This window comes from Pezoporus wallicus, unplaced genomic scaffold, assembly GCF_028554395.1.
Source record: "Pezoporus wallicus isolate ANWC-B61680 ecotype Strahan unplaced genomic scaffold, APGP_CSIRO_Pwel_v1 contig_11994, whole genome shotgun sequence".
Classification (NCBI taxonomy): domain Eukaryota; kingdom Metazoa; phylum Chordata; class Aves; order Psittaciformes; family Psittacidae; genus Pezoporus; species Pezoporus wallicus.
The window spans coordinates 1-120,000 of NW_026635733.1; the positions used below are offsets into that span (position 1 = coordinate 1).

Consider the following 120,000-nt stretch of genomic DNA (forward strand, 5'->3'; position numbering starts at 1 on the left):
TCAGAGCCTATCCGGCGGGCGGAAGCGTGGCGGGTTGCGGCAGGCCGGGCGGAAGCGGTGCGCTTTCCGGCAGGTCGTGCGGGGAGTGGTACTACGCGGCGCGGTGCTTTACGGCTGGCGTGGCGTGCGGTGCTGTGCGGTACGGTGCGATGTCGGAGGAGTGGCTGGGGGTGGAGGCGGCCGCGAGCGAGAACGAAGATGAGGATGAGGTGAGGGGAAGGGAAGGGAAGGAGAGGCCCGGGTGAGGCGAGGCCTCGGGGATGGGTATCCCCGCTGCGGCAGAGGGTGGCCCGGCCCGGTCCGGCCCGGCCCGGCCGGAAGGGCGCAGGCTGGGGCTCGGGGCTCGGCCGGGATATGGCGGGGCACCAGGGAGCGGGCGCCGCTCCCGGCAACGCCTGCTGGGTCTCTGGGGTGAGCTGGGCCGGGATCTGTAACTGTGTCTGCCTCGTGGCAGCGGCGGGAGGACGGCGAGCGGCGGCACCGGCAGCTCCTGGAGGCGGTCAGCTCCCTGTCCGGACGGAAACGGTGAGTGATGGGGTCCGGGGCGCTGCTGTAGCTTGGCCCTGGGGCTCTGGCAGTAGCCGCGTTTCCTCGCTGTGGCCCCTGCGGGGCTGAGCAGGGAAGCTCTGGAGTAGCAGCTCAGCTCCTGTGGGAGGGAGAAGCACTCGGGGGGATGTGCCTTTGGTTGATTTGTTCTCCCGTGTCACAGGCGGAGGCTGGCAGAGCGCACGGAGGCCAGTGTGCAGGTGTCCGAGTTTAATGTCAGTACCAAAGGTGAGACCCGTGGGGGCTGAGGTTGGCTGCAGCCACCCTGGGGCTTTCTGGCTGAATGCAGCTGCAGCCTCTCGGGTCAGCAGCGCTGTACCTGAGCTGACATGTGGGACCTCATGCAGGGGCTGGGGAGAAGCTGGTTCTGTCGGAGCTCCTGCAGCCCATCCGCCCCAAATCCGCCCTGAGCAGCGTGAAGAATGAGCTGACCCGAGTGAAGCAGAAGGCAGCGGTGGAGCTGCCGCTCAGCAAGGAGGAGGCCAAGCGGGTGAGTGGGCCTTTGAGTGCCTTCTGCTACTCTCTGATGCCAACAGGCTCTTGTTCTTTGCCTCAGGCCTCCTTTGCTCACCTGCTTCCCTTCCCACCCACCTGCAGGTCGTGAGGGAAGCTGCCTACCTCACAACTTCCAAAGATGTGGGCAAGTGGCAGCAGATTGTGCTGCAGAACCGGCGCGCCGAGCAGCTGGTGTTCCCGCTCAAGCAGGACATTGCTGCAGTTGTGCCCCTGGAGCAGGCGACTTCAGCATGGAAGGTGGGTGCTGCCTTGTGTCATACAGCTCCTGGTTGTGTGAGGAGGAGTGAGGCAGGCATGGGGAAGGCCCAGCCTGTCGCTGAGGCTCTGGGCAGGCACGGGCTGAGCTGGGGAAGATTCACATGGAAGTACTCCACCTTCCTCATGCACAGCCGAGCCTCTGGGAGGGGCTGGCTAAGGCACAGGCAAAAGGTTTTGAGCGTGCTCTGTACCTTTCTTCTTAGCCTTTCAGCTTGAGTCACGCTTGCTGAGTGTGCAGGTTTTTGGTCCCTGTGGTGAGCCATGTGCCTGCTTGTAGCCCTTGGCCTCATGTGCTGAGGTAGACGGGGTCCAGTTTGGCAAACCCTGGACCTCCTTATTGTAAATCTTGTAAAATTACAAAACAATGATGTTTTTGATTTTGAACATGAATTCCCAAGAGGGTTGTGCTGCTGGCAGGTGAGTCACTGCCTTCCCCGAGAGCTCTCCCAGCTGTACAGATGCTGTGGTGAGAGGCAGCCGCTGCTGAGCTCCCAGCCAGCTCACCTCAACCTGCCCAAAGGTCCCTTTCTGTTTTGGCAGGACATGATGTTGTGTGGCCAGGGAAACTGCTCTGTGCTTCATGCCCAGAGCTACCTGGCCAATGCTGCCTGCCTGTTGTGAGCCTCCTCCTCTCCCTGCGAGGAATTCTGCCCTCCCCGGAGCAAGCCAGGGGCTGCTGCCTATGACCCTAGCCAGGGCCGTGACCTCAGTCCCAGGAGGAGGGGCCACACTTCTCTGGGCCCTCCTATTTACCTGCTCAGGGGCACCAGGACAGGGACATCTAGAGGAGCATTGCCTCTCGTGATTCTTCTCATCACCAGCATCGTGCTGGGTCTGCTCTGTTCCAACAGGCCCGAACTCCCCTGGAGCACGAGATCTTTGGGCTGCTCCACAAGACGAAGCAGCCCATCACGGATCCGCTCCTGACGCCAGAGGAGGCAGCCTCGCTGCAGGCAATGAGCTTGGAGGAGGTGGGTGCCTCCCATCCATGCCCTGGCTCTTGAGGCCTCTTCCTTGGTGCCCGCCCTCACTCTGCTCTCTGGCAGGCCCGGCAGCGGCGGGCAGAGCTGCAGAAGGCTCGGGTTGTGCAGTCCTACTACGAAGCCAAGGCTCGTCGAGAGAAGAAGATCAAGAGCAAGAAGTAAGATCCCTTGGAGAGGGCTGAGTCTGCCTGGTGCGGGGGTATGGCCAAAACACGGGGTCCCCAGGGCCTCCCTGGCACCCGAGGCCTCACTGCCTCTGTGCTCAGGTACCATCGCATGCTGAAGAAAAGCAAGAGGCGCAAGGCCTTAAAGGAGTTTGAGCTGCTGCAGAAGTCAGACCCGGAGGCTGCCTTGGCAAAGCTGGAGGAGCTGGAGCAGCTCAGGATGCAGGTGCTAATTTTGTGCTTGTCCCCCACCGTGTGGGACATCCCCGCTCATGAGGGTGCTTGTTCTGATGCTTCTCTCGTTTGTCCCCCCAGGAGCGAATGAGCCTTAAGCACCAGAACAAGGGGAAGTGGGCCCGCTCCAGGGCCATTATAGCCAAGTATGACCTAGAGGTGAGATCGCAGAACCACAGACGAGTTTGTTTAGAAGGAACCTTAAAGATCATCCAGTTCCAACCCCCTGCCAGACACCTTCCACTAGAGCAGGTTGTTTCGAGCCCTGTCCAACCTGGCCTTGAACACTGCCAGTGATGGGGCAGCCACAGCTTCTCTGGGCACCCTGTGCCAGTGCCTCACCACCCTCATCATGCAACTTGTTTCTACTTTCTTCTTTGTATCTAACCAAAATCTGGCCTCTTCTAGTTTAAAGAGTTGCCCCTTGTCCTGTCCCTATAGACCTTGGTATAAAGTCTCTCTCTTCCTTATAAACCACCATTATACACTGAAAGGCCGCAGCAACGTTTCCAGTGCTGGTTTAGGGAAGGGGGAGGCAGCTGAGGTGGGGCGGGTGCGTTGTTTCTGCCCTGCCTCAGAAACCTCTCAATCCCCCTCCCAGGCTCGCAAGGCCATGCAGGAGCAGCTGGCCAAGAACAAGGAGCTGATGCAGAAGGTGCGTGTGGAGCTGCCTGAGGAGAAGCCAGATGACGTGCCTGAGGAGGACCTCACATTGGTGACCATTCCCACCATCCCCACGGGTGCCAGCAGAGCAAATCCCTGGCTGTTGGGCAAACCCAGCAGCCCAGCCAAGGAGCCAGAGACACAGGAGGGTCAGGGAGACGTATTAGAGCCTGGTGCTGCAGAGATCAAGGAGGAGATGGAGGAGGATGAAGAGGAGATGTCAGAGGAGGAAGCTCTGCTACAGGACTTCGCACAGAAGCGGCATGTGCGGCAGCAGCAGGCAGGGAGCCCTGCAGGACAAGGTGAGGAGCTTGCAGCCCCAGGCAGGGAGGGACTGGTGTGCTGCTTCAGGGCTGGGCAAGGGAAAGAGGGGTGCCAGGGCTGTTTTCTGCCTGGCTTCACTCTTTCCTCCTCATGGGTGACTGTTTCTCACCTGTTGCCTCAATGTGCAGATTCTGATGTGACAGAGGCAGTTTCTGAACCTCCGGGGGACATCCCCATCCCCCTCATCTGCAGAGAGGCAGAGGTGAGTGCAGGGATTGAGCTGCCCACTGATGCCCAGGAGGAAGTTCTGCTCTTGCAGCAGCTGGGCCGAGCACGAACAATGGAGGATGTTGAGGCTCTGGCCTCAGAAGAGCGTGTGGAGGAGCCGGTGGCTGGAGGAGGAGAGATGGGAGTGGAGGAGCTGGAGGAGCCGGCGGCTGGAGGAGGAGAGATGGGAGTGCAGCAGCCGGTGGTCGCAGGAGCAAAGGCGAGAGCATGGCAGCAAGCGACTGCAAGAGCAAGGACAGGAGCACAGCAGCTGGTGGCAGCAGCAGCAGAGGCAAGAGAGCAGCAGCAAGCGGTCGCAGGAGCGGGAGCACAGCAGCCAGCAGCCGCAGGAGCAGAGATGGGAGCACAGCGGCAGCCAGAGGAGGGCAGAGCTGGGGCCAGGCCTGCCAGGAAGCCAGCATCCCAGAAGCAGCTGATCAGCCTGCAGGCAGTGCTGGAGGGGCGGGCGCAGGAGGCTCGGTGCCCTAGCCTGCCGGTGCTGCTGGAGGAGGAGGTGAGCAGGACACACCAGCCCCTTGTCCCGCAGCCAGGCTGGCTGCAGGGGCTGACCCTGCTCTCCACAGGAGGGAGGCATCGACCAGCGCGGGGTGATCACCGAGGCCTTTGCCGGGGATGACGTGGTCGCTGACTTCCGCCGGGAGAAGCGCAAGGCGGAGCAGGATGCGAAGCCACAGCCAGTGAACCTGGTGCTGCCCGGCTGGGGCGAGTGGGGGGGCTCAGGCCTGAAGCCCAGCACCAGGAAGATAAAGCGGTGAGTGTGAACCCCTGGGGCTTGCCATGCATGTGCCCCAGCCTGGCCCCAGGGCTGATCATGTGTATGCCCTGCAGGTTCCTGCTCAAGCCGCCACCAGCGCCTCCCAGGAAGGACCAGCACTTGCCCCACGTCATCATGAGTGAAAAGCGTAACATCTATGCAGCAGCACATCAGGTGGGTGATGTGCAGCCTCTGTGTGCACTCCGGAGCATTCCTGTGACCCATTCCCAAAACATCCCCTGTTCCTGCCTGTGCTCCCTGCCCAGGCACTGAGCCTCCAGCTTTGGCAGCCCAGAAGCCAGCAGGATGATGGAGGGAAGAGAAATTCCCAGGACTGCTCTTGGCTGTGCCAGCCCTTGGAATCTACTGGCATAAGGGGTGGAACCAGGGGTCAGCGGGGCAAGGGATGGTGTGAGCGGGAGCCAGCAGCAGCATGTGGTGGGAGCAGCCTCCGGGGTGCTGGCAGGGGGTGACCCTGCTGTGCCACTCCCCCCAGGTCAGCGAGCTGCCCTTCCCCTTTGAGAGGCACCAGCAGTTTGAGCAGAGCATTCGAACGCCCGTGGGAGCCACGTGGAATACGCAGCGTGCCTTCCAGAAGCTGACAGCACCCCGTGTCATCACCCGCAGCGGCCACATCATCCAGCCCATCTCTGCTGAGGATGTTCCTGCTGCAGCCAGGCCTTCCCTGGAGCTGGTGCCGGAGCTGAGGGTACAGCCAGGCCGGCGCCGTGGCAGGACAGGGCTGTAGCTGCATGCAGGCTGTTCTGTGCCCTCCTGCATGGCATGTGCTCTTGAGGGGGCCTGGAGCTGCTGCCCTGGGCTGGGAGCAGGAGCAGAGGTGAACTCAGTGCTGGGGCTCCTGTCTTTCATACCTCCATTTTTTGTATATATAACAATGTTTTTTGATCTCTGCTAAAGGGGTTTTCTCCCAGCCTGGCTGTGCTGAGCCCAGCCATGGGGCACCGCTCCTTGTGTCCACCAGCGGTTCTGAAGTAACGTCTGCCACACTCTGGTGAATCCCTTGAGCTGGAATATAGGGCTCTGAGGTGGTTTCACCTAGCCACCCTGCCCTCTTCCTTCTGCTGAGCCAGGCTTCTTGGCCCACTGCACCCTGCAAAGGGTGACTGCAGGGTGCTTGGTGTGTCCAGTTCTGGAGCCTCATGGTGGGACAGGGATCCCCTCAGTCCTCTCCTCCCTCTTATCTGCGCTGTGCTCATGCCAGTCAGGGGAATGCTTCCCAGCCTGAACAAGGAAGCTGAAGGGGCTGCTGTTCCCAGGAATTGGTGTTCCTCATCCCAGGGGTGCTGCCATACCCTGCACTGGCACTGCAGCCTTCCCTTGGGGTTCAGCCATGCGGGGTCCCTAGGCTGCTCTCTGTCCCCTGGGGCTGGGGCAGAGCTGCTGCACTCACCCTTCTGCCTGCAGCCAGGGCACCCAGGTGCCATCTGATGGGACTGGGGCACAGGCATCCACAGGGTTGAGGGTGTGTGCCCTGTAACTCCTGTATTCTAACCCCAAAACAGTGCAGGGCTCCTGCTCTGGGTGCTGGCACCCTTCCCGGGGTGGTGGCTGCTGCGGTGTCATCTCTGCTGGAGCTGTGCCCTTGCCAGGGACTCGGCCTGGGTGTCACCAGCCCCAGAGAGTCCCTGGGGTGCCCAGATAGCATAGGGCTGCACTCGTGCTGCACAGTGTGAATGTAGGCTGGGCTGGAGAGAAAAGAGGAGAGGAAGCACAGAGCATTTCCATGTGACACTGGAGAACCCTTCCATGTCACACACGGGTAAGGTCGCAGCTTGGTGCCTGGATTCCCTCTGCCCTGCCTGCGCCAATGGCCATGGGAACCCTTTGCCCCAGCCCCTCGGGCTCTTAGAGGTACAAGGATGGGTCTGTTTGGTTTAGTAAAAGCTGAAGTGCCCCAGAGGCTGGGCCTGGCCTGGGGTGAGCGCAGCCGCTCTGCCTACACCTCCACCTCCCTGCAGCTCCCTGTGGCCCTGGTTTGCCAGAAAGCCATCGTGCTGCTGTCCCTGTCCCTCTTTGTGGATGCCTCCCTCATCTGCCCAACCCGGGGCTCTCCCTGCTTCCCAGCCCTGGATTGTGCCTGCTGGGAGTGATAGCCCTGGATGCCCAGCACTGGGCTGGATTTGGTTTGAACTGGGACTTCCAGTACTGTAGAACCACAGAACCACAGACTGGAGTGGGAGGGAAGGAGCTTAAAGCTCACCCAGTTCCAACCCCTGCCACAGGCAGGGATGCCTTCCACTAGAGCAGGTTGCTTCAAACCCTGTCCAACGCTGGCCTTGAACGCTGCCAGGGAAAGTGCTTCTTCCCGAGATCTCGTCTCCATCCACCCAGAGATGCTTCAAAAATAAGTGCAGGAAGTGCCAGTGTAGTTGCTGTGGGTAGGTTAGAGGGACATGGGTACAGCAGGGGCACCCTCTGGGCGGAGGAGCCTCAGCGCTGGGGGTTTGATGAAGACGCAATCCCAGGTTTGCAGGGGGCTGGAGGCAGGAGAGTGCTGGGAATGCGGACGGGCAGCCCCAGGGCTGCGGAGTCCCTCGCATGGGTGGAACCGGGCTGGGAGCTCCGCGGGGCGCTGTCACGGGGCAGCCGCAGGCCTGATCCTTGTCCCTCCCGTGGCTCCCTCCCGCCCGGGCCGGTGGGTGCCGGGAGCAAACCCTCCCCCCCCCCCCCCGCCGCTGCCGGTGTTCCCGGGGTGCGGGGGGTGCTCCCCGGCCGCGCGCGCCGCGGTCCGCTTTCCCTGCCCTACTTTCGGGGCTACGTCAAAGCCGGAGCGGGGCTAATCCCGGCGCGCCCGCACGCGCCGGAGCGGGAGCGAGGCCCGGCCTCTCCCTGAGCGCAGGGTCCCCGCCGGGCAGAGCCGGTGCCCGCTTCCGCGGGAGCTCCGAACGCCGAGCGGGGCTGGCGGGAGCTGAATGAAAGCAAAAGGCGCGATTACAATCAACAAACGAAGGGTTTTAGTGGCTGGTTCTTCGTGTTGGCGTTGGGCTCGGGTTTTTTTTAATGCAGGCTATAAATAACCTGTAAAATATTTTGCCTGGGCCAGTTCTGAGCGTGAAATCTCTTCCCGTGCCGCGGGACGGGGGTGCGAGCGCCAGGGCCATCCCCAGGCCAGCCCGGGATAGGGGGCTCTTCCCCGCTTCCTCGCTGGGAGCAGGGGCTTCCGTCTCCCTGATCACTCCCATCCCCTGTAGCGTAGGGAATGGTCCTCCCCGGAACGGGCCTGGCTGAGCCCCGGGGTGGGAGAGAAGAGAGGAGAGGAGGTGACACCCCTCCCAGGAAAAACCCACAACGGTGGAGGGAGGCTCTGAATGGCACAGCACGAGTGGGGCAGGGCAGGCAGGACTGCGCTGGTGGTTTAGGCATGGGACCGCCCCATTCCCGATTTCCCGGTGCCTCCTTCCCCCTGTGCCGGGACAAGAGTGGCCTGTGCTCCGACCCTGCTCCGTCGGATCCCCTTCAGCCTCCTCGGTGGGCCCGGCCGTGGGTGTCCGGACACCCCCGACCCTCCTTGCGGTGTCACCCGGTGCCCGGGCAGCGCATCCCGGCGTCCGCCGCAGCCGCGTTTCCGTGGAGATGGCATCTCCCGAGCCCGCACCGCCGGAGCGGGAGGGTTTCCATGGAGATGCCGTATCCAGCACGGCACAACCTGAGCGAGAGATTTCCTCCGAGATGCTGTAGCGGGACCTCGCACCCGCAGAGGTGCGTTGCCCACCCTTAGTGACGGGTGCTTGGAGCAGCCGCCAGCCCCGTTGTCATCCGTCCGGAGTGTGTCGCGCTGCGATGCCGCATTCAGGGTCTCCTGGAGGTGGCGGGTCCCTGCCTGGGGAGGGGAAGTCCCTGTACCCCCCTGATGTCTTTGTCCCTGCTGCCACCCTGCAGTTCCCACAGCGATGTGCCGGGCACATCGGGGCCAGGGAGGGATGTCAGGGCCTCCAGAGATAGTGGAGGAGCAGGGGGGTGCCCAAAGTGAAGCTACCCAAAGCCTCAAGACATGAAACCCCCTCCTCAGTGCGGAGGTGGAGTCACTTTGGCCCCAGTGCGAGGTTCAAAACATCAACCTTCAAGTTCCTTCAGGGAGCTGGGCACTGCTCTGGGCCCCAAACCCCTGCTAAACTGGGGAACTGAGCCCCAAACCAGCAGCCCCAGAGCTGGGGGATGCCTGGCCGGGCTCTGGCAGAGCCACAGCCCGAAAAACCTCCGGCGAGGCGGGGTGGGAATTAAGGGTCCTAAAACGGCAGGTTTGAGGCAGAGCGGGGGGGAGCGGAGGCTCTTCACACAGATGTCCTCACGGCAGGCAGTGGCACGGTGACGGGTGCCCTGGCCAGTGCTATGGAAGCAGCTTTCGTTTGCATGCAGCCACCGCAGAGGCCACAGTCGGTTGTTCTGTACACAGAGAAACCCCGAGCGCAGAGAGCCTGCAAGCACGAAGCAGGGCTGGGATACCCTGCCTGGGACTCCCACCTTGGGACGCTCTCGTGCCTGTGCTGCGCCCACAGGAGATGTGGGGCTGGCTCAGCTGCCCCGCCCCCACTCCCCCCGCCCCACTCCCTGCCCGCATCCTGTCCTGGGTCCCTGTGAGGGCTCCTCTGCTCATCTCTCCCTGAATCCCCGTGGAGCGAGGCAGCCCTCACCCTCTGGTGCTGCAGCTGGGAGCTGGGGTCATGCCTGCGGCTAGGCATCGGTAGCTGTTCCTGCCCCTGGATCCCGGAGATCCCTGTGGCATGGTCATCCCGGTGCAGCTTCTGCATCTGCAGGCACGGGCTGTCGGAGCAGCATGTTGTGCACAAACACTGGCTTTCTTTGTCTCTGGTTACAATTGGGATCCTCAGTGCCTCCCAAAGCCGGACCGAGGGGCTTGGGGCTGGAGGATGGACAATAAAGAAGTTGGGGGCAGAAGCAGGAGCTGTGAGCAGGGCAAGGCCCAGAGCTGCCCACAGTGAACTGCCCTGCAGAGCCTCCAGCCATACAATCCTTGGAGAGGGGCTGGAGCTGAGCCAGGGCTCCCCATGAGCACCCCTCCAGCCCCATGGGGCTCCTTGCCTATTTTCTGGGGCTCCCCAGGCACTCCCAGCCCTGCTAACCCGCTGCATCCATCCCTTCTCCATCACTTTGCCCTGCCTGTTCCTGCTGGAGCTGCCAGCTCTTCCCTCAGGCCCCAGGCACAGCACAGTTCCTCCCAACCTCATCCCAAATTCTCACCCAGCCCAGTGCTTCTCCAGGGGTGCAGACGAGGAGGATGGCAGCAGAGGCAGCAGCGCATGGCCTTCTGTCTGCCCCACTCACCACAGGTGATGCCTCAGTCCTCCACGCAGCTCCGGCCATCACAGAGGCTGGTCCCAAAGAACCCTCCGGAGCACAATGTGGAGGAAGACGCCAGCCCCAGGCTCCCTGTGAAAGGTTCAAGGTGAAGAAACCCAAAGCGTCAAGCCACCAGCCCCCTCCCAGTGCAGAAGCAGCATCACTTTGTCCCCAGGGCTGGGTTCAAATCTCAACCTCCAAGCTCTTGATGAAGAGATTCAGTTTGTCACACGGGAGGTGCGACTCGGTCACACATCCCCTCCCAGGCCCCGCTGCAAGCCCCTTTGGAGCCGGGAGGAAAGCAGCTGCAGGGCTCATCCTACTGCTCCTCCCCATCCCCCAGGAGTGAGCAGGCAGGAGGAGAAGGTGCTGCTCCAGTGAGGGGGTCACCTTCTAGATGCACCTTTTAATATGCAGCAGAAGGGTTTGTCACTGGAGTGGGGACGATGGGTGGGAAGCGGGAAGACAAGGACTGCAGGTGGAGCTGGTGCTGCAAGGTGACTGCCCACCATGAATGAAGCAGTGCACAGGCTCCTGCTTCAGTGCAGAAGGAAAAGCCCCAGGAAACCCAGAGACTGAGTACCAGATGCTGTGGCAATGGACACCCCATCCATCCTAATGGGAATCCCCTGGCCTCAGAGCTGGTTTCATGGACACAACTCTATCTGCCTCATGATGTTGAAGCTCTGGAGCAGGGAGGTCCAGTGCAGGACTGGCCAGGGATAAGGGGTTTGTGGGGTGAACACATCACACAAGGCATCACACCATCACTCCTATCCTGGCACCAGGAGCTACACATCACTCCTGCCAGAGTGGGAGGAGGCTCCAAGGTGCACCCTGAGCTCAGACACCCATTTGGATCTCCTGGCCTCCGAGCCCAGCTGGGAGTGGCCCTGGGACCAGCAGAGACCAAAAACGTCCTGAGGAGGGTGTGAGGTCCCCACGCATGGCCTGGCAGTGAGCAGAGTGTGCAGTCTGCCAGCGCTGTTCCTGTGGACAGTGCTTACCTGGGTTGTGCAAGTCAACGTGTTCCCATTCCTACTGAGGGGAGGAGGCAGTGATGCAGATCCTGCCCAAATCCAGAGGGAAGGGGCGAAAGAATTAAACCCCAAACCAAAACGTATTTTTGCAGTGCATATTAACGTATAATTCATGTTGGCCTTCTTGCACGTCAGCCCGTGACTGGCGTCCAATGAACAACGCTCCCAAGGAGGGATGCTCCTCATTCTCCAGGCTTTCCATGGAACACCAGCAGGAGAGACCACAGTTTTTCAGAACCATGTTCTAAAGCTCTGGGGTGCAAATTATCCCAGCCTGAAGACAGTGAAGTGCTGGTAGGTTCTGACTAAAGCAGGAAGGAGCAGTGTTGGAAGACGTGGTGATGGGATGCAGACCCTACTCAACTGGCACCACACATCCCTGCATGCAATTCCTGCAGGGATGGGGTGAGAGGAGCTGCAGGATGGGGCCATTGCTCAAACCACCTGGTTTTAGTTGCAGCAGGATGCAAACAAGGCAGGTCCTTATCAACCCAGGGCTGGCTGTAGGCTGCACCAGCTTCCACTCATCCTCCCAGGCTCCAAAACACCTCTTGGAGCATCTTCCCTGCCCGCAGCACAGCTGGAGGCAGCAGGTAGGGGAAGGCAGGGACAAAACAGGGGCAAGATGGAGTGATTCCCCTCTGCAGGAAGTGTGTCCTTGTTCCTGGCCTTCCTCTGCTCAGCCAGGGCTCTCTGCCTTGCCCTGGTGCTGTCAGTCCTCATGTGTCACCCTGCCATCCCTCATATGTCACCCTGCCACACCTCACATTACACTGCTGCCCCCAAACCTCACCCCAACCCTGGGTGCCTGCCCTGCCCGCTCAGCACTGTCCCACCCGCAGACCCCAAACTGCATTCCCAAAGGGACAATGGGTCGTGTCTTGCCCAAGGTGACTGAGGCCCTTCTGGCAAAGGAAAGGAGCTCAATGCCTTTGCAAGGGGTTTTTCCCCTTGGACAGAGGGAAGGCTGGTGCTGAGGCTGCAGAGGTTGCTGCCTGCAGCGGCAGGCGACACCAGGGCGTAGGTACCACCCTACATGCGCCAGCCAGGGGTATCCACCACAGTGTGCCCTGTGGAGTGACCCCACGTCCCAGCAGATGTCACACATGCTGGAATGAGGCGAGACGTGGTCATTGGACAGGCCAAATCCGGGACTGAAGACAGGCACCACAGCAGAAAGGCAGGTCCTGGACACACCTTGGGGCAGCACCATGCTGCGGGGGGGGGGGGGGGGGAGGGAGGCAGCAGCACGGACCCCCCGCCCGCCCCTCCGGATTCTGGTGACCCCCAGCCCAAATCCACGGCCATCCTGCATCCCCAGCGCGGCCTCCGGGCCCTCACCCACTGCCGGTGCCGGTCTCTGCCCGAGCCCTGTGAGGCACCCGGCAGCCGGCTGCCCGCTGCTCCCCGGGGGGACGGGTGTTTCCTGCGCGTCCCCGGCAGACCCTCGAGGGCAGGACTGGGTCCCCACCCGCCGGTTCTGTGCCCCCCGAAACGGGGAAATGGAGGATCCCCCCCACCTCCGCGGGGTGGGCGGCGGCGAGAGGCTGCGGAGGCAGCCGGTGCGCGGGGACCGGGGCGGGAGCTGCCAGGCCGGAGGCGTCGGATGGGGCGGGCGGGCTGCTGAGCGGGGGCCGGCCCGGGGGGGAGGCAAGGGCGAGGGGCCGGCCCGGGGGAGGCCGGTCTGCCCGGGGCAGGGGAGGGGGCTGCGGGGCGGTGCCTGCGCCGGGGCCGGGCAGCGTGGCAGGGTCGGGGCGGACGGTGCCCGCGCAGCGCGGCCGCGCTAGGGCGCTGCGGGGACGCCCGTCCCGAGGCCCGTACGAGGCTGTCAGCCGCCGGGTCGCTGCGGGGCGGGCCCGGTAAGGCGACCGGAACGGAGCAGGCCAGGGCGCGGCCGGGCACCGCGGGGGCCGCCCCATGCCGGGCATCGGAGGGGCTCTGTGTGTGTGTGTGTGCGGCGGTCGCCGGGCCTGAGGGCCCCGGTGCCGCCGGCGGGGGCCAGTGAAAAACTTCGATCCACCGCACGGCGCCACGCAGCGCAGCCCGATGCCCCGCATGGCGAGGCGGAGGCGACTCGCCCCCCGCCCAGGGCCGCCCCTACCCCGCAGCGCTGCCCGCCCGGCGAAGCACCGCGCCGGGGGCGGGGGGAACACCCATCGCCATCGCCGGCCCCGCGCCCACCTCGGCCGGGCAGGCGGCTCCGCGCCCGCTCCACCGGCCCCGCTCGGGGGGGCTGCGCCCGGGGACATCCCCCACTGCCGCACCCGGCGGCGGGTACCGGGGGCTGCGGGAGCTGCGCTCTCCGCCAGCGCTGCCCGTCCAGCTCTGCTCGGGCGTGGAGCGAACGCCCGCCCCGCCGCCTCCTCCTTCTCCATCCTCCTCCCCCCGGTGCGGAGCGAGCGCCGCTCCCGGTGCGGGCGCTGGTGCCCCGGCGCGGGGTCGGGTGTATGTGTGTGTGTGTGCGCGGGGCTCCCCCCGCACCGCGCCGTTCCGCCCCGTGCCGCCCGGTACTACCGGCCCCTCCCGGTCGGTTACCCCCCTTTGCCCGTTCCCCCTCCGGACTCGGCCGGCTCCGCGCAGCCCCCCCCGCGCGGGCAGGGCTGGCGCGCGGCACGCCGGGAGCCGCAGTCCCCGGGGCGCGGGGCGGGCGGGCGGCAGCGGCCACCGGACTACAGCTCCCGGCAGCCGCCGCGGCCGCTGCTCGCTCTCGCCCTCACACTCCGGCTGCCGCTGCCAGTGTCTCCGCCGCCGCCGAACCGCCGCTCGCAGCGCCCAGTGTCCGACCCGCCGCCTCCGGGCAGGGGCCCGCCTCGGCCCGCCGCCGCCCCCCCCCGCCGCCCGCCCGGCTCGGGAAGCAGGTGCGTGCCCGACACCCCCCCCGCGCCGCGCCGCCCCGCACCGGACGCCCCGGCCCCCTCTGCCCGGGCACCCCGGGCCCGCGCGGCCCCGCACCCACGGCCGAGGGGGTGAGGGGGGGGTGGACGGGAGCGGGCGGCCCGAGCCATCCTCTCCCCGCCCGGTTGGACGGGGTCTCCATGGAAACGGTCCCGGGACACCCCCGGGGGGGGGGGGGGGGAGTTGGCGATGGTGGGAGGTGGACAACGTCCTGCGGCGGGACAGCGGCGGGGACGGCGGGTGCTGACAGCGCCGGGCCGGGGGCAGCGGGCAACGGGCGTTGTGCTCCGCTCTCTGCCCCGCGACGGCGCGGCGCGCTGCTGCCCTGCCTCGCGCGGCGGCACCGGCACCGGCGACACCTGCCGCTCCCGGGGCGGCGCGGGGGTCCCGGTCGGCAGGGCGGGGCGGGACGGCCGGCGGGGCGCAGCGCTCCCGGGGCGGCGGTCGACAGCGGCGGGACGGCGGCGCCGGGCGCTCGCGGAGTTTAGCAGCGTGGCCCGAGCCCGTCGCCGGCGGCCGCCCTGCCCGGGGCCGAGTCGCCCCGGCAGCAGCGCCGGGAGCCGGCCGGGCGGGCGCCGGGCAATGGCGGAAGAGCCCTCCCTGGGGGCAGCGCGGCCGCCGCCACCTCCATGTTCGGGGCTGCCCCGGTGCGGCAGCGCGGGGAGGTGGGGCCCGGCCGCGGGTACCGGGGCCGCGGGGCGAGAGGCGGCCTCGCGCTCCCGTGTGGAGCGGCCCCGGGGGCTGCCGTTGAGGCGGAGCGGACACCGGGGGCTGCGGGGGGCCGGCGCGGGGCAGTGCCGCGGGGCCTGGCCCACGGAGCGGCCGTGGGGTCCGGCGTGTCGCGGGGCGGGGCGGGGGGGCCTCCGTTAGCGGCGCGGGCTGTGCCGCGGCCTCGCGGGGCTCGGGAGGGACCAGCCCCGCCGCCTCGGGCAGGGCTCGGGCCGGCCCCGCGCCGCCGCCCCCCGAGCCCGCGGCAGCCGTATCGGGCCCCGTAGTGCCCGTGGTGATGGCCAGGCAGCGGCGGGACCGGGCAGGAGGAGGCGCTTCCTGCCGCCCGTAACGGAGAGGAAACCAAAACTCCTTCGACGGAGTGTCGGTGTTCAGCAGGGTCGGTGCAGCTTCTCGGCGAGCAGCGTCGCTCCCTTCCCCCGGCGCGGGTGCTGCCAGCTCAGAACAGCTCCTTGAGAAGCTCTTCCAGGCTGACATAGCGATGGAGAAAGTCTCTCCTCCCGGCAGAGCATCTGCTCCCCAGCATCCTCATCAGCAGCAGCTGAGTCAGGGGGGATCCCTGCGAGGAAGGGCTGGTGCACCCCACTCCCTTTGCTGCTTGTCACGTCTTTTTTGACCATGTCTGCACCAGCCTTTCCTTCCCTGTTGCATTCCTCGTTGCCATCACCAGCCTTTGGGGCTCACCGGTTGGGTACCTGCTGGCGGGTGCTGGTGTCTCCCAAGGCACCACTTCATCGCCATCGCCTGGGTCTGGAGCTGTGCCCTGGGTGGGCTCTGAAGACTGGCTCTGGCACGATGGCCTCCAGAACGAAGCTGCCCCTGGCAGTGCTGGGCTCTGGCGTGCCGGCCCAGCACCAGGGACAGGCGGCTGCTCTCCCGTCGCGGTATTTCTGGTGACACGTGCCGTGTCAGACACATTTTTTACACTGTCCTCCCTCGGTGGCTCTTTTTTCCAGTCCTTAAATGCACAGCAGTGGCCTTTTGTGAGGACAGCCCCGGTGTTGTGAGCGAGGGAGTGCTCAGTGCTGGTCGCCGGCAGCAGGGATGAGTGACCAAAGGACTAGCAAATGAGTGGCAAACTTTTCTTTGTTTCATTTCAAACGGGGATGGATTTTCTCTTTTTTATTTCCAATTTGTCGCGCTGAGTATCTGTAATTACTTGCAGTGTTGCTGTGTCTTTAAATGAGCTTAAGCAAATACGTGGAGGCAAAGCCTGGCTCAGCTTGGCAGTGGTCAGGGCTGCTGGGGGGACCCATCTGAGCTGGGGGGACCTAAATTGAGCTGGGGTGGTCGTGGGAGACTTGGTTGGACCCGGCACCTCCCTGCTGACACAGGCCATGGTGGTGGCCTGGGCAGGCCCTGCAGGGATTTGTGCCACCCTGGTTGTTCCCAGTTGGTACCAGTGCTGCTGTTGACCCCTTCAAGAGCAGTAACGTGATACAAGACAGATAAAACTGTTCCCTTTTCATTTCAGTTTTCTTGTTCTGATTTTCCCCTGGCGGTGCATTGTGCCCGCTGTGAGTCCTGTGAGGGGACCGTCACCATGTTTTAGTATATTTTTTTATTTAATTCAGATATTTTTGCCAGCACTTTGCTCTGAAGGGTTTCCCAAAGTGATGCTCAGAGCTGAAAAGGCACCTGAGGTGACTCTGGTGGCTGGTGCTCGCTCTGGACCTCTGGAACTTAAATGGGTACCCGACAGTCACACGTAAAACCAACTATAATTTCTTGCCTGTGTTACTAATGGCAACGAAGGCTGCCAAAGAGAGTGGAGCGCTGTGGGTGATGGCCCGTTCCTGGCGGTGCAGCCGGTTCCTCCTGCCGCCCTGCGCTGCTGCACTGAGCGATGCGCTCCGAGCTCCGAGTCCTGCTTGGAGTTCCCAGCAGAGAAACCCCGTTTGATATTCCATTGCTATCTGGGGGAAAACCAAACCCAAGCCAACAGCCTTCGAGGCTTCAGTGCTCTCTGGGCATGAATGTGGCAAAGGTGTCTCCCGTGAGTGTGTTTTCAGGGTCAAAGTGCATCCGTCCCTCCCCGGCCTTCACTTGCACAGTGGGAGGGGACCTGCTGCAGCCTCCCCATCTGCTGCTGCATGGGGTCCACTGGGCTTTCTGCTTCTCCAAGCCCTAAGGTGGAAAACCTCCTCCTCCCTCTGTGCCGCTGTCACACTTAACCGCCAGTGTCCAGAAAGGCCTTGGAGCTCTGTCGAGCTGTGCTGAGTTCCTACCAATGCTCTTGGGGTGATATTCCTGCCTGGCGGGGGGAAGCCTTGCGCTGGGGGTTATAGGAGACTGGCTGCTGGCATTTCAGCACCTGGCATCTCGTGCCTGCCCAGGCAGGGTGCACCTGAAATAGTGGCAACCGCTCGGTGCATTACTCATGTGCCAGTGCTGGGATGGGGGAGAGGAAGGTAAGCGGCTTGAAATTGATGTAATTTAGTACAGAGCAGAGAAATACATGAAAAGCTTCTTGCAGGTGGGGGGGTGTGTCAAGGCAGTGTGGTCCTGAACACAAGAAGAAGAGGAAAAAGGCCCCTTCCTGTACCATGGGTTCACCCCAGCTGTCCTGGAGGTGGACGGCTGCTGGAGATCCTGGCTCTGTTTGACCTGACCAGAGCAGTATGGTTAGACCAGGTGGCAACAGAGATGTGACATCTGTCATGCAAACATGACAGCACCAAACCCTCTGGTGAAAACCAACTCCTTGCTACCTATGGCTGGAAGTTTGGAAGCAGCCCAGAGAAGCTGCTGGTGCAAGCACTTGAGAAGCTGATTGTTGAGTTCAGTCAGGGAGCTTGATCTGGCTGAGGGACTGCTGTTATTTGCCAGGGGGAGTAGTTTGCAAAATCCACTTTGCAATTCCTGCTGCGTTAATGCTGGGCTGGGAGATGGAGAGCAAGGGGCAGCATGGCAATGGAAAACTTGCTTTGGAAGCCTCACCTTGGGCAGCTCCAGTTCCGATCACTGAGAGGGTGCGGGCAGGGTTTTAGCAGGGGTCAGCATGGAGATTGTGTGGGCTTGGTTCTCTTCGGTAATGTGGGAGTGGGTGGGTGAAGGCAGCAGCAGCCTGTCCTGCCACCCTCAGCCTGGGCTGAAGAGATGGTTATCTTGATGCTGTTGGGATTTTGGTGAAAGGGGGATTTGTGTGGTGATAACTATTAGAAAATACCCATGCCTGAAGAGCTTTGTCTCAGGAAACTCACTTCTACTGGCTGCACAACGGTATTTCAGAAGGGATAGTAATTGCTTGACTCAATTCCACGTGTAGCTAAGTCATGGCTAACCTGAGTACAAGCTTGCTTTTACTACAAGGACAACATCTGCTTTTTCTGGAGCCTGGAAGAGACTGGTTTGCAAAGGAGCAGCCTCTCTTTTTGCGAAATGATGAGAGGTTTTAATGAACATGGGTTGTTCATTGAACAAATGAACAAATCCCCCTTGGTTTTAATTTCAGGAGGGGATTTGTTTCACTGAACATCCCTTTGAGGGTTTGCTGTTGGAGGTGGACACATTCAGCACCTTTCTGTTTGCAGTTCTTAGAGCATCTTTTTGGGGGTGAAGGTGCTTTAATATCACACCATGAGCCCAAAGTGCAGCGCTCATCTTCTGACTTCATTCTAAACCGGTTTTCTTCAGAGTTACTTAAATTGGCTGGGCATCTATTTAGCTAAATCAAAATAAGACTGTGGTTTCATGTACACTTCCTTTGACAGATGTGATGGGTTAAGCAGGTTCTGTGCCAGGCTGTGCTCTCTGTCCCTCTTGGTGAACCTGATCTAGGAGCTAGTAGGGGTTAGAACCAGGCCAGGGGGGAGCCCACAAGGGTTTTAAACTGAGATCAACTCCCTGATCAAGTTTACCAGGACCCTGCATAGTTTCAGTGACGTGATTGAAGGGGTGAAGGAAGAGAAGGGCTTCAACAGCTCCTTCTGCTCAAAGACAGGCATGTGAAGCCAAGCTCTAGCTGTGTTCTCCAAGGGGTTCCTACTCGTTTCATTACATCCGTTTAAAGTCGCTTCAAGCAGCACAAGTGTAGACAGGAGATGTGCTCTGTTTCCTCATGTCGACTTGACAGAAAGCATGTTCTGACCAGGGGAGGCTGCAGTTGCTCTTTCTGGTTCGGCGTTGCGCTGGGAGGCTGCTGCTCTTCCCATGTTTCTCAATAAACCTCCTGGCCTACCTCCTTAAGGATGCTGTTCTTTCAGTCTTTGTGCAGGTTTGTGCTTGAGACCACATCTATGGTTTTGCCCCCGTTTTATTCCTTCTTGTAGGTGAAATCTTGATTCTTTTTCTCTTCTGTTCTTCGTTCCCTGTGAAATGCCTGTCTTTGGCACGTGTCCCATGTCGTCTGTAGCGGACAGAGGCCAAGAATTCATGAAACGGTGTCTATCTCTGTTGCTGTGTCCTCCCGGCTCCCTTCTCATGGCCATCATGCCTCCTCTGTTGACCAGCTTTTACTCAAGTACTCTAAATATGCTGCTTCTCCCAGCTTCTCGTACCACCTTCTTATCACTTTTCCCTCGCCAGACCTATTCTCGGGTCACGCCTGGTCTGTTCAAGGCTTCAGCTCGTCTCCAACTCCCGTTCCACATGGTGTAGCCGTATGTGTCCCCTTCCCTGTTGCACAAAAAAGATCCCTTTTGGTTTCCCCCCAAACATCTGTCCTGTCACTATGCTCGAGGGCAGGACCTTTCTCCTCCCTTTCTTTCAGTTTAGCCTAAGATGGTGAAATCCCCGCAGATTGTTTGTTCCCCTATTTCCTTTATGTTGCATTTCTCTCCAAGCATTGCAAAACTCCTCCCCTTCCTGCTCCAAGCCACCTCGCATTCTCTTTGGGTATGACCCTGCTCTCTGTCTCACCGCCCGCCCGGCTCCCCCTTCACTGCAGAGCATTGCTTCCAAACCCGTGTCCTTTAGCAGGTTTCCCCCGCTTCTCCTGACCTCTGGCTGCCGCGCTCTGTTTGCTCACTTGTGCCCTCATACGTGCAGATGGCTCTGTCGCTGCTTTTTTGCAAACAGGCTGCCTCACCCCATTTTTTCCTACGTGCCCGGCACTTCTTTCTGCCTGAGGATCCCCACAGGCACGTTTGGGCTGAGGTGAGGGCACCCGGCAGCGGCTGCATGCAGTTCCGCGGCTGGACCCCTCGAGCTGCTGACCGGTAGATTCCTGCGTGGCTCGTTTCCGCATAAACGGAAGGTGCAAGCTGCTTCTTGTCCCGTTCAGAGCTCGTGTCGCCAGGAGTTTGTCAGGGAACAGCCAGCCGATGGAGATTTAGGATCACGTGTCACTTTCAGCTTCTTCCCACTCTCGCTTGCTGCACCGAGCAGTGCAGTGGCTCCGTGCCTGCTTTACCTTCAGGTGCTCCGTGCTTCTCCGAACCGAGAGCCTCTTTGGCAGCATCTCTGCCGTTTGCAGTCAGCGCCGCTTGGTTCAACCGGGTCCACTTGTTAGCGCAGAGGATCCTCTCTTCCTCCGCTGCTTTTTCCCTGACAGGAGTGGAGCAGCAAAGCTGCCTTAGTGCTGGAACACCCAGCGCAGCAGGATTGGCTGCAGCGCTCCCTCAAAAGCTCCACCCAGCCGACGGTGCGTCTTGGATGCTCGCAAATCCCTGGATTTCCTCATGTTTTCCTTCCGTACTTCTGCTGAATACCAGCACCTTCCTGGCCGAGGGAGGGGGTAATCCCTTGTCAGCACTGTCTGAGGGCACTGCTGGCAAGCCTCTGCTCCTCTCCCGGGTCCCCCAGTTGCCTCATGTGAGGTTTTTCCTCCTTGAACCTGCCATGTGCTGGCTTGTGAAAGTCATATGGGGCCTTGGGGGATGGCAGCGTTTTAACAGACCCTCTTCTTGGGTAAAAGTCTGACTTGTGGCTTGTTCCCCAGTGCTGAGTGTTCCTCTGGAGGGAGAAGAAAGGCGAGGGTGAGGGATGCACGTGTGTGTGAAGACATCGGTGTGAAACTCTCAGGGTAGCCAGAGGCTTTTTGGCAGTAATGCTGTAACACGAGTGGGCTGCGGATGCTGCCTGGGGCACTGCTGGTTGCTTCTAGCCCTCTTCCAGACAGAAGTGTAGCATCTTGGGCACTGCACCTGTCTGCCCAGTAGCGGAGCTGGGGATGCTGCTCTGTGAAGCGCGGTTGAACAGGAGCATCCCTGGGAGAGTTCCCAACCCTCTGGTTTTCTTTTGCAGGCAGAGCGGCTTCTCGAGCCCCAGCAGCCCTGGTCAGTGACGAGCAGCTGTCATGATCTCTACAGCACCTCTCTATAGTGGGGTGCACAACTGGACCAGCACAGAGCGGATTCGCATGTGTGGCCTCAACGAGGAGAGGTGAGGTGCGTCGGCAGCGTAGTGGGAAGGAGGAAGGGAAAAGTGCCTTGGAATTGGAGAGGCTGTAGGAAGGGAGCTGGTGCTGGCTCAGCCTGTGCTTCCTGGGGTGTAACACAGACTGAGGTGTGCAAGAGAACGGGGGGGGATGGGTCTGTGATCAGATGGTATGTGATGGTCCCCAAAGCCATTGTGCTCCATCGAGGAGGGCCCACAAGCAGAGCGTGTAGCTGCATTGCCTCTGCTGTGTGGCTTGAGGATGAGCCTGCACGTGCTATTTGCTTCACCACACCTGTGCTCTGAACTGCTGGGGTGGGGGGGGGGAAGCTTGACCCACTGCAAACCAAGCCACTCAGAAGAGGTTTTGGTGACACGGGAAAGTTAGCGCAGACCAAATGATCAGATGAGAGAGCTGTGACATGCCACCAAATATGAGATTAGGGAGGATTAGTGGCTGGGAAGCAGAATCGACCAAGGCAAGTTCCTGGCCTGCCCTGTGGCGTTGCATCCCCTGATGACTCTGGGGTTGTCAGTTCTCAAAACTGATCAGTTTGGGGCTTCTGTGGGGCTTTCACATGTTCAGTGGGTTTGCCAGAGCCTGGGAAGCTCTATGGGCTCAGAGGCAGCATGTGCCTGCCACTGCTCGCTGTGGGCGTTTTGGACTCTGGGGGTGAATGCTGCGAGGGCCGGTCAGAGGAGCCGTGGGACGAGCTCAGCCCCGCTGGAGGCAGGGACATGGCAGAGATCATCTGCAGCCCTCAGCAGCGCCTGGCCCGCCGTGTGTCCCGCAGATAAGAGCTGGCAACGGTGCTGCCCTCCTCTGCCTCTCCTGAGCCACTCGCAGCCACTCCTAGTTTGCAATAGACATGGAAGTTTGGGGTGTCTGCGCAAGCAAGAGAGGACAACCGGGCTGGCTGCGGCTGGGCGCTCTCCCTCGGCTGGCACCGGGTGGCTGTGGAGCATCCCCGGCGGGGACCGGGCCAGTCGCTGACAGGGTCTGGGGCCAGTGGCGGCGGGGCAGGTCCGGCCCCGGCGGCCTTGGAGGTAGCGGAGGACAGGAGGAGGTGGGGCAGTGCCCGGCGCTGTGCCCGGGACCTGCCCGTACCCGTGCCGGGGCTGTGCCCGTTCCGGTCTGTGCCGGGGCTGTACCCGGGGCCGGGCCGTTCCCGTGCCGTTCCCGTTCCAGTCCGGGCCGGGCACGGCCCCGCTGTCCAGCTCCTGCCGTTCGCCGGCAGAGCCGCGGGCAGCCAGCTGCGCTCGGGCGCCCCCTGGCGTCCGGCCGCCGCCCTGCCCGCCCGTGTGGACTCGGACTCGGCCCCGGCTCCCCTCGGCCAGCTCCGCTGCTCCGGAACCGGGCTGCGACCGTGGGCTGACTGCGCGACCCCGCTCCCCGCGTCCCCCTCTTCCCTCCAGGCCCCTCTCACTCCGGCGGGGTGGCCCCTGTCCCGGCTTAGGGCTGGGCCCTAAGCTCCCCGAGCCCCCGAGCTGCGCAGAAGCGGCCGGGCCTGGGCATTTCCATCCCCGCGGCGGCCGGACCTGCCCGGGCTAACGGCAGCCTCCGGCTGGTGCCGTCTGACCGCGGCCGGGCTCGAGGGCTCTGCGGGAGCGGTGCTGCGAGGCCCGGTGCCGGCGTGCGGCAGCCCCGGGTCGCACCGTGTGTGGTACTTCGCTGTGAGAGCCGGGCAGGGCTGGGACCGGGTCGTGTCCTCGGCAGAAGCTGAACTCGAGCTCTTCTACCCCGGCCTCAGCAGCTTGTCTGAATGACCCTTAAAGAACAGCAAACGGCCGTTGGGTAAATACTGCTGGGGCAGGCATGGAGCGCCCCATCCCCTGTCCCCGCGGATCCTGAGCTGTGTCCTCAATGCACCCTGCTTCAGTGAGGCTCACATCCCTGAACCCAAATCCAGTCTTTCCACTCAGGAGCAGCTTTCCAAAGGGAAAGGGTCAAACGCCCAGGGCATGGGGCTGGGGGAATGAGATGAGAAGCTGCCTGTGGAAGAAGAGACAAGCAGGATGGGGGTCAGGAGCATGGCACTGGAAACATGTGGTGGAGCAGAACGGGAAGCGGAGGGTGAGGAGTGGGTGTGGGCTCAGGCTGTGAGGCAGCGTACTGAGGACAGCCGGAGGGCCAAAATGCTGTGGCTGAGGAAGATGTGTAGAGCTGCTGGGCCATAGAGAAAGGCTTGTCCAGGCTGCAGGAGCCATAGGGAGAGCCGTTATGTGAGAGGAGGTGTGATCCAGGCGGCATTGCTCCGGGAGCGGGAGGACATGGCAGTACTCCTCACCCCCTTGGTCTGCAGCGGCTAGTACCCACTGTGTTTTGTGTGGTGAGGAGGAGCTACCTGGAGCAGCCACGCTTCCTTAGGCTGCCAGCTCTGCTGCTGTCCTGCGCTGGGGTGCTGGGAGGGTGTTTTGTAATCCTCTGTCTTCTTCCTTGGCCAGGAGAGCCCCCCTTTCTGATGAGGAGTCTAAAACGAGCAGCTCCCAGCACTTGAGGTCTCAGGAGTTTTGTGTCAGCAGCAGCCTTTCCGAGGTGAGCTCCTTGTGTGCTTGTGTGGGGCTGAGAAGGCCTTTCCCTGATGGAACCGGCCAAGAAAGAGCATCTACTCTAATGGGTCCCATAGCCTCCCCCTCGAGAGGAGTGCAGCACGGGGAAGCAAACAAAGCTGTTTGCCACTTCTGTCTTTGTGTCTGGGTGGGGGTTAGGGAGAAGGTCCTGCCTGCTTCACTAGGATTCACTTGCACAGCCCTACGGACACCTTCTCCCTTCTTGTTGCAGGTGGAGCTCACGGCAGTCAGTGGTGGTGGCAGCAGTGCCCAGGGCCTGGACACTGATGGCAAGGTGGAGGAAAAGTTTGGGCCCAAACTGGAAGAGCAGCCACCTGATCCCAACCCAAACCCAGAGGGAGTGGAAAAGACTGTAAAAGATGATGCCCTGGGCCCTCTGGCAAGCCAGGGGAATGGCAGAGGGCAGGAGGCTGCAATCCCGAGGGCTGCAGAGCAGGAGAGTAGCGGTGCTGATGCTGCCTGGACACCTGCAGATCCTCACAGCGCCAAGCAGGCTGATGCTGCTCCAGCCTGCTCCGTGGCACCAGAGAGCGAGCCTTCTGGGAAGGAGAAAATCACCCCAAGCAATGGAGCACAAGAGCCAGGTGTGCTGGCAGAAGGGACGTTTCCTGTGGTTGTCTCCAGCTGCAACACCTCTGCCTCCACTCCTACAACTTTTACTTTGAACAGAGTGTGCTTTCCCACATCTCAGGCCCCTGCTATGCAAAAGCTGCCCCTGTCCTTTCAGGCTGGGGCAGTTCTGAGCCCAACCCAGTCACTGGTGTACATCCCACCGCCCAGCTGTGGGCAGCCACTTAGCGTGGCCACGCTTCCAGCCACCTTGGGGGTCTCCTCCACACTCACCCTCCCTGTCCTGCCTTCCTACCTACACGATCGCTGCCTGCCGGGCATTATCGCTTCCCCAGAGCTGCGCTCCTACCCCTGCACATTCTCCGTCACCAGACCCTTGGCTTCAGATGCAAAAGTGGTGTCCGTGGAGGTGAATCAGCTGAGCTGCCCGTTGCCCTCAGGAGGAAGTGGTCCCCAGGCTGCTTCCGAGGGCACTCCCCCATCCACCACCGGCCCTTCACCCTCGTCCAGCCAGCCCTCACTGGCAGCCCCGTGTGCGAGTGCTGCTCCGTCTTCCAGCACTGGTGCATACACCAGAGCCCCAGCAGCTCCTGAGCCGCCCGCACCGGGGGCTGCCACATCGCTCTCTCCTCTGAAGTCCCCTCCGCAGCTGGAGCGTGAGATGGTCTCGTCTCCGGAGTGCAGTGAGATGCCTCTCGATCTCTCCTCCAAGTCCAATCGTCAGAAGCTGCCTCCACCCAGCCAACGCAAAACACCTCCTATGCCCATCCTCACACCTGTGCACACCAGCGGCAAAGCCCTTCTCACCACAGTCCTGTCCAAGTCCCAGCGTGCGGCCCAGAGCACGGGCAGCAGCGTCACCTCGTGTCTCGGCACCACCCCTCCCTTAGTCATCTTCCCCGAGTTCTTGCGCAATGGTGAGCAGGGCTCCTGGGTGAAGAACACTGCACTTATCAGCGCCATTCCAGGCACCTATGTTGGCGTTGCCAGCCCGGTGCCTGCCTCACTGCTGCTCAGCAAGGACCCCGCTGTGAGCTTCAGCAGGGACCCGCGCCACCTTCCCAAGCAGGAGCCTATTTCCGTCATTGATCAGGGAGAGCCTCGCAGTGCTGGGATTCCCTGTGGAAAGAAAGCCAACCAGACCAGCACAGAAGGACAGCAGGATCCTGCCAGGAGAGTTCTTCATGGCAGAGTTACTCCGGGAGCTCCTTTGTGTCAGTCCAAGGACATCTCCAATTGGAATCCTGGCCAGGGAAGTGTGTACCCACGATGTCCCATGAATGGAAAACCTTCCAATCCTCAGCTTCTGCCCCTTGGCTTGTCTCCTTATCATCAAACCCCTCTGCTTTCCATTGGCATCTCCACAGCCGGGCAGCTGCCCCCAGGCCAGAATAGCTCTTGCAAGCCAGCAGGTGCAGGTGAGCTCCCAACGTTCCCGAGCGTGCAGCCCACAGAGTCCAGTGCAGCCGCCCAGAGCCTGCCAGAGGGACTTCCCAGGCTCCCACCTCAGGAACGGGAAGCTGGAGCCAAGAGCAAGAGCTGCCGGTCCTTGCCCAAGCTCTACGAGCAGCCGGTTAACCCGGTCTTGTTGGATGCAGGTCCATCTCCTCAGACCAGTGCATTGGATGTGAAAGGGGAGAAGGGGAAGCTGGACAACCCTCAGAAGAGTCAGGAGAGTGATCCACCGAAGCCTGACTCCAGTAAGGAGGGCAATGTACAGAACGTAGAGACTGAGTCTCCTCCCCAAGGGAGCTGTAGCCTCAAGCAGTTGGATGGAAAACCTAAAGCCCAAGTGTTAGCAGCGTATTTATCACATGAGGTGCCGACAGCGGAGCAGCAGAGCCTGCGAGTGAGTTCAGAGGTGCCTTCTGTGCCTGCAGAGAGTCAGTGCAAGGAGCTGGGCTGCGAAGGCTCCCAGGAGCCCCCCGCTGCAGAGCCCCCTCAGTGTGTGCGTCAGGTGGATCTGTGCAGGGTCAAGAAGGAGCGAGTGGAGTGTGACCTGTCATTCACTCCTGTGACTTGCCTGCGAGCTGGGACTGCTCCCCAAGCCTTTGCCGAGGTCAAACTCAAAGGAGCAGGCCAAATCAAGCAAGAGGGCAGCATGCGCTGCAAGTCCAAGCGGCAGCATGGTGGGGACACCAGGCAGGCCCACAAGAGACTAAAGTGCCAAGGCCAGGAGAGCGAGGAGGCCCCTGGGAAGTCGGGGAGCTGGAGCGTGCATGGCCGGAAGGTGTGTTGATGGGCCGGGGCTGCTGGGTTATGGCAGAGGTTGGCAGGTGGGGCTTGGGGCAAGGAGGGAGCTCTCACGGGGGAGGGCTAGTTGAGTGCACAGCACTTTCCACCCATGCTCTTTGGAGTTTTGTGGCAGTGGATTAGTGCAGGTTATCTAGAGCAAAAATGGATCTGGGGTGTCAAAGATGCTGGAGGGCACCAGCATGATGAGTGGAGGGGACAGCATTTTGTCCCTTCTCCTTTGCTGCTCCAGCTCAGTCAGTCACCAGCTCAAGCTTCAGTCTGTGTCCTCCACACACAGTGGCGAAAACACCACGACAATCCACATGAACTTGGCAGGCAAGAAGCCCAGCCCTGCCTGGGGCCGGTGAAGGACCACAACAGCTTCAGGGTAAAGCGCAAGCGGCGGAGGCCAGTGAAGACGGAGCTGCCATCGCTGGTGCAGTGTGGAGACAGCCGTGAGGAAGGTACTCGGGGCACGGCACCCTGTCCTTGCGGGGTCAGGCTGCAGTGGCTCCTCACGCAGTGGCTTCCTGCAGCGGGTTGGGATCCAAACCAGAGCTACAGTGTGGTGCTGGGCTGCCCTTGCCAGGTCAGCAGATGTGTATGTGCACAGATGTGGCCTGTTTCCTCAAGGCTCATGTTTTCCTCACAGGTTACCTTGAGAAGAAACCCAAGAACAGCTTTCGGGATTTCATTCCAGTGGTGCTGAGCAGCCGGACGCGCAGCCAGTCGGGTGAGTGAGTGCCAGGGACACGGGTAGGAGGCTTGCGTGGACTGTGAGTGTTTCCCTTTTCACGTGGTCTTGGCTCTGTCTTTTGCCCTGCCTTGCAGGGTTGTTCTTGTAGATACTCTTGGCTTCTTTGTCAGCTAGAAATCCCCCATGTTTTGCAGGAAGCAATGCTGGCTCTTCTGCTGGTGTGACGGGAGAGTGTGATGTGACTGGTCAGGAGGTTCTACCGTTGCTGGAGGAGGATCAGGAAGACGAAGAGGAGGAGGAGGAAGAGGAGGAGGAAGAGGAAGAGGAGGAGGAGACATCTTTGAAACGTCGCAAGCTGCGAAAATCCCACAGGACAACTGGCTACCACAGCCGCAGGGACAGGGACAGGTCTGTGTCCGGGAGGAGCAGCTGTCACACAAGGAGGACCCGGGACCTGCCATGGAGAGTGGAATCCCCCAGGCAGCTGTGGGAGCCCAACGAGGAGGAGGAGGATGATGACAGCCATGTCAAAAGGAAGAAAAGGAGACGACAGAAAAGTCGGAAGTACCAGACGGGGGAATATTTGACGGAGCGAGAGGAGGAGCGGGTTGGTTACTCCCACAGGAGGCGGAAATCCAAAGCAGGTACAATCTGGAGAGGGGTTTCTGGTACCAGGTTGGGGACAAATGGGGATTTCTCATTCGGTTGGGATTTTGGGTGTTTTTTATTGTGTGTGAGATTTTTTTGGTGTTTTTTGCTGTTTTGGTTTATTTCTGTAATGATGAAACTCCGTTGTTATTAGTGGCTTGATGTACACAGCGTGGGCAGCAGGCTTCAACTGACCAGCTCTTCTTTCCAAAATACTTACAGTAAACTTTGGAGTAGGAAAAGCAGCCTTATGTGACTAACTAGATACTGGTCTTACCCTCAGATAAAGACAGAGGGCGTGGGAAAATGAGAATCAGATGAGGTAGTGCAGAGAAGTATTTCTGGACAAGCACAGGCCCCTGGGAGCAGTGTTCAGCTGGCTATAGGAGAGTGGAGCCACTACAATTTAGCTGGGCATCTTTATGCTCTGTGTCCCTTTATTAAGGCAACTTGCAAGCTTGCACCAGGGAGCACAAGGGCAAGAGGATTAACAAAGCTGGAGTGTCTGCAGGTGACAGAGACAACCCCCAGCCCACCCCCACTGTGGTTCATGTCTTCAGCTTTGCTGGGAGGAGGATGCAGTGCCCCTGCCAGCATCCTGCTCGCTACTCTACCAGCACTGCCCAGCCCATGCAGTCACATCAAGCCTGTGACCTGCATTTCCCTAAGGTTTAGCAGTCTCTGCAGTCCCTTCTCTCTGTCTGGATGAGAATTTGAGGCAGGAGCATGTTTGAGGCTGTCGGACGTAAGGCTGGGGCTCATCCAGCAGCACACGGTGTCTCGGGGTGTGCTGACGGCTGGTAGCTTGTAGCTGTGTCCAGGTGTCCCACAGGTAACTTCTTCCAGGATTGCAGGAGAGTGTGCCTGAGCCACCAGCTTGGGGGAAGCAGTTCTGCCAGCTCTCCATAGGCTTGGGCCTTTCTCTTGGAGGTGCTGTAGTGGGTACGAACCTGTTGCCTTATGCCACACCAGTGGTCAGATTGACAGTCCTCAGGAGACGCTGAGATACTCTGAGGTACTGTGAGAAGTCATATAGATGGCTGCTGCACTTCTGCCAGCTGATGGCTCAAGCTCTGCTTCTGCTCTGGCACAGTTTTACGCTATTGCTGCAGTATGTTGTGTCTGGGTGCCCCTGTGAGACCAGGAGCAAAGTTTCTGATGGGCTTCCTGGCATCTTTGCAATTCATGGGTGCTCTCAGGCTGGCCTCTGCTGGCATCTGTTCCAAACAGAGCCTGAGAAGGAGGTTTGGGTGCAGCAGCATTGAGGACGGTTTTCCCCAGTAGCTTTACCACACATCTTAAGAGTGTCTGTCTTGTGTCCAGAAGCCAGTTTCCCCTCAGGGACTGCTTGCTCGCCCCTCAGATGGGTAAGCTTCTGTATTTTGGATTCAGAAGTTGTGGCCTAAAGCCATCACTGGCTTTGTAGATGAGGACCTGGGCACTGTGAGTGGGCTGGCAGCCTGAGGAGGGACGGGTCCAGCCCATGTGTTTGCAGAGTGCTGTCTCCTAGCTGAAGAATCTGCATCATCTTTGGGTACAAGCTGCAGCGATCTGCTGGATAGTTTCATACTGGGTTCCCAGTCAGACCTAAGCTGTGGTCAGTTGTGTGTGAGCCCCAGCTCTAGGTAGGCTTGACCTTTTTGAAACCAGGACACCATCTGCCAGTGGGTGTCTTGTGTCTATGCAGAGTCCATCCCTGGTGGGGAGAACCTGTATGTTCACTCTGCTTCCACTTACTGCCGTGCCTCTGCCATGGGTCTGGGCCTCTGGATGTGCAGCCTGCCAAGATCAGCAGTTTGTTCTGCCTGGCAGCCTTTGGTGGTGCTGCACCTCCAGAAGCTCCTCATTCCTATTTCTCCTCTAGAGTTTAGGTACCAGAAGCAGAAGGAGTCTGTAAAGGGTAAAGGCACAGAGCTACGGCTGAGGAGCAGGCTTTCCCCATCACCCCGAAAATCTCAAGGGTGCCCAGACTTTCGGAATGGCTTCTTCCTGGAGCACTCTGACAGCTCTCCTGCCCAAGAAGAACTGGAGAAACCATCAGGAAAACGCAAATGTAAAACTAAACACCTGGCAGGGATCTGTGATGAGGGGAAGGTATGGCTTGGACTGATGAGGGGAGCACACATGGGGAGAAGAGAGAGAAGGGACTCCTGTTAGTAAGCCAAGGAGTCGCATTCCTTTCTTTTCCAGGGGAAAGGCTCTTGGAGTCAGCCAAAAATCCACTCTCTGAAGAAGTCCCAGGACTTGTGGACTCTTTGCAAGTCCCGTCGGGTCAGCCCAGGGAGTTCCCCCGAGCTGCCCCCAGTCCAGAGCATTCCTCCTGGAGCTCGGCGGCTGATTGTGAACAAAAACGCAGGGGAGACCCTTCTGCAGCGAGCAGCTCGCCTGGGCTACAAGGTGAATTTTGGTGCCCTCTGTTCCCTGTGCTGCCCTGTCTGGGTTCATGTGTAACCAGGCCCTCAACAACTCTTGCTCCTGTAGGACGTGGTGCTGTACTGCCTGCAGAAGAAAAGCAGCGACGTGAACCATCGTGACAATGCTGGCTACACAGCGCTGCACGAAGCCTGTGCGCGAGGCTGGATTGACATCCTCCACATCCTGCTCGAGCACGGTGCCAACGTGAACTGCAGTGCGCAGGATGGCACCAGGCAAGGCACTGAGAGGGGAGCACCTGGGGAAGCCCTGGGGAAGTCAGGGCAGGGAGCAGGTTGTATTTTCAGGATGTGCTGTTGGTCATCACTAGATTCGTGTTAACCCAAAACAGCATTTGCTTTGCAAACTCTGCCTTTCTCTTTTCCTATCAATGCTTCTGTCCTTGTAGGCCTGTCCACGATGCAGTAGCAAATGACAACCTGGAAACCATGTGGCTTCTACTCTCCTATGGTGCTGATCCCACTCTGGCCACTTACTCTGGGCAGACAGCTGTGAAGCTTGCCACCAGCGAGGTGATGAAGCGCTTCCTCTGCGGTAGGTGCAAAGCCCAGTGGTGGCAGTGCTTCCACCCTTCCCGTGTGGCAGCACATGGGACCAGTTGTGGGTGTCAGAGGGTTTAGAAGCGCTTGAGTAGCAAGTGACTGACTAATTTGAGCTCTGTCCTGTCATGTGTTTGTGTGTTTGCCACCCAAACTTTAATTACAGGATTGTGTACTGTTTTCCAACTAAGGTAAAAGCCACTTTCAGTCTTCAGTGTGCAAGGAGATAGCAATTCTGTGGTCACACAACTAAAGACAGTGCTGTGCATGAGGCTTGGAGTCACTGTTCCACAGTTCCTGGTTCTGTTGCATAACCTAAGTAACAGGGTTTTGCTGCCAAGTAACAGTGCCTTCTACTCAGCTATGCCCAAGTGCTGCCTACCTTCCCTTGTCAGAAGGGACCACTTGGAATCCCTGTGGCAGAGAGTGAGGCCTACCTGCTTGCTGCTCTCTGTGTAGAGGTGAGATGAGTGTTGACTTCTACACAACCACCAGGAAAAATCTTGTTTCCAGCTGTCTGTCTGAGCTCCTTCAGGCTTGAATACATGTGCAGGTGCTGGAGATGTCATTTTGAACTCAAGGCCACCCTAAGAACCCTTCTTTCCAACACATTGGGTGTTGTCAGTTGTTTTCCCTTTTCAGCTTCTATTTCATGTTCTCAGGCTGGGGCCACATTGTTCTGAGTGAGGGTACTCTTCCTGCAAGTTGTGGTTTAGCTTTTGCCATAATCCCTAACTGCAGACGAGGGAAGAGCAGCAGAGGTGAAGGGTGTAACCCAGGATCATTGGATGTGCATGCCAGTCTCATGCTTTGTTCAGTAGATAACCATTAACCCTCTCAATCTTCTCTAGATTACCTTTTGGATCTCCAGGGGCGCACGGATGGGGATCCTCGCACAGCGTGGGACTTCTACAGTAGCTCTGTACTAGGTGAGTTCAGTCTGTGCCATTTCGTGTATAGCAGCAGAGCAGAGAGATGTAATGCCAGGTAGCAACCCCTCATTTGCTTGAGCATGTGTCCCTCCCAGCTCACAGCCTTGACAGAGATCTTGCCATAATGTTACATACTGGGAGTTGCTCCTGAAAGGGACTTTTTCTTTGGGAAGCTGCATGTGTGGTTCCCTCCTGTGGGCTGAGCGTGGTGTGCAAGACTGGACTCAGGTGCTGCTGCTGATTCCTAAGGGTCTCTGGGTATCGATCCCAGAACATGTTATTCTTGTAGCACTTCTTGTTGCTCCCCTGCTAACCAATCATAAAAGACAAATCCAATGCACACACAGGACATACTTATTCCTTTGAGGTGTTAGAAGTCTTGAACTTCTTCCAGGTTCCCTTTCCTCTGCTCTGGAGGGATGGCATTTGGCTGGGCCAGGTCCTCTGTTTACAGTGCCAGGCATTTCCCAGGGAAGGCAAGACCTGTGCCTTCTGCTGTCACTTCCTGAAAGTTGTGGTTACCAGCTTAGAAGTTCTCTCAGAACAACATAGGCACAAGGTCCACAGATCTCTCATGGTGTTCCTCCAGTTCCCCCAGGGCCCATGAATGAAGATGTTCTGGATGTAGCTGTGGGGCTGTGGCAGACTGCAGAGTCCTTCCTAACCACTTCAGAGGCAGTAGGTCAGGATTCTCAGGCCCTTTGTAAAGGCTTGGGTTATTTACACTGGCAAGCTAAAAGGCTCTTGGTTTTAGCTGCTCACCTGTGTCATTTCCAACATCCTTCTAGAAGCTCAGAAAAATCAGATGATACCTCTGGAAGGATGTCCTTGCTTCTTCTTGGAGGACCCTGATGTCTCTTCCTTTCAGAACAGAAGGAATTCTGTACTACTGTTGTTTGTAGGCTTTTGCACCTCAGGTGTGCCAAGGAAACAGTTCAAGCTGCAGCCTCCTTCCTCTGAATTTCTCACTCTAGAAGCTATCTCAGTCCTTTCAGAGGAAGCCTCTTCACCATAAGAAAAAAAGCTGTTCTGTGACTGTAATATTTTAGAAGATACTTCCCTTTTTGATTGATCACTGATTCCCACTTGAATTTCTCTGATAAACAAGGAAGGATAATTGTGTGCGGTTTTGTGGGCAGGAGAGTTTGGCTCCCTTTGGTTACCACAACATGCTGAGTTCTTGGTTACCCAGAGAGTTTATGTGCTTGAGTTCTAGCATCTGCTTATCTCCCACTTCTTTCCTCTTGAAGATCCTAGCATGGGATTGCAGAGACTGCATACCCTTTAGAAGACCCACTGCTGCATGCAAGTGATTTAGAAATGTGCCGCCTTGTTTTTTGTATACCCTGATGCCTGAAGTGAAACGGGTGGATCTTGGAAGAGCAAGTTCAAATTAGCTGCTTCTTTCAGTTCTTTCATTTCCATATCCCTTGGCTTGTATTGAAAAATCTTATCTTGTATCTTGTCTTCCCACATTTCTGTCCTTCACCCCTGGAAGCAAAAAGAAAGGTTACTTTTCAGTAAGCACACTGTCACTTCTTGGTGTTTCTTGGGGAATGGATCCCTTTCCACCAGATGAAGCACAAAGCATTGCATGTCCCTTCATGTGGAGGAAAACTCCCAGGCTGCAGCTCCAGTCGGTTGCTATTCTTTGAGGCAGGAATATTGTCTACATGTTCCTTTAGATCTGCAAATCTCGGGGGGCCAAGAGATAGAGGGAAGTCAGGGTGTGGGATCTCTGAGGTCTGTGTGTGGTAAAGTCATCAGTGTCTTGCACTTGGTGATGCTTTAGCTTGACACCAAGCCCTGCTCCAGGGTTTTCTTCTACACCTGGGACTAGCATTTTTGTGCCTGATTGTCTCCCTGCTCCTGGCAGTGGTACAGGATGTCCCTGTTCTTGTCCCAGCCTTCTAAGAGAGGACTGAGTGAGGAGAGTGTTCAGGATAGACACTGAACCGCACTGTTGCCACGTCTTTGCATTTATATTCTTTCTTCCTGGGTTGCTCAAGGGATGTGAGGCTTTTCAGTGATGGCCTCTAAGCTTTGCCAGCAGTGACATTGCACCGAGATTCCTGTCACTTAGTTTTGGCCTGGTCTACAGGAAGCTTTGACAATTCGAGCCCCTTTTTTTTTCCGGTTTCGTAGGGATTTATTTTTTTTTCTCCCGGGCAGACTAAGAAATAATTTTTTTTTTTTCCTGAGACCCTGTTGGAGCCTGTCTCCTGTTTCTGAGTAAAATGACATTCTTGCTGGGGGCTGCATTCGTTTGTAGAGTGTGGTGTGTGGAGCTTTCTCATGCGTGGTGTTGAACTATGGCATGATTGGGTTATTTGCTGGTTACTACCAGCACATTTGGTCTTCCTTCTCTGTGTAGAACCTAATCTCTATTTAGTGGGAAGTTTTTGGAGTTATCCTGTATTATCTCAGCAGGACAAAACCACTCTGCAAAGCCATGACTATTCATACCTCTTAATAAAATCCAGGCAGCAAGCTATTTTTCGACAGATGCTTTTCAGATTGATGAATAGTAAATTTAACTGTCTTCAAATGGTTTATGGATCAAGTGTGCAGTTCTCCATCTCCTATGAAGCAAATCCTGCTGGAGCTCACACGCTCCTGGGACAGCCAGCTTTAAGCCAGAAATCTGTGGGACTGAGTCTCTGAAGTCATGCTTATTGATGTTGGGTTGTATTGGTCTCTACGTTTGTGCATGGTTTGGTGGCACAGCCTTGCTGTCTGTATTTAGGCACCGCTGCTGACACACCGCTGTAGAGGAGCCCCTGGGACTTTGCTCTTAGAGCTGCTGGGATGTTGTGGACATGGGACAGTGGTGGTAGCCAGTGCAGCTGTGCAGAGCTGTTCCCTAAGGAGTGATGAGCACCGGCTGATGTGAAACTGTGAGAGATGCTGATGTCTATTTTGCTTGTTGCAGAGGGGAAGGATAGCATCGGATGTGATCTTCTGCTCAACCCTCCGGGAAGTTCAGACCAGGAGGAAGAAGACCAAGATGCAGACAACTTCCTCTTTGAGTTCTCAGACAAGCCACTGCTTCCCAGCTATAACCTCCAAGTGTCGGTCTCTCGGGGGTGAGTATCTTCCTGGAGCAGAGCATGTGGGTGACATTAATGCTAGGGTGAAGTCGGAGCTCACAGAACAGAGCCCTTGAGCTTGAGAAGATAGTGGCAATACAAGGAAGCCTTAGGCTATCTTCCAGGTGCAGATGACTTGAGTTACTTATATATGGAAAATTCACACCTGCCTGAGAAGCTTTGGGAGCCCAAGCTGACTGCATGCTAAGGAGACAGGCCCGATAGAGCACACTTGTGTCCTGTAGATCTCAAAGCACCCCTCCAAAGGAGGACATGACTTATCCCTGTTTGGCAGGTAGAAACACGGAGGGATGAAGCTATTGCAGCTTCCCCAGGAGGAGAAAATTGCTGCTGCTGGGGCAGAAACCCAGCTGTGGCATGACAGCTCCCTGTCATGAGACGTCTCAAAATGAAGTATTGCATAGACTCTTTGTTCAGAAAAATGTGAAGGTAGAAATCACACTTTATAAGCCCCAAGTCAGAGAAGCAAGTGCAAGATGTAGGGTAAGATGGAATTTGTTCGGCAAATTCTGAGAGGTCCACCTCTGAGGAGGTCACCTTGGCCTCTTCTTGCAGTCAGCAAAGAGCTCATAGCAGGATTTATCCAGATGAGGGCAGGAGCGAGCGTCAGGCTGAGATGAACGGCTGGCTGTGACTGATGAGCTCCCCAGTGTCCGTGGAGGAGCCTGGGGGGAGGAGGCTCACTTGGATGGGCCCTCCTGCAAGTATGGATGTGCTGAGAGAAAAACGTGTTCCCCCAAGGGCGCTCAGGCATTGGAACAGGCCGCCCAGGGCAGTGCTGGAGTCACTGGCCCTGGCAGCGTCCACACACTGTGTAGACAAGGCCCTCAGTGACGTGGGATAGTGGTGGCTCTGGCAGTGCTGGGCAGCAGTTGGACCTGATGATCTTAGAGGTCTTTTCCAGCCCGGCTGACTCTGGTTATATGGTTCTGTGAAGTGTGACCTGCAAAGCAGCGCTCAAAGCCGGGTGTGCGGAGGGGAGGGCCAGCGTGCTGCGGGTGGGCGGCGGTGCAGTGGGCAGCGTTCCTGCAGACCCCGGTGGCCCTAACCTGCCATCCTCTCACCATCCTGCAGGCCCTGCAACTGGTTCCTCTTCTCCGACGTGCTCAAGCGGCTGAAGCTGTCCTCCCGCATCTTCCAGGCCCGCTTCCCGCACTTTGAGATTGCCACGCTGCCCAAGGCTGAGTTCCAGCGGCAGGTCTCTCTCAGTCAGGTGCTGGTGCAGGAGGAGGTGCAGGAGAGCCCCGAGCCGGTGCAGGGCTCTGCAGAGACAGTGGAGCTGGTACACTATGAGCCCGAGCTACTGCAGCTCCTGGGTTCGGTGGTGGAGTATCAGGCCTGGAGCAGCTGACGGAAACGGCTCGCTCCCTGCATCACGAGGCAATAAGGACCAACGGGAAGCGGCCCTCTCAGCGCCAGCAGCAGGGACCTGGGTCTTTGGCCAGCCAGTCCTCTCCTCGAGGCTCTCCTCCAACTGGGGAGACAGGACCCTTGCCTCCAAGGACTTGCCCAGATCCCTTTGTCACGAGCAGCAGCGGTTGCAGCTGTCAGCCCCATCCAGTTGCTGTGGGCAATGAAGCCCTCTCTGTGGGGCCACGTGAGCCAGAGCTCTTGGGGCAGCAACAGCTCTGGCTCCCCCAACACAAGAGGTGGAGGGTGCCCTGCCTGACCCGGTGGAACTGGGCCTCTCTGTTTGACCTCCCCCTCCCAACGTCTTCCATAGTATTTATTTAATTAGTATTTAATTTGTAAATGTTTCCTTTGTTTTCTGCTGAGTCTGTATCACTGTGATAGTGAGCTCCGAGCTAGGGGTGAGGGCTTTCTCCAGCCCCTGTCTGGCACACTCTGAGGCCAGCGCTCCCCTGGACCTGAGCTGCAGGCCCGGGGGGTCGTGGGCCTCCAGGGATGGGCTCCTTGATCCTTGGGCGAGAGCCTGGGAACAGTCACTGCCCTTAGCTTTGGAGCCAGCCCCGCTGCTCCATCCTCTCACCAGGCTCCTTCCTCCATCTCATTTGTTTTGTGCTGCTGCTCCCGCTCCCTGGCAGCCGTCACACCCACACTCCCCGGCAGCTTCTTGCCATGGGGGCTCTGGCCACTGCAGAAGCCCCCTCAGTGCCCGCTGCGGTGCCTGCTCAGCCTTGGCCTGCTCCCTGCTCCCCTCCAGTGTCACCACGAGCAGTTCTCTGGGAGGGAGCGGGCAAGGCGCCGCGCCGCTCCCGGGAGATGGTACAGTTTTATTGTACAGGTGCTAACAGGACTGAGGACGAGACAATCTTGCTTTCTCTGGCTCTCCTCTGCTCCGCAGTGGGAGCATTGGGTGGGCTTTTTCTGCTGGTTCATTTTTCCTTTGTGTTGTGTTTGTTCCTGGCCAGGGCAGGTGTTACCCCTTCTTTTCCCTTGGAATCCAGCCGCCAGCCTCCCCTCCTGATGGCCTGGCAGCACCTTGTGTAAGCCAAGGGTTTTTTTGCCTTTGGGTGTGTACTCTGGTTGCTCTTTCTGATTTCTGTTTTATTATAAACAGCAACAGGCTGTGTTGTCAAAAACACTGATGTACAGAAAAAAAAACCTGCATCAGGACACCGGCTCCTGCTTTTTCTTCCTTTTTCCCTGTCCCATGCCTGCCGCAGGCAGCTTTCCCTGCAGAATGGCGTGAGCCAATGGGGCAGTGAGGGAGGATGGGAATGCTGCCAGCCTAGAGCAGGCACAGGCGGTGACAGGGCACAAGCAGCTTGGAAAGAGCTGTAATAGGGTGCACCCTGCCTACACCCAGCTTTCTCCTGAGAGGGACCAGGCAGAGGCGAGCACTGCGGGGATGGGGATCTGGTTTATTGGTCTGGGAACGTGTCCACAGCGAGTGCAGGCTGCAGCACGATGGCCTCAGTGCAGCTCCCTCGGGTGTGTTGTTGGCAGTGGGGCTCTACTCCTGCACTTTCAGGCTGAGGCAGGAGCAGCGGAAAGCCCTGCGCAGAGCCGTCAGCACCCTTCTGAAGCGAGATGGTCGTTGCCGTTGGGCTGCGCCTGTGTCCGGGAGGGTGGCGATGCCTGTGGGGAAAGGAGAGCTGTAGGCATGGGGCTGGGCAAGCTCCTGCTGCCACCCACCACCGAGGGCTTCCCCCAGGGACTTTCCACTGGAGGCTTTCAGCCCTCGCCCAGGGAGGGGAGGACGGGCACAGCCGAACTCCTGTGCACGCTGCTCCCGGCCTCGCCTTGGTGCCACTTGACTCAGGGACGCACCTGGCTCATCCTTGGTGTCCTGAACACTGGCGGGTGGCATTGCCAGTTCATCTTGTGTAATGGCGGGGAGGCAATGGCTGTGCTGGCCTCTCCCTGATGCTTTTTTGGCGCTCTCCTCACCTTGCGCCTGAATAAGACCTGCATAGCTCTGTTGGTTACTGTGACCCTCTGTGAGGCAGGTGCCTCTCTCTGGGCCTGTGCTGTTGTCTGCTGCTCATCCATGCTGGGCTCTTCCTGAGGTTCTGCTTTTCTGCGTAGAACCAACTCACAGGCAGTGGGGCTGAGCAGGGCAAATGCCTCTGCTTTTGCCCCTGCTCAAAAAAGCCAAGGGAGGCTGATGCCGGTGCCTCCTCCTGCTCTTGTGCCACAGCAGCTAGAGGTGCGCGGTGCTGTTCTTCCTCAGCAGCTCAGCCAGGGTAGGAGCTGCTGACTCGGTGTCTGTGGGACCAGCTGTGGCAGGAGACACACTCTGCAGGTGTCCGGCTGCCCCTCCTGCTGCATCCGTGCCCCCGCTGCTGGGGGAGATGGACTCGTCCTGGGGACCCATGTGGGGGGGCCTGGAAAAGCTCTGGCTGTGAGGGGCTGACCAAGTTATTATATATGATGATAATAAGCACTGGGGACAGCAAGTTTTCAATGTCCTCAACAAATTTTTCTCATCCTCTCTCAAGTCCTCTGGCTCCTGTAAACACACAGCAGAACATCAGAACCTGACAGCTCTCCCCAGGCCTGTCTCTCTCAGGGCTGCAGGTAGCTGTGTGGGTGCTGTGCCGTGGGCTGCCTTCTCCCCTGCTGCCCTGTGACCAGTGCCAGGGCTGGGTGATGCAGTGGCCCATCACCTGGGCTCTGGGGCTGCTGCTGGTGGCTGCTCACTGGAGAGGTCCCTCACGGGCTGCTCTTCCGTGCTGCTTCAGTGGAGGGGTGCAGGACAGGAGAGCAAAACCACAGGCAGGGGAGAGGGAATGTGAGAGGGATGGCACAGGGAGCACCAGCAATGTCCCTGGCACACGCGCTTTGGGATCTGGGCTGCTTCCAGCACTTTGGGATCACTGGTGCCGGCCACATGCATGGCACTCACCTGCTGCAGAGATTTCTGATCCAAAGGAGAAGCTGCTGTTGCTTCTTCATATTCTTCCCCCTCCTGGGGACCCATGGGAGGGGCCTGGCAGCGATCTAGGACCAAGACTTTGATCCAGATGTTGCAGTTGGTAACATCCTGCAACTGGGACAGCTGTTTGTCCTCTTCCCATTCTTGGTCCTTCTCCTCCTCTTCCTTCTAAGTCCCGAGTTCCTCCTGCAATCACACAACTGGGATGCAAGGGATGAGTGTGCTGCAGCTCAGCGGCTGTCCGTACGCAGAGGGAGGGTCATCCCCCGCTGCTGTCCCATCCTTTCCTTGGCACTCACCTGCCTGTGTCTGAGCACCCCTCTCTGTCTCAGGGAGGAACCCTGCCCCTCACTGTCCTGCAGCTGGAGCTCCCTTTCCTCAGGGCCGTCCAGCAACCCACTCAGGCTGGGTCTCCTCTGCCTGTCAAGCTTTGGCCTGCTGCGGGCCGTACTGCTCCTCTCCTGCTCCTTCAGGGGCTCAGTCATGGGGAGCACCATGAATCTCTCTCCCACACTCAGCCCCAGAGAGGCACCTGCCTCCTGCACCTCAGGATCCCTGGTGCCAGCCACATGTGCCTTGGTTATCAGGTGCTGGGGGAGAAGCAGCAGCACCTCCTTTGTCTGGTCCTGGGGCAAGGTGCGGTGTCCCAGCCTCTGCCCCAGGGATCTCTGTGAAGCTGCATCTTCCCCTTCGTGCACTGCTGGGGAGGCAATGGTTCTGTTGTGCTCCCCCTGAGGCTTGGCAGCCACAGGAGACTCAACTGCTGCAGGTGGCATTGCCACAATCGCCAAATGCAGGTTTTTGGTTGTGCCCTTCTGTTCCACAGGCCTCTTCTTGGTTTCCGGGACTGCAGCCACAGGTAGAGCCAGAGACTTCCTCTCTTTGCTCATGGCTGTGGCCTCCAAAGCGGCATCCATTGCTCTGGTCGTCTGCGGGGCAGGTGCCCTTCTTTGTCCCTGTGCTGCTGCCTCCTGCTTGCCAGAGCGATGGGGACCTCGTGCCGGTGCAATAGGAGGGAGAGGTGCCCGGTGCTTCCCAGGAGCTCTGGGCAGGGAGCTGCTTTTTGGCTGCTCTGAAGTCTTGATGCGGGGCAGCGGGGACAGACACTGAGGAAGCACCTTCTGCTGCAGCCCCAGCAACTTGCTCTTGAGGCTGCCCATCCTGCCTGCTGCTGACAGGGGCTCTGCCGCTTGCCCAGCGCTCCTCAGTGTGTGCTGAGTGGCTGGGGCCTTGCTGCTGTTGGCTGCACGGACGGTGCCTCTTCTTGTTGGTGTCCCTGCAGCCCTGCTGTGTGCTGGCTCCTGCCGTGCCACTGGCTGCTGGCGGGGTCCCTGGCTCCCTGTCACAGGTAGCAGCCTGCAGCACCTGCTGACAGCTCCCTCTGACTGAAGTGGTGGCTGGGCTGCCATTGTCACCAATGGTGGCAGACAGAGTGTCTGCTCCTGTGTTGTCATGCTGGTTAGGGACCCAAGCCCACATCTCCCACAGCCCAGTGCTGGCAGGGGCAGGGTAGGGGCTGGCAGGTGGAATGCCACCTGCCACAGCTCCTGCTGGATTGGTGTGCACCGCTAACAAATCCCAAGTTAGATCTGTTGGAGGCTAGTGTGCCTATAACATGCTCCTGACATCATTATACCTCTGGGTTCAGCACCTCCTGTGACTGGCTCTTCCCACCCAGTTCAGCCTGTGCTTTCCAAACATGCACAAGTACACCTCCTCCATAGCTCCCATAGTTTAGTTCCTTATCTCTGGCCTTAGCAACTCCTAGCCTCACTCCTTATTCTCACATCCGTCTCATTCTGGTCACTGGGCTGCCGCACGCACTGGGCTTCAAAAGCCAGCTGACGTGGGAGCCAGTGCATCACACAGTTTCATCCCATCCGGATGCGCTCTTCCTACTTGGCCAACACGTGCTGCCAAGAGCCAGCAGGATTGCAAGCTCAGCAGCTGGGAAGTGCTGCAAGGAAAGAGGTTGCTTCACAAGCTTCTCTGCTACCTACAGGAAGGAAAACCTGGCAACAGCATGCAGCATACTTCCCCCTTTCAAAGCCAGCAATGCACAGCTACAGGACAAAGTTATTTAACTTAGAACAGTCTGACTTTATTGGTGCAAACATCAGAACTGTAGGTGACTGGAAATATTCTCATGTACTCAGAGGAGAGTGTCTGAGGTGAAGGGGTGCACACAGACAGTGGCCCCCCCTGCCCGACTCACACCTATTTTGGTGTTTCTTTTCCAGAGTTTAGTCTTCGTGGATGTTGAAAAGCTTTGCTACTTCATTGAGATCATCGTGCTCCTCCCCATCTTTGATGATCTGATGGAAGGAAGAACACATTAAAACCTGCACATACTTTCAAGTACCAGTGCTGCAAGGCTGTACCTGTCACCCATGAACACAATGAATTCCTTAGATCTCTGAAGCTCTGCTGATGACAACTTAGGCAGTCCGGAACACACCAGTACTTACTACAGCCAAATTTATATGGGAGTCTTAAACACATTATTATCAGCCTACAGGCTGGAGTTGAAACAATCTCACTACTCCTGTAGGATTTCTTTGATGCCTAGGTTTCCCTTTACAGATCTGAAGAACAAGTACCTTCAACAAGTGGTTCATCTCAGCTCTGAGAAAATGAGCCAGCTTGGCTCTTTGCATGACTTAGAGGGGCCCATGTAAGTGGCTTAAACTTGCAAACCTACCTTTTAGATGATGAGATGGAGAGGGCAAGATACACACTTGGCCCACTGATTTAGAGGAATGGCTGCTACAAGAAGGAAGGAAAGGATCTCTTTCATGGGGATGGAAGTAGTAACAGGTTTAAAGTGCATCCTGAAAGCTTCTGATTAGGTACCAACGGAAACTTCCACCACTAAGAATAGCTCATTTTGGGACAGATCACCTGGAGATGATATGGAATCTCTCAAACTACTGAAATTCTCCAGATGTTAACAAGTGACCCAAGTATAGCTGATCTTACCTTGGAGGATGGAGACTGACTATGGGGGATGGAGACAGGCTAAGCACCTACCCTGACTTTTTATGGCAGGGTATCTAGGATGATAGTTTAAGATTATTTTAGACACTTGTACATCAGAAAAAGTAGAACAAAGATAGGACATTTCATGCTTATGCTCAGCCCATTGTGATTCTTGCCTGTACTTACTACAGGCCTGAAATTTCAGCCCTGCAAAGGCAAGGCTTGAAATATAAACCTGACTCAAGTTGTTTTTTGTAAGACTTTTGAACAAACATGGAGAAAAGCACAAGGACATCTCCCATAATTCACCTGAGGCAGGGCTACCATTGGATGTTGCACAGCACTGTTCCAGACACAGCATCTGCATTTATTCATCCTAATTTTCAATTGGTAGGTTGATTTTTACGCATGAAAATCCCTGACCTAAGCAAGCCTCCCTGTTCAGCACACTAGTCCTGTACTGACCTTTCGAGCAATAGGCATCCTGTTGAAGATGTTCCACAATATGATTCCAACCACAACTTTATCCCTGAGGTAGAAAATGACACCTTTGCCATAGTCTTCTCCTTGCTTTGGAACTTGAGGCGCTGGTGAAGAGCTTGGAGAAACGTGAACTTCTGAGGCTTCTGCTTCTGTCTCACTCTCTGATCGAATACCCGTCCCTAATGCAAAGATATGAGATAGCGAACATCCAGTGCAGAAAAAAGCAGCAGCTTTTTGCTGTGATTGTGAAAGCAGACTAAAGAGTGAGGTTCTGTAACAGCCTGAGGCATTTTCCTTTGAGGTGTATACAGCAAAAGTAAGGTTTCAATAACAGGAGAATGAAGCAATCCTAACCTGAAGCACAACCCTGACAATTCCCAACTTCTTTCACTAAATGGCATCTCTTTAGGCAGCATACGCAAAATAAAGATGCTTAGATCCACACAATCTCTTTTGTCCAAAACCTGATTATTTTATGGAGATAGAGGAAACTAAGCTTCCCTGAGAAAAAAATGTTGGTAACTGAGATGGTAAGTGTCTTCTTGGAGACATTTAATATCAAAACCAGCCTTTAAAGCTTGATCTAGAAAAGAAACAGACTGATGTCTCTTAGTGCTCCACAGTATGATCAGCCTGAATCTGTGGCCACTGCAGAGACCCAAAACCTTCCATCCCCTGCCAACAGCTCCCAAGCGCAACTACAGCCCTACCTGACTGCTCTGTTGCACTTTTTGGTGTGTCTTTCGCTGTTGCTTTAGCAAAGACTCCTACTGTTGGCAAACTACTGTCAACAAGGCCAATGGCTTCGTACCCCACATTAGGGCCCAGATCACTCCTAGGAATGAAGGAGGGGAAAAAAATTAATAAATCATTTGAAGCATTAGCGAGACAAACACAAGGCAAATGCATCCAGCCCCAAAGCTTTGGGCAGGAGGGTCGGGGTGTGCAGGCTAACTGACACTATCTCTTCTGCATACGCTAGGGTGGAACAAGCAGTGAAGATACAGCAAGTCTGAGGCCATCACTTTCTGATTCAACAAACAAGAACCTCAAATACTTAAGGGGTGGCTTCCCGGAGCTGCATAGATCTTGGCTCTTTAGGAAGTCAGACATCTGACCTCAGTACTCAGTCATGGCCATTGGGATACAGCTCATAGGTACTTGCTAAAACTTCTGTGTTGCTTGCATAGTACCACTGTAACATGGAGCTGGAGCAGAAGCAAGTGTTTCTCCAGGTCCTAGTAAGATTATTTAATCCAACTTCTGGCTATGCTGTTACAAGCACCAGATTTTGCAGTACAGACAATTATTGAGTGTATTTCAGAAAGAGCATTTAGAGAAGATTAACGAGAACATGTGGCTGTCACTCCTTGAATGCGGCACCTGCTGAATATGCACTGGGGTGCTTGCAGGAGTCAAAGCAGCTCTGGTTTGGGGCCCAGAAAGTACACTTATTGTGTAAGTGTCAAAAGTGTTCCCAACTATGCCGAGGAAATGGATGCATTACACAAAACAACACGGGTCTCTTACATGTGCGCATCATGAACTTCCTGGCCAGAGTCCTCCAGACTGGGCTTACAGAAAGGAATCCCAGTAATGTGCCAGTTAACCAGACCTGGCTCCCAGCAGTGGGTAAGTCAGAACTCAAAAAGGATCCTGAACAAATGTACGAGGAGTTCCTGCCACATGCCATGTTTTGAGTCCAGGAGCAGGAAGTGTCACTTGGTGGGGGCTGGCAAGCCCCCAGGGTAACTCCTACCAACAGAACACACTACTGCAACTCACGATCCCCCATCACCTACATCTGTGTCATGGGCAAGTGTCCTGAAGAAAACCACCCAGCTGAAATGAATGCTTCTGTGGCTGTGGTTAAAAGAGAAGTGGGAAACTCCTCCAGAGTCCATGCAGGACTCTGGAACCAAGTGTTCAGGTAAATGATGGCAAGTCATAAATAACTATTTTTGAGGAGATTTCTCCAAGTAAAGTAAAACTTTTCCCCATATTTAAACTCCTGCTAACCTTACATTTCTGATCTTCAGCTCTGGGATTCTTTTTGTGTGTGGTTTTTCGTTTGTTTTAAAAAGAATGTGTGTTCCAAAACATACAGCAGAACAGCCTATTTTCTCCATAGCTCTGGAAAACAATAAACACATAAATGCTCCTGGATGCAGCTGTGCATTGCTACTGAAGCATCGGTTCAGGTAATCAGCAGTGGTGCAAAACAGTCAACACCAACAGACCATGCTGAGGAACGCGAGATCATTTTAACAGAAAAGCTGCTACTAAGTTCAACCTGCAAATCAGCCTGCTCTGCAGGAAGAGGCTGCTCAGAGAAATGGGGATCCACAGGAAGGAAAACTATTCTGGAAAGGTCAGGGCAGAGCAGCAGATGTTCAATCCCTTCCCATTCCCTGTGCTTCTGGGAACAATCAGCTGTACAAGCTATCTGCTGAAGTAGCTTTGCTGCACTCAAGAAGCAGAAACCTTTACAAGGTGTATCTTGTCACAGCTCCTCAATGAGACCAAATAAGAAATACCAAAAGAAGAAATCACATTACCAGAACATGGACTGATGCCAATAGGGCTTTGCAGCTCCTGTCATGTTTTCTCCAGCCAGTCTTCCACTCACAACAGCATGATCATGGTGCTCTACACGTCTCCTACCTAGTTTGATATCATAGAAGCAGGCAGCATCCCCTGCCTTAAAAAGAATCATTCAGTGAGGGCTGAACATTGACATTGAAAGCTTAAACTAATCACAACCAAAAAATGGCACTGGGAAGAGAACAAAGTGGAAATATGGACCAAGAATATCTAACAAATCCCAACCACCACTGCTGCTGTATCCCACTCCCCAAGCCACACAAGTCCTGGTTTTTCAGCATTTTTCATCAATCTTTCAAAAAATAAAGACTATCAGGTACATTTTTCCAGAAGAACTGAAGTCAACTCCCACCCCTCTTACAGAGTAGAATAACCCATGGTATCTTTAGGTTACCCCAACTCCTCTTACACAGCACAACTTAGAACACTCGCACCATTGTTCCCACAGCACAAAGCATGCTGTGGTGCACAAACAGCCTCCATGGCTGCTGGCAGGGTTTGTGGTACAAGTGGTCTCAACACTTGTGATGTTTTGCCCTATTCACCTAACCTGGATACACCAACCCCCGTAACTCTGTGTGGTCCAACTGCATCACAGGACCAGCAGACAAACCTCCTCCGCACGTACTCACCACCCAGATATTGGAGCGTGCCTGCAGCTCTGCATTCACCCTGAACCCCCCGAAGTCAGAGTCCACCTCCAGCCCAGCTGACTTGGCCAGCTCCACATTAGGCTCCAGCCCTACTGCAGCCACAATGTGATCTGTCTCCACCTGTTTGGGGGTTCATAATTAGAATCTCAATTCTCTCAGTGCTCCTGCAAACTTGGCCCTCTCCCTGTTTTAAATTTACCTTTCGTCCATCTTTCAGTTTAATCACCAGCCGCTTGCCAGAGACAGAGACAGACTTGACCACGGCGTTGGGCATGACATTAACACCCTCTGGAAGCAAACACAGGGAATGTGACTGCTCACTCAGGGGGAGACTGGTTTCAGCTGAAGGAGGGTCCTTGGTGAAAACACAGGCAGAACAGGGGCTCGGGCTAGGCACCAAGAAAGGCCACCTTATCTCTGTGGCCTTTGCCACTCCAGTTTGGAGCAAAGCATAAGAAAGCCAGCTGAAAAGTTTGAAAGAGCTACTTAAATGGCAATCAAAAGTACATGTATCATACGATGACAAGGTAACACTCAAAAGAACTCCCCAAGATAGCCTTTCAGGCACTAAGGACATTCAATTACCTATTGCTCTGCCACAAGCCAGACCAATGGGCCTGACAAGGCAGCTTCCACAAAGTAACTCAGACCTGTGGGTTATCAGCGCTTGCAATCCATAGCCCAGCTACATCCCTTCTCCCTTGATCTCCACTCCACTTACCAATGCACAGGAATATTTTCTGCATTTCATATAGCAAATGGGGAAAAGGTATCTCAGATCCCAGGGGCGTTCTGAGCTAACACCAGAGCAGCTGGCCTTACAAAGCTGTATGCATGGGGCTACACAACCCTGCTCTCAAAGTGACTCTAAGATGACTGCACTAGGCTGTACGAAGTGGAATGATTTGAGGCTAGAGCAACTCAGAAGATAACAAGGCAGTTATTGTAAGACAACTTCGGTTCCAGATCACAGAAGCTGTTAAAGTAACTCGCAAATATGCAGTAGGGATCATTCTGTGCAGAAACAGCCAGAGGGAAAACCTCACCAGCATCAGCACACATGTGTGCTTGGTGTTCCCAGAGGAACATCTAAGAGGCCAGATATTCATGGCAGCTCTGCACTACCCAAGCTGCCTGAACTGCAGCTTGTTCTGTTCTGCAGCTGAGCCACCTCAGGGACCTGGTCTTCCTGAGGCTGCACCAGCAGACAAGCAGAGAGCTGTATCTCACAGAGAACAGCTAAACAACACCCACTGGCCTAAACACCACAGCTCTACCACTCTCTGAGGAGGAACCCTGAAGTACAGCTTTACCTCTTCTGACTTTCTCTGTGGTCCAGTTGCTCAGATATTCTGGCAAGACTTTGCCCATGTTGCCATTCTCTGGAAACAGCTGAATCACCTCCAGGCCTCTGCTTCGTGCTGAAAGGAATGCAAAGAGGTTTACAACCTATGGCTAAAGAGCAGCAGTACAGATTCAGGACTTGACTTTATGCAAAGAGCTTGACAGAAGTTTCTGAAATGGGGAATTCTGGCTCCCAGATTTCTCACAGTAGTCAGAAAGTGACTGACCACTGTTTCCCATACACCTGCAAACTCCAGGGTCACAGACAGCAGACTTCCAAGTCAAATGCATATTGTGCTGGAGAAAACTTCCCGTATCAGAAAACTGCCATTAAGACACTACTCAAAGCTGCACACACTTGACAGTAAGAATCCAGTTGCTCATGGCCTCTCTGAAATGCCAGTTTCAAGGTGGCTTTTAGCATTGAGAGAACAAATATAACTTTTACAGGGTGGAATGACTTTGCAGCATGTTCAGGTCTCATAGGGAGCCCGACTGACAAACCTCTTTGTGGCCAGGGGCTGCTTGACAACTAATGGGAGAGAAAATGGAAAACTAGGTCAGGCCATACAGCCAACAGCACACGTGTGCAACAGGGTCATTTCAAGCAGACGAGTCTGTGCAAAAAATCAGCAGCTGGAGAATGGAGTTTACAACGTTAGGCTGCTTACATGCAGTGTCTGTCACTTCTGTCAAGGTGCCAGCTGAAGCCACACTGCCCACAGCAGCACACTTACCTCTTCTTCCCAGCGCACAGGCCAGCTCACTGCCAAGAAAGCCACCACCAATGATTGTGATGGACTTGACCTCTCTTGAAATCTTTTCCAGTTTTTTGTAGTCCTCAATCTGAAAGAAGACATTTCAAATATCCTCAAACAGGAATGGCAGCAGAAGGCATTTTTCTCCAATTTCTCCTGTAATAAGAGCAGCTCTCTCCCCAAATTAGAAAGGGAGATTTGCTTCTCCTTCATCCTCTTTGTTTACTGCACATGAAAAAACCTCTCTGGCTTCCTAATGTTTGTGCTACCTTTTCCCTGTCCAGGTAATCTCAGATTCCTGCATTTTCCCCTAACTTCCAACAGCAATTACAACTAAATTTCTAGATGCAAATGTACTACAGCCCAAACAGTACTACAAGATGCCACAGCTCATGTCATACGTCTTTCCCTTCCTACACTGAGCAGATCAGACCTTAGGGTAAGTCCAGCAAAGAGCAGAAAGTTCCCAGTTGGCTTCTTATTCCCGATTTATTCCCTGAACTAGACCAAGGAAAGGGCTGCATACCTGTCCCCAGTACCGTGTTTTCAAGAAAAGCAGTTTGTCAGCAAAAAACAACTCTACAGCTAATCAGGAGACCACTGACTAAATGCCATGTCTTTTATTCACTTCGTCCCAGGGCATGGGATGAAGGTGAAGAAATACCACAAAGCAGGCAGGGATATCAGTTTATCAGCTCATCGGAAAACCATCTAACTCAGTTCAAGAGCTAAGACAGATGCTCAACTTCACACTCAGCTCAACTGCAGAGCATGAGTAGCCTCTGTCATGTCTCAGGCCAAAGGCCAACCTCTTGCCTCCGTGCTGCAGAATCGTGGCACGCACTTATTCCTGAGGGGTGGCAGGCTGAGCACTGAGCCAGCTCCTGTGTCTCCCCACACTCCTGAAGGCACTCGCTGCTCAGAGGCCAGACTGCCCTGCAGAGCGTACACTGCTCATGGTGTTAAAAGGCCTGGAAGGTGCAAAGTCATACAGGAGGGAAACTAAAAAAAAAAAACAACCCAGCCACCAGACAAAAAAACCCCAACAATCACATCATTGCAGCTCTCAGGCCTGAGGCAAGCAGGGGAGTGCTCAGGTAGACTCCACCCGTTTAGCTGCCTTGGGAAAAGAAATGAATAACAGACTCCTGGTTACCAGCCCAGGGAAGCAGCAGCCAAGGCACAGCTGTCCTGGACCCCAAGCAGGAGCATCCATGGCTCTGTTGTTTCAACCTCACCCCACGACAGCAGCTGCTGGACATTACCTTTCGGAACAGCGTCAGCCTTTGCTGTACATCTTTCCCTGCTCTTTCAATGGCAGGAAGATTCCTTGGGGAACCACCTGAGGACAAGGAGAAAAAGACTAATGACACCATGGCCATGTCACTGGCTATCCAGACAATGCAGAGCTATCTTTAATCATGATGGTGCTTTCCAAACTGCTACAACATGCTCCGTTCCCTGTTGCCATCTGGGTTTTTAACATGAAAGACCTTCTGTGTGGAGCAGTAGGTGACCCAGCAGTCACCCACAGAAAAAGATGGGATGCTGTACACCTTGCTCCACTAACTGCAGACAGCCAATGCCACTTGAACCACACAAGACCATAGGCAGGACCTGAAGCTGGCCTGTACAGGAGTTCCTTTACTGAGCTGCTACGGAAGTCACCTTTTCCTCCTTTCCTGCTGCTTTTCACAAGGCAAAGCTGTGAACATCCCAGAGAAGCTGGCTTTTGTGAGGCAGGTGAAAAACCCAAAGCATGGCTGTCTATGACTGTCCTTCACATGACTGCTCTGCCAAGTATTTGGCATACTGCAGAAATTTCCTTGTCAGATAAATGCCACTGAACTAAAAAGGCTGGCACAAGACAAAGAACAAAAAGTGAAAAACCCCAACAGCTTACCAGTAGCAATTAGACATTTGTCATAGGATATCTGGGTACCATCACTGAGTTTCACTGTGTTGCCTCTAACATCCATATGTACAACCTGCAAAATTAAACACCCGTGCACTGTAGGGAGTTAAACTGCACAGACTATTGATTAGAAAAGCAAACTTGGAAGTTACATTCTCACACTTTTAGGTTTAGGGCAGGGGGGAGGAGGGGAGAAGACCAGAAGTAGGAATTCTTTGACAGCCATCACAGATCAAGCTGATCTTCCCAGGCTCTAAGAAATGGACTTGGACACCTGAGGTAACAGTAACAGGACTCACTGAAGCCTTATTTTAGCAAGATATAAAAAACCGAGGGCACAAATCTATTAGAAGCCTCACCATAAACTCTTCCACCTTCCTACTGCTTTTGCACAATGTCCTTGCCCACATTATAACTCAATGCTCTGATCACTCTGCTCTCCTTACCTCACCCCTGACATATATAGCCTAGCTCACATTTTGTTACACCCTGCTCTAAGGCTCTACATATTGTCCCATGCTCAAACCTTAGACTTATCCTTCCCTCTTCCTCATCTTCCCTCAGCCCACTACTCCTCCTCATAGCTTATCCTGCCTTCAAACCATGTCCTTAAGATGAACATAGTCCCTGCTTCATCACGTACACTTCCCCCAAACTTGTACACGTTCTCCTCCTCAGCCAACCCTCCACACCACCTGCACTTGTTTCAGCTTCAAGCAGAGGCTCTGCTTGGCAAGAGCTGCATGATGCTGGAACAGCAGCTTCTGTTGTACCCACCTTCTTGCCACAGAGAACTGCTACTCCACCATTTTCTACATAAGGCAGGTCATGGACAGGTACATAGAATGACGGCGGCTGGAAATAGATACTGAAACAAGATCCATTATCAAATGGGTTCCACTTTGCGATACCAGCAATTACCAATAACACCAACACACCACCTCTGAGCATCTCTAACAAGCACCAGAATTCTTTTTTATCTGCTTTTAAGAATTAGGGTCTTCACATTGTTGGAGTTCAAGGGTTTCATCAGTAAGGCTTTATCACAAAAATGAAATGCAATCCAGGGTCCCTGGAGCTCTGCTCTGAACTGTGAGCCTATACCCTTACTTTATTAACTTATTTCACAGGATTCCTGCCAGCGGTGGTGTGTGTCTCAGGGAATCCCAGAAAGATTCAAGAAGTGCTAAGTTCTGAGCTAACTCTCATGTGCAGCAGCACTGGCTACACCTTTCAGTCTGCTCCCGACTTGTAACATCTCAGCATCACTGGGAAGCCACGTGGCACCTCAAGGGCTCTCCAAGGTCAGCCAGCTACTCCAGTGCAAAATAACACACTCTGCATGCAGGATGCAGTGCCCTGTCCCCGCTTTGATCAGCCTAGTGACATTGTAGAGAGCAGACACAGAAATCTACCCAGTGATTTGTCCACACAGCACTTTGGGGTCTGCCACGGCTCTCTCACAAAACCAGCTTGATCATCAGCTTTTCCTTAAGTACTCTCTCTCATCCCTGCTGCCCATCAGTGACACATACCTCCTCTCCTTGCCATTCCACTGTCTGAATCGCAGAGTCTCTGTCACATTTGGATCATCTGAAAACCACAGTTCTTTGGAGAGAGGAGGGCGCATATAGGGCAGGGCAGGATCTTCAGACACAATCAGCACCTTTAATTGGTCATTAAACACAGCAGGTGTACAGATGCCAGGCAAATGGCAAAACACACAACAGAAGCTCTGAAGCAAGCACAGTATTCAGTCATCCACACAAGTCTGCTCTGGGCATCTCTTACCCGGGCACCAGGGTCACGAGCCCGAATGGATCTGGCAGCAGCAAAAGCAGCAGTTCCTCCACCAATCAGCAGGAAAGGAACGTGAGATGGGACCTCAGGCTGAGCCCCAGGAGCTGCAGGTGACAGATTGGACAGCTTACTGCAAGCTCAGCAGGGAAAACGGCCCAGCCCAGCCCTAAAGAACAGTATGCCACCAGATGCCTCTCCCATACAGCCTTCCTTTGGCAAACTGCCCCTCAAATACTCCCCACCCCAAATACTTCCCAAGAACCATGCTGCTGCTTCAAAGCTGGCTCCCTGCACAAACCAAAATGCCAGCTTTCAACAAACTACCTTTTCTAAGCCAGATCTGCTCAGCTCAGCTCAGGGGCAGTCGCAGAGTTTTGGAACAGTCTTGTAGCACAGCTTTCATCGCAGGGCTTTAGCCCCTCTCTTACAGATCTACTTTTCTCTGGTTTAGGATGTTAAGAATGATCTATGTAACAGCTTGAAATATCACTATTTGGAGAGCCTGTTAACAGGTTTGAAGCCTCACTGTGAACCTGTGCTACCTGTTCCGCAGATTCTCAGAGAGTTTCCTGTTATGAATGGATCAGTTTAAGAATGCTGCTTACATGTGCAGAGCTGGGAGAAGTGGTTGCAAAGTCAAAGACCCACAAAGTCTTCGTGAATTTCCAGCATTCAATACACAATTTCAGAAGCTTCATATAAGATTAGGACATTCTCTGTACAGTAGATTCAGGACAGCAAAAACATGCTTGACCTCTATTCTGGCCAAACAATATGCTAGAGAGCCAAGGGTACATGGTGCCTTGTTGAGCTAACAAGAGGGACAAAGCTCAAAAATGAGTCAGAACACCGGGAAAGGAGACATGGCCTGGGTGTTATTCAAATCAGAAAACAATTTAAGTTCTTTGGAAAACCGGAGCTGAAAAGTGTCTGATCCAGCTGCATGTCTTCCTTAACCACAAACCAACTGTGAGCAAGAAAAAAACTCTGCACTGGCCATTCAGGGAATGGTTTGTAAGAAAGGAAGGTTCCCTAAAACACCATGTGAATTCTGAAAGACCAGGTTTTGAGTTCCTAGCAGGATGCGCTTCCTCCCACATGCAGGTCCTGTCTCTAAGCAACACACAGTTAAACCGTATGCAGGAATAAAAGTTAGTTAAATATTACCATCAAGACTCACCTGCTCTGCCCTGAGCAGCAGCATCTGCATCTGAAAGAGAACACAGCAGCTGAGTTCAGCAAAGCACAGGGACACTGCAGGGAAGAAGCTGCAGGTCAGGGCTGACCCAAGGAGGCCACAGGATTCACCAGCTCTCCACTACAAAGGGACAGAGCCTCCACAAACATAGACTTACCAAGACCTCTGCGTCAGCATTTAGGCTGTGCCTGTCCCCCAGCCTCAACCCTAATAAAAATGTTCCATCCTTCAAACAAAAGCAATCAGTTTTCTGTCCTGTCTGCTGGACATTTTGTGTGGGTTTCCTAGTAAAGTGACATACCAGCTCTCTGCTCTATGGCCTAAAGCCACTGTTATTACTAAATACACAATCCTCCGGCTCAATGGTTCAGACAGATTTCATAAATCAAGAGAACTTCCATGAGCAACCTGTGCTCCACATAAAGCCTGCAAAGCATCAAGAGCCTCACTAATTGCCCCAATTCCTCCCTCTACATGCAGCCCAAGCAGGCTGCTTCTCACATGCCCAGCCCACTTTACATGGGACAGGAATGTTGCACAGCACAGAGGACTTTGCGCTGGCAGACCACATTATCCCTGTGGAATCACAGTGTCTTTGCCAGGCTGCGTAAGGGTAGAAGCCAAAAGCAGAGATAACGCTTTTCTTTTATCACAGAAGACACAAACAGCAGGAAGGAGCCCTGAGAGACAACCTACTTTAACCTCATGATTAACTGTAAAGCAAAGCCTTGTTCTGGGCCATGGAAAGCTAGCACCATCTTCTATGCTGGGAAAACATGGGAATCACAAACAGCAGTGTACACTGAGAATGACAATGCTGTGAAGGCATAAGCATGCAGCTTACATTAATCTGTTTTCAGAAGGGATCTGTTCCATTTGTTTTAGAGGTCTCAAGTTAGCAGCTTATGACAAACAGACCCAAACCCAGAACCATCAGGCTCGTACGCACCAGGAGGAGACGATTCCTTTTGCTGAGACCGCTTAGTTATTGTTGTTACCCGGCTGGTGAATCGCTCTTTGTTTTCTCGCAATGTTTTATATACCTGGAGACGGACAAGGGGATATTTAACTTATGCACCTTAGAGCAACAAAGCACCGTGCTGCTTCTGCCCCCCCACCAGGCATCTGTCCATCCTGCTTGCTCAGAAAAGGCATCTGCTGTTTATTAAAGCACATGGACCAAAATATACCTCACTGAAAGGAGTGCTCATAAAGGTACGTGTGTATAGGTGCGAGAGGAATGTGCTCAGCAGACAATTTGCTCTACGTATGGTGTGATGAATCTCAATTGTATGGCCATTTTCCATAAGCAATCGACCTTGCTGCAGACCTGCTTCAAAAGGGACCAGATACCACAATGGCAGTGCAGTCAATCCAACTCCAAGGATATTTGCAAGCCAGGCCATGGCATAACAGGAAGATAAATTCAAGGCAAAAAGCAGCCCCCAGCTTCAAAAGCAGCTGGGCAGAACAAGCAAACAACCTCACTGGCTTTCTTTAGGCCAGATGTTACAGCAGTAACATCACCGAGGTTGGCAGTGCCCTTCAGACACACTGTGGCTGCTCTAGGCAACAGCCTCTGGCTGGAAATGCTTCCCAGGTCTGCTGACCTGCTGCCTGTGTGTCTGCTGAACCGGGACACAGTGTGAGCATCACCTGCATGCCTGGGGACACAGTTTAGTGGCACAGACAAGGAAGGAATGTTCTTTTTTTGCTGACTTCCAAAAAACACTGCTAATCTAGAAAAGCAAAGGACAATGAGACTGCTGGAAGCAGGTCAAAGCATATTTGCCCCCACAGTTAACAAATTAGAGGGAAGCAAACAATTTTAAGGCAAAACCTAGCCTTGCTAATAATGCATAAGTGCAGGATGTTAACTTTCATTTTACAGTGTTCATAAAAGAGAAAAATACCTTCTCAAGACAGTCTGAAACACAACCACCTATCCACTTACTGTATTCTGAACTGTGACAGAACATCAAAACTGGGACATTTCCAGCAGCAATAAAAGCCTCCTAAATGTGAAGGCATGATTGGTAATGCTGCAGCTGATGCCATCGACTTAGTGCTTGCTAAGCCAGGGTCCTGACATCCAAACTGCATTTGAGCAAAATTCCTTTGGGGAACTGAAATCTTTGACTCCCCAGACATTTTGCATCTTACCCATCTCCACAATTAGGTGTTCTATACCACACCAAAGAGTCTCAAACAGGATGAGGAATCTAATGCCAGGCATGAAAAAGATCACAGGCAGACAAAAGCATATCCAGGGAATGGAAACATGGTCAAAAAACATCAGAAAACAGGAACTTAGTGTTGGTAGAATCAAGATATTTTAAAGCCTTTTGCTTAAGCAGATAAAATTCAACGTTAACAAAACTACCTCTGCCTCTGCAAGCAGAACCATGAAGTGCTAAGCAAGGTGAAAGGCAGCACACAGCAAATGAAGTCTGATCCCTTTGAAAAACCTGACTATTGTACCCATGCAAAATGTCACATCAGGTCTTCAGGATACCTGTTTCCAAAGGGACAATGCCAAGCTCCTTCTAGCCAGAAAGAGCTATGTGCTATAACGGAGCAATAGTTCTGTGCTCTGCTCCGAAGACATTACCCCATTGGACAAGTTTTGTTTCCTTTCCTCCAGCACGCTCATATTTAGGTGATTGTTTCCTTTTTTGTAGGCCAACAGTACTGGTATCAGATGTGTTAATTTGTGCCTTTCTGATGGTTACAAATCAAAGGCAGCAGGTTTGGGGTTTAGATTTATTCGATAGGGAAAAGCTAATTCTAAGGCAATTTCTCCTACTAAGAACTACAATTTTGAGACTATCAGGTTTGTAAACTTGTTACTTGACAATGTCCCTTGAAATTAAGTATCTGAAGCCACGGAGCACACAGTAAAAGGCTAAGTTGGAATGCCACACAGAAAGGTGCCCTCCCTCCCTCCTCCCTCTCACCCCATTAAACCCCATTTATTTCAGTGTCTTACATAAGCTCCTGTCCCAGTGACTGTTCCTCCTACAATTAAGTATAACAAAAGGTTGCTGCCAGCTTTGCCAGGAACACCTGAAGACGTCAGTGATCTAGAAGGGCATCTTAGATGATGACATTGCAAAACTGTAGGCGAAGACAGGCAACGAGAGAGAAGAGAGGGAAAGAGCTGAGTATTAAGGACTCTTGGTTAAACAGAACTTGGGAAGAGCAGAATGTGGTTTGTAATTTCAGTTATCTTGTTTGTCAAACAGGGCAGCAAGGCACAGCAAGGAAGACTGAAAAGGAAAAGGAAAAGACCTTTCCTGTGTGCAGTGAAGTGCTGTGAATTATTTCCCAGAAGCTTTCTTCATGTGGAGTTTCATTAGAAGAAATGAGGACGGGACTTTTATCAAATATGATCCTTTACGAGAAGGAATTTTGAAACAAAGATTTGTATGACGTGAACTTTGGACCATCCATCCCTTGGTAAGGCTGCTAGGCTTCAGCTGCCTGGGAATGTGATTTACTCTCCAAGCAAAGTTTTACCCTTCTGAATCTTTTGATCAGGACACAAGTGTATGGCCACCAATTTGGGGTTGATTTGGTGTACTTTCACAAACTAAACGCTGATGTTCTGAATTGAGATCTCACAAAGAATGGTTCACTTTGGTATTAAAAACATCTACTATCCAACTCTCCCTGAACTACATGCTAAGAGCACATACAACAGGGAGAGCTTTGGTTTGTCATAGTATGTTTAAAAAAAAAAAAAGAGTGCCTTCATAGCAAAGAAACCTAAAAGGTAACTGAAATTACAGTTAAAAACCAATTCTCATCAGAAGTTAATCTCCAGCCAGCTTAGTTAGCTCCCCTTGATGTTTTCTGAAAGAAGATATAGCAGTAGAAATAAAAAGCTAAATAAAGGTATCTGAAATAGAGCAAACGGTTGACAGGAGAGATGTATGGCAGCTTCTTTCCATGAACTACCTTGCTACTTACATAGGCACCCGCTCCTAATGTTGACAAGCCCACAACAAGGGCAAAACCCGAACTAGAGCCGCTGCCCCCCGGCACGCTGGAGCCAGCCCCATGCATGCTCCGCTGCCGCTCCACCGGAGCGCTCCAGCGCTGCAGCAACTTGCCTGAGGAACACAGTTCATTAGAGAAAAACACAAACACCATCAATACAAGGGCATGGGTTGAAACTGAGAGACGAAGTCATTTCTGAAACCAAAGCAAACAAGGTGCTGCTTTAAAAAGCCCAGCACCACATCTGAGTGACTGCGCTCAGTTATTCCCTGCCACAACAATCAGCTCCAGGCAGCCGTGGATACCAAAACCACCTGCAAGATCAAAGAGTCACTGAGCAAATTAATAGCAGGAACATCTACTAGAAAGCTAGAAGGAGTATCTCCAGCTGAAGAAGCCTTCAGGCTACGCATTACTGGGAGAAGACATCAGAGATACCCAGGTACTGCACGTTTGCTGCTCTCACACGCCCCTCCAGGCCCCAGACTCAAGATGCACTTAGCATCATAGAGAACCATAGAACGGCTCAGGTTGGAAAGGGCCTTAAGACCATCCAGTTCCAACCACCTGCCATAGGCAGGAGCACCTCATACCAGATTATGCTGCCCAAGCCCCGTCCAAGCTGGCCTTGAAGACTGCCAGGGACGGGGCAGCCACAGCTTCTCTGGGCACTCTGTGCCAGCACCTCAGCACCTTCACAGGGAAGAGCTTCTGCCTTGTATCTCACCTGAACTTCCCCTGTTTGTTTGCTCCACCACATGCAAGCAAAGACAAACATAACCTTGCCAGAACAAGCCGTAGCTACAGTTATCCCAGCAAAAAAAATCCTTTTGCCAGCACAGCTCATTCCCCTGAGTTGAACCTCCAGCAGAGAGGGGCTTCTGCTGAGAAAAGGGCCTTCCAAACGAAAAGAAGGAGCAGGGCTTGCGTGTCCAGGTGAAGACAGCCACCGGCACTCAAGACACAGCGTGTGCCTGCACAGCTCTGACTTTGGGTTTCACTGTAACTGTCACAGACTCGCCCGTCCCAATGAGATCTTTAAGCGGAGCCATCACGGGGGTTGCTGGGAGCACTGTGCTGCACAGCAGCTGAAGCTGGCCTAAGCGGCCGGGCTCTTCTGCAGAACGTGCTTCTGCCTCATGCAGAAAACACCTTCCCCTGCTCCTGCTCCTGCTCTGCTGTCAGCTCCTCGCCCAAACGCACAGCTCTGCGCTGTAACCCCGCAGCGAAACCGCGGGGGCTCGAACAGCTCCACCGGGCTCAGGGTTTCCCTTCCCGCTCCTGGTGCGCCCGCACCGCACCAGCCGCGGCCGCAAACGAAGCGGAGCGAGGCCTCGCCGCCAACGGCGCTGCTGAGGAGCCCGTTCCACATTAGCGGTGCCCGGGTGCCGTCTGCCCGGCTAACGGGCGCCCAGAGCCCTCCGGGCGAGCTGCGGAGCTGGAAACCGCGGTTCTACCGCGTGCTGCCCGCGGGCAGAGCGGGACGGAGCTCCGTTCCGGGGGGGGAAGCGCCGCCACGAGAAGGGAAGCCCCAACCCGCGTGGAGGCGGAAGCCAGCGGCGGGGCCTCCCGCCTAACGCCGCTCACGGAACCCCTCCGAAGGCAGCGCCCCGGGCAGGGTCCCCCAAGCCCGCCCGGTCCCGACTCACCCGCGGCGGCACGGCCCCGCGGCACGGGACTGAGGGGCCGCAGGGCTCGCGCCACCCCGCCCGCGCCGCACCGGAACATGTCTCTGCCGGCCTCGCGCCTGCCCACCTCGCGCGTGCGCAGCCGCCCACTCGCTATTGGCGGCCGCCGCCGCGCCTCCGCCGGCCCCTCCGCGCCGCCGTGTCCCTGCTGGCGCCGCCATGCTGCGACCGCCCTGCCGCTGCCTGCCGCGCCCGCTCCGCCGCGCCGCCTGCACCGGGCCCGGCCGCCGCCTCCTGCTCTCCACGCCCATCTTCTACGTTAACGGGCCGCCGCACATCGGGCACCTCTACTCCGCACTGCTCGCCGACGCACTGCATCGGCACCGCGGCCTCCGCGGCGCCGGCCCTAGCCGCCTCTCCACTGGTGAGTGCGCGCCCGCTGGGCGCCGCGGCTGCCCCGCGCCCTCTGCCTGTGCCCGGGGCTGACCCGCCTCCCACGGGGCTGTTCCCTTTCCCCGTGTCCCGAGGCCCGTGGGGGGGTGGTTGCTCCCGCTTCCCCCGCTCTGCAGCACCCCGCTCGCTGCCCTTGCAGGGACCGACGAGCACGGGCTGAAGATCCAGCAGGCTGCGGCCGCCGCAGGAGCATCGCCCCCGGAGCTCTGCGAGCGCGTCTCGGGCCTCTTCCGCCAGGCCTTGGCCCAGGCCGGCGTCTCCTTCACCGACTTCACCCGCACCAGCCAGCCCCGGCACCAGCGAGCTGTGCAGTGCTTCTGGGGAGCCCTCCGGGACGGCGGCACCCTCTACAAAGGCTCTTACGAGGGCTGGTACTGTACCCCCGAGGAGTGCTTCCTGCCCGAGAGCCAGCTGGCCGAGGGCAGGGATGCGCAGGGGCGCCCCTGCAAGGTGTCGCTGGAGAGCGGCCATCAGGTACCGGCGCCGTCCCGCTCCCACGGACACAGCGCTCGGTGCTTTGCTGTGGCCAAATCTGGGGGTGTTTAAAGCTTCCTGCGGCCTTTTGTGCTTTACATCAGCCGAGGCTTGCCCGTATCTCGCGGAATGTCTTCTCTGTGTCTGTAGTGGTGTGTGGGGAGCAGGGGAGCACTGCCAAAGCCCCACATTTCAGCCATGGGAAGGATTCAGCTGGGGCTGGCTTTGCAGTCTGCTGGCCTGGAAACGGGGTTTGAAGGTGGTGATGAGAGGAGTTTGCTGTGCAGAAGGGTGAAGGTGTTCGGGGCGGGGGGGGGGGGGTCACTTCTGCTTTGCCATTTGGCTTCTGGACAGCTTCTGTCGGTTTTGTTATGTGGGTTTCAGCCCTCCATAAACCATTGTAACACTACAGGCCTGTGCTCTGGCGAGATGATTGCACAGTGATGCAGCCAGGAGTGCGGTGCCTGACCTGGAGTCTCTGCCACTGCATTTTCTGGGGTGTCAGGACTTACGTGGTTTAATCCAGCAGTTGCAGATAATTGTTTCAGAGGTAGGCAGAGGTTATGCTCCTGTGATATTTGTATGAGGCTGGGGCACACGAGTATTGGTTCACACAGAAAGGGATGTGTAGCACCTAATGTAGTTAGAAAAGGGATAAGTTTTCAGCCCAGGAAATTATTATATCTAAAATAGAGTCAGCAGGCTTCAGAGGCAAATTGAGGACAATTACCTGCCTTAGCTGCCTGGCAAACTGTCCAAGAGAAACAGTGTGGATGGGGGAGAGAAGGTCTTGCAAGGTGGTGTGAGAGGAGTGCTGTCAGTGCTGTAACACAGTGACAGGCTAACAAAGTTAGCAGCTGAGATGCACAAATGCTTCAACTGGGGGAAAGGAGGAAAGTAGCGCCCAGGAGAAGGGCAAAGCATGTGCCCGGGGTGTTCCTGAGCAGTAATTAACTATGTTATGTTGCCTTCTCATTTTTATTGCATAACTATGCTTGTAATTCTTGCCTGATGAAGGCAGAATACCTTCCTGGCAGGCAGGAAGGTATTCAGGTATTCCTTCCCTGGGGGCATGAGCACCTTCAGAAGTTGCTGCTGAGCCATCCCAAGTGCCTGAGGCCTCAGGGGGTGTCTGGGGAGAGCAGGTTCTTGCTGGTCGTAGAAGGCTGCTGGGGGTTCATGTGTATTGGGAGCACACCTGAAGGCAGAGGGAATGTGGGACAGCCGTTTGCTGAGAACGCTGCCTGCAAATTGGGAAGTTGTTTGTGGCACATTTCCACTGTCATTCTTTCTGCTCCTACCTTCCCAGGTGCACTGGACCAAAGAGGAGAATTACATGTTCAGGCTGTCAGCGTTCCGGGATCCTCTGTGGAAGTGGCTCCAGGAGAACCCACACGCCATCTCCCCTGACCCTTTCTACCAGCGTGTGCTGCGCTGGCTGGAAGAGGACTTGCCAGACTTGTCGGTCTCTCGGGAGAGCAGCCGGCTGCAGTGGGGTATCCCTGTCCCTGGTGACCCAACACAAACTATTTACGTGTGGGTAGATGCCCTGGTGAACTACTTGAGCGTGGTGGGCTACCCCACAGCCCATGGGGAGTGGTGGCCGGCTGCACACCACGTTGTGGGCAAGGACATTCTCAAGTTCCATGCTGTTTACTGGCCAGCTCTGCTGATGGCAGCGGGGCTGCAGCCCCCTGAGCAGATCCTTGTGCACTCCCACTGGACTGTCCGCGGGCAGAAGATGTCCAAAAGCCTGGGCAACATGGTTGACCCCTTCTCCTGTATGGAACAGTACACTGTGGATGGGTTTCGGTACTTCCTGCTAAGACAGGGTGTGCCTGAGCGGGACTGTGATTACTACCATGAGAAGGTACTTAAGGTGGTGAATTCAGAACTGGCAGATGCACTTGGGGGGCTTCTGAATCGGTCCACAGCCCTCAGCATTAACCCCAGCAACACCTACCCTTGTTTCTCAGAGTCTTGTTTTCCAAAGGTCTCAGATTCCAGGGAGGCAACAGGCACGGGCAGAGTTTCTGCTGAAGACTACGAGCTCCTGACATCCGTGGCTTCTCTGCCTCTGCAGGTGGCTGGTTACTTTGAGGGTTTCCAGATCTACAAGGCTTTAGAATGTATCACCCTGTGTGTAAGGCAGACCAACAGTTTCTTCCAGAGGCACAGGCCGTGGAAACTTGACCGGAAAGACCCTGCTGAGCAGCTCTGGCTTGACACCATCATCCACGTCACTCTGGAATGCCTGCGCATCTTTGGGACTCTACTGCAGCCCGTGATCCCACACACTGCAGACAAGCTGCTGTCCAGGCTGGCTGTTGAGCCACAAGAGAGAGCTCTCTCCAGTTTGACGTTTCTACCTCGCTACAGTGGGAAGCCATGTCCCTTTGAGGGGAGGCAGCTTGGACCTGATACTGGCGTCTTATTTCACAGACTAGAGAAGTCAAGGGAGCATCAGAGAGAAACCAAGAGGCCATAGTCCCTGGCACAGAGCTCCTGCAAATAAAAACCTCCGGGAATTCCAGAGAATGTTGTCTTTCTTAAAGCACGTTCCTCCCATCTCTTGGAGGGGTATGAAGTGGATGAGGGGAAACCAGGACGATGCAGGGCTGTGCTGCGCTGCCCAGGCGACCGGCTCAGGCCTCTGCCCGCCACGGGAGGGCGGGTGACGGGTAGGGTGACAGCGAGGTGCGGTACATGGTGTGGGGGCGTGGCCGTGCTGTGCCGTGGCCGGTACGCGGGGCGGTGCCTTGCCGGAAGCGGAGGCGCGGGATGGCGGCGGGGGTCGGTGGGCGGCCGCCGGGCCCCGACTCCTCTCTGGAGCCGTACGTGCAGACCCGCATCTTCAAGATCATTGTGATCGGAGACTCGAACGTGGGCAAGACGTGCCTGACCTTCCGGTTCTGCGGGGGCACCTTCCCCGGGCAGACCGAGGCCACCATCGGTGTGGACTTCCGCGAGAAGACGGTGGAGATCGAGGGGGAGCGCATCAAGGTGGGCACGGCAGCGCCGGCCAGTCCCTACCCCATCCCCTGCCCCATCGCTTGTCCCATCCCCTGTCCTGGGCCCTGCCCCAGGTGCTGAACACCTCCTGGGGGCTTTCCCATCCCCAGCCAAGCTCTGAGGAGTGGAGCAGGGATGGTTTCTCCTCCCCGTGCTGCAGAGATGCTTTCCGAGCCCATCTCTGTTGCCTTGTCACTGCCTATGGCGTTTGCTTGAGCTGGCAGCTCAAGATGGCTCAGGGTGCACCGCGGCCGTCTTGCCCTCCGGCCCCAGAGTGCCCTGAGAGTTCTTGTGCCATGGGAGAGGTGGAGCCGAGGATGAGCTGTGCAGAAACCAGTGTGGTTTCAGGAGCAGATGGCTGTGGACTGCCAGGCCAGGAGACAGTGGGCTCCGCAGCTGCGGTATTAATGCTGCAGGTGGCTCTTGGCGAGCACGGGGAGGGTGTCATCTCAGCAGCATTAGAATAGGCTGAATTCATGGATTCCCAGCCTGATTTGGTTGGCAGGGACTTTAAAGCTCATCCAGCTCCAGCCACGAGCAGGGACACCTTCCACTAGACCACACTGCTCCAAGCTCCATCCAACCTGGAAGTGCATCCTTTACCTTCTGGTGATACTGTGTAGTTCAGCCAAGGGTACTACTCACTGCCTTCATTGCTAGGTCACACTGCTGGTTCACCTCCAACCTGGTGTCCATCAGGACCCCCAAGTCCTGTCTTGCAAAGCCACTTCCAAGCTGGGTGCTCCCCAGCATGTCCTGGGGCATGGAGTTGTTCTTCCCCAGGACAGGAGTTGGCAGTTCTCTGTTGAACTTCATGAGGGTGCTGTTAGTGCATTTCTCCAGGCTTTTGAGGTCCCTTTAGACAGCAGCATGACTGTCTCTCCTCTTAGCCATGCAGAGCTCCGTGCCCTCCTGCTGGTCTCACACAAAAGGTGATTCCCCATCATCTTTGCCCTAACTCTTCTATACAGACCTCTGTGTAATTGTTGGGGTTCTCTTTAATGGCATAGGGTTAGGTGGAAGAATGTCCTGATTTGGCTCAAGAATGTTTGTGAGAAGTATTTTGTGCAATTTTTCTGTGGTGGGGATGGTTGGCCAAGTGTACTGGGAAAAGGCTGAGAAGCAGGGAGCACTGCTTCCTGAATCATAGAATCCCAGACTGGTTTGGGCTAAAGGGACCTTAAAGCTCCTCCAGTTCCAACCCCTGTCACGGGCAGGGGCACCTTCCACTAGAGCAGCTTGTTCCAAGCCCGTGTCCAACCTGGCCTTGAACACTGCCAGGAATGGGGCAGCCACAGCTTCTCTGGGCACCCTGTGCCAGCGCCTCAGCACCCTCACAGGGAAGAGCTTCTGCCTAAGAGTTCATCTCAGTCTCCCCTCTGGCAGGTTAAAGCCATTCCCCTTGGCCTGTCCCTATAGGGCCTTGTAAATGCAAGTGCTGAGGGATCTCTCTCTTACTAGATGAGCTGTGCTTGCTTGGTGGAATTACATAAGCATGTTCCCTGTCACATACAGCCTTGGGCACTGTCAGTGTAGGACAAAAGCTTGTGTAACTCATCCACTGATCCTGGTTCATGTGGTAAACTGCCTCTCCCTGCAAGGCTCACTGCCTGCGCTTCCTCAGGCTGAGGTGCTGTGGTTGGAAGGGCCTGTGGGAAGCAATCCCACATCTTCCTGCAGGGAGCTTGGTGAGCAGCCTGCCTCAGGGCGACACGCAGCGCTCCCGCAGCCTTCCTTCTCTCCTGCTTTGCTTCCCAGGTGCAAGTGTGGGACACAGCTGGCCAGGAGAGGTTTCGGAAGAGCATGGTGGAGCACTACTACCGCAATGTGCATGCTGTCGTCTTTGTTTATGATGTCACAAAGATGTCGTCCTTCACCAACCTCAAGACATGGATTGAGGAGTGCAATGGGCATGCGGTGTCCCCCACTGTCCCTAGGGTGCTCGTTGGCAACAAGTGTGACTTGAAAGACCTGATCCAAGTGCCATCCAGCATGGCCCTCAAATTCGCCGACGCTCACAATATGCTTTTGTTTGAGACCTCGGCCAAGGACCCTAAGGAGAGCCAGAACGTGGATGCGATCTTCATGTGCCTGGCCTGCCGGCTGAAGGCGCAGCGCTCGCCGCCCTGCCGGGACCTGGAGGGCTGGTCGGGCCAGGCCCGCAGGCTGGAGCCAGCGCACACCACCAGCAGTAAAACCTGCCCGTGCTGAGCGGGACCGGCGGCACGGCCCCGGCCGCGTTCATCCCAATAAAGTCTCTGCGGCTCCAGGCAACTCTGGGTCTTGCTTTGCGCGGCTCGGCAGCGCTCGGGCTCGGCTACGCTCGGCTGCGCTCGGCTCCGGCTCGGCTGCGCGCATGCGCAGTGTGCGGCGGCGCCGCCATGAAGTAGGTGTGCGGGGCGCGGAGGAGGGAAGGGGGGAGAAGGTGCGCGGCCTGGTCCCCGTCCCCGTCCCCGTCCCCGTCCCCGTCCCCGTCCCCGTCCCCGTCCCCGAGCTGAATGTGCCCCCCGCCTTCAGCCCCCTGACGAAGGTGAAGCTGATCAACGAGCTAAACGCGAGGGAGGCGGAGCTGGGCGTGCAGGAGGCGGTCTCGTGGCACGCGGAGTACAAGGACAGCGCCTGGATCTTCATCGGTACGGCCGAGGAGGGCTGGGGCTGGGGGGTCCGGGTCAGGGTCCGGGCCAGGGCCTACGCAGTGCCCGTGTCCCGTTCCTCCCTGCCTCTTTCCCCGCAGGCGGGCTGCACTACGAGCTGACAGAGGGCGATGTCATCTGCGTGTTCTCGCAGTAAGTGCGCAGCCCCCAGGCCCGCCACGCCCCTGCCGCTGCCTCGGGTGCTCAGGAGTGTGTTGCAGGTACGGGGAGGTCGTCAACATCAACCTGGTGAGGGATAAGAAGACCGGAAAGTCCAAAGGCTTCTGCTTTCTGTGCTATGAGGACCAGAGGAGCACCATCCTCGCTGTTGATAACTTCAATGGGATCAAGGTGAGGGAGCAGCCTGGGAAGCAGGTCTGTCTGTGTGTCACCCTCGTGTGGCTCCTGTAATGCTGCCTCACATCAGCCAGGAGCCCTCGCCACCCACAGCATGTGGGGAGCTGGGCTGTGCCCTCGCTAACAGCAGGACTCCCCTCGTAGATCAAAGGAAGGACAATTCGAGTGGACCATGTGGCCAACTATCGGCCTCCCCAGGACTCTGATGACTTGGATGATGTTACAAAAAACCTCCATGCAAAGGGTTGTGGAGTTAAAACCCCACCTCATACGTCCTCTGATTCCCTGTCAGAAGATGATGGTGTGCCTGTAAAAAAGCCAAAAGGTGAGGTGTGCTCCTGCAGCCCTGACCCCCAGTGGGAGCCTCTGCACAGAGCCCTTGGCCTTGAGAGGGCCCTTTCCTCAGGGAAGCACCGAGGGTGGGTGGACTCTTGAAAAGAGGAGGGGGGGGCTGTGTTTTGGGAAGCATGGAGAGGGAAGGCTTAGGAAGAGCACCACTTCACATCTGAATGCTGCTGCTGTATGAGTGGAGTGCTGCAGGTGGATGGGATGGCCATTGTGGCCTGTGTGAGACAACCTAATTGAACAGAACATAAAGCAGCAGATCTGGAGAAGCTTCTGTGGCTGGAAGCTGAAGTCAAAGGCGGCGGGTGGAGTGTGGACTGGGTGGACTTCAAAGGTTCTTTCTAGCCCCAAGTGCACCTAAAAATGCAGCACAAGGTAAACCCAACCGAGCGCCTGAATACCTCCTGTTCTTAGGGGCTGCAGCAGGTTTTGTGAAATATAGAGTACCTCCACAGTGACTTGAACGAATGTAAAGGACCAGCCCATGCAGCTGCAGTGATGCATTTTTAGCAGCTGTTGGGTTTATTTTTCATCCATGCAACAGAGATCTTGGAAAAGTTACCCTAGCTGGAGCAAGCGGGGTGCCAGAAGCAGGGACTTGTAGGAGCTGCTTAATGTGGCTTGCTAGTGACTGCTGGGCAGCATGCACCTGTGATTACAGCAAGGACACAACCTGGTGAGCACTAAAGAAGGAATTAGGATGGCTGAGGCTGGAGGAGAGAAGCATCAAGGTTGGAAGTGGAATGGGATCACTAAGGGGGATGAAGGCTGCGTAGCTTGGAGGGGGAGAGCTTAAATGGGAGGGAGCTGGAGAGTCAGAGTGGTGCCTGTGGGACTGTCCATCCCAGACACAAACCGTGTATTGCAGAGAGCAGAGAGGAGTGGCCGCAGGCGAGCTCCCAGCCTGGGAAGAGAGCGCCGTCCGTGGAGGAGGCACATCCCAGGATCAAGATTAAGAAGGAGAAGGAGGACCCAGCCTACGAGCGCTACGCCAGCGGGAGCCAGCAGCCCTGGAGGGGCTCCGAGAGGAAGCCTGCAAGCAGGACACAGCGGGAAGAGGACGAGCGGAGGCACCAGAGGCCCCTGGAGAGGAGAGGGGAGAGGAGCTGCCAGGAGCAGCGGGGCCAAGGCGGGTTGTGGGAAGGCAGGCGGGAGGAGGCTGGCAGGAGGGGTGAGTGTTTCGGTAGCCGCCGGGGAGAATGTCCTGAGGGTGGCCGGGCCCGGGAGCACAGCCCCCGGGAGCTCTGGCACCGGGAGCGCAGCTCCACCAGGGGTTCCAGCCGCTGCTGACACCCCAGAACCTGCTTGGAGCCTCCCCAGGGACCTCCAACCGCTTCCACTTGGGTTCTTGTTCCCTCCTGGGCCAGGGCTCTCCTCACCACTGTGGTGTGGACCAGGACATTCCTTAGTTGCTGTCTCTGGCCCTTCCTGCAGCCATGGACTCTCATCAGGATGCTGCACTGCATTGTGGAGGTGGTCCCTGGGAGCAGCAGCAGCATCCCATTCCCAAAATACCTGGGTCTATAGAGGTGTCCCCCTTGTGCACTGTTGGGAGAGACAGGCTGGTACCTTGTTGGCCTCATATGCCGGGACTGGGTCCAGCACTGTCCAGCACCATGCCTGGATCCTGTGCTGCATCCCCAGGGCTGCACTGCTGCAGTGGAGCTGTTTACTGTTGGTTTGCATTTTGGTTTAAATGACTTTTATTAAAACGTTACCTGTTAACTCAGCGGTCACCTTGGAGCAGCATTTGTTTCCTGGTGTCATGGCTGGGAGATGCTGACACGGTGTGCAGTGATGGGGGGACGTTCATAAAATCATAGCGTGGTTTGGGTTAAAGGGACCTTAAAGCTCCTCCAGTTCCACCCCTCTGCCACGGGCAGGCACCCCTTCCACTAGAGCAGCTTGCTCCAAGCCCGTGTCCAACCTGGCCTTGAACACTGCCAGGAATGGGGCAGCCACAGCTTCTCTGGGCACCCTGTGCCAGCGCCTCAGCACCCTCACAGGGAAGAGCTTCTGCCTAAGAGCTCATCTCAGTCTCCCCTCTGGCAGGTTAAAGCCATTCCCCTTGGCCTGTCCCTACATCCCGTGTCCCAAGTCCCCCTCCAGCTTTCCTGCAGCCCCTTCAGGCACTGGAGCTGCTCTAAGGTCTCCCCTTCAGGAGCCTTCTCTTCTCCAGACTGACCCAGCCCAGCTCTCTCAGCCTCGCTTCCGAGCGAGGGGGCTGCTGCCGCACTTCGTTAGTCCCAGAAATACCCGCTCCGCCCGCCGGGGGAGCGGGGCGGATGGAGCTTAGCGCAGCCCGCGCTTCCGGATCCGGTGGTTCCGGGCTCCGCCCGCGCCGCCGCTCTCCGCCATGCCATGTCCGCGCTGAGCTGGAAACCCTTCGTGTACGGCGGGCTCGCCTCTATCGTGGCCGAGTTCGGTGAGGCGGGGGCCGGGCCGGGGAGGGCCGGAGCGGGCGGGCGGGCCGCGGCCGCTGACAGGCGCTGTCCCCGCAGGCACGTTCCCTGTGGACCTCACCAAGACGCGCCTGCAGGTGCAGGGCCAGAGCGCCGATGCGCGGTTCCGCGAGGTCCGGTACCGGGGCATGTTCCACGCCCTCTTCCGCATCTGCCGGGAGGAGGGCGGCCGCGCTCTCTACTCAGGGTAAGCGCCGGGGGACGGGAGCCACCGGACCGGGAAGCCCTCACCCGCCCGGGGAACGTCCTTCCGGACCCAGGAATCCCGCCCGGCCCGGGTCCGGCCCGCCCCAACCCTGTGCCTGTTCTGCCTGTCCCGGCCCCCCCGTCCCGCTTCGGGAATCCGTTTTCATCCCGGTTTGGGCCCCCCCTGCCCGTCCCGGGGCCAGGCAGCGGTGCTGCTGTGCCTCCTGGAGACTCCCGGTCTTCCCGAGATACAGAGCAGGGAATTGTGTGCCAAGGCCAAGGCTCCCGTGGGTGCTGGGCTCCCGTGCTGTAGGTATGGGGGCATCTGAGACGCTTCCAGGTCAGCCAGAGTTACCCTGTGTTCCTGGGGTTATTACAGGCTCCCAGGGTTGTTACCCTGTGCTTCCTGTTCTGCTGCGCTGCTGGGGGAGGTGGGGTGTGTGTGGTCTAGGTTGTGCCCCTTGGTGGTGATGGGGAGTGCTCCATGCTGGGCCCGCAGGGAGAACCAACCCAGTGTGTTGTCTGTCCCCCCAGGATCGCCCCTGCCCTGCTAAGACAGGCATCCTACGGCACCATAAAGATCGGCATCTACCAGAGCTTGAAGCGGCTCTTTGTGGATCGCATGGAAGGTTCGTGTGGGTGAGCGTGGCACCTTCAGCCTCACCAAGGTGCCCTGCGAGGTCTTGTACTCTCTGTGCAGTCCAGTTTTCCTCATTCCTTTCTCTGTCCTTCCTAGCTATGATTCCCACAGGAACAGAGTTATTGCTACTGTGTTGTTACTCTGTGCTGTGGTTCTGTTTGTGGGGTAATAGCCAGAACCTGCTTGGTTCTGTTTGTGGGGTAATAGCCAGGATGGGCTTCCACACAGGCGGGAATCTGGGTGTGCTTGGTGCTGCCCACAGCCCCAGCCAGCCCCCTCCCTGCTCCCCCCACCCTCCCAGCTCTTTTCTTTCCCCAGCCTTTATTTCTGCTTTGCAGAGCCAAACCCAAAGGTATTGTGGCCCCAGGCTCATCTTTTAGGTTTAGTCTCGGTGAAGGCATACAGCCATCTGTACATCAGTTGTTACGTGGGTTGAAAGCTCCAGCAGCGAGTCCCTGCAATTTTCCTGCTGGAGCCCGTGAGCCCGTGTGCTTGAATGTGGCGCATCCAGATAGTTGTACTGTCCGGCTCTGTAGCCATGGCTCCAGCTGGGATACAGCCAATGCTCCTGACCTGTGCACCTCTGGGAATGGGGAGTTGGCTCCCATCAAGAGCAGAGCAGCGGGAGCCTGGTACATGTTCACTGAAGGAGCACCACGATGTGCATGTGCACTTTTAATCCCTGGTGTGACACGGGTGAATCCCGTCATAGCATCGTCGAATAGTTAGGGTTGGAAAGCACCTTAAGATCATCCAGTTCCAACGCCCCTGCCATGGGCAGGAGCACCTCCCACTAAACCATGGCACCCAAGGCTCTGTCCAACCTGGCCTTGAACACCACCAGGGATGGAGCATTCCCAGCTTCCCTGGGCAGCCCATTCCAGTGCCTCACCACCCTGACAGTAAAGAATTTCTTCCTTATATCCAATCTAAACTTCCCCTGTTTTAACCCATTACTCCTTGTCCTGTCACTATAGTCCCTAATGAATAGTCCCATCCCCAGCATCCCTGTAGCACCCCTTCAGGTACTGGAAGGCTGCTATGAGGTCTCCATGCTGCCTTCTCTTCTCCAGGCTGAACAGCCCCAACGTGCTCAGGCTATTTTCGTACGGGAGGTGCTCCAGTCCCCTGATCATCCTTGTGGCCTCCTCTGGACTTGTTCCAACAGTTCCATGTCCTTTTTATGTTGAGGGCACCAGAGCTGCACACAATGCTCCAGGTGAGGTCTCACAAGAGCAGAGCAGAGGGGCAGGATCACCTCCTTCGACCTGCTGGTCACGCTCCTTTTGATGCAGCCCAGGATACGGTTGGTTTCTGGGCTGCAAGCGCACACTGAAGCCGGCTCATGTTCATTTTCTCATCCACCAACACCCCCAAGTCCTTCTCCTTGGGCTGCTCTGAATCTCTTCTCTGCCCAACCTGTAGCTGTGCCTGGGATTGCTCCGACCCAGGTGCAGGACTCTGCACTTGTCATGGTTAAACTCCATGAGGTCGGCATTAGCCCACCTCACAAGCGTGTCGAGGTCCCTCTGGATGGCATTCCTTCCCTCCAGGGTATCAACCCAACCACACAGCTCGGTGTCATCGGCAAACTTGCTGAGGGCGCACTCAATCCCACTGTCCATGGCAGCGACAAAGATGTTGAACAAGACCGGTCCCAACACCGATCCCTGAGGGACCCCACTCGTTACTGGTCTCCAGCCGGACATTGAGCCATTGACCATAACTCTTTGTGTGCAGCCATCCAGCCAGTTCTTTATCCACCCAGTGGTCCATCCATCAAATTGATGTCTCTCCAATTTAGAGACAAGGATGTCGTGTGGGACAGTGTTGAGTGCTTTGCACAAGTCCAGGTAGATGCCATCAACTGCTCCACCTCTGTCCATCAGTTCTGTAGCCCCATCATAGAAGGCCACCAAATTGGTCAGGCAGGATTTCCCCTTAGTGAAGCCATGCTGGCTGTCACCAAGCACCTTGTTGATTTTCATGTGCCTTAGCATGCCTGCCAGGAGAATCTGCCCCAAGATTTTGCCAGGTGCAGAGGTGAGACTGACTGCTCTGTAATTCCCCTGTCACACCATTCCAGCCCAGGAAGGGGTGCCCGGGCCGGTCGGCAGCACCGTGAGGACCAGGAGCACGTGGGAGCCTCTTTCCAGGGCTGCTCTGCTCTGCAGTGCTGCCTCCCCGGTGCGTGGTGCTGTGCCTGTGCAGCACCATGCGCCTCCTCGCTGCCTGTGGCAGCGGCTCCACCTGTGAGTACCCTTCTCTGAATGTTTGTCTCCCTGCAGGCCTGGGGCAGACAGTGGCCTGGCCTCCTCTGGGAATTGCAGTGGTCAGTACCAGCAAAGGGTTGTGCCTTTTCTCAACATAACCAACACCCTAATACTGGGCCTGGAAGTCTTGGATTATTCCCCCTGGAACTAATCACATCTAACTCTCTGCCTGGGTGCCTGCTCTCGGCTCTCTTGAGGTGGCTGCATAGTCTGAGCGTGGCCAACTAGGGCTCCAGATCAAACCAATCGGCATCAGGTTGCCTTGAGAAGCATTAGGCTGCCCCTTTCTGTCTCCCTCTGCCTTGGCTTGAATCCATCATGATGCCATTGCTGGACACTGAAATCTCAGTTAATTGTCCAAAATGTCCATGTCCCTCAGACTGTCTGATGAGCTGGATCCACCAGTGAGACCTGCTTCTCCCTGAGCGTGTCACTGAGTGTTCCAGCTGCTCTTTCCAACTCTGCCAGGCGTGGGGACAGATCTGCTGTGAGCTGATGGCACTGGCCAGCCTCTGCTCGTGCACCTTCACCGTGTGATTTGTGAGCTGAGCTCCTCTGCTGTTCCCAGTTTCTTGCTTGCTCAATGCAATCCATGCACCTTCCCTTCCGCTCTTTAGGATTTCTCTTCTTTGTTGCAGATGAAACGTTGCTGATCAATGTCATCTGTGGGGTGGTTTCAGGGGTGATCTCCTCTGCGCTTGCCAACCCGACAGATGTGCTAAAGGTAGGAACGTGTCTGGAGAGAGCTCCTGCTGGGCTGAGGTTTGACATGTGGAAGGTGCTGCTCTCCGGTGCAGGGAGGAGCTGTCTTCTGGCAGCAGTTCTGCTCATCTGGGGCCTTATTGATGGGGGCAGAAGCAATAAACAGACTTAAGAATGGTGATGAGGTGGAGGCTGTTGCTGTCCCCATGCGGGGAGTGGTGTCTCCTCCAGGCTGTTCTTCCCATCACTGAGCTTGTGTATCTCATGTTTCTTTCAGATCCGAATGCAGGCTCAAGGCAGTTTGTTCCAGGGGGGCATGATTGGCAGCTTCATTGACATCTACCAGCAGGAGGGTACCCGAGGCCTCTGGAGGGTGAGCGTTGGCTGTGGAGCCCCCTCCACTAGTAGCAGAACTAGCAGCTCACTACTCTTGGGTGCAGCTGTCAAGGAGAACTATGAACCAAGGGGAGTAGTAGAGTTACAAGCAGAAGCACAGCTGTGGTGGGGATGGGGCCTGTGTCACAGCAGCCTCAGTGCTGGGCCAGGCAGACCTGGTTTCCAGGGCTGAAATGTGTCTGTGAAGTTTCAGGTACAGGCAGCAGTCAAATTTCTCCCTCTTACGGTCCCTGAAGTCCTTTACAGAAGGTACCTGTGTGGGAAGGGGAGGAGGAATCAGTCAACTGCCAGTGTTGACTCAGTATTTAGAGATTATTTCTCTCTCTAGACACAGACACTGGAGATGGGAAGAGAGACTAGAAAAGATATGAGACCCTCAGTGTTGCTGATGTTTGCTGCAGACAGGACATGGTGCAGAGACAGATCAGTCTTGAGGTGGATTCCAGTGATCAAGCTAGTCATGCTGCTCTCTGGTGTGGGACAGCCACTGTCTCCTCTCTCCAGTTTCCCCTCACGCTGAGGCAGAGATGTTTGTGCTCACCAGCTCTGGCATCACCATCTGGGGAGTTTTGAGCTGGCCTGGGTTAGGCAGGAGCCCAGGAGGAGACTGTCAGGCATTGCATTAGCGCAGCAGGAGCCAGACACCTGAGAAGTACTTTTACTTCTTGCAGCAGCTTTGGGTTTGTTTGGTGAGAAAGCTGCCTGTCCCGATGGCTCATACACAGCTCAACCACATGGGAGGGTTCCTCCAGTCCCAGTGACCAGGAGCTTTCTCATGGGTCTCTGGATTACTTGGATGGCATTAGTCCCTTTGAAATGGCCCAAGTCCACACTGGTGCCATGTTCTCCATGTTCTGCAAGCTCATAGACATTTGCACATCTCGTTCCTGGTGAGGGGTTGCTGGGCTGGCTCTCAGATAGAGGGTGGCTGGTTCCTCTTGCCTAAGCCTTGTAGTTGTTGCAGTAATTGTCTTGCCAATTCCAGATCAATGTCCTGCTGGCAGCAACTCTTCATACGTGAAAATCGAAGTCAGAAGCTTTCACAAAGCTGTTCTGTAGCAAGGGGGAGCTGGAGCCCCACCTGCCTCCTTAGAGTTGCTCCTCTTGGGGTGCAGGATTTCTGGTGTTAAAATGGGTGGGTGCTGTTCGGTGGGGAAAGATGAGTGGATTTTAGCCCGATTCCTGCATGCTCATGGCTGGGAGGAGGGGAGCAGCGAGTAGTTCATCTGCCTGGAGTAACGCTGCCAGGGGCAAGGAGTCCCCTTGAGCTCTGGAGTAAAGCTGGGAGACGGTGAGCTTGACCTCAGAGCTCCAGCTGCGAGGCAGGGCAGGGAGATATGGAGCAGATTGTCAGCAAGAGGCCCCTGAGAGGAAGGAGGGGGATTTGTTAGAGTAGCTGCAGCCCCCAGCTCTGTCTGTGACTGGTGCTTGTGCTCTGTAGGGTGTTGTCCCAACAGCTCAGAGAGCTGCCATTGTGGTCGGCGTGGAGCTGCCGGTCTACGACATCACCAAGAAGCACTTAATCCTGTCGGGGCTGATGGGTGACACCATCTTTGCCCACTTCGTGTGAGTATTTCCTGCTTCACTCTTCAGGCTTGACAGGGGTATGGGAAGCTGAGGGGCAAGGTGGGATTAGGGCTGAGACCTGTTCCCAGAGCCAGTGCTCTGAGCTGCAGAGAGCAGGCTTGGTAATTCAGAGGGATCGGCTGTGTTGGCTGGAGCAGTTCAGTGAGTATCAGCAGGTATTCCCAGGGAGATCTCCCTGGAGAAGGAGCCAGGCAGAAATCATGGAATGTCAGGATGATGTCAGCTCACTGATGTCAGCCACAAACGCTGTTGCTCCATGTGCGTGCCCTGGTATGAGCAAGGCAGGAGCTGCAGATGTGTGACTGTGTAGCAGTCACCTGAAACAACTGCTCTAGCCTGAGGTCCTCGCCTGAGCCAGGGCTGTCAGCTTGCAGGCGTTGCTCTAAAAGCAACAAGGTAAAGAGAGACTTGCAAAGCTTATGAGGCCCTGAGCTTGAGCCATGTTTGAAGTCAGCGTGCTCTGAGCAGGGGATGGGTTAGAGACCTCCCAGAGGCTTTTTTCCACCTACATTTTCATGTTCTTCTGGCAGACACTTGAGGTGCTGCAGTGCTCCTGTCAGGTTTGCCTCCTGTGGGCTGAAGGTAACGAGCACTGCACCATATGTAGAGGGAGGGGACTTGCAGCTGCATGCTCCCTCTTGCTGCTGCCTTTGGCCTTCCTCCCTCCTTCCCCACCCTGAAGAAGTGTTTGCTGTGGTGAGCAGGATGTGCGCTTCTGAGAGGCCGCCTTCAGGTCTGTGTTGCTTTGATGGCACCTGGAGGCACTTGCTGGCCTGCAGTGTACCCTCTGGAGACCAGCAATGGGCCCTGACAAGGGTCTACGTAAGACAAAGCTGAGCATTTCCCTTCTCCTGGAGTGTCTCTCTGGGCTCCTGAAGTTCTCTGCTTGCTTCCTGGGTGGGAACAGGCAGTGCAGCTAATGTCTATTGCAAAGTGCCTGTCATAAAATGCAGTGAAAGGTGTTCTCTTGTGCTGCTGTCCTGCGTGAGCAGGAGCAGTGTGCTCAGAGCTGTTCCTGTCTCTGTTTTGCTGTGTGTGCAGTTCCAGTTTCACCTGTGGGCTGGCTGGCGCCATCGCCTCCAACCCCGTGGACGTGGTGCGGACACGGATGATGAACCAGCGGGCGATCGTGGGCAACACAGAGCTCTATAAGGGCACCCTGGATGGGCTGGTGAAGGTACGGAGGTGCACGAGGTGGGCAGATCCTGTCCTCAGGAGCCTGGGCAGCTCCCAGTGCCACCCACGCTGGTGGGAGCAGTTAGATTTGGCAGGGACAGGATGTGCTCGGTAGTGAGCGCTTTGGACAACCCAGGCCCAGAGTCACCTCCCTGAGGTCACTTGAGCCTCCTCCCAACCTCCTGGGACAGAACTCTGTCAGTGATGCGGTTTGGTTAGGTTCATAGCTAACACAACAGCATCCCCACTGTTGTCTGCTTACTGCAGCATTTGTAAGGGTCCATTGTATGCCACGTGGCATTAGGGAGATGGGCAGAGCATGGATCTGGTGTGTCTCCTAACTCATCTCTTTTCTCCTCCTAGACATGGAAGAGCGAGGGCTTCTTTGCACTCTACAAAGGTTTCTGGCCCAACTGGCTTCGGCTTGGTCCCTGGAACATCATTGTATCCTTCAGCGTGCTGCTGAGGGGTTGTGTGGACAGGGAGGGGAGAACTGAGTTCTCAAGGGGAATGTAGAGTGAACACCCCAATGGGGCACTGTTGTCTTCCTTGTAGCAGCCCAGGGTGTCCCCTTTGACAGACGTAAGCTGTGATGTGGCTGCTGCTGCTTCAAGTGCCAGAGTGCCCCTGGTGTGACTGCAGATGCTGTGGCGAGTGCAGGGACTTGAGGGCAGCAGCACGGTGTTCCCTCTGGACTGGGTGCTCATGAGTGTGTGGCTCGAGACTCCCTTTGCCTGAGCTCCTGAAGATGCTGTGGCTGCTGGATCAGCTTCTGTTCATGAGGAAAGCTTGGGAATGTTCTGCTGCTCCCAGACGGGTGCTGCCGTGCTGCAGAACCAGCACGAGCTCCTCTTGGCCTCTGAAATTGTGTGTGTAATTTAAAGAAGTCTGGGGCTAGAGCCCCCTCCCTTTCTCCATGGTCTGGGCAAGCCTGGCCCGCTTTGCTTCTGGGTCGGTTTTCTCTCTCCCAGTAGCTCCTATTCCTCAGCTCTCTCCCACGTCTGCAGATGAGTTGATGGTGTCTGGAAGAGGCCTCCCCACACTGTGCTGATGCTCTGCCGTCAGCCTGGTCATGCCAGGAGGCTCTGGGGCTGCTCTTGTGCATCTGGCTGAATTCCTTGACATTCCCTTCAGTTTTTTATCACATACGAGCAGCTGAAGCGGCTTCCATTCTGACAGCTGGCTTCAGCCCCCTGAGTCCTCTCCAGGACGTGCAGCAGAGCTTCGCTGTAGCCTTCCTTCATCTCACCATCCCGTGTCTTGCTGTGTTGGTAATTGTGGGTCTGGGCCCTCACCTCCCCAAGTGCACGGTCCCTGGAGCATGCTCTGGCTGAGGAGTACCTGGGAGGCTGGAGGCGGGTGCTGTGTGAGTCTTTGTGTCAGGGCAAGCGTTAAGGGTGTCTGAGCGGGCTTGAGCGGTATCTTCTGTGAAGATCTGGGTGCTCCCGTGGCCTTTGGGTGCTGCCGTGGGGGGTGGTTTGGCTCCTGTGTGCTGCTCGGCCGTGGTGGAGACTGGGCTGGGTGGGTGCTGGCGTGTGTCCTACCTGGAACCTCATTAAATTATTTATTGACTGGTGGCTGAGCCTGTATTTGGGTGGGTTTGCTGCAGGGACCCAGGGCGCCTGCTCCGGCCGCCCCAGGAGGGAGCAGCAGCTATTGCTAATGTTCAGCACACTCCATGGATCTTTCTTCTCCAAATTGATGTATGTAAAAGCAATCGAGGGTTCATTACAATAGAAATGTTTCTGAACCAATTGTTAGTGATGAAACCAAGTTGCAGAACCTCAGTCTCTTACTGCTTACCTTGGGTTTGCTTTTATCATTTTTAAAGCAGGTTAAATGTGATTTCAAGCTGAATTCAGACATCCCACTACTTTAAGATGGTGGCTCTAATGTTGCTAGGGCTGAGCAGAACATCAGGCAAGATATTTTGGTCTCTTAATGTGTATGGTTGTGAAAGCCAACAGCTCTTGTGGTCCTACTCCCTGTCCTCGTTGTGGGGTGGCTTCAGTTTGGATGAAGGTCCGTGGTGAATTTCCTCCATGCAAACTGCACAAGGGATGCTCAGACAAAGCCAGCCCGGACAATGAGAACTGTGCTGTGAAGGTGTCGCTGCCTTGTGCCAGCACGTGCATGAGGAAGGGCACTCCAAGAAGCTCCTGAACTTGGGTCATGCCCTGAGCAGAGGCGGTACCCCAGGGCTGTGGCTCAGCAGGCTGTGAGGACTCTCCTCACAGTTAAACTGCACTTGCAAGCTGTCAAAAATGGGGAGCAGTGGATTCGGAGTGGACAAGGTACATACACCTCGCCTGGCCTCCCTCATGGAGAGGGTTTCTAAACCTAACAAAGTAAATCAGTACTGATGTGGTGGATGAATACAAGTCTATTTAGAGATGGATTTTACCTGCAGTTCATGACATTCTTTGGGTGTTCTTTTCTGTTCCTATACCTTCAGTCCTGGGGCCATTTCTTCTGTGCATCATTCCCATGGGATGTTGCTGTTGATTGTTGGACCGATCCTCCAGCAGATCTTTAGCAGGTGTAGTTGCTGTCCTGGGCATGTTTTTCAGGCATTGCTCAGAGGCTTCTCATAGCAACCTCAAGTGCGTCCCCACGGCCACTTTGCTGTTTGCATTTTTCAACTGCAGGGTGCTGGTGAGAGGCTCCTCCTTCCCCTCTTCTTCCTCCCATTGGATCAGCTCCTCAGGATGGCTTTGGAGATTTCCTTCTGCCTTGCCCGAGTGGTCGCAGCCCCTGGAGATGGCCCCTTATCAGAGCTGTGATAGTGCTGGCTGTCGTAAATGCTGCCCCACGTCCCTCTGCCTCACTCTGTCAATAGTAACAGAGGTAAAGGTGTGGTGGTGGTGGTGATCCCTGTGGGTGTGGGCGCACCTCGGCCCTTTGCCAGGTGCTCCTGGAAGGTGGTCAGAAAGCCCTTCATCCCCAAAGCATCCCACCTTGGCTGCCAGCAGGAAGGAAAAGCTGGGTCCTCCCAAGGATTCTCCATTGGTAGCTCAGTGTGCTGCTGAAAACCAACATCCCAGCCCCTGCATGGCTGGGAACCTTGCTCCGAGGGTCAGAACTGTTGAGGTCCAGCATTTTCTAAGGAGGTTCTTTGCCTCAGGACATTGTAGTCACAGATTTCCAGACTGGGGTTTGGGTTGAAGGTCATCCAGTCCTGGCCCCCTGCCATGGGCAGGGACCCCTTCCACTAGAGCAGCTTGCTCCAAGCCCCTGGCCTTGAACACTGCCAGGGATGGGGCAGCCACAGCTTCTCTGGGCACCCTGTGCCAGCGCCTCAGCACCCTCACAGGGAAGAGCTTCTGCCTGAGAGCTCACCCCATCTCACCCTCTGGCAGGTTGAAGCCATTCCCCTTGGCCTGTCCCTACAGGCCCTTGTCCAAAGCCCCGCTCCAGGTTTCCTGCAGCCCCTTTAGGCACTGGAGCTGCTCTCAGGTCTCCCCTTAAGGAGCCTTCTCCAGGCTGACCCAGCCGAATTCTCTCAGCCTGGCTCCAGAGCAGAGCTGCTCCAGTCCTCACAGCATCCCCATGGCCTCCTCTGGACTCATCCCTGATGTCTCCCTGGGCAAATACAAGAGGAGGTTTAGGGGTGTGAGGCCACTGAAGCCCTTCCCGTGCTCACCTGCAGAGCAGACCCAGAGTGTTCCCTGCTCTGCAGCTCCACCCACAGCGGCCACAGTTCATGTTTCTGCAGCATCTCCCCATCGCAGTGCCAGGTCCTGCCCTGTGCCTTGATCCCAGCCTCTCCCCAGCCTCTGGTTACTGTTTGACAGGAAGGTTTGAACCTGCCCGTTTCCTGGCAGCTCCAGGTTTTTCCAGCTCATGAGACAGAAGTGACTTCTTGCACTTGGTTTAAGGGGATGGAGCAGTCGCAGTCCTGGCCTGTGTGGGTCACCCACTCTGTGGGAATGTGAGGGATGTGCACTGGGTTCATAGGACTCTAATACACAAGGACACAGAAGCTTTATTTCCATGGATCTCTTTGTTACAAGTTACTATAAGGTAAATACACTTGTTAAAGTGTGTGAGGTGTCCCTGCCCGTGCAGGGGGTTAGAATTAGATGATCTTTAAAGTCCCTCCCAACTCAAACCATGAAACAGAATATATTTTCTTTTTGTACTGTTAGTAGGAAGTGTGCATTCCATTCCAAAGTGTTGTATTATTATGGTGCTCTTGGGGTGGGCTCAATGATGGGTGAAGTCTCTCTCTGGAGATTATCCGTGTTCCAGAGGCTGGAGTCACCCCAAGCATCCCCAGAGGGTCTGAAGGATGGTATGGAGAAGTTCACGTACTTGGGGAGAGGGGTACTTGGTTTGGGTGGGAAGCCAGTTACATTTACATGGATCCATAAGGGGGCAGAGGACACCAGCTCCTGACTTCTGCTTGTTAGGAGGCCCCTTTGAAGGTTATGGCAGGTTCCTGCCCTGCAGGTTATGGCAGGTTCTTTGTTCTGGGCTTACCAAAGGCACTGTAGTGTCGCAGCTGCACCTGCTGAAGACATGTCGTGTTCCCAGGCTCATGGACAACTTTACGTGTGCTTTAGCTGACATCTCTTGTCAGTTCTTTTCCCCTCTACAACCACATCACCTTTATGGCTTCTGCGCCAGGGGATCAGTGGTGTTCCCTTCGTCCCTGCAGGAAGAGGCTGCCCTGGCTCTGGCAGGGACCCCACGAGCTGTGTGACCCATGTGGACCAGTGGGGCTGGGTGCTGGGACATCCCTCTGCTTCTTCCCTGATGCCAGCACCATCTCTGCTCGGGTCCTTGGTGCTTGGCGGGGGCACAGGCACCACCCCCTGTGCCATCGTGGCAGCTTCCTGCCCAGGTGCTCACAGCTCACCTCCTGCTCCAGGGTTGTCTGGAAACGTGACTGGAGGGAGGGACCTCTGTGGGCGCAGCAGGTGCTGGGAGTGCTCCAGTCCCTTCCGCAGGCAGGGGCTCAGCAGGGCTCCGCTCCAGCCCAGAGACACCACTGGCTGCTGCAGCACGGCCGGAGTGAGGAGCTGCTCTTGAAAGTCCACGGTGAGGGATGCCCTAGAACCGTGCTGGGGACACGCCGTCCTGGGGACACGCTGTCCTGGGGCTGTGCCCCATGGGGACAGCCATGGCTGGCTCAGCCCTCGGAGCCATCCTCGCTGTGCTGGCCTCGCTCATCATCACTGCCAATGCACTGGTGGTCATCGCTCTCCTCTGCCTCATCCAGAAGAGCGGCTCCAAGGGGCTCTATTTTGTCCTCAATCTCGCCGTTGCGGATGCCATGGTTGGCTTCACGGTCACGGGGCTGGTCATGGATGAGTTTTCTCAGCCCTTTTATCCTCCCCAGATCTTCTGCGTCCTGAGAATGTCTTTTGTGACCTCCTCTTCTGCTGCCTCTATCCTATCCCTGACCCTGATCGCATGTGATAGGCACCTGGCCATCAGGAAGCCTTTCCACTACTTCCAGCTGATGACAGGCCTGCGGGTTGGGGTGCACCTGGCGGGGCTCTGGTTGGTGGCTGCCATCATTGGCTTCCTCCCAGTCCTCACCCCAGGCTTTCAGAAGGTCACCCATCATGAGAAGTGCTCCATCTTCGGGGTCTTCCACCCCACCTACATGCTCACTGTCTTCTGCGTCGGCTTCTTCCCAGCGCTCTTCCTCTTTATTTATCTCTACTGCGACATGCTGAAAATCGCCTCCGTACACGTGCAGCACATTCAGGAGGTGGAGCAGGCAGGGTTGGCGGGCGCTGCCTGCCCGCCGGCCCGCACCACCAGTGACATGAAGGCCATGCGCACTGTGGCTGTGCTCATCGGGTGCTTCACGCTGTCCTGGCTGCCGTTCTTTGTTGCCAGCATCGTGCAGACTGTCTGTTCCGAGTGCTTCCCCACCAGGGTCATCGAGAACTACCTCTGGCTGCTGGGGCTGGGCAACTCCCTCCTCAACCCACTGCTCTACTCTTTCTGGCAGAGGGACGTGCGGCTGCAGCTCTCCCAGCTGGCTGTGGGTGTGAAGAGGATCCTCCTTCACTCGGGCGACGGCCGCCGCTTCTCCAGCAGAGGCACCAAGTCTGACCCCACTGTGTCCTGCCTGCAGCTCCAGCACTGACATGGTAAGGAGCGGCTGTCACCAGCTTTCCAGCTCATCTCCTGCATCGTGACCATGAATTTGGGGCCTGCTGGCTCTGGACGAGGTCACGGACCAGGGTGGGACCAATCTGGATGCTAATTCCACATTGGCATGGCCAAATTCCAGCCTCCCACAGCACGGCCTGGTCGGCACCAGCCCCAGGTACCCCACGTTGGGTTTTGCCTGGAGAGCTCAGCAAGAGCAGCCTGGTGTCTCCCAGATCCAAGCCCTCAGCGCTCATTCTGCAAGCCAACATCCTTTGCCCATTGCTGCCCAGACTGGCTCCTCCTGCCCTCCCCTCTGCCTGCAGCACCAGCTCTCTGGCAGTAGATCCTGGGAGGATGTGTTCGTGTCCGTAAGTCTGTCCTGGACCACAAGCACTGCCAGTCGCTGCCCATCCTAAACCAAACTCGGGATCCTACAGCTGCAGCCTGGGCCATTCCCCAGCCCTGTCCCCTGCAGCCATGAGGGGCGTGAGTCTGGGCTCTGCCATGGCACTGGGACCCCCAGGAGGCTCCTGCTGTACCCCAGCAGCAGCGGTATCCACATGGAAGCTGGCAGGGTGAGCAGGGCAGCACAGATGCGGGGCCGCACGGGCTGTGCCATTGCTGTTTGGCCTGGGCTCTTAAGGGAGTTAATGAGTAACTGGCTGAAGGAGCAGGAAGAACAGCTGCCTCCAAGCCTGGGAAGCCCCAGGCAGGAGCGGTGTTCTATCCCACCAGGGCTGTGGGCTGGATTTGGGACTGCAAGGGTCTCCATGCACTGACTCGTCCCATGGGAGTGTTTCCATGTGCCCTGCCGTGCTGCAGTGCTGGCCAGCCTGTTGGCCCTGCCAGAGACTATAACCAGATTTCATTGATTCTCATTAAATGTCTATTTAATCCACCCAGCATGAAAATTTGTCAGGTTTCTTAGCTCAGAACGTTCCCTGATCTGAAATGAGGGTGCTATGCTCACAAGAGCAGTTTTTTTCACCTCTGCCATCTGCTCGGCTGGTGGCCACGACTGTTCAAGGCCATGTCCAGTCCTCATCCAGAAGCTGCCTTGGTCCCGAGGCCTCCTCACCCTAGAGTGAGCAGCAAAAATAAAAGTGCCATTAAACAAACTCAAATACAAGGTGATCTGTGGCATTCACCTTCCACGGGAAAGGCGGCCTGAAACTGCCCGTCACACGGCTGATGCTGTTCCTAAGCTGTGCAACACGGAATAAGCCCAAGGGAAGGTGTCTATGGCGCAGCCCTGGCGCTGCGGGTGCGTTGGTGTCTCGTAGGTGGATCCAGCCTGAATCAGTGCTGGGACCGCCCTATCATCTGCCTGCAGGGTGTTTGCTGCCTGTTCTCATGGAGCCTGAGCTCCGCCGGCTGTTGCTTCGCAAAGCCGCCCGCCCACCCTCACCGGTACCGCCGGAGCAGCCCCCGCAGCCGCCGGCCGTGGGTGTCCGGTGGGAATGAAGACAGCTTATACGTGCTCTCTTGCTGCTCCCCCAGCTCGCCCGCTGCTGCCTCTGCGGCGCTGCGCGGAGCAGCGCTCGTGCCCGGGCATGGAACCAGGCAGGACGGCAGAGCCGGAGCCGCCGCCGTGCAGCCTGCAGCGACCACGGCTGCTGCACCCGCAGCGGGGATCCGGCTCCGCAGAGCCCTCAGTGCCAGAGACACGGGGCAGTGACTGGGGGGAAGGAGCCGCTGCTGCTGGGCTCTGATGCTGGTGGGGGCACGGCACGGCGGAGGCAGAGCATCCCCCGCAGCGGAGGGAGCTGATCTGTGCCTCCTCTCTCCCAGTCCTGTGCTGGAGGGGGCGCTCCATTCCTGGAGACACCTCCAGGTCACGCTGGGAGCAAAGGGACCGTTGGACCAGGGCCTGTAGGGACAGGCCAAGGGGAATGGCTTTAACCTGCCAGAGGGGAGACTGAGATGAGCTCTTAGGCAGAAGCTCTTCCCTGTGAGGGTGCTGAGGCGCTGGCACAGGGTGCCCAGAGAAGCTGTGGCTGCCCCATCCCTGGCAGTGTTCAAGGCCAGGCTGGACACAGGGGCTTGGAGCAAGCTGCTCCAGTGGAAGGGGTCCCTGCCCGTGGCAGGGGTTGGAGCTGGATGAGATTCAAGGTCCCTTCAAACCAACCAAACCCGAGTCTGGGATTCTGTGGGCGCGGGTGGGTGCCTCGGGATAAAGGGGCAGGAGGGATGGGTCGGTCCTGCCCCAGGAGAGGGGCAGCGCTGCCGCAGCTGTGCTCCAGCCCAATAAACCCCGCTGCCGCCGCCGCTGTTCGTGTTAACGGGAGCCTCCCCTCCAGCAGCCGCACAGGCGCAGTCCGCCACCGTCCCGGCGTGCCCTGCGCGCAGCGCCCCGGCTTTGAGCGGCCTGACAGCCAATGGGCGGCTGTGGCGGGGGCGCGCGGAGGGGCCGGTGCGGATGTTCGCGGAGGGCGGACGGGGAGGTGCTGGGTGCGGTTCGGGACCGGGACCGGGAGCGGGCCCTGGCGGTGAGTGCGGGGCTAGGGCTGGGCGTGCCGAGCTGCGAGGTCTCGGTGTCCGGGCAGCAGGGCTCAGCCCCGCCTCGGGAGACCTCCAGGGGGAGCGGCCGCCTGGGCCTGCTGCGCCCGCGGCCCGGTGCTGCTCGCCGGGGAGGGCGGTGGTGTGGGCCCGGAGCACTGGGGCCTGCTGTGCGCTCCGCTTCTGTGCGTGCTGCTGCCCCTCAGGCCGAGCCCGCGCCCCTCATGTCCGAGCCGGCCGAGGGTTGGCTTCCGGCCGGTGCAGGCGGCTCGGGGCGGCTTTCGCTGACCATCGCCGTCACTGGGGTCCCGAGAGCTCCGGGGACCGCTGCTGGTGGTGACACCTCCAGAGCTCCGATGTCGCTCGGCTGGCGGGGGGGGGCTGCTCCGAGGGGTTTAAGTTGCGGTGGCAGAGTCTCTAGGCTGCCTTCTGCTGGTGATCGAGTCGGCACCGGGTGGTAGCTTTGAGGGGTCGGCGAAGTGAGATGTGCTTAAAGAAGTGATTGCTGAGCTGACGGGACTGCCACACGGGGCACTTCTGGTGCTGCGGGAGGGTTGGGTTGCGAAGAACGGGGGCAAAGCGGTAGCAGCTTCTCACCAGCTGGGTGTAGCTGTCACGGTGTTAATGGTTGGGTGTAGCTGGCTGAGTTCTCGGAGCAGTGGCAGGCTCAGCCATGCCCAGCTCAGCTTATGCTGGATCCACTCACGACGGCCAGACTGTACGTAGGAAGCACTGTCAGGTTCCGGCACGCTCATACCAGTAACCACAGATACCGATGGGCTGTAGCTCTCCCACAGCCCTGCTCCATAAATATCTTTTGCCTACCATCCATATGTATGCACATGCATGCGTTTATTTGCTTCCTTAAGCATTACCCTCAGGCTTCTTTTGTACTGTCTCAATTATTTTGCCCTCATTTTGGCTGTGTGTGCAAAGTCCAGCTGTTAACACCAATGTAGATTCACATCTTGCTGCCTAGAAGTGTTTTTGTTTTCAGTGCCAGGTGTGTTAGTCCTTACATAGGTTACCTGTTAATCCACACACTTTCTAGCTCCCCTGTACTTCACTTGCACAGCTACAATAATCAGTTTTTCCAGCTTGCAGAACGTGGCAGTGGAGTGGTCAGACAATGGTAAGTGCTGAGGCAGCCTGGGCAGGAGTTTATCTAGCAGACTTGCATCCTTCTCACTCCAGCCTCTCGCATCATTCCCACTCTGGAAGCTGACTGGTTGGCTTTTGACTCTCGGTGTTTCTTGGATGGATTTGATAACTTCTCATTAAGAAGCCCTCTGTCTCAAGCTGTTGAAAGCTCTGCCTGAGCTGCCGCAGGGTCAGGTTTCTTAGTTTAAGGTCATGTTTTTGGTACGGGTGACTCGAGCCCCTAGAAGGGGTGAAGTTCTATCTCCGGGTACTTTCAGAGATAAGGTGTTGCTGGAGAGGCATTCTTTGCACCTTCCAAAGATGGTGTGAGATTTCTGCCCTAATCCCCGACTTTTCTACTGACATTCCTCCAGTGTCATGCTGCATCCTGCCGCTCTGATCCCATCCAGGTCCTCGTGCTAGTGCTGCCTCTCTGAGGCTCTTGGCTGGGCAGCAGCACTCACCCCCTGGTCCAGGACTTTTCCAATAATCCTTATTGCTGCTTCTGCTGGAGTTCTTTTTGGGACTTCCCTCTTTTCTCCTCTCCTTTTCATTTCTCTTATCCCCCTGCAGTAGGTGTGTGCAGTTAGTCTTGCCTGCTGCCTCACTTTGCCTGACAGCTTTTTGTTCCTCACCTTTCAAAATGTATTTTTGAAAAGGTGAGCTTTTGAGCATTTGTTAGGAAGTGGTGGGTGTTTCCCTGGAATGTGCTGGGAGTAGAGCTGGCAGGACGGGGAGGATTGAATGGCAGAGCTGTCTGGGGCCAGGCGCATCCCCTCTGCACCCAGGGGATGGAGGATGAGCTGCTCACTCCCCAGAAATCCCAGTGCTACCACAAAGGAATTCCTAGATGCTGTGTCGAGAGGGAAGGTGGTTTGACAGAGCATTCCAAAAACACTCCATGGTGCCTTGGTGTGGGGGCTGTGCACACACACCTATGTGCGTGCAGCGCACATAGCATGCATATGTGCATATGCATACTGGTAAAGAATGTTTCCCTTTGTTTTGAGTTACAACAGGAAGTAAAGGGCACAGTTCAGCAATTTGGTAACTCTCCATGGTTTTGCTGCTGGGGCTATGTATTTGGTTTTAGGGCCCAAGAAGAAAGGGACTCTGTCTGAGTGCATTGCTGGAACAATTAACTTCTCTGACGTTAATATTTCTTGAGTTCAAGCTTCCGGATCCAAAGGGGGTGAGCAGTGTGCCTCTTGCCACTGGGGATTACCAGGACATTACCCTGTGCAGCGCAGCTAATCTCAGGCATGCAAACAGGGTTTATTTAACTGCATGGTGGCACTTGAAAGTGCTGCTGTGTGAAACCCCTTCCGCGGTGAGACGGACACACAGCACGCCTCCACCTGCTTTCCACCTCCCCCCCAGCCCAGAATGTGTTACTGGTGCCAGGCCCTGGAGACTGATGGTGACACATGGAGCTGCCATGTGCCAGCTCCAGTCCCAAGCTGTGCTCTCGGCGCCCAGGGAAGTGCAGGGTCAGTTCATCTCTCATTAGGACCTGAGCTCCCCTCTGTGCTTGGAGGCTTGTGTGGGAGCTCAACATTGAGCTCCATCCTTTCCACAGATAAGCAAGCTGGGAGCAGCAGAACTGGCTGAAATCCTGGAATATGACCAGCATCTTGCCATGTTTCTCGTGCAGTTTGCAGGTGAAGTTGTGCTTTGTGTGCTTGTCCTGACAGCGTGCTTCCCTCAGTGTCTGGTCAGTGCTGGTAGCACACAGAAGTGTATGGAGTGGACAGAAGTAACTTTCGGAAGTCTGCTGGCCTCCCCAGTGTGCCTAGCCAGCTTTGGGATCAAACTGATGATTGTAGAGCTCTAGCCATGGCACTTAAGCTGAGACTACAGTAGAAAAGAGTGCACAAGTCCAACAGCAGGTTTTGAACCTGGGAATGAATCTGGGAAGGCAAATGTTTGGTGTCAAAATGTAACTTCAGAGCCTTGGCATCTCCTTTCCCTTCCTTGTTTTCTTTCCTCTGTGTTTTCTGATTGCTGCAGATTGTGTGCTTTGGTTTCTTCTAATATGCATTTCTTTAGCACAACAAGTGCTGTGTCATCAGGTGGCAGATTGTATTCTGGGGTCCACTTTATTCTGTGCAGAAAAGGGACCTCTGTTCAGGCTGAGTAACTCTTATGTCATATATTTACCAGTGTTGGCAAAGGTAAATCCATATTTATAGTAAAGCCTGTGTCAGCCCATTTCTGAAGTTCCTCGTGATGGTGGATAAGAGCAGTTTGATGGGTACAGTCTTCACTGGCTTTTTAAGTGTACCATGAAAATGCTTTCGGGTATGTGACAGTTTCAGAGTACCTGTTACTAAGCTTTCTCTTTGAGTTGCAGGGTGGAGGTTTGTATATCTGCTTCTTACTAGCTGAAGGTCAAGAAAGCCACTGGAGCATGAGTGGCAGCGGTGGGAGGTTGCTGTCAGCGTGTGGTGCCTTCAGGGTGAGGTGCTCTGCATCCTGCATAGCATGAGGCTTGTGCTCAGAGCTCCTGCTCTTGTCCAGTTCAACATTAGTGAACCCAGCAGGGAAGATTTGCAAAGGTCCTGTGGGGAGCTGTTGTCCTGTACGGCCAGGGCCGCCCTGCTCGGGGAGCTCGGTTGTCAGCTCCTGGTGAAGGGTTGACCTGTAAATCAGTGCTTTCCACCTCATATTGACCATTTCTGATGTCGCTTTCACTGGTCACGAAGACAAATGGCCAAGCTCTGTTAGCAGGAACTAGTAGTTGGAAGAGTCCTGCCCAGGGTCTGGCATGGGACCCGGTGAGGGCAGATACTTCCTTTGATTTATGTCTGGAACATTTTGATCTTCCCAGTCTCTCTCAAGGCCCTTTCTAAACGTGTGCTGTGAAAGCTGGAGCTGTATATAGCAGCAGCACAGCCCAGGATCGATGTCCACCAGGGCCAGGCAGAGCTAGGTGGTGGCAGTGCTCTTTAGGACAGTGGGAAGCTGCTGCCTGTCCTGCCATCAGAAATAACTCAGCATCTGCTTCCAGAGGTGAAGACCACCTACAGCAACATGCTGCCATGTGAGAGGACTCGCTGGCAGTCATTTGTGCTCAGCCTTAAGCAGCCTTACTTGTTCCTCCTGATCTGTTCTGCTAGGGAGGAATTTTCTGGTACAAACAGATTTTATCTCTTTTTAAATTGATTTTAAAATTTTTTCAGTCCTTGCATTATGGCAGCGCCTGATCTTGGGCTCCTCAAAATTCACCCTTCAGAGAATCGCTAGAGATACACACTGGGTGTGCTTGGAGGTAAAGGACATGCCAGTGCTCCTGCTGTGTATCACTCTAGAAATGCTGACATTGATCGCACACTGAAACCCCTAATTTTTCTCTTCCCTGCTTACATTCCACATAGCACTTCACTGCAAACAGAAATCTGCTGCTTTCTGCCTTTCCTGGCCAGCTCTGTAGAGCCTCAGTAAACCTTTGTAAAACCTTGAGGCTTGCTCCCATGCTGGTCCCTTCCCTGCTGTGCTGACCAGCCCAGCACAGCCAAGGATGCTTTGCTAAGGTCAGCATGAAGGGAAAGGGCTTGTGCTGGTGCCTCAGAGTCGCACTGGCTGATTCTGTTTGCTTTTATCCTGCTCTGTGCCCAGGAGAGATGCTTTTCTGCAGCTTCAGCTTTCTTCTGTGCATGTTCTTTGTATCCAGCATGATGTGGTTGGAGCTGCAGCTGAATGGCAGTTTACTGAAATGGTAGAGGAGGCAGTTGGGTCTGAAGGTGGCTGCTATCATGGCATGTACCAATTGTAGGGTAGAAAACCTGATTCAGTGACCAGCAGCAGCTCCTGGCTTTCTCTGCTCACACAGCCTGGAGCAAAACAAGGCAAAGTGCCTGTGGAAGTTAATCTTGGGCTCCTGGAAGTCCTTGTTGGTCTCACACTGGACTTCACCTGACTTTCCCCAAAACCCATTCCACAAAACTTGTACTTATGTTACTGTCACCTTTAGGCGATTCCTATGATGTTAGTCCCCCACCTGGGGGAGGAATGACCGCCTGCACCAGTACATGCTGGGACAAGCTCCTGGAAAACAGTTGTGTGGAAAAGGTCTTAAGTGACTTGACCTGTTCTGGGTCTCCTCTTGTTGATCTGCATGCTGGAAGCAGGGCACACATCGCTGGTCTCTAGCAAGCTGCACTGAGGTGTGTTGGTTAACACCATGTGTGTCACCTACAACTGGAGCAGGGTGTCTGTCCATTTCAGCCTGGCAGCACGAATGTCCAGCTGTATCCCTGCACAGCTGCATCCTTCCCCACACCCAAGCACAGGAAAACACACTCCCAATTTTCATGTTGCCTGTCCCATCAGCTGGATAACAACAGAGGTAAATCTTACAGCTTCTCCTTTTCAGTTGCCCAGTTCCTGTGCTGTGGCCTGTCTATTTTTAACCTGCAGCACTGGAGGTTTGTTCCCCTGGTTGTCACGACCTCGGTGACATTCTGCCTTTGGGGTGTTGCAGCAGCATTGTGGGCATCTTCCAGAGCTGGGCATGACTATTGTTGTTGCCAGCAGAATGCAGCTTCTTTTTTGGCGGCTTCTTGTGTTCTCCCCTTTCAGCGACTGAGGGAGGAGGCCCTTCAGGCTCCCTGTGTCCATTCCCTTGTCTATTTACAGCCGTACAAGTTCTTGGAAGTGGAATCCACTGGAATAGAAATCCCAATGCTGCAGTGTCTGGATTCCTCCTGGTTTGGGACAAATACCCTGGGCCATCAGTGCATTGAGATGTTGCCTTTGGTCCTCTAGTTCTAATGTTCCGCCCAGAACACAGGCACACCGTAGCAGAGATGTAGCTGGGTCTATCACTTCATAGAGGATTTGGTTTATGTTTTTTCCGTTGACTGTTGAGGGAATTTGCAGACAAAAAGATAAATACAACTGGATATTTTTGTGTCCCTTCAGTCTCGCATCCCTGCGAGTGCCGAGCATGGCAGCAGGTGGAATAATGAACTCAGTGCTCAGTTCAGGGCAGTAAGTTTAGCACAGAATTGGTCTGTAGTGGATGGAATTCCTTGAATTAGGAAATATATGGGAAGCTACAGAATGATATTTCTTCATTTCTCTTCAGTTCAAGTCTGAATGAGTGGCTTTTCTTACTCTATGCAGTGGTTGGTTGTTTAAGGATGTATTTGCCTTTGCTCTGTTTCATTATACCCCTTGGAGGCCCTCAGTCTTGCCCAGCTTTGTGAATTGTTCATCAAAACCTCTTGAGCCCTGTGTAATTGAGTGGGAGAAGACCTAAAGTTTGATGGATGCAATGGACAGGTTTTGCTCTGGTTTTGTTGGGCCTTACAGTTGGGCTTCTATAATACCAATTTTATTTCCCTTAGAAATGCTCTCCTGTGGGAGACAGCTGCCTGCCAGACTCCTTGAGTTAAAACTGCAGTAGCACCTTATGTCTTTGAAGATCATCCAAGATGTGCCTTGGGTTTTGCTAGTAAATAATTTCAAGTGACTTCCCAACTGGTGACAAATGAGGTGGAAATGTTAACTATTAAAAAGGTATTCCTGGAAGAACTAGAAAAATCATCTGGCCTCTGAGTTTCCAGACCTGACATCCTGCACAGTGCAGGGGAGATGCCCCCCAGGTTTATGCTGGTGAACAGTTTGACTTGTGTAGGACTGTTGGGATTAATTGTTGTGAGCAATGTTTTAAAGTGGTGTCAGTGTGACATCAGGTGAGGTATAGTTGAGGACACTAAAAGGGAAGTACAGCTCCCCCTGGGACCTGCAGGGCTGCTTGTGCCTGGGACTGGCACTTCTCTCCTTACTGTGATCCTGAAGCATCGCAAACCCGTGTAAAAAAAGCAGTGTATTTTTCTCTTTCAGGCTTAAACCCTGTGTCCTTTGATGCTGCCAGCAGCAGCAAGGCTCGGCAGCTCGGCAGCGCTGTGCCACCCCTGGGATTGGAAAGCTCAGCTGAGAATGGAAGTGATCTGGGCAAGAAGAGGAAGAGAGCAAATGTTCCTGCGGGTGAGCAGGGGAGCGGGAGTGGGACTGGGGAGGTGGCCATGGAAGCTGAGATTGAGCAGCCACACATCTGTGTAATGTCTGTGGCTCCACCTGGGTTCCCAGATCACTCTGCCAGATTCTGAGCAGGTAGCACTGGTGCTGCTGCTGTCTCTGCTTCATCTCCCCTTGAGCATTGAGGAGAAACACTTTCAGATGGCAGTGGGAGTGCTCTATGCTGGAACAGACTGCCCTCACTGACAAATCCAGTGCAATTATGACAGTTTGTGCTAAATGTTTGTCCTTTGGTCAGAAATCTCTTGTGAGGAATCAAAGCACACCCCTTGCCTTTAATCAGTGTTCCTTTAAAGCCCCTTAGAGCTTTATTCTAATGGATAGACTGTAATGCAGATGCACTTGGCAGTGTTTTTATAGACACTGCCTCTGTGCAATGTCCTCTGCTCAAGAGGGACAGCACTAGTTTTGGTTTATTCTTTCATTTAGTTCTTTTCTATGTGCCAGGTTCAAACCTGGTTTTGGATGCTGCTAGTGCAGAGCCTGGCTGGGCAGCATGTGCCCTGCAGAGGAGTTAAGAATGCACTAAGCTCTTAATCACTTTTCCTGCTCTCAGCAGATGGTGGCAGAAATCTAAACCTCGACATTCCGATGGGATTGCCAATGTCAGACCCGACCGCCTGGGCCACTGCAATGAACAACCTGGGGATGGCTCCTCTAGGGATGACAGGACAGCCCCTGCTGCCAGGTACAAGGCTCCCCCAGGCTGCACCTGCCTCTCTTCTCAGACATGGCTTTGGGAAGAGCCTATTTCAGTTATTAGATAAATTCCTAGCATGGACTAACCCCATGAATAGGCAGCAAGGAGCTCTTGCTAAGACCTCCCCCTCACAGCACCAGCGGGCCCTGCTGTCCTTACAGCTCAGCTCCTGACGTTCTCAGACGCATGAGCCGTCTCCACGTGACATCCAGGTGCACTGCTTCCCCTGTGGCTGCCCACAGGTATTGCTTCCCCAGGGTTCACAACTGCTGAACAGATAAAATACCCTCCTCCCACAGCTGTGTTTAGTTTTTATGGCATTGGAGGCAAATGTAAGAGCAAAATCAAGGTAAAATACTATTTAGATGTAGTCAGAGGGCTGACTGAAGCCTAGAAACAAGTCAAGTAGGTTAAGGAAATCAGTGAGGTGTTTCCTTAAATGCTTCTGTGTATTTTACCCAGAATTACTGCATGTTCTTATCTGCTGGAGCTGGTACACTTCTCTGGCTTGCCAGATGATGCCTTAACCCCATGTCACAAGCTGTCCACGCTGCTGAACCACTTAATGAAACCGGGCTGGGTTAAGTTTTACACTGTTTCTGGATTTCTTTATGTGGATAAACCTTTCTGGGAAAGGTTTTGGCAGTAGGAGATGGTGTTTGTGGAGTGGAAAAGGAAATAATTTATTTGAACAGAGAAAATTTATTTGGCTGAGGCAATCAACAAGGAAATAGTGCAAAAAAATTAAGGGCACAAATCTAAAGTTCTTTTGTTTTGATGCTCCCTCTGAGTTGTTTATTCAGTTAATTTTCACTGGGGAGACTTCTCTAATTGCTGTCTGAGGAAACAGTTGCTGCATGAGTCCAAACCACAACCTGACTCCCTTATTCTCTCCCTCATTTAGATTTTGATCCTGCTCTTGGGATGATGACTGGAATCCCTCCCATCAACCCGATGATGCCAGGCTTGGGGATAGTGCCACCTCCCATCCCTCCAGACATGCCTGCTGTGAAGGAGATCATTCACTGCAAAAGCTGCACTCTCTTCCCACCTAACCCACGTAATTGTCTGTTTTGTCCTGTTTCTATCTGTCTATATAGGAATATGTGTATATACGTTAAAAATTGTGTGTGAGAGAACAGCTGTGACACTGCTTGGACATAGCTGCTCAGGGTGAGTGGCTGTGAGTAGGTGCTGGCAGGCAGCTGATGGAGCAATAGGAAAAGCCTGTTCTTGTCCCACCCCAAAAAGCAGTAACAATAATCCTCAAGTATAGAGGAGGCAGAGGTTCCAAACCATGGAAGGCAGGTGTAGGACAGGCTTCTCCCTAAAGGACTTGCAAAGCCCAGCTGTGGCTCTGCAGGAGCCTGTGGGGCTGTGCCAGCTCAGGACAGGCTTGACATTACCAATAGAAACCAAGGACTTGACGGTTTTTTTTTAGCAGCAGTGCTCTCCATGGGAACTAAGACATTTTCCTTACACAGAGAAGCTGTGAGAGGTATTTGTAGCTGTGTCTATGTCTAGTTCCTGAGCAGGTGCCAGCAGATGGCACCCGAGCCTGATGGGCTCTCAGCACTGGGAGTCTGGGCTCTCGGGCCCAGTAATTTAAATAAAGCTCCATCAGTGCCCAGCCTGATGACTTAGCTCTTTGTTCACCATCCCCAGAAGCAGACCTGTCTCGCTGTCCTGGAAACAGTTGACAAGCCAGTTCATGTGCTGAGTTGGGGTGGGGGGGTCTTCCTGCACTTGCCAGGTGGGCACCTGAGCATGGGAATGGGTTTGGTGCTGGAAAACCACTTTTCCAAGTCTCTGCAGTCTCGTGCAGTGTCTTATGCGTGCTGCAGCAATGCAGATGGGTGAGTGTACTTGGCAGGCTGCTTCTGGCAAACTCGACTTAACTGTCAGCCTGCTTTTATGTTCTGTGGTTCATTTTAACCATAAAAGTAAGCGCCAACATTAATTCCTGCTGCACCTCTTGGCTGTACCCATTTCCTTCATCTTTTCCTTTCATAAAATTTGGTTCATGACCTTCCCTTAACGTTAATACTTTTGTCCTTTAGGATCCTCTGTCTACATTTTCTATGTATTTGTGTTAGGACAGTCCTTTAAGCTGTGCTTTCACAGCACCTCCCATGATGAAGTTTTGAGGTCCTGGTGCTGCTCGTGTTCTATGACTGGAGCTCAGAGAGCCCTTGCTTGTGCCAGGGAGAATGTTTGGAGAGCTGCAGTCTCCTGAGCAGTTTGTTTGGAAGCATGCCGGTAAAAGTACTTATCGTCATGCAGCACCTCAGCAGTACTATAGATCTGCTTGCTAAGGTTGTGCGCAGTGGAGCTGGGTATGTGTTTGAAGGAAGTTGTGATTGTGGCTCAACCATACCTGGGGAGATGGCCATGGGAAAGGAAAGTGTGTTGACAACCCCACAACTAACCTGCTCTGCTTTCTGTCTCTTGCTCTCCTCAGATCTTCCCCCTCCAGCAACAAGGGAGAGGCCCCCAGGGTGTAAGACGGTGTTTGTTGGAGGGCTGCCAGAGAACAGCACCGAGCAGATCATCATGGAAGTGTTTGAGCAGTGCGGGGAAGTCATCGCCATTCGGAAGAGCAAGAAGAATTTCTGCCACATCCGCTTTGCTGAGGAGTTCATGGTGGACAAGGCTCTTTATCTCTCTGGTAGGTGCATTTCTGTCCTGGATGGCAGGTTACAGTCCTGGGACAGCAGTGTGATCTCTTTCTCATGACAGGCTCTGTTGCAGTTGCGAGGTTTGTCTAATGTGTCAGTTCACCTCTTTTCTGCTGCTCTTGCGTTTCTGGTTAAACACATGAAAGGAGCTGCTAATAGGAAAGCTGGCAATGCTTTCTTACCTTGGGCGCTGCAAACCCTTGCAAAATACTGGGTACAGTCTGAGGCCATCCCCATCTTTCCTGGATAAATGTCTAGCTAATGCTAAGACAGTATTATTTTCCCTGAAACGCATGGACTCATTCTGCCTGGGGTTTGTTTCGTGGAGGCAGAGGCTTTGTGGGTGGTGTTCACAGACTGTGGCAGCAGATTTTGCCTTTCCAGCCAAGCCTGCATCTGCTGTGCTGGTAGCATCTGCTGTGCTGGTCGCATCAGCCCTGAGCAGCCCATGCTCCCCACCTGACCCTTCACCATGCTGGAAAAATATAGCAATACTTTGTTCCCATGCTGAAATCCCTTCCAAATGGATTCTTTCAGTGTATTAACAAACCCAGGTTCTGTCTCCAAAGCCACACTCTTTCCAGAGAGATGAGATTGTCAAGATAAGGCAGGGGAATGCTCTTTGCTGCTTAAAATAGTGGAAACTTCCCTGTAGCCTGTTTGAGCTGGCTGTGTTACGTCTCATTCCAGAGACTGTTGAATCGAGTTAGACTTGCAGTGCCCTGTTAGTAAGAGCTGTGTGTCTGTGGTTACGGCTTCTATGTAAATACAGCCTCTTTAGCCTCATAGTTTCTCCTGCTGAAAGCATTGGTCATATGCACAGTCATCAGTGTCCTCCACACACAAGTGTTGTTTTTGGGTTTGTTCTTTGTCCAAAGTCTCTCTGGAGCTCAGATTTTCTTCCATAGATCCCATGTGTCCTTTTCTTAACCACAGAGCAGAGTCTTCTGGCGTGTCTGATGTGAAACTTCAGAACAGGAGCCCTGCAAACCATGCTGGCCCTCTTTGCTGTGTCTCACCTCTCAGTCTCCCCTTCCCACCTCCAACTTCAGGAGTTTGTGAAAGTGTGGAAGAATCCAAGGCAGTTCTGCCTTCTCCATGTGAAGATCTGGGCTTAGTCCCGAGAGGTCTAGTCTTAGCTTGAAAGCTTACCTGCCATTAAGCAGTTGCTGTTCAAGCCAAAGTACCTGCTAGTGTGGAGAGGAGTGTGCCCATGTAAGGTGTTGCCTTGCACATGCAAAGCACAGGCAAATCCCAAAGTTTCCTTTTCCAGCATCGCTCCAAGTGCACTAAACTCTTCGGGAAACTGCTGTGGTGAGGGGCTTTCTGGCTCTCTAGGAATGGGAGGTGGGTGCTGGTGGGTGGTTGGAGCCTAAGTCACTGATCCTACGTGAACCCTGTTGTCACCACTGCCAGGCTATCGCATCAGGCTGGGCTCCAGCACGGACAAGAAGGACACTGGGCGCCTGCACGTGGACTTTGCTCAGGCCCGGGACGACCTGTATGAGTGGGAGTGCAAGCAGCGGATGCTGGCACGCGAGGAGCGGCATCGCAGGCAGCTGGAAGAGGAGCGCTTCCGCCCGCCCTCCCCACCGCCCGTTGTGCATTACTCTGACCATGAGTGCAGCGTTGTCGCCGAGAAACTGAAAGGTGAGTGAGTGGTTCTGTGGCCGTGGCCACCGTTGTGCAGGTGCTGGGGCAGGTTTGTGTTCTCCAGTGGCTATCTTGCTGAGCTGTAATGAGCATGGGCACACGGAGCCCTCGGTGATCCTCGCCATCTCTGTTTCAGAATTCTTTCTTTCCAAACAACCCTTACTTGAGTGCAGCAGTTTCTTCCAAACCACTTTTGTTCATGTTACAAGGGCTAATGTAAGCCCTAAGACCTTCTTTGAAGCCTAAGAGCTGTGTGTGGCCTGGTTATTTTGGAACTGGAGGGTATTTTTTTCATGAAAGAGTACATCTGAATAGACACATGAAATTTTCCAGTAAGTTGGTCCTCCTCTTGTTTCACCTCAACAAATGGTTTCTCCGTCAGCTTGATCTTAGCCTTGCCTTCCTTTGTATAGTCTTATATAATGATAAAATCACAGACTGGTTTGGGTGAGAAGGGACTTTAAAGTTCTTCCAGCTCCAACCCCCTGCCATGGGTAGAGACACCTTCCACTAGAGCAGCGTGCTCCAAGCCCCATCCAACCTGGCCTTGAACACTGTCAGGGAGGGGCAGCCACAGCTTCTCTGGCCACCCTGTACCAGCACCTCAGCACACTCAAAGGGAAGAGTTTCTGCCTAATGTCTAATCTAAATCTACTGCTGTGCTTAAAGAATTGTGGTTATCCACATGGAGTAAGCTGATATTTGAAAAAGCAGTTCAGCAGTTCAGCAGTGCTGGCAGTTAAAGGATCTGAAAGCTGCCCAGGTGCCCCTGTCCCATGGTGTAAAGGTGTCCCTCTTTGTTGCAGATGACACAAAGTTCTTGGAAGCCATCCAGACCTTGCTGACCTGGATAGAACGTGGCGAAGTGAACAGGAGGACTGCCAACAACTTCTACTCCATGATCCAGTCGGCCAACAGCCATGTTCGCAGGCTGGTGAATGAGAAAGCAGCTCATGAGAAAGAGATGGAAGAAGCTAAAGAGAAATTCAAACTTGCTCTCTCAGGGATTCTGGTGCAGTGTGAGTAGTGTTTCCACACTGACTCTTGGTTGTCTGTTCTTGTAGAGAAGATGCTTAATCTCTAGAGTCTGGAGAGGCCACACTAAAAGGGCTCCAGAAGAGAAGCAGCATCACTGTGCAGCTACAGTTAATTTATCAGCATGTATCAGTAACTTGGCAAAACTCTCTTGTGATTCTTTTTGTTGGAGTAACAGTCCGCCTGTGGGGGGGAGGAGAGAATGAATTCTTAATTTTTTTTCCTCTTCTAATTATAGTCTGTTAATAGTTCTGTCATCTTTTCAACTTCACTTCAGTGCACAGATAAGGTAAGTCCCTGGTAATCTGGTGCCTCAGCGAAGTGTGCAGGATTTATTCACCAAAGGTAGGATGCAGCAGAGTGTTCCCAAAACCCTGTTCTCAGGTGCAACTGAAAGCCTGTGGCAGAACAACATTTCCAACCTGAGTCTTCCAAATCCCAGTACTTAGTAAACCATGAAGAGACATGGCTATAGTTAGTTCCAGGATGGGATTTATAACAGTTCCTCAGACCATTCATTGCCTCTCGCACATCCTTTCCTTAGTAAGTCTGAATAGTTTTTTCACTCGTTGCTTTCTAGAGCACCTTCTTCCCATTGTACCAAGTCTCCTTGAGCCCCTGGGCTAGATTGTGAGCAATCTTCTAGTTTTCTACTCAGTAATTCTGACTGTTACTTGTTTGACACTTGATTTATTTGAAAACTCTTGAATCCTGTTTATGGTAAGAAACATGGGCACACGCTCCAGAGGGAAGCACAGTAAGCACTGCAGAGTAAGTAGCAGTAGACAGCAGCATGCCACTGTGAGCTGTAAAGCACACTCTGATAGCGCAGCCACTCTTAGCTTTAGCTAAGCAGCAAAAAACTGATTTTGTGTTGTAAGAATTACACCTGCTACAACATCACAAGCATAAAAATATATAAGTTGGGTAGATTTGGATGTGCTCTCTGCTGTTGGGTGAGCTGTCATCCAAGGAGAGGCACTTTGGATCGCCAAAACCTGCTGCACATTTTCTAGAGAAATAGAAGGAATAAACCTTGGGAGCAAAGAAGGTCGGTGGCTGGTGCCAAAATCCCCTTTCCATAGTGAGCACAGGTGGGATGTGGTGTTCAGGCTGTGATGCTGCTCTGTGGGGCTGCACCCGCTGGGCAGGGGACCACCTAACGACCCAGCTTTCACAGTCGTATTGAACCTCCTGTTGTAGAGAGCCAGTGCTACCCAGGAGCACTGTTACACTCGCAGGCAGTGCTGAGTAGTGTTTTCCAGTGCATTGAGCTCCTACCTGCTTTTCACTGACAGCAGCCTCTTTTCTCAGTAGACCCTTACTCTGTGTTTGACACTGGCCTGGTGAAGTCCACACTTTTCTTTCCAGGCCCAGAGTCCCTTCCCTGAGCATAGCTTCAGCACAGTACAGTGTTATAAGAGAAGGTTAGCCAAACCACCTGCCTGATTCCACTTTTTTACTCCTTTACTCCTCTTGTTCGCCCTCTCTGGATGATATTCTGGCCTGATTTGACTGCTGATTTGATACTACAGTCGAGCAGATAGTGGCCGTGTACCATTCTGCCTCCAAACAAAAGGCTTGGGACCATTTCACGAAAGCTCAGCGTAAGAACATCAGCGTGTGGTGCAAACAAGCAGAGGTTGGTAATCTTTTCTTGTGTTAGATCCTCCAGCACAGTCACTTTCTTGTCAGGATATTGATGTTAAGTTTGCACAGTGTTCGTGTGGATAACACCACGTTCATTCACACTGTAAGATGGGAATTGCTCAGTCGACTCTCGGGTTACAGGTAATAAATTTTCTCTTGGTATTTATGTTACTGGTAGCAATACGTTGACATCTGTATGTACAATCATTCATTAGTAATTATTGATCTGTTTGCTTCTGGTTTAAATGTTAAAGCAAGAGGAATTTCTAGAGAGATGTAAACGGATAACAAGAGAAACCTCACAAACTCTGAGCATCATCAGATCTGTTTTACAACATTTTTATTGACAGATGTGGGAGGTGGAAATAATTGCAGCTGGACAGGGAGGAAAACTTGAGGGAGGGATGTTCCTGTGTTTGTGCATTTATCCCATGCAGTGACACTGCTAGTGGAGTAAAGGATTTAAAGGTGGTGACCCTTCATCCCCCAGCCCCTATGGATACCTGCACTTGGCCTTCTTGAAAAATCTCCTGAGGTTCACATGGCCCCAGTCCTCTAGCCTGGCCAGGTCCCTCTGGCTGGCATCCCTTCCCTCTTTTGGTTCTGTGTTTTTTCCCCAGGTATCAAGGTCCCTATTCCAAACCAGGAAAACAAGTCCATCTCAGCAAAGCCAGAAGCTGACTTTCACCTGTAAGATTATTTCACATCACTGACTGTTTTCCTGGGAAGTTTCCAGCTGCAGTCTCCCTGTGAGACTGCCCTTCTGGGACTTCCTTTCCAAACCCCACCGAGTCAAGACCTTTTGTAGTAGCTAAAGGAGGAGCAAACATTGTGCTTTATACCTGATAAGTCAGGTGTTATTCAATCAGATTATGCCTCTGAGCCCTAGTGTGCTTCTGCTCTTTCCTGCTTGCTGAAATTGGTTACTATGACTGGGGTGGGAGCACGCTCTCCATTTGGAGCTGTCTTTTGTTCCAAGGTAAGTTCTCCCAATGGGAAGAGGCTGTGAGACCGCTGATGAGGCCTCTTCCAGGAGTACTTGCTGCTGGGCTCAGCCTGCTGGGCTCCCCCAGCTTAGGGTCTTCTCTTAAAGGAAGGTGGACCCACAAGATGCATCTCCTTGGTCCATCTTCTGGCATAATGCATTCCAGTGGGTCACCACATCGGAGGCAAGCCTGGCTCAGGGTGTGGGCATGTGCTGGGGAGGTGTTAGGCAAGGCCAGGGAATTATTTCTCTTGATGGTGACTGCAAGTGCTTTTCTCAGGCAGTGCTGGCAAGTCCTGTAGCTGCAGGCAGTGCGGTAAGAAGCTGTGGAAGCTTGGACCTGGTGAACCACTAGCCAGTGTATTCGCTTGCTTAGGAAGGGCCTTGCTCAAGTGAGGGTTGATTATTGATGATTGGTTACTGATGATTAACCATTGTGGGGTTAACTAAGAAGGTTTTATTGATAATTAAATGATGATGAAATGATAATTGATGATTGAAAGATAACTAAATGGCAGTTGAATAGTGATTAAGCAATAATTGGTAATTAAAGAGTGGTTGGACAGTGGTCAAACACTAGCTACACTTCAGTAACTAAGCTATAGCCTGTGTGCATATATGTCATATATAAAAAGATATTGCTAACACATAATACACTTCTGGGTGTAATGTAGAATGTTCCTTGCCTTGTTACAGATATCAGATGCTGGGTTAAGGACCTCTCATCCTTGAGAGGTAACCCTGAGAGGTGTCTGGGCTCAGGGGAGATCAGTGTCATGCAGAAGAGCTCACTGGGCTGGGGGGCTGCAGATAGTTGCAGTGCCAACTGGTGGACCTGTGGTCAAACTCTCTGGTGTGTGTGCAGCTATAGTGGTTTTAGTTTGGTGTATCCGCAGCTCAGGCTGTGCTGTTGGCTCCTGAGAATCATAGGATCAGGGAATGGTTTGTGTTGGAGGGTTGAGTGAGTGTAGAACAGGCGTGTGGACATTGGGCACAGCAGATGTCAGGGGAGGGTTCACTAAGAAACTGCCCTGTGGGCAAGGCTAGCTGCCTGCCTGGGCACAGAGGAAGGGAGGTGGAGAGTCAGTGATACTGGTAGCACTGACTGGCTCTTGCAAGATGTTATCCTTGATCTAATAGTCTGTGCCAATTTCTTTTAATCATTTCCTCTCTTTTGCATTGTGGAGTTGCATTTTGCAGACTTAGATTATCAGCAATTTTTTCTCCAGCCAACCTCTTCCCTGTAATCTGTACTTAAACCCCCTCTGCTCTCTGAATCCTAGGAAATCCGTAATATTCATAATGATGAGCTAATGGGTATTCGAAGAGAGGAGGAAATGGAAATGTCTGACGAAGAAATAGAAGATCCATCAGAGATGAAAGAAACAGAAGAATCGGGTAAAATCACTTTTTAAAGCTCATAAACTAAGTACTTGTCTCTTCAGTGGTTTCTTTCAGGAGCCCCTTTCTGGGTGTTTTGTACCCCACAGTTGTCACAGGCAGACCAAATCAGCTGCAGTTGCCTGGAGCCATTTTCTCTCTATTACTTGCTCTGTAGCCAGCACTTGTCATTCCCCCCTGTGATGTGTCAGCTTTTCACATCCATAAAGAGCAGAAGCTCACCCTGGAAACTGCCTTCTTTTGTCCAGATCCATTTTAGGAAGTTAATTCATTTTCCCCTTGGTTTTCTGATGAGGAAAAACAGTTTTTAATCTACTGAGTTTTGCCTGCTGTCCTTTTGAGATGTGCAGCTGGGCAGATTGGTGTCCAACACACATTCCCTGCCAGGGATAATGAGTGAGAACCGTAAGATCAAACCCACCCTCTTCCCATGCAGGATCTTCCCTGTCTCCTGAGTACAGTGTGTGAGTCCCAAGCAAAGGTACCTCCATGTGCTCTGGTCCAAGTCTCAGAGGTCAGTAGCAAGGCTATGGGATGTCAGGTTTTGCCCTTCATGTCCTGGGTGTGTTTTGATACCTGCTGAAGATGTCTTTGTAGCCAGAATGTTCTATAATCCCATTCCTGAGTTTATCAAGCCCTCTGAGGACACCAGACTGATGCAGGTGTTTGATGCTGTGACTTGATGGAGACATTTTTTTAACTGAAGATGCCAGTGGAGCCTGTCCCAGTGGTTAGGAAACCCGTGTCCAGCATGGTTATTTCACCCCAATATGTTCTTTGGCTGCTGTTTTTCTTCTAACTTCAATACTGCATCAGTGCTGAGATGTACTCTTTGTCCTGAGGAGCTTCTTTTGTAAAGAGATACCACAAACAGTGGCTGGGAAAAATTCATTTTGGTTCTTGGGGCTTGTAGCTGGGTACTGGGAGCTGCAGGAGTGCTGGCAGAGCACCCAAGGACTTCCTACCCCCACTTCTTTGACCTCTGATCCCACCTGCCTGTTGTCCAGCGCTGGTGTCGCAGGTAGAAGCCCTGAAAGAAGAGAATGACAGCCTACGCTGGCAGTTGGATGCCTACCGCAACGAGGTGGAGCTGCTGAAGCAGGAGCAGGGCAAAGCCAGCAGGGACGAGGACACCACCAAGGAGCAGCAGATGAAGCTTCTCCAGCAGGCTCTGCAGGGGATGCAGAAGGTGGGCCCAGACTGTTCTGTAGCTGTGACCTTGCTCCAAAGACAGAGGGGCTGTGATGTGGACTAGAAACACAAACAAAAGGCATTTTGGTTTTCAGTGAGATCAAAACTGGCAAATGGGGAGCAGCTTTGTCATACCCAGTGTTGCTAAAAAACCCCAACAACCAAACACTGAGAACAGTGATTGTGTATGAACTCGTAAGTCACATGGAGACAATAATGGATTGTGGATTCCTTGAATTCCTCTTTGCTTGACCACCAGCTGAGTTCTGGGGTGCCAAGTCTGTGCTTACCCATTCTGTAACTGTATGAGGTCCTGGTTACCAGCATAGTAATGTGGTTCCCATCTCCTTATCTTGTAGCTGTTTTAGAGTATTTCCTTAAACTGCCAGACACCTCTGTATTCACATGGGGGCAGAGATCTAGGAAGGCTCTGAGGTGACTTTTCTGTGTCACTTGTTTCTGGGCTGCTCTTTCCCATGTGCTGCCTGTTGGCCTGGCCCTAGAATGACCCAGGCTGGGGGAGCTTTTACATGGGTCAGGGCACAGTGCAGTACACAACACATGCTGTAGTTCAGGGACAGTGAGAGTTTGATGGAATTACTGCCCCATGTTCCCAAATTGTGCTTTTTTTGGATGCTAATAAGTAAAGATGTTTCTAAAGTATGTTGTAGAAAAGGTTTCTTCTAGGTGTATACTTAACCTGTTAGTTGTTCTGAGTATGATCTGCCTGGTCTTCATGGAAAAGCCCTTATTTATTTTATATTCTTTAAATAGCAGGAGGTGAAAGGCAAGTTAAGAACTGAGTTTATCTTTTTCTTTTCCAGCACCTTTTGAAAATACAAGATGAATACAAGAAGAAAGAAGCTGAGTTAGAAAAAGTGAGAGAAGACAAACTAAAAATAGAGACATTATTGGAAAACCTGAAGGAGCAGGTAGGAGCCATCCCTGTGCTCCTTTCTCCGTAGGAAATGCAGTCTTGGGATTTCGTGGTCCATCATGAGTGCAGTGAGGGGCTTCTGTCCTTCAGCACTCTCATAGAGGATGCCTTGCCCAGGCTTAGGAGCGGAAAAAATGCCCTGACACTTTGGAGGATGTATGTCAGTAGCGTTGCTTTATATTTACACCAGTTAACATTCATGCTTTGGTGCATGAAGCTATCAGCGATCAGATGGTCTCACCAGTGAGACCATCTACATGAGCAACTGTATGAATAAAAGATCAACTTCCATTTTATAATACACAGTGATATTCAGCTGGAATGTGCTTTTCTGCAACCTGAGCTTTGAAAAATCAGAAGAAAAGGTCTCAGTTATCAAACATTGATTTTTAGGTGTGTTTCAGGGACATGATTTGATCTGAGCTCCATCAAACTCTATTGAATTAAAAGTTTGTTTTTGCGAGCTTTACAATATTCTTATGCTTGCTTATTCTTAACATAAATACACAGTTTCTTCTCAGGTACGATCCCCCCATCTTCTGGTTGTGGACCTGTACACACATCTAAACTGACCTGGTCGTCTACGACACAGGCACAATTATGTCAGATAGACAAGAAGCATTATGTAGCACTTCTCACCGAGGACCACAGAGCCAAATGCTAGGTCTTGCCTCAGGTTTTCAGACTTTAGCCCCTCCTTTTTGTGCCATGAGTTAGGCAAGGTAAATGTCTAGTAACTAAAATTGGCTTTGTATCCCAGAGATCTTTGGTGCAGGAGCTTCAGTGTCTGATACCAAAGACTATCATCAGTAATGTTTTTTCTTTACTTCTGTGTAGCAAAGCATCGCAGATGAAGAGGACAAGGAGAGAGATGCAACTGATTGTCAAGGGAATGTAAGTCTGAGAGTTTCTTTTCTGGTACTTGGGTCAGAATACCTTACTGAGGAAGTCATGACACCTCGTTGTGAAATGAGCAGTGTTCTGCAGTTTGTTGTGAAGTGTGTGTTGTGCATATGGACTGTGTTTATGTACAAGTTGAAATAGTTGAATTACTCAATGCTAACAGCTTCTGACTGAAAGCACAGCAGGTATTTGCAGCACTGTGGTGTAGAAATGGGGTTCGGTGTACAAGATAATTGCACTGTTATTTCAACTAGCCTGCAAGAACACCTTTTGGATCTCCAAGTGCGAGCAGGTATTTCCAATGTGACACTCTGAAGCCCCTGTGCCAGCCTGAAGCCAGCTCCATTTCCACATCACAGACTTTCTCTTTCTCCTGTAGAAGCAGATTACAGCCTGCTCAGGCCAGGGATGCACAGATTCTGTCCTGTGCAGTTGAGAATTGCACTGGCATAAGAAGCGAAGCAAACTCAAGGGACTGTTTAATTCTGCCTTTGTTACTGGCCCAAGCTCAGTGTTTTGCTAGTGGCTGGAGGCTGTTTCCAATTATAGCTGTCTGTAGCTCTCAGACCACTGGAATTCTTAATCAAGCTTAGGTATAAAAGGGAGTCCTGCTTCTTCCGTTAGGAAAAAAAGAGTGTTTGCGAGGGCTTTGCATTGCTGCCAGACTGTGTTTGTTGGTAGGATAATAAATGATGTGAAATTCCCTTTCAGCTCAGTACCACAAACTGGAGTCCAGGACAGTCTGATCCTGAGCCCTTGGCAGCCACTGGGCACTTGATATCAATCACATTGCTTCAGTCCAGGCATCTGAAAAATAAACATCTGCTCTGCCTTGGTCACTGCAGGGCTTGCTTTCTGGCCTGTTTTTCTTTTACTGTTTAAAATAGGGCCCTTCTGGAGGAGACACTACCAGCAAACAGGGCTGATAGTGTGTGTTGTGGCGTCTTGCTTAATTTCATGGGCTTTTACTCTTACTTAGCTTGATTCAGGCAGTTCAGGCAGAGCATGACCATAGCTGTGCTGTGCTGGAAGCATTTGGCAAAATAAGCAGTCCCTACAGCACTGTGGTGAACACAGTAACTCAAACAGGGGAACAAGAACACAGGCTCTGCTGTGGCTGACCAGGCTGCTGGTTAACGTGTAAGTGCCTGCTGAGTGTGGAACGGGGTTCCTTGCAGGAAAGCAGTGCATCCAGGGTTTGTGTGTGCAGCCAGGAAAAGGACTGTCCAGTGGAGAAGACGTTGAGCAACAGCCCTGTGAAATCGGAACGAGAAGTCCTGTTGGTTGGTGAGTTGTGTTGGTGATGATGCTGGAGATCTGAACGGGATGGGACTTACTTCAAGGTGGCCTTGCAGCTCCATCTGGCCACCCTTTGTTCCTGTGGTTATGCCAGGGGAGGTGGGAGTCCTGGAAGCAAAGAAAGCCTCGAGCTTTGGTGGGTCAGGGTTTCACCTTGTGCATTCCTCCCGTGACAATCCTGTGCTGTGCACCTTTCAGTCAAACCCACACAGGTATGAAGTATGTAGTCACTGCTTGTGTGGAGTGACAGCTCAGGTCAGCAGGGACTGGAGTGCAGGTTGCTCTTCTGGGAGGTGTCACTGAAGACAGTAACTTACAGAGGAGGGTCTGTCTCACCACCTCCACAGGGAAGAGCTTCTGCCTAAGAGCTCATCTCAGTCTCCCCTCTGGCAGGTTAAAGCCATTCTCCTTGTCCTGTCCCTACAGGCCCTTGTCCAAAGCCCTTCTCCAGGTTTCCTGTAGCCCCTTTAGGCACTGGAGCTGCTCTCAGGTCTCCCCTTCAGGAGCCTTCTCTTCTCCAGGCTGAACCAGCCCAGCTCTCTCAGCCTGGCTCCAGAGCAGAGCTGCTCCAGCCCTCAGCATCTCCATGGCCTCCTCTGGACTCGCTTCAACAGCTCCACATCCCTGTGGTGGTATTGCCCCAGCCCTGGGTCAGGACTGCAGGAGGGGTCTCCCTAGAGCAGGCAGAGGGGGAGGATGCCATGAGAATGACATTTGTGGTGTTCCTTTCCCCAGGAATAATTTCAACGTTTCTTCATGTGCACCCGTTTGGAGCAAGCATTGAGTACATCTGCTCCTACCTGCAGCGCCTGGACAGCAAGGTGGGTGTGCTGACACTTCCAGCTCCCCAGCCAGCCTGGGCAGTGTGTCCAGTCCCTGTGGCTGGGAAAGAGTTTCACTCCCTGGGAACGCTGCAGGGTCAGTGAGAACTGGTGTCTGCTAATGGCAGTGACTTGTTACCAGAGGACAGGGGAGGGGGTGAACTTAGAACCCCAGAAGGGTTTGGGTTGGGAAGGACTTCTGAAGATCTAGCCCACCCTTTGCTGTGGCAGGGACACCTTCCACTGGAGCAGGTTGCTCGAAGCACCCCAGCTTCTGGTTTAGCCCTCACGCAGCTTAGTGTTAACCTCAGTGCGGAGCTGAAGATGGTGTTCTCACTGCAGATGTCCCTGCTCAGAGGAAAGCCCGTTGATGGTAGCTGCATTTTGCAGCAGTGAATTCCATCTTTAAAATCTCTGTCCAAAATGTCTGTTTATTCTGTGTAAGTTTGCTGCCTTTGTTCCCTTAGCTTTATGACCTCTAAGGAAAAGAGCAAATAACCCGGCTTTGCATAATGTTTATAACATCTACCATGCCACTGTTTATGTATATCCTGTGTAAACTGAGCAGTCATATTGGTTTTATGTCTCTGAGCAATGTTTTTCCCTATTTCTGCTCCTGTAGCCTTTCACTGGGCCTTGGCTGACTGTTCTGATGCTGTCAGTGCAGTTATTTTTAGGAGGGTGCTGTGCAAGGGCCTTACACTACAGAAGTGGAAGCACTGAACTGAGTCCCTGCTCACGGGGCTCTGTACTAAGTGGAGAGATCAGCTCCTGGGTGCAGGAGTTGAGAAGGGCTATAACAAGCTCATGGATTTTGCCTAGCACAACACAAAGCTGCTGTTCCCTGCAGTATTTCTGTGCATCACTGGCTTCAGGCTCCTTTTCAAAGGAAACAGGGAGGGACTGGGCAAAGGCTTTTGAATGCTTGAGGAAATTGCACCTTGTTCTTCTAAAATACTGTTCTTCAGTTGTCTTCCTTAAAGTTCCCAGCATGGGAATCACCTCTTGTGCTTGGAATGTCTTCAGCTGCTTTGTTTCTAGCTTGCTGTCTCATTTCCCTGTCCTGGGGAAGCTGGCCTGTGCTTCCTGGCTCCCTCCAGCCCTTCAGAGACATAGTTCATAATTCATCTCTTTCTACTTCAGAAGTTGTGTGAGGCAAAGAGCTGCTCTTGGTTTAATTTGGGGCTGCTGAAATGCGCTCAAACCCTTCATCTGACTTGTAGCACTTCCTCTTGGGAACCTACCGCTTAGAAAAAGCCCACAGAGAGTTTCTACAATGAGCTTAGCAGAAGGAGCCCTGTGAAAGGCACATCCTTGACCCTCTGCAGTGGCCTTGGCCTGGTTCACTGCTGACCCTTGGCCACACACACTGGTCTGCTGCCTGCTCAGGTCTCTTTGTTCAGAAAGTGCAAATCCCATATCCCTGATTTCTGTACCCAGTCACTGAGAGCTCTGTTCTCGAAGCAGTGATAAAAGTGCTCACTCTTCAGTTACTTAAATACTTGGGAATTTTTAGTCCTTTACCTTGCATTTCACAGTGGAAAGAATTAGGATAGTCCTCTTATAGAACCATAGAATAGTTAGGGTTGGAAAGGACCTTAAGATCATTCAGTTCCAACCCCCTGCCATGGGCAGGGACACCTCCCACTAAACCATGCCACTTAAGGCTTTGTCCAACCTGGCCTTGAACACTGCCAGGGATGGAGCATATTTACCCTTATTTCTAGTGTGTGTTACATCTGCAGCCATCTCACCCTGAAGTGTGGCCGTAGCACAGCTGTCACGCTTATCCCCATTTGATTATCCGCATGAGGATTTGGACAGGATGTCTAGGAAAAGCCTGTAGCAATGTTTGAGCTCGAGTGTCACCACCAGTCATTGCAGGGCTTCCAAAACCAAAAGCATCTTCATTCTTAGTGCCATTTTCCTTCTGATTTCACAGATCTGCACTGCAGAAGTGGAAGTTCTCATGACTCGCCTCCAGAACACGTTCAGGCAGGAGCTGAGTGGTGTTGGAGCCAGCCTGGAGAAAAGGTGGAAGTTTTGTGGCTTTGATGGCTTGAAAATGACTTGAGCTTTGACTTAGTGATGCAACCAACAGTGGGAGACATGTGCCAAGGGATGTCTCTGATCTCTGTTCATGCTGACTCCTGCACATCCGTGGGCTCAGGTGCTGGGAAGTGGAAGTGAAGCTCTAAGTCCAGAGCAGCACTGGAAGAACCTTCAAGTTCTGTAGCCTCTTTGATCAGTTATTTGTTCACAGGCAAGTGCTGTTCAATATATTTGGTGAAAGAAGCTCATGTCTGATGTTCCAAAGCACAATGTGGTGACTGTTCTGTTTTGCCAATGTTGTATGTGTTCTGTGTACCCAAATTTCTCACCCTGTACCTTCTTTTTACTGGGAGGAACAGCCATAGACTGTCCTGAAGAGCAAAGAGGCATTTTCTGGTTTCTAGAACCACCAAAGGAGACAAAAAAAAAGGCATTTTTTTAGACATTTCTAAGATTAAAACCTGAGGTATGTTTAAACAGATTTAGGTGGCTCCAAGTTCTCTAAGCCAAACAACTGCTTCTTTTTCACACCATTTTCCCTGCTGATGGTTTAATGGGTATGCAGAGGTGGAGGCCATGTCTGCAAGAGCCGGGTGTGATTCTGGCTGTGCCACTGGTGGTCTGTGCATTGCAGAGCCAGTCTGTAAATATGGACCCTGCTGGCACCCATCCCTCAAACACTGGCATGCTGCCCCAGGGTCACCTCCAGCCAGCCTGGATTTATCCCTTTCCCCCTTCAGATCTCTGAGCCCTGCTAACTCCTGCATGAAGAGCCTTTTCCCCCTTAGAGACAGCAGGTCTGATGCTGGTTTGACTGACCCATAACCAAAAGACCCCACATTCTGCTGGTGACACCAGGCTTGGAGCTAGGTATTGATACACTGGCCCTTCCCATTTCTCCCCTCATCGTTCCCTGACAGAGAATATTGCTTGTGTTCCTGATGCCTTTAACCTCTTGTCCCAAGGCCCTGAAGTCTCGGTTGCCCTTGGACTTCTTGCTGAACTTCATCCCTGCCTACCTGACAAGTCAATAGTGGATAAGTGAGGGCTGTGCCAGGGTGGGAGGCTGCCTCTTCACATCTTTAGCCCAGACCCCAGGGAGGCAGCAGAGCTCCCTGAGAAGTGGGTCAGCTGTGCATGGTGGGCCTTTCTGCTCCCCTCAGAAGAGTTCTGTGACCGTGACCTGTCTTTTCTCCTTATGGAAGTAGTTTTGACAGGACATAGGCTGACTTAACCTCGGTGACTCCTCCAACCATGTCCTCATTATTGTTGGTTCCACATGCAGAGCCTTGTGCCTGTTGTAGGTGGGACCTGGTGGGGTCATCATGGAGGAGACATGCCTGCTGTGCTGTGCTGGAACCTGTCACCACTGCCCCCATCCCTTCAGGTGTCAGAGGACAGGGCAGTCTGTGTTCAGCACGGACCTTCCCTGAGGAAAATCAGGGAAGGAACTTGAGAAAATAGGACTGTTAGAGGCAGTGGGCAGAGCGCCCAGGACCTGGGGCTTGTTCTTGATGCTGCAGCCAGAAGGCATCAGCTGGATGAGCCAGGCACAGTGGCTGGATTTACCCTGCAGTGTGGAAGCAATGCAGCAGAAGGGCTCGTTGGGTTTCAGTCCTCCAGCATGTTGGATGCAGGGAGGACATGGGATTTGGACAGGCCACCTTGGCCAGCAAGAGCTGTCCTGGGGGCTGGTTCTGCCATTTCATGTGGACCAGGCAGTTGTTCAGTGGGGAAGCAGGAGCTGGGACCTGTGGAGTGATGGCTCCATGCTGTAAGAGCGAGGCTGAATGGGGCTGGGGACCTGCTGCTTCCTGTCTCCAGGCTCTCTCCACCCAGGTCCATGGGAGGGACTGGGGTTTCCTTGACATCTCATGTGCTCTTGGCCACCAGGAGAAGTCTGTGCTGCAGATGGGCGCCCTGGATGGTGAGGAGGCAAATGGGATGCTGTTGCAGGTACCAAACCTCCTCTGTCTCCAGAGAGAGCTCTGGGATAGCAGCAGACACCTCCTGGAGCTGGAGCTGCAGGTGAGGGCCCCAAGCAGTGCTCCATGTGCAGGCAGCAGGAATGGGTGAAGGGAACCCATCCCGTTGTCCCTGCTCTGGCACCCAAGGCTTGCTCTATGAGAAGCAGGTGAAAGCCCATCTAAAGCAACATGCTCAATGGTTGTGTGACTGCGGGGAACTTGTATTTTTGAGAAATAAATGTTTTTATAGGCAAATCTTGGTCCTGTTTCTTTCTTTTTTCTCACCCAGCTTGCATTGCTGGCCATGGGGAGGGCGGTGCTCCATCCTTATTTCTGTCAGCATGGAGCTCCACCGTCCTTGTAGTAAATTCCAAAAGGATTCATAAATGTCAGGCCAGCAAACAGCTGCACAACACTCCTGCTTCCTCTCCAGTCTCTGACTCAACAGGCAGCGAACTGGAGGTCCATGATCCCCCCCTCCACTTCCTTCCGAGCAGATGGAGTTTGCTGCTGGTGGCAGTATTTGGGGTTGACACCTTGTGCAGCACAGCTGCACCAGCTCATACTTTGTGACAAGGATGGGTACGCAGGGAAAATGCGAGCTCTGGAGCAGCCTGTGAAGGGTTTCCTGTGCTTGTATTGAGGGAAGCAGGTTGCTGTACATGCAAGGCTCTCTGGGGTCTGTAGCCCACATGTGCAGCACATCTATCTGTGAGCTTGTCAGTGCTGGAGCTTTGCAGGGCTGCGGTGGATGTGGAGGGTGGTGTCTGGAGGCCCTGCCTGCCTGCAGCAGGGGTTTGGTCACTGTGACAGCTGTGAAGGAGCAGCCAAGGTGGAAACCATCCATTGGCCCTCTTTGGCTGATTTCCCTTTCAGGTCTCATCTGCCAGAGCAGCAGATGCTTCCTGGGTGCCCTGGTCTGACAGGGAAGAGAGGGGAAGACATGGGATGGAGATGGATTGAGCAATCATGGATCCTTGCCAAGGCGCAGACACCGTCAGGCGTGGGAAGTGCTGAACCTTCCCTCTGCCCCCGCCCTCCCTCTCTCCACACTGCTTCGGGCTTGCTCTGTTTTGGCAGGAACCCACATTCTCATCACCCCTCTCCTCCCCTTGGCTCAGCTGCAGCGGCTCCTCCCGGCTCCTCTTCTCCTGGCGGCACCAGGAACATTCCCCTGCAGGCTGTGGGACCGCTGCTTGGAAACCCATCGCTGGAAGCAGAGAAGGAGCCCAGGGTGCTGCTGCACCTGCATGGAAGGTAAACCTCATCCCTCTGCTCCATCCTACTGCTGCTGAAAATGGGGAGCAACTGCAGCTCCTTGGGAATGGAAGGGGCCGCAGAGCTGAGCTTTTCCCATGAGATTCCCTTAAATAAGCCCTAGTCCTAAAAATAAGCAGGGGAAGTCATTGCAGAGAGGAAGTGCCATGTTAGCACTGCCAATGCCATGTTAGCACTGCTAATGCCGTGTTAACACTCACCGTGAGAGGCAGTTCATTCCTGTTCTCGAGTTAGTGAGACTCCTCCGGCAGCCCCCACTGAAGGGGATTTGCCGTACTCTGGTTCTGCTCCTTGCTGGAGCCCCAGTGCCTGCCCAGGCTGGAGCGAATTCTGCCCACCCGGGCTCCGTGGGGCATCACCCACCTCGGGGCAGGGGCAGCCAAGGAGCTGCCAGCCAGGCTGGTGGTTGTCACACTTGTGTCAAGCAGTAAGGGCAGGGTTTTGGGGTAAACAGTTGAAGTGTGAGTTCATCAGACAGCAGGAGATAGTGGCCCAGGGCTATTCTCAGAGTGTTTTATGCTTGCATAGTGGCAGATAAGCAGCAGCTTATCTGCCCTGTCTTCTCCTTCCTGCTTTCTCTCTGTTCTGCTCCCTCTCCTAATAGGGGTTTCTCCTCCTTGCCCCACGGCAGCTGCATCCTCCCTGACCCCACTCTGACCATCCCATCTCAGGCTGGGCTGTGCCTGTGGGTCTGCCCAAGCTGTGATGGTCACTTGCAGCAAGGTAATTCCCTTCCGTGTATCTGTCCTGGGGTTTGTCTGTCCAACTGCATCATCTGCTGGTGGCCGAGCTGCTCCCTCCCTGCCTTGAGGCTGCTGCTCGGTGCTGCTGCTGCTCTCCCTCATTCCTGGTGTGGCAGGAACAGGAGCTATTGCAGGCTAGTGGAGACGTTTTTCTGTCACAACCAATGTTTTACCTGTGCCCCCAGCTCTCCCAGGGCAGCTCATGTTCCAGGATCTTTGCTTGCAAAGCTTGGCTAGACCAGTTAGTTAAAGACTGACCTCTTCCATGTAGCCCTGTTGAGACAATAAAATCCATTCCTAAAGGGCTGCTTCTTCCACAGATTTCTGTCCAGGGGGTTAAAATTAGGGAAGGCTGTGCCTGGCACCCACAGCTGCTGGCTGAGCTTGCCCTGGGAGGGAGAAGGCTGAGGGATGGCCAAAGCAACCTGGGGAGCCTAAAGGACAGCCCCTGGTGCTGTTTAATGATGAAAACGCCCCTTTTTAAGCCAACACAAATACCTGCATGGGCTGTGCCCCACCTGAAATGTAACTGGGTATCATGACTCCCAGCCCTTTGGTAACGTAGCCCCTGAGCTTCAGACTCGGTCAAGTCTGGTGCTTCGTCTGCTGCCTATCGTAGCTGCCGTGAAAGCAGGATCACAGCAGTTCTAACGGGGTGAGTTACCCCAAGTCCAGTGTGTGAGGCAGTCGTGGGCACCAACAGACCCAGTTTTAATCGTGTCGTGGTGATGGGCTCCCGGTTGGTGATTTCCAGGTTATTTTTGCCTTGAAGCCGTCTGTGGGAAGGCTTCTTCGGAAGCCTCTGCTCTGACCGCATCTTCTGTGCCCGCGCTGTAACCGCAGCCCCTGCTCCTCTTCACTGCTGCTCTTTGCCCTTTGGGCAGTGGTGGGTTCGTGGGTGCCCAGGCCGGTGCAGGGCTGGGGCAGCACCCAGCTCTGTGCTGGGGGTGCAGGTGCTGGGGCGGCGCTGCTCTAAGGGTCTCGTTTACAGGACATGAGGCTCAGTGCCAAGTGTTAAGCTAAGAAACAAACCGATGTAAAGTGAGGGGAAAGGCAGAGAGGAGCTTGTGGGGAAAGGGGAATGAGTGTGGCTTGGGGGGATGTGAGCTGCTTTGTAGGCTTTAGTAGTGTTTTATGACTTAAATCCCGAAGCTCCCTTCAGAGGAAACCCCTACACCCACCTCAGCAGAGTGGGAGCTCTGGGTATAGCATCCACACACCCAAAAGCCATCAGCAGCTGAGGGCTGTCTCCACGTCCCCTTCATGTGCAGACACCTTGCAGCGCTCCCAGCAGCTCCTCCTGTCCTGCTCCAGCTCCTCCAGTTTCTGCCCTGTGCTCCTCACTCTCCTGTCTTTATCTATGCCTTTCAGAGACCTTCATCCCTGCTCTGCTACCAGGGCAAAGCACGGACATGCAGCCTGTGCCCCTGCACAGCCTTTCGGAGCTGGAGAGAGCCAGTCTGCAAGAGATTGCCCTGTACCAGCTGCAGGAGAAGCTGCTCCTGGGAGATCTGAGCCTGGCTAAAGGTAGGGAGTGGGTGAGGACGGCTGCTGCTGAAGGAGGGGAACTCTGAGCCATTCGTGCTGCTCATCCCCATTCCCGCTCTTCCTAACAAGAAATGTTTATGGAAAGGCTTTTGCGTCACATTTTGGTCCATTTTATATTTTTTCCCCTGCTTTGGTTTGAGCGTTAAAGACCTCATCAGCCTCTTGAGGAGGGTTTGTGTGTCCATAGGAGTGTGAGAATGTGACCTTGCCTGTTGTCTGCCTCTGATCCCCTAATCCAAACCAGATGCAGAATGCCTTGGCAAGGTCTTCCACTGGGACTGTCTTAATGCCACTGAGATGGGATAAGCTTTGCTTCTTGGATTGATGTTCAGCACAAAGTCCTGATGCTGGAATGGGGTTTATGCAAGGCTAAAGACGTGATACTGAAATTAATGGACAGATAAATATAGAAGCTCCAGAGGGACTGAGCTCCTCTGAACTGGCCTACATAGACAGAGGCACGGTCTGGGTTCCTGTAGCTGCCATCTACACATTAACCAGGCAAGGACAGTGAGTGGGGGAATAGCTGACTCCTTGCCAGGTTCACTCCTTATTCAAGTGGACAGAACACCTTGAAACGCCTCCTCTGCCCCAGGCTGTGTTTTGCCAACCCAGTAGGGCAGGAGATGCTCCCCTCTCATTCCCAGAGCTCTCAGTTGCTCCAGGGCTGCAGCACCAGTGACCACTCTGCCTTCGAGTCCCTGGGGACTCAGACCACAAACATCCTGCTCATTTTGAGCTGTGAGATCCCATTCTCAGCAATAGCCTGCAACAGCAGCTTCTCCAGTGCAAAACCTCCAGCATTCCCTTTTAAGTGTGCTGCATTTTGTCCAATGAGCTCCTCTTCCTGTGGGATAAGTGCAGGGATTGCAGAGTCCTCACCTCATCCTTGTGTGTGTTTTGCACATTGCTCTTTGTGCTCACCCGGTTCCTGAAGGAAGCGGTTGCTCTCGGGGAATCCCTCCTTTCCTTTCTCCATCTTCACAGCCTTTAGGTTTCTACCTGCTCATTGTTCTCCTTGGCTGCGAGGCAGCGTGAGAGGCTGAGGATTAGGTGTGGAACTATTGCACCTGCAGCATCAGTTTCCTATCCCAGCATTGTAAAGGGAAATTCATGATGTTTGGAATCACCTGAATTAGGGCTGCATGGTCTCCATTTGGCTCCATTCATCTGTGTGCTTGCCCCCAGCATCTGCCCACACAAAATTCCTGCTGCCTTTCACAAACAGCCATTGCACAGTTGATATTTTCCTTAACAAAAAGGCGTTAAGCACCTCTTGTAATGCTTGTGTCTCCAGGCAGCTTGAGGCTGAGCGTTTACAGTGTGTGCCCCCTCACTGTGAACCAGACTTTGGGCGACCTTCACTTAGCTCTGGGTTGTTCTTTGTCTTCCTGCTGTGTCTGGTCATTTGAATGAAACAACGCAAATGGTGCTGCAGAATGACTGATGTAGTGACATGCACGTGCTGCTCATACCGACTGCTATAACTTGCCTCTAAATCTTACACCATAACCCAAACAACTACACAGGCTGTTTCTAGAAGAGAATTCCACAGGAATAAGGAGCACAAGCCAGAATAGGGCAATGTGCCCTGGAAGGATTTAAGGGAGGCTGTGAATGAGTTTTCAGTTCACTGCTGCTGGCTGCTGCCCCTGGATGTGCAACATGGGAATGCTGAGGAGCAGCACTTGCCTCCCCAGGGCCAGATGGGTTTCCGGTGGGATGTTTTGTCTAACTGTCCTTGTGCTCTGTCAGACATTCCCAAAAGCTTTTCCAGGGCTGGATTCCTTTTTCCAGTGTGGAGACCAGGCCTCGGAGGATGAATTAGGGCATCCTCTAGGGTCATTAGGCAGTTGCTAGAACATCATCATCGATACCGAGTCATGTACAAGGTGCATACAGAATTGAAAGGTGGCCAGAACAGGATTAAGCTGCAGCCTTTGGGCAGCTGAAGTTTTCCTGCTGCTCTTCCACATGTGAGAACCCATCTGGGCCCCTTGCCGTAGCACTTCCTTTCACTCAGGAAGGATGGTGCCAATCTCTGGGGCTGTTTCCTGCAGGCGGCTGAAACAGCATCCTCTGGGCCATGGCAACAGGGTGCTTCAGGCATCCTCTGAGCCACGGCCACAGCAGCCCCACACCATCCGTCCACCATGGGAGGTGCCTGTGGCCATGCTCTGGGGCGAGGGGGTGGAAGGCAAATGGCTGTAAGGGGAGATGGTACTAAACGAGCCTAATGATGCAGAACCTTTGCTTTCTTTTCTCCTCATAGCCAGACCTAAAGGCAGCAAATCCATCCGCCAGAAGCTGGAGAGCTTCTCGAAGGAGAAGAAGGGTGAGCAGCCCCCCTGTGCCCATGCCTGGTCCCTGCTCGCAAGTGGAATTGGTGGTTTTTGATGGGAGATGCCCACATTCAGCAAGAGCTATGTCCCGTGTTGGCTGTTCTCCAGAAGGGGTGTAATGATACATGTAGAAGCATGAGAGCATCTGAAAGGGATGTGTGTGCATGAGCTGTAAAGCTGTACACACATCACTGTTTCTATCTGCTCATTTTACCCCTGGTCTCGCTGCTTCAGGGTCTGTTTTACTGTGGATGTTAGCCACGAACCTGGGGAGAACTGAAGTGCACAGCCAGTTGGGAATCATGAACGGGGTTGGGTTGAAGGGGCCTTAAAGCTCCTCCAGTTCCACCCCTGCCATGGGCAGGGGCACCTTCCACTAGAGCAGGTTGCTTCTGAGGAATTCACTGATTTTCCTCACACCAGCACAAAGTCCTCTGGAAAAGTCATTTGGGGACAATGCTATCAACAGTGACAGTTCTGGGGCAGATGTAGCCGAGGTTCTTACACTGGAACTGGAGGTTAGAACTTGTTGAGAATCTTTTGCATCAAATACTTCTGGTGATTTATAAAGCTTCCACCTCACAGACACTATGAGGCTGTAACCAGTTGAAAGAAGGAAAGCTCAGGAAAACTGGGCACAGGTTGCAGCAAGCCCGTGGATGGAGGCCAGTTTTCCTGGGTCACCTTCCTCTTCTTCCCTGTCTCCCTCTCTGTGCCCTCCTGCTCAGCTCCTGCCTGCCCTGCACCCTGAGTCCCACCACATCGTGCCCTGGGGATATTCTTCCTGGGTGCTCCTGGGGAGCTTGAGGAGGAGCAGGGAGCAGGAGGGGACAAGGGCACTGATTCAGGGCTCTCGTCCTGGATTCATGCTACAGATCTCCTTGTCGTGTATGGAACTGGTTTTATTTGCTGTCCTCTCCACTCTCCCTTCACAGTATCCTGGTATTTGCTCTGTCAGTCCATTCTTCTACCCAGGCACACACAGCCCTGGCACTGGACTCCCCCTCTTCTTTCCTGCTGGTGACACTGCTCTGTTGCTCCCACGTTCTGCCCTAGACTGCTCCCCTCAGACCTTCGGGATCCCGCTCTCCCAGGTCATCGCCAATGACCGAGTGCACCGGCAGCTGCAGGAGGCGGTGAGGAGCAGCCGCCGGCTCTGCCTGGAGGTGGAGGCGACCGTGAGGACATTCCAGGCCCAGAGGCACCAGAGGATGGGCAGGAGCCTGGTGCCCTGTGGGGCCCTCCCTAAGGAGCCGCTTCCCCCTGCTCTGCCCAGCAGCGAGTCCTGGCGCCAGCGGAGGGTATGCTGTGAACTGGGCGGTGATGGTGCTGGGCTGGGGGTGCTGAGCTCCACAGCCAGTGTGGCTTAGGGTCTGGTCTTAATGGATGTGGTGCTGCATGCTGGTCTTGTCTGCCCTCAGGGACATGGGGTGCCCCAGCTCCCCCCAGAGGTGGGCTGTGAGGGGTGGGACACTTCACTGCCCCTTATGGAGCCAATGTCACCAGAAGGACATGGCCAGCCAGCCAAAACCTTCTCCAGAGGGAGACAGGGATAGGAGGAGATCCAAAGCCCCTCTCCAGGTTTCCTGCAGCCCCTTTAGCACTGGAGCTGCTCTAAGGTCTCCCCTTAAAGAGCCTTCTCGTCTTCAGGCTGAACCAGCCCAGCTCTCTCAGCCTGTCCCCATACAGTTTTCCTCTCTCCTCATGTCTGCCTGTGGCATAGGGTCTGCTGCAGTAGCAAGGCTTTCAGAACCACCTTGCACTAGGAGCAGTGCACATGAAGCAATATTCTCTTGACACCCCGGAGAGGCTCTGCAGACCCCTGTGTCCGTTTGGAGGTGATGCCTCCCTTTCCTGCAAACTTCCCAGGCTGCAGAGTGATGGAACCACCTCTGCTCCATCACAGGGCGCGATGTCCGTGGACTCCATCACTGACCTGAGTGACAACACCTCCAAGCTGCTGGAGGCTCTGCAGTTGTCACACCCACATGAGCTGGGTCCAGGGAGGAGCCTGGGCAAGAAGAAAGTGTTGAGCCTCAACCCCATCACCTGGCAGGTCCCACGGATCGTGGACAGATGCTGCAAACACATTGAGATGCACGGTAAGTACTTGGGTCCCACAGTGGGTTCGTAAAACCCATCCTGCATGGTGGGCTGGGGATTCCTGCCCTGGCCGTTCCCCAGGATGGGAGGAGGGAGTTGATTCCTGGGGCAGGGAATGCTACCAAAACCTGGGAAGAGTCCTTTGGACTAGGTGTAGCATCTGGGCTGAGAAGGTGTATCAGTGACACATCTCCTGGTGTTAAGATCTGGTGTACTCTGGCCTTAACTCCCCCTGCAAATTCAGTAGCTCACAGTGAATAGAGATGAGGCTTCCTCCCTGACCCACAGGCAACCCCAGAAAATCTTATGGCTCCAAACCCCTTCTTCTTACTCCCTCTGCTGGGAGTGGGACGGATGCAACCCCTCATGGACAGTGCAGGAGAACCACATCATGATGCTGAGGTGCTCCCAGGACTGCTCAGGGTAGTGGACAGCAGTGGGGATGCAGAGCACTCACTTCTCTGTCTCCCAGGTCTCCACACTGTGGGCATCTTCCGAGTCGGAAGCTCCAAGAAAAGAGTTCAGCAGGTAAAGAGACATTTACTGCATCTTCCATGGCGGTGCAGCATCCAAGGGATGGATGCTTGTGTGGGTGGGGAATGAATCCCAGAATCCCAGAATGAGAGAGGTAGCTTAAAGCTCCTCCATTTCCAACCCCTGCCACAGGCAGGGACCCCTTCCACTGGAGCAGCTTGCTCCAAGCCCCTGTGTCCAACCTGGCCTTGAGCACTGCCAGGGATGGGGCAGCCACAGCTTCTCTGGGCACCCTGTGCCAGCGCCTCAGCACCCTCACAGGGAAGAGCTTCTGCCTAAGAGCTCAGCTCAGTCTCCCCTCTGGCAGGTTAAAGCCATTCCCCTTGGCCTGTCCCTGCAGGCCCTTGTCACTGTGGTAGCTCTGAACGGGAACAGATCCTGACAGCATGGCTCATATAAAGAGGAAGACCTGACTTTGCTTTATTCTCATTTCTCCCATCTTTAAGCTGAGGGAGGAGTTTGACCGAGGACTGGACGTGTTCCTGGATGAGCATCAAAGTGTTCACGATGTGGCTGCTCTGCTCAAAGAGTTTCTTCGAGACATGCCGGATCCCCTGATTCCCAGAGAGCTCTACTCAGCCTTCCTCAGCACAGCCTGTGAGTACTCGCAGTGCAGAGCCTCTGCCCAGCCCATCCTCCACTGCTGCTTTTGTAAGGGGGCAAAAAGGGAATTCCTGAGTAATTCCCTGGTGCACTACCAGCTCCCAGCACAACTCTGTATTGCTGAAAGGTGCCTTGACAAATCCTTGCCCTCCACATTCTGGGTGACTGGGTTTCTGGGCAGTCTCCACAGTTTCCAGAATTGCTCTTCCTTCGTCTCCTTCACCGCCTCTTTGTTCTCCTTTTGCCATCCTTCTCTGCTCAGGTTTGATTCTCCAGATCCTTGAATCCCTGCTTCCACATCAGAAATGAGCAGCTTGTCACCAGGCTGTGCCATGTCAGGGGGGCAACAGGGCACATGATGGTGGGAACAAGGGTGTGCAGGGATGTAGTGGAAGGTACAAAGCAATCTTCTGTCCTCAAGCTCAGTTTTCTGAGCACAGAGCACACGTGCACTGTGAAGCAGGAGTGTCAACTGACCTTATTCTTGCTGAAATCACCCCTGAGCAAAGGCATGGGACTGCACACGTGTCTGCTGGTTGTGGGCACACAGCATGGAGCTTCTTCGGGATAAGTATGACATGAGACTGGGCATATCTCAGCATGGGGTATCCTTAGGGAGGTCAGGAAAATGGGGATGAAAAGCAGGGCAGTACTGCATCCTGGCTGGAAGT

General features: G+C 54.4%; 10 protein-coding genes across 17 annotated transcripts in view; 9 read left to right on the forward strand and 1 right to left on the reverse strand.

The window, feature by feature from the left end:
* The first annotated feature begins 148 nt into the window (after nucleotides 1–148).
* UTP14A (UTP14A small subunit processome component) lies at nucleotides 149–5,422 on the forward strand. Its single transcript, XM_057397977.1, has 15 exons — nucleotides 149–209; nucleotides 455–525; nucleotides 710–774; nucleotides 894–1,036; nucleotides 1,144–1,299; nucleotides 2,172–2,291; nucleotides 2,367–2,461; nucleotides 2,570–2,693; nucleotides 2,783–2,860; nucleotides 3,303–3,666; nucleotides 3,817–4,016; nucleotides 4,200–4,409; nucleotides 4,480–4,667; nucleotides 4,745–4,844; nucleotides 5,167–5,422. The coding sequence occupies exons 1-15, from the start codon at nucleotides 150–152 to the stop codon at nucleotides 5,416–5,418; spliced, it is 2,226 nt and encodes a 741-aa protein (XP_057253960.1). The 5' UTR covers nucleotide 149; the 3' UTR covers nucleotides 5,419–5,422.
* An 8,281-nt stretch (nucleotides 5,423–13,703) lies between these two features.
* BCORL1 (BCL6 corepressor like 1) lies at nucleotides 13,704–36,481 on the forward strand. 3 transcript variants are annotated; one of them, XM_057397978.1, is made up of 14 exons: nucleotides 13,704–13,887; nucleotides 20,840–20,977; nucleotides 23,417–23,507; nucleotides 23,754–26,342; nucleotides 26,598–26,811; nucleotides 27,000–27,080; nucleotides 27,239–27,688; nucleotides 29,557–29,786; nucleotides 29,883–30,089; nucleotides 30,174–30,340; nucleotides 30,514–30,659; nucleotides 31,516–31,593; nucleotides 34,529–34,682; nucleotides 35,781–36,481. In XM_057397978.1, exons 2-14 carry the CDS (start codon nucleotides 20,892–20,894, stop codon nucleotides 36,055–36,057), a joined length of 4,770 nt encoding a protein of 1,589 aa, XP_057253961.1. In that variant the 5' UTR covers nucleotides 13,704–13,887; nucleotides 20,840–20,891; the 3' UTR covers nucleotides 36,058–36,481. The 3 variants fall into 3 exon arrangements, with proteins under 3 accessions (XP_057253961.1, XP_057253962.1, XP_057253963.1); XM_057397979.1 differs by having other exon boundaries at nucleotides 13,706–13,887; nucleotides 26,646–26,811; XM_057397980.1 differs by lacking the exons at nucleotides 13,704–13,887; nucleotides 20,840–20,977 and adding an exon at nucleotides 22,632–22,766.
* A 4,643-nt stretch (nucleotides 36,482–41,124) lies between these two features.
* On the reverse strand, nucleotides 41,125–58,583 carry AIFM1 (apoptosis inducing factor mitochondria associated 1). 3 transcript variants are annotated; one of them, XM_057397982.1, is made up of 17 exons: nucleotides 58,434–58,583; nucleotides 55,772–55,899; nucleotides 53,732–53,825; nucleotides 52,765–52,794; nucleotides 51,576–51,688; nucleotides 51,320–51,450; nucleotides 50,562–50,652; nucleotides 49,773–49,857; nucleotides 49,135–49,211; nucleotides 47,849–47,957; nucleotides 47,081–47,188; nucleotides 45,967–46,055; nucleotides 45,747–45,887; nucleotides 45,069–45,211; nucleotides 43,221–43,345; nucleotides 42,493–42,689; nucleotides 41,125–41,363 (listed from the first exon to the last, which is right to left on the reverse strand). In XM_057397982.1, exons 1-17 carry the CDS (start codon nucleotides 58,510–58,512, stop codon nucleotides 41,292–41,294), a joined length of 1,812 nt encoding a protein of 603 aa, XP_057253965.1. In that variant the 5' UTR covers nucleotides 58,513–58,583; the 3' UTR covers nucleotides 41,125–41,291. The 3 variants fall into 3 exon arrangements, 2 of the variants coding, with proteins under 2 accessions (XP_057253965.1, XP_057253964.1); XM_057397981.1 differs by lacking the exon at nucleotides 55,772–55,899 and adding an exon at nucleotides 56,755–56,897; XR_008970747.1 differs by lacking the exons at nucleotides 41,125–41,363; nucleotides 42,493–42,689; nucleotides 55,772–55,899 and adding exons at nucleotides 44,530–44,643; nucleotides 56,755–56,897 and having other exon boundaries at nucleotides 43,215–43,345.
* A 48-nt stretch (nucleotides 58,584–58,631) lies between these two features.
* On the forward strand, nucleotides 58,632–61,893 carry MARS2 (methionyl-tRNA synthetase 2, mitochondrial). The gene is made up of 3 exons (XM_057397983.1): nucleotides 58,632–58,836; nucleotides 59,005–59,339; nucleotides 60,649–61,893. Exons 1-3 carry the CDS (start codon nucleotides 58,632–58,634, stop codon nucleotides 61,825–61,827), a joined length of 1,719 nt encoding a protein of 572 aa, XP_057253966.1. The 3' UTR covers nucleotides 61,828–61,893.
* A 217-nt stretch (nucleotides 61,894–62,110) lies between these two features.
* RAB33A (RAB33A, member RAS oncogene family) lies at nucleotides 62,111–64,585 on the forward strand. Its single transcript, XM_057397984.1, has 2 exons — nucleotides 62,111–62,342; nucleotides 64,110–64,585. The coding sequence occupies exons 1-2, from the start codon at nucleotides 62,121–62,123 to the stop codon at nucleotides 64,560–64,562; spliced, it is 675 nt and encodes a 224-aa protein (XP_057253967.1). The 5' UTR covers nucleotides 62,111–62,120; the 3' UTR covers nucleotides 64,563–64,585.
* A 111-nt stretch (nucleotides 64,586–64,696) lies between these two features.
* RBMX2 (RNA binding motif protein X-linked 2) lies at nucleotides 64,697–67,415 on the forward strand. The gene is made up of 6 exons (XM_057397974.1): nucleotides 64,697–64,737; nucleotides 64,869–64,984; nucleotides 65,086–65,137; nucleotides 65,206–65,335; nucleotides 65,486–65,671; nucleotides 66,557–67,415. Exons 1-6 carry the CDS (start codon nucleotides 64,733–64,735, stop codon nucleotides 66,974–66,976), a joined length of 909 nt encoding a protein of 302 aa, XP_057253957.1. The 5' UTR covers nucleotides 64,697–64,732; the 3' UTR covers nucleotides 66,977–67,415.
* Nucleotides 67,416–67,979: 564 nt separating this feature from the next.
* Nucleotides 67,980–76,690, forward strand: SLC25A14 (solute carrier family 25 member 14). Its single transcript, XM_057397993.1, has 9 exons — nucleotides 67,980–68,111; nucleotides 68,188–68,335; nucleotides 68,869–68,963; nucleotides 71,886–71,971; nucleotides 72,227–72,322; nucleotides 73,787–73,911; nucleotides 74,974–75,109; nucleotides 75,472–75,552; nucleotides 76,243–76,690. Exons 1-9 carry the CDS (start codon nucleotides 68,048–68,050, stop codon nucleotides 76,282–76,284), a joined length of 873 nt encoding a protein of 290 aa, XP_057253976.1. The 5' UTR covers nucleotides 67,980–68,047; the 3' UTR covers nucleotides 76,285–76,690.
* Nucleotides 76,691–80,233: 3,543 nt separating this feature from the next.
* Nucleotides 80,234–81,506, forward strand: GPR119 (G protein-coupled receptor 119). The gene has a single exon (XM_057397992.1). The coding sequence runs from the start codon at nucleotides 80,234–80,236 to the stop codon at nucleotides 81,212–81,214; it is 981 nt and encodes a 326-aa protein (XP_057253975.1). The 3' UTR covers nucleotides 81,215–81,506.
* Nucleotides 81,507–86,369: 4,863 nt separating this feature from the next.
* Nucleotides 86,370–108,745, forward strand: ENOX2 (ecto-NOX disulfide-thiol exchanger 2). Of its 2 annotated transcripts, none has more exons than XM_057397987.1 (15): nucleotides 86,370–86,522; nucleotides 90,712–90,855; nucleotides 91,463–91,594; nucleotides 92,511–92,666; nucleotides 94,068–94,274; nucleotides 95,701–95,934; nucleotides 96,744–96,956; nucleotides 98,508–98,614; nucleotides 100,891–101,005; nucleotides 102,016–102,197; nucleotides 103,024–103,131; nucleotides 103,974–104,030; nucleotides 105,218–105,326; nucleotides 106,074–106,159; nucleotides 108,102–108,745. In XM_057397987.1, exons 1-15 carry the CDS (start codon nucleotides 86,501–86,503, stop codon nucleotides 108,231–108,233), a joined length of 2,004 nt encoding a protein of 667 aa, XP_057253970.1. In that variant the 5' UTR covers nucleotides 86,370–86,500; the 3' UTR covers nucleotides 108,234–108,745. The 2 variants fall into 2 exon arrangements, with proteins under 2 accessions (XP_057253970.1, XP_057253971.1); XM_057397988.1 differs by having other exon boundaries at nucleotides 91,466–91,594.
* Nucleotides 108,746–111,113: 2,368 nt separating this feature from the next.
* The window catches only part of ARHGAP36 (Rho GTPase activating protein 36), a 12,879-nt gene continuing 3,992 nt past the window's right edge, over nucleotides 111,114–120,000 (forward strand). Inside the window, exons 1-7 of one of the 3 annotated variants that reach the window (XM_057397990.1) lie at nucleotides 111,115–111,435; nucleotides 113,571–113,726; nucleotides 116,020–116,082; nucleotides 117,146–117,390; nucleotides 117,996–118,191; nucleotides 118,665–118,720; nucleotides 119,173–119,323. In XM_057397990.1, coding sequence (XP_057253973.1) covers nucleotides 111,429–111,435; nucleotides 113,571–113,726; nucleotides 116,020–116,082; nucleotides 117,146–117,390; nucleotides 117,996–118,191; nucleotides 118,665–118,720; nucleotides 119,173–119,323 — 874 coding nt within the window. In that variant the 5' untranslated portion in view covers nucleotides 111,115–111,428. Of the gene's footprint in view, nucleotides 111,436–113,570; nucleotides 113,727–116,019; nucleotides 116,083–117,145; nucleotides 117,391–117,995; nucleotides 118,192–118,664; nucleotides 118,721–119,172; nucleotides 119,324–120,000 lie in introns of all 3 variants that reach the window. The other 2 variants (XM_057397989.1, XM_057397991.1) reach the window with 2 other exon arrangements.

Bases quoted from the DNA above. Each gene is read 5' to 3' on its own strand.
- UTP14A (XM_057397977.1), top strand. From the start codon at position 150: ATGTCGGAGGAGTGGCTGGGGGTGGAGGCGGCCGCGAGCGAGAACGAA. The intron at 2,292-2,366 runs GTGGGTGCCTCC...GCTCTCTGGCAG, and splicing joins AGGCAATGAGCTTGGAGGAG to GCCCGGCAGCGGCGGGCAGA. The intron at 2,694-2,782 runs GTGCTAATTTTG...TTGTCCCCCCAG, and splicing joins TGGAGCAGCTCAGGATGCAG to GAGCGAATGAGCCTTAAGCA.
- BCORL1 (XM_057397978.1), top strand. From the start codon at position 20,892: ATGATCTCTACAGCACCTCTCTATAGTGGGGTGCACAACTGGACCAGC. The intron at 27,689-29,556 runs GTACAATCTGGA...TTTCTCCTCTAG, and splicing joins GAGGCGGAAATCCAAAGCAG to AGTTTAGGTACCAGAAGCAG. The intron at 30,660-31,515 runs GTAGGTGCAAAG...AATCTTCTCTAG, and splicing joins GATGAAGCGCTTCCTCTGCG to ATTACCTTTTGGATCTCCAG.
- AIFM1 (XM_057397981.1), bottom strand. From the start codon at position 58,512: ATGTTCCGGTGCGGCGCGGGCGGGGTGGCGCGAGCCCTGCGGCCCCTC. The intron at 50,653-51,319 runs GTATGTGTCACT...ATCTTGTTTCAG, and splicing joins TGGAATGGCAAGGAGAGGAG to TATCTATTTCCAGCCGCCGT. The intron at 49,212-49,772 runs GTAAGCTGTTGG...CCTTGTCCTCAG, and splicing joins CAAATGTCTAATTGCTACTG to GTGGTTCCCCAAGGAATCTT.
- MARS2 (XM_057397983.1), top strand. From the start codon at position 58,632: ATGCTGCGACCGCCCTGCCGCTGCCTGCCGCGCCCGCTCCGCCGCGCC. The intron at 58,837-59,004 runs GTGAGTGCGCGC...CTGCCCTTGCAG, and splicing joins CCCTAGCCGCCTCTCCACTG to GGACCGACGAGCACGGGCTG. The intron at 59,340-60,648 runs GTACCGGCGCCG...CTACCTTCCCAG, and splicing joins CGCTGGAGAGCGGCCATCAG to GTGCACTGGACCAAAGAGGA.
- RAB33A (XM_057397984.1), top strand. From the start codon at position 62,121: ATGGCGGCGGGGGTCGGTGGGCGGCCGCCGGGCCCCGACTCCTCTCTG. The intron at 62,343-64,109 runs GTGGGCACGGCA...TTTGCTTCCCAG, and splicing joins TCGAGGGGGAGCGCATCAAG to GTGCAAGTGTGGGACACAGC.
- RBMX2 (XM_057397974.1), top strand. The intron at 64,985-65,085 runs GTACGGCCGAGG...CTTTCCCCGCAG, and splicing joins CAGCGCCTGGATCTTCATCG to GCGGGCTGCACTACGAGCTG. The intron at 65,336-65,485 runs GTGAGGGAGCAG...CTCCCCTCGTAG, and splicing joins ATAACTTCAATGGGATCAAG to ATCAAAGGAAGGACAATTCG.
- SLC25A14 (XM_057397993.1), top strand. From the start codon at position 68,048: ATGTCCGCGCTGAGCTGGAAACCCTTCGTGTACGGCGGGCTCGCCTCT. The intron at 68,112-68,187 runs GTGAGGCGGGGG...CTGTCCCCGCAG, and splicing joins CTCTATCGTGGCCGAGTTCG to GCACGTTCCCTGTGGACCTC. The intron at 68,336-68,868 runs GTAAGCGCCGGG...CTGTCCCCCCAG, and splicing joins GGCCGCGCTCTCTACTCAGG to GATCGCCCCTGCCCTGCTAA.
- GPR119 (XM_057397992.1), top strand. From the start codon at position 80,234: ATGGCTGGCTCAGCCCTCGGAGCCATCCTCGCTGTGCTGGCCTCGCTC.
- ENOX2 (XM_057397987.1), top strand. From the start codon at position 86,501: ATGTTTCTCGTGCAGTTTGCAG. The intron at 102,198-103,023 runs GTGGGCCCAGAC...TTTCTTTTCCAG, and splicing joins CTCTGCAGGGGATGCAGAAG to CACCTTTTGAAAATACAAGA. The intron at 104,031-105,217 runs GTAAGTCTGAGA...GGTTCCTTGCAG, and splicing joins CAACTGATTGTCAAGGGAAT to GAAAGCAGTGCATCCAGGGT.